The 142,730-nt window shown below is 44.0% G+C and overlaps 7 protein-coding genes and 2 long non-coding RNA genes across 11 annotated transcripts; 4 read left to right on the top strand and 5 right to left on the bottom strand.

Moving 5' to 3' along the window:
* Positions 1-26,202: 26,202 nt before the first annotated feature.
* On the bottom strand, positions 26,203-30,141 carry tdgf1 (teratocarcinoma-derived growth factor 1). Its single transcript, XM_068574513.1, has 6 exons — positions 29,977-30,141; positions 29,820-29,872; positions 28,991-29,212; positions 27,883-27,997; positions 27,688-27,797; positions 26,203-26,607 (listed from the first exon to the last, which is right to left on the bottom strand). Exons 1-6 carry the CDS (start codon positions 29,997-29,999, stop codon positions 26,501-26,503), a joined length of 630 nt encoding a protein of 209 aa, XP_068430614.1. The 5' UTR covers positions 30,000-30,141; the 3' UTR covers positions 26,203-26,500.
* A 20,249-nt stretch (positions 30,142-50,390) lies between these two features.
* LOC137784040 (uncharacterized) lies at positions 50,391-55,644 on the bottom strand. The gene is made up of 3 exons (XR_011077374.1): positions 55,622-55,644; positions 55,337-55,495; positions 50,391-53,219 (listed from the first exon to the last, which is right to left on the bottom strand). It is a non-coding gene; the product is annotated as an uncharacterized lncRNA (long non-coding RNA).
* Positions 55,645-64,135: 8,491 nt separating this feature from the next.
* On the bottom strand, positions 64,136-65,167 carry LOC137783874 (GTPase IMAP family member 7-like). The gene is made up of 2 exons (XM_068574217.1): positions 65,107-65,167; positions 64,136-65,013 (listed from the first exon to the last, which is right to left on the bottom strand). Exons 1-2 carry the CDS (start codon positions 65,132-65,134, stop codon positions 64,136-64,138), a joined length of 906 nt encoding a protein of 301 aa, XP_068430318.1. The 5' UTR covers positions 65,135-65,167.
* Positions 65,168-67,865: 2,698 nt separating this feature from the next.
* LOC137784208 (uncharacterized) lies at positions 67,866-69,550 on the top strand. The gene is made up of 3 exons (XR_011077380.1): positions 67,866-67,948; positions 68,423-68,491; positions 68,697-69,550. It is a non-coding gene; the product is annotated as an uncharacterized lncRNA (long non-coding RNA).
* A 3,690-nt stretch (positions 69,551-73,240) lies between these two features.
* Positions 73,241-78,186, top strand: dnajc25 (DnaJ (Hsp40) homolog, subfamily C, member 25). The gene is made up of 5 exons (XM_068574863.1): positions 73,241-73,623; positions 74,931-75,083; positions 75,728-76,098; positions 76,191-76,290; positions 77,201-78,186. The coding sequence occupies exons 1-5, from the start codon at positions 73,285-73,287 to the stop codon at positions 77,321-77,323; spliced, it is 1,086 nt and encodes a 361-aa protein (XP_068430964.1). The 5' UTR covers positions 73,241-73,284; the 3' UTR covers positions 77,324-78,186.
* Positions 78,187-78,436: 250 nt separating this feature from the next.
* LOC137784084 (spindlin-1-like) lies at positions 78,437-87,889 on the bottom strand. Its single transcript, XM_068574516.1, has 9 exons — positions 87,793-87,889; positions 87,218-87,437; positions 84,307-84,360; positions 83,395-83,520; positions 82,838-82,886; positions 82,527-82,665; positions 82,197-82,314; positions 81,075-81,308; positions 78,437-80,776 (listed from the first exon to the last, which is right to left on the bottom strand). The coding sequence occupies exons 4-9, from the start codon at positions 83,432-83,434 to the stop codon at positions 80,577-80,579; spliced, it is 780 nt and encodes a 259-aa protein (XP_068430617.1). The 5' UTR covers positions 83,435-83,520; positions 84,307-84,360; positions 87,218-87,437; positions 87,793-87,889; the 3' UTR covers positions 78,437-80,576.
* Positions 87,890-88,415: 526 nt separating this feature from the next.
* zmp:0000001301 (rab9 effector protein with kelch motifs) lies at positions 88,416-100,553 on the bottom strand. 2 transcript variants are annotated; one of them, XM_068573823.1, is made up of 19 exons: positions 100,442-100,553; positions 99,090-99,388; positions 98,869-98,941; positions 98,694-98,736; positions 98,062-98,140; positions 97,354-97,442; positions 97,100-97,246; positions 96,905-96,956; positions 96,636-96,736; positions 96,112-96,197; positions 95,483-95,564; positions 95,300-95,385; positions 95,122-95,209; positions 94,519-94,567; positions 94,280-94,370; positions 92,884-92,984; positions 89,125-89,209; positions 88,768-88,872; positions 88,416-88,577 (listed from the first exon to the last, which is right to left on the bottom strand). In XM_068573823.1, the coding sequence occupies exons 2-19, from the start codon at positions 99,149-99,151 to the stop codon at positions 88,473-88,475; spliced, it is 1,524 nt and encodes a 507-aa protein (XP_068429924.1). In that variant the 5' UTR covers positions 99,152-99,388; positions 100,442-100,553; the 3' UTR covers positions 88,416-88,472. The 2 variants fall into 2 exon arrangements, with proteins under 2 accessions (XP_068429924.1, XP_068429925.1); XM_068573824.1 differs by lacking the exon at positions 100,442-100,553 and adding an exon at positions 99,995-100,009.
* A 964-nt stretch (positions 100,554-101,517) lies between these two features.
* mfsd14ba (major facilitator superfamily domain containing 14Ba) lies at positions 101,518-114,830 on the top strand. The gene is made up of 12 exons (XM_068573822.1): positions 101,518-101,810; positions 104,093-104,191; positions 105,616-105,678; positions 105,798-105,925; positions 106,289-106,403; positions 107,866-108,084; positions 108,247-108,360; positions 108,707-108,778; positions 109,230-109,342; positions 109,984-110,081; positions 110,167-110,330; positions 111,640-114,830. Exons 1-12 carry the CDS (start codon positions 101,736-101,738, stop codon positions 111,910-111,912), a joined length of 1,533 nt encoding a protein of 510 aa, XP_068429923.1. The 5' UTR covers positions 101,518-101,735; the 3' UTR covers positions 111,913-114,830.
* Positions 114,831-115,480: 650 nt separating this feature from the next.
* Positions 115,481-121,136, top strand: LOC137783436 (uncharacterized). Of its 2 annotated transcripts, none has more exons than XM_068573366.1 (7): positions 115,481-115,587; positions 116,808-116,927; positions 117,028-117,375; positions 117,485-117,598; positions 117,996-118,523; positions 118,708-118,824; positions 118,947-121,136. In XM_068573366.1, exons 1-7 carry the CDS (start codon positions 115,506-115,508, stop codon positions 119,552-119,554), a joined length of 1,917 nt encoding a protein of 638 aa, XP_068429467.1. In that variant the 5' UTR covers positions 115,481-115,505; the 3' UTR covers positions 119,555-121,136. The 2 variants fall into 2 exon arrangements, with proteins under 2 accessions (XP_068429467.1, XP_068429468.1); XM_068573367.1 differs by lacking the exon at positions 115,481-115,587 and adding an exon at positions 115,844-115,950.
* Positions 121,137-142,730: the final 21,594 nt, after the last annotated feature.

Raw genomic sequence — 142,730 nt, forward strand, 5'->3', positions numbered from 1 at the left:
TCTCTATGTGATTGACCCCAAAATTGGATGGTTTTTTCACTGGGGAATGCAGTCACTGTGCAGCTACCTACATCCCTAAGTTGGACTTGTTGAAAGCATACTGGCAGGTTCCTCTGCTCTGATATCTCTGCTTTTGTCACGCCTCGCATAACCATTTTAATAACTGTGTCTGCCCGTTGAGCTCAAGATTATTCCACTGTTGAGAAGGAAACCTTCGCTATGTTTCAGCACAGCTGCTGCTGTTCTAAACATAACTGACCACAACCCCTTGGTGTTCCTCAACCAGATGTACAACCACAACCAGAGAGTGCTGTGCTGGGCATCTCAATATTAGACGGAAGGGTGATTAAAAGATGATTCAAATTGTAGCGTAAAACGTCTATGGTTACAGCATTTTAAAGGTTATGTATGTTATGAGAGGGAATGTTTCGCCTCCTGACGTTCATGTTTTGAAGAACCGTTCATATTCTGAACTGTTATTAATGAAGGTTGGATCAGTTGTACTTTTTTTGTCGAATACTTGATGCGGCCCGACCTCACCCAGACTCTACCTTCAGCGGCCCTCAGGTACGTTTGAGACCCCTGATTTATACCCATTGTTACACCGCGGTCGTACACTTAACAGGATTAAGTGTCAAGACACATCGACATGGAGCTATCAGAGACCTGCCAATCTTCTGATTAAAGGACAACTCCACTTCACTACTGCGTCCTTTTTGTCACTTTTGAACGATTGAAGTAATAAATCATGTTTCACAAGACACAGATATCACATGACAACACTACCCGCCATGCTTCTTTCTTTAAAAAGTATATTTTGTCTTGTTCATGTTTGGAAATGGCACAGCAGAAACTCTTCTTGTCCCCACACAGACTCTAATTAGATTTTTTTTTTTTGTTGCAGTGCAATTAAAATAAAACGGAGCTTTCCAAGATGTGCGACAGTGAAACATGTCATGTCGATCCACAATCCAAGAATAGAGTCTGTTTAATTTCCGTATGGAAACTGGGCTAATTGGCTGCCAGTTAGCAAACAGAGAGCTGTCAGATCCACTCCGTGCTCATTTTTAGAGAGATTAGCAAACCGCATGCACAAACTGCAGCAGGGAGGGAACAACACGCACAGCTGATGCTCTAATCCAGAGTGACCTGCAGTGATTCAGCGAAATGCTGCGAAAAATTACTTTTTAAAATGATTATAGGAAATTAGAATTGTAGGAGGGACTGAAGTGTGTTCCTACCTGATACAGTTCTCAGCGCAGACAGATTTAGATTGCCATGGCTGAGCTTTTAAAGTACGGCGTTTGTCTTTTAGTCACCAGTTATGGAAGAGCTAATCGACCTGAAAAGGTATTGATTAACTCGGATGATTCTAACTCTCAATTAAACAACATTTTATTGATCCTCCACTCTGATGTTTGAGCTTCGCTGTGCACAATGACGAATGTGCTTTCCCTTTGCTCACCTTGAAACTCAGTTTTATCTAAAAATCTTCATATGTACATATAAGACATGTCACATTTTCATAATGTACATATAAGACATGTCACGTGTTCATAATGTACATATAAGACACGTCACATGTTCATGATGTACATATAAGACACGTCACGTGTTCATATTGTACATATAAGACATGTCACGTGTTCATATTGTACATATAAGACATGTCACATGTTCATAATGTAGATATAAGACACATCACATGTTCATAATGTAGATATAAGACACGACACGTGTTCATAATGTAGATATAAGACACATCACATGTTCATAATGTAGATATAAGACACGACACGTGTTCATAATGTAGATATAAGACACGTCACATGTTCATAATGTAGATATAAGACACGACACAGGCTTAACTCCGGGCTAAACAACAGGACTATGAGACATTGCAACTAATTTGGAAGCTAATTGTGGCTCAGTATTCGACTTACAAGTGTGAAGTGGAAACTTCACACATCTGTGACTTGCTGTGGTTTCAGCAGAAAATTATGATATTTCAGGGTGTAATATCAGAAACAGAAGTTTCATCAACCCTGAAAAGATGGTGCTTTCATTGATGCTACAGAACCTTTGTGAAGACAGATTTGTTATATTGGCTTCATCACGGTGACAAACATAAAACCATTCCAGAATATATAGACTAGACATCAGCATGACAAATTATACCAGACCGCAGTCCTGTCAGCAGTTAGCAAGGAATATTAATTTGTAGGTTTATTCATGACTTTATTGGATGTGTGAACGGAAAGTGAGCAGCTGCTCTGTTCTGTTTCAGCGTTCTGCATTCATTATAAGAAAGACTGATTGAATCCACCAATGAAAGTGTGTCAGTGATGATTTGATATCTGGACACAACGTCAGATTAATTTCCTGCTTGATAAAAGAAAAAATGCTAATTAGCTTCCAGACAGACTGCAGAGTCCTTTCTGTTTATCTGGAACACAGCTGCAGATTATTAAAAGTGTCTTCAGCACGAGTCCTGTCTTTTTGTGAGTTGTCGTTTTCATTCTTCATAACTCTGAATGCTGCATATAGATTTATAGATATACATATATATACAGGTCTTTCAGATGCTGGTCAATAACTCCACTACCACTAGTTGAACATATGAGCTTCCATTTGTGTTGAAAGCTGTACTTCCATCAGGTTCTACTGTCGCTATCTGTAGTGTTTGACCAACAGCTTGTTGCAATTTGTTTGCTTTGTCACTGCCGTCCTTCCTGTTAATGTGACTTATACCATTGGATTTGTTTTTGTGTCATTTACTACTATTATGTTTCAGATGAGCTGGATTGCATCAGCTGGGAACCATCACAATGTAAACACATGATTAACGTTGGGAATGGAAACAACACAACTTGTTTTAAGCTTAGAAAAAGCTTACGGTTTGCATTAAAATACGTACGTTTGTTATGTAACTTAAGTGAAAATAACTCATCAATATGTTCAATTATGACACAGGACATGAACAACTGCCTCCTGGGTGAAAGTATGTTGTGTTTGTTGGACTCATCCATCCACCCCAACATGGATGGGTGTGGTCCAATAGTCCTTTTTGTTTAGCAAGGTTCCTAACTGAGTGAAAGGACCCGGAAGTAAGCTTCCTTACTTAGCTCCTTCAGCGCAGGAAACACTGGACTAAAGGAAGCAGATCATTCTGACCCTAACCCCGTAACCCTAACCTGACTTCCCCCCTTACTCAAGAGGTCGGCTTCGTCTTCATGTGTTTGTATCTGGTCTCTCCAGCATCCGTAGCAATACCGATGTGAAATGATGCAGAATTTGGAGACATCCCATCGTACTTTTGTCACATAAACCTGAGTTTCGTGTAAAGACGGGATTTTATTTTGAAAAGATAGACGGTATTTATGAGACGAGCGGCTATTGACACGTGTCGCTGGACTTTTGTACGAAAACCCCGGGAAAAAGAGGAGTAACTTTTCCGATGATATTGTCCAAACTGTTGCGTGAAGATACGTTGCTGCTGTTGTCGTTCGATGGACGTTATACAGAGTGAAGATCCCGGCCGATGCTTTGCTGCTCTTTTGCGGACCGTGCCGAGGTTCTAAGTTCCATCAGTGTGCTGGAGGGGGAACTATGTGAAATGCAGGGTCACTGCTGAGCACTTTAACCAAATGAGCTTTGCTGAGTAAGAGCTTTAGCGTGTGGACAGGCTCCATAATGAGCCGCTAGGAGCTTCAGTCCTGAGAATCACAGAGCAAACAGAATCATGGAGGAGGGGAGTCTTCCGGCTTTTAATCTTAGCACTGGTGCAGATTTGTGGATTCGTGCAGATAATGTGGAGGGACCAGCCGCTCACGCTGCAACAGAAGGCTCACCGCTGCCCCCTGCTGACCTACAGTCACGCTTCTGCTGCTGCTGCTGCTGGTGCTGCTGGTGCTGCTGCTAATGCTGCTGGTGCTGCTGCTAATGCTGCTGGTGCTGCTGCTGCTGGTGCTGCTGCTAATGCTGCTGCTGGTTTGAGCCAGTCGGACTCTGGGAGGATATTCACTGTCTTTGTTTCCTTCTAGACTGTAACTTGGAGGAGATCCTTACTCGTGTTACCAGTGATGTCAGCTTCCTTTTCCTTTCATGCACTGAGTGACAGAATATTTTAATGTAACAATGTTAATGCCACTGCGGGGTCGGGTCCGGAGGCGGGAGGAGGGGGAGGAGGGTTACAGGCTAGTGCGTTATTTCACAGCTCATGGAATTTCTTAATCATTTTCAAGGCTGTTCATTTGGTTCTATAATTACAGGTGTACAGGTGCTGCACACAACTACACGCAGTTCACACAGTAAGAGCCAATGGATTTACTTGAGTTAGTCAGAAACAGGAAACATTAAACAGGAACAGATCGAGTTCATTGTAGATCACATGATCTGACTCGACCGTAACTTTACCAACATATCACTTTTGGACACTTAGTGCAAATGCCCTCGGAGGAATTCAACTCTGTAGGGCTCAGTCTTAGAGATAGAGTAAGGAGGTGAGTTTCTTCTGTAGGGTTCAGCCTTAGAGATAGAGTAAGGAGATGAGTTTCTTCTGTAGGGTTCAGCCTTATAAATAGAGTAAGGAGGTGAGTTTCTTCTGTAGGGTTCAGCCTTAGAGATAGAGTAAGGAGCTCGGACATCCGGAGGGAACTTGGAGTTGAGCCACTACTCCTTCGTAGCGAAAGGAGTCAGCTCAGGTGGTTCAGCATCTCATCAGGATGCCTCCTGGACGCCTCCCATGAGAGGTTTTCCAAGCACGTCCAACTGGGCGTTAGGAGACTCGGGACACGCTGGAGGGATTATATCTCCCGCTGGCCTTCAAATTAGTGAATGAAATGGCATCCATCCATTCGCTTTGCCACCTTCTCCTTCAGAGGGTCACACAGAGGCTGCAGCTCTGAGCTCAGGATTTGATTCAGAGTTTATTAAATGCGGACAGGCAGCATCATCGCCACCAACACCGCTGTCATCATCATTACTTTTAACCACAGAGGAACACGCTTCTCTCCCTGTATACGCTCCCTGAGATTTACAGCAGCAGCTGTGACTCAGGTTGTTCTCTGCAGTCGAGGTCAGTGTTATATTTAGCGAAGTCACGTCCAGTCTCATCTATTCACCGAATCCCTTTTAAAACCTGCGGGTTTCTCCTAGAGAACGACCTCATCTCATGCCGGTGATGCCACACCCAATATCGGTAGCATGAAGGTCAAAGACCATCAGCTGATCTGCTCACTGAGGGTTCTTGATTAATAATTATACACGGGAATGCAATAGCTTTAAATAATAACTTCAATAAATTATCACCTCACCGCACTGATGAATTGAGTTAAATATCTATCCATTCATCTCAGCCGCTTATCCAGGGTCGGGTTGCGGTGGCAGCAGGCCGACCCGCAACACTTTCCAGCTCAGGCCTAGGTCTGAAACCCACAGCCGCCACTGCTGACACCCCATGTGTTTTGCAAACTCTTCTGAACTTGGCTACATTGGTTTGCTCCCATTTAATTCAGTTTATTTTATATCGCCCCAAATGGAGCTGGTCCCGCCTCCTGCCACGGCCCTGCTGATGCCCGTCCTCTCTACTTCCTTCTGCTGACGTGGACTGTGGCTATCTGGATCGTGGTCCATGCGTACTACTCATCATAAGAATAATTTCTGTCATATTCATGTAATGTGCTGTAACTGTTACGTTGTTCGTTCTGGTCACATGACATCTGTTGATCCTGTTCATCCTGGACAGGATCCTCTGTTGCTCTATGAAGGTTCTTCCCCTTTTTCCTGTGAAAGGGGTTTTACTATCTTTACTTGGGGAGTTTTTCCTGATCAGATGTGAGGTCCTGGACAGGGATGTTATGTGTTCAGATTGTAAAGCAGATCTTGTTTTTGTGATTTTGGGCTGTACAAAATAAACTGATTTTAATTTAATTAAAATCACAAATACAAAAAAAAGAATGGTGCTCAAAAATGTCATACATAAATACTTATGCCGTAGCATTATGGTGAGGAGAAGAAGAAGAAGAAGAAGAACAACAAGAACAAGAAGAACAAGAAGAACAAGAACAAGAAGAACAAGAAGAAGAAAAAGAACAAGAAGAACAAGAAGAAGAACAAGAAGAACAAGAAGAACAAGAACAAGAACAAGAAGAAGAACAAGAAGAAGAAGAAGGCTGGATGTTTTACTGTGTGTTGCTGCAGTCTGGTGGTCAGAAGAAGAACTGTAGCATCTCACAGATTACATTATTTATTCAATGTTGCATTGTGGGATCACAGCGTGTTGTCTCTTTGCCATGTTTTTTTAAAATAATATCAACCACTTCCTATGTCTGTAGAGAGACAGCAGGTTCATTCAACAAATGCTAGTCTATCGTTCCCTTTGTTCTCAAAGTAAGATGGCGGCTCCAGCGCAATGGCTTCATGTGTTACCTTTGTAAAGAGTCAGACTCCTGTGTGGACTGGGATTGACGGTCAGCGACAGTTTGGACTGAACCAACCTGAAGGGCGGTCCAACAATGCACGATTGTTATATTGCTTTTTTTTTTTTTTTTACCGTTCTCTATACGTAAATGGGAAGATGGTCATTGATATAAGCTGTTTGAATATTAACCCCTGATTGTACTGGACTGTATGATCATGACTTCCATTTTTTTACAGACTAAAAGTAGGGAAGCAAAATAGTGGCGATACACCTGATGGGGGCATCAAGCGGAAAGATGTGATGGAACCCAAACCCCGGTTTGCTCCGGCCAATGGGCGGGGCTTGGCTTTAACACGGTGGGGGGGGGGGGGGGGGGGGGCAGGTGACACACATGCTCATTTTTACACTTCAATAGGTTTCTGAAATCATTTCAGGGGAAAAATAGGCATTACAAAATAATCTTGATGCACATTTGATCAGCATTAGTTTGACTGACTTATCTGAGTTTGGAGAGCCTGCTGCCTCGTGATGGAATACTTTAGTTGCATGAAGTTGAGTCATGATCGTCCAGATTGTTCAGATACGGCCAATGGTCATCATCGCTCTATCATCATGCAACACATGGCCATCCCCTGCTCTCCGTATGGCAACAGATTTGACGTATGTCCACCATAACTTTGCTCCAGTGCAGGTTTAGATTATCACCTCATAACCACATATGTTTACTTCCAAGTGACGAAACCCTCGTGGTTTTTATAGCGCGATAAAGCCCGTGCATGGATGACGTCAGAGTGAAGGGTGGGATGTGGCAGTCTGAGGATTTGTTGGGTGATGTAAAGAGATACTTTTCCATGTTGAGATTTATTCTGCGATCAGCTGATTTTCTCATCTCAAGCCCACATCTGATGGTTCTCTCTGGATGAGCGTGGCAGCTCAGAGACCTGACAGCTCGGCTGGTTGACATTTTTCTGCCAACCAAGAAAACGTCTCAGCACCATATTCATGCACAGATTATTGGTTATGTGGAACTATCTGAATATTAACATGACATCCTGACCTGCGTTGAGAAAGAGACTACATCTCTGTTATTAGGATTTACACAGTAGAAGCTTTAAAAACAAACATGTCATTAAATTCAGAGTAAATACAAACCCACAAATGTGTAATAAAATGTGCACAATTAACCCGATTTAAGCATTTCCTTTGTATATTCAAATCCTTAATAATTCTTGCAGTGGTCAAGATGGTGGCGGTAGAGCAGGAGCACTCACAACCTTTAAATGTTTTAATACCTGCTCACATCACTTTAGTTTTAATAAACTGTTGAGTTTTGTAGAATTGGAAGAGTTTGGGTTGTAAAAATTGGACTTGCACATGTATAATAAAGAAATGTTTAATGCATACATTGAAATATATGAGGGTTATGGTCATTATTAAAGGAGATTATTATGAACGATATGAAACTGTATGCATAAGAGGGTCACTGCATGTTTTGTATTACTGTATAATAATGTAGCAGTGAATGGTTTTGAATAGTCTGCATGTGTCAGAATTGTGTTCCTGTAGCTTTAAGAGTGATTTCTTGCAGGTTGGTCAGGGAGCGGAGCAGGACATTGGAAGTGAGACGCCGGTGCCAAATAATCTGTGATTCTTGGAACTTTGTTTTTGGCGAAGGCGGAAGATAAACCCGGCCCTGAAACAGTGTCGAGCCAACTGCAAGTGAGGACAATGTCTCAGGTGTGAAATTAGGAAAACTAACCAATGGTGGCCTTAAGCCAGTGGTTCTCAAACTGTGCGGCGCGACTCTCTAGTGGGGCGACCCTCTAGTGGGACCCTCCAGTGAATCCTTTATTAATCCCATAGTAGGGGAATTATTCACTGCATTTTACCCATCATCCTTAGTAATGAAGGAGCTTCGAGCTGCTGTGAAGCTTTGGGGCTTCAGCGTCTTGCTCAAGGAAACTTCCACATGAAAATATGGGGAGAAAATAGGGACCCAACCGGCTTCCTTGGTCATCTTTTTTGCCAAATATGAGTTATTTTTTGCACATGTATAAGCTTATTTGCATTGTTTTAACAAAGTGATTGCACATGTTATTAGTTCTTGTCCGATGGAGCAATCTGGTTTACTTGAAAGGGATTTCTTTTTCCTCGACCGCTGAGACAACAGCTAACGACATGCAGTCTATGGCTCCGGCCGAGACTCAGAGGGCTTTGATCCAGTGTTGTATCTGTTGTATCTGCTTATCACCTCTTTTTATCAAATATTTTTTATTCTAACTCATTTGATTCCAGAGCTCCTTTCCTCACGATCGCCTGGGATTCTCGGACAGATTCTTTAAAACCCGCCACTAAACTTTTATAGTTGTGTAAAATATATGCAAACAATGCCGATCCGTCGAACCATCAAACAAATGGGACCCACGCTTCAGCCGAGTCGTTCCCGATCCCATGTGAGGTCCCGGGACGGCGACGTCTGATGTGTACACATTGTAAAGCCCTCTGAGGCCAATTTGTATTTGTGATTTTGGGCTATACAACGACACTGAATTGAATTAATTCCTCCATCTCTTTTTTTACTTCACTAATAATTTCAATGTATATTATATAGTGTCTATTAATAATTATTATAAACATGAATACAAAAATTAGGTTTGTCAGACATTAATAAAGTACAGAAAGAAAAAGCAGAAAACAACACAGCAGACAGACAAACGTAAGAAAATAGTTTGTTTTTTATTCAATGCAATCACCCCGACACCCGTTCATTACCCTTGACCTGTCCATGAGCCGACAGCTCTACATGGATACCTGCATCCTCCTGAACACATACATCTGAGTACCGTTCCTATTTGTTAAAAAAAAAGCCATTCGATTTTCCCGAGCTTGTTCAGTTTGGCTTGAAATATTTTTTACCTTGGGAATCAGATTTTCAAAGGCAGCCATCTCTGTTATGAGTTCAAGCCACGTGAGCGTGGGCGCATGTGTGTGAAAGGGTCCTTCAGTTCAAAAGCCCAGGTGGAGGAAGAAGTCAGCCAACAAACTTCTCTCGTTTTCCTCTCGTTACTTTTATTCATCAGGTCACGAGCAAAAACACAAGCGCTTGATATTCCAATAACAGGCGGTGGTTGTTTCAATCTCTAGTTTCAAGTATTCAATACAGCATGATGCTCAAACAGACCATAATAAGACAATGAAGCGGAGTGTGCTGCAGGGCGGGCTTACTGTGATTGACAGGTCGCTGCCACAGGGATGAGAGACTGTCACACATCCATCTTCATGCATTTGCTGCTCTTTTTTTTTTAGCATAAAAGCCCAAAAGTAGAAAGTATTGTTACTTGCTCATCAGAAACATTGAACATACATTAGACATAAAACGCTTGAGACCAATTCCTGAATAGCTTAGAATCCCTACAATGTTTCAACTGATCAGAAGTTGCTCGAAATGGAGCCAAAAACAACTTTTTTTTAGAAAGGGTACTTTAAAGATTCTCTGAGTTTAAAATGTAGTTGCATTGATTTATCTGCAATTCGAACGAGAGTCCAATGGTTGTTTCTGACAGGCAGTTCCAATAAGTACCGCTCCTCCAAGCTGCAAGTGACATGTTATAGTTCCTTCGTAAGTATTGCAGAACGAAACTGTCTTGAAAGGCAACTATGGACCGTTTTTGCCATCTATACAAAGTACACACAAATGAACTGCGTATCAAAGAGGAACAATGCTAAGTCGTAGTGACGGCGCCAGAGAGGAGCTCGGATGGTATCGTCTGCTCTGGTTCTGTGAAACCAGATATTTTGTGATTGATGTTGCTGTTTTGGAAATATTGTTCGCCAAATTAACAACTTTCCCCTTGATGGCAGTGATTATGAATGGAGTTTGTCTCTCTTAATAGACCTTGACAGTGTAGTGTACGTCCACGTCTACTCATTTTAATATTCTCTCTGCTTTATTGTTCCTGCATGCTTGTAAAGAGTAAATGATTCAAAACTCATATTCTGTTTTTAGTGTGACTTTGTAACAACTGTCCAGGGACTACAGATTAAAAATGGCCTCTTGACTAACTCTGGTGCATTTACAGGAATGTTTTATCAATATTATAAACTGTACACATCGAGCACTTTGGGACTGATTTGAGGTTTGTTGAACAGTTTGAGATGGTTCAAGTGTGTTTAAATAAAAAAAACTAAGAAAAAACATGTTAGGTATTGAATTAAACACACAAATCAGGGTTAGAATAATATATAATCCCCATGTTTAACCTCTAAACACAACTCAAACAATACATATTAGATTAGGGGTCAGGACTTATTAGTCTCCTCAGGAAAACATTGACCTCGAGGCATAAAGAAAGACATAGTTTGATGAAATATGTATCTCTTTAGCTTATTGTTGTAGAGTGTTTTACAAAGAGTCTTCGTCTGGTGTCTTTATTTCTTTTTCCTGTGATTCCTGTGTGAGCAGTAATACAGTCTGTGGAGTGACACCATGCCTCACTTCAGATGTTTAACCACAAAGAAAAACGATACAAGGGAGTAAATAAAGCAAAACAAGACAAAAAAAAACAGCAAACAGAATAAAACAAAGAGATCATTCAAACACAATGGAGCACTCACATCCGGTTGCTCAACTCTTTTGCAAAGATATACTCCCCACCCTTCCATCCCTGAGCAGTGCCACCTAGGGGTGATTTCTGCAGTGCATCTAAACTAGCGGCGGGTTGGCTGTGACTGATGTTCACGCTGTTAGCATGTTGGCTTCTATCTGCCCGCTCCGACGTCACATTTTACTTTGATTGATCAGTAGTAGTTCAACAGTTGGAACAGTGGAAAGCTTAATCAAGACGCTTTTGCTTAAGTTACTTATTTATTTTGTGACTGTCGAGTTTTAGGGAAATGTCTTTAATGATGCTCCGCCCCCTGACCAGCTCTTTCAGCCAATCTGCTTTCCAAACAAGCCAAAATATGTGTTACTGCAGCACCTGAACACGGCCTGCAAATCACACACGTTGTGATCATACAGGACGGAGACAGAAGGACAACTGTGTGTGGAGACGGAGCGAGGATGCTGCTCTTTTTTTAATCAACCTTAATTGCACGTTTGATATTCTGGTATTAGGCTTGGAAACAAACGCTGACCAACATATTTTGTCGTAGTTTTACAAGAAAATGTAAACCGATCTGGAATTCAAAAATCCTTTTTCTTTACTTTTGTACAGTGGTTTTACTCAAAGTAACTGAAGTTATTGTTGTTGTTTCTCTCATTCAGTTTTAAAACATCTAGTTTATGTAGATATTGAAATAAATAATACAAATTCCAGCAGACAGCTGCTCCGCCCAGCGAGCTGATTGGTGGAGGAGTTGCAGTAATCTTCTCTCCGCTTTCAGGGAGAATCCAGCCTCCCGAGACTCTGCCGAGCTTTCTGAGCTCGTCTGATTCTCTCCTCAAAGAAACTCTGCTGGTGCTGATTCCTCTGATCCAACCTGGCTAACCACTGCTCCCTCAGCCTGGAGAGAGAGAGAGAGAGAGAGAGAGAGAGAGAGAGAGAGAGAGAGAGAGAGAGAGAGAGAGAGAGAGAGAGAGAGAGAGAGAGCGCAAGGGATGAGCGGATGTTTCAGACTGGAAACAAGTGTGCATGTGTGTTCCTCCAGGTACCAGCGAGATGATGAAATAAGAGCCAGGAACTCACTGCTTGATCCATGAGCTTGAAGGTTTGCCACACAACACAATTCACCGTGGCTTATAACACTATGACGCACAAGCAGAAAAACATTACAAAGTAACGTGGACATGGACGTGAGACAAAGGAAAGAAAGCTTCCCGAGCATGTGGCTGATGACACAGAAGGAGGGTTCACGTGAGCGATTGCAGAAATCAAATAATTTATCAGCACAAATGCAGACGATCGATGGCACGAATACCGTGCTCTGACTGTAAAATGAACAACTTAGAGACTCAGTCAACATTTTGCATCAACATAACTTGATGTCAATCCTATTAAACAATCTTTCAAAATGACTTTCTGTTTGTAGCATTTACGTTGGACATTGGAAGTCTTCTTGGGTTTTGACCGTCTCCATCTTAGTATTTACAACCAGTGAATGGAAGTGACCTTATTGTGACGGTGAGACTTCATTTGACTCTAAATGAACATCATGAACATCATGCTGTACTGAAGAGGACTTGAAACTGACAATTGAGACATACATTCTGATATATACTGATATACGATCAGAGCCGTCGCCCCCTGATGGCCATTAGAGAGAGTGCAAGCACGTCTCTGCTCCACTTGGCAGAACCAGAGGTTGCCTCCTGGGAGAAAGAGTCCGCATTGGCTTTACTTTTCAAAACCGGAGATCTTTTATCTAACAAATCACCAAATCAGATTTATTGATTTGGTGATTTGACTAGAGTCATATGTTGCGTTGCGTCAGCTGACTCCAGTGATTTGGAGAGGAGTGTGTGTGTGTGTGTGTGTGTGAAAGGGACGGGGGGGGGGGGGATTGTCAGCACCGTGTTTACCGTGACACCATAACTCCTGGGCTTAAATTAATCCTGCAGACATCCAGTAAAATTAGATCTGTAGTCATTGCTGTCAGGGCTAGTTACAATGGGACCTGTGTGTGTGTGTGTGTGTGTGTGTGTGTGTGTGTGTGTGTGTGTGTGTGTGTGTGTGTGTGTGTGTGACAGGATTCATATTGTCTGTCATCACGCTGCATCCCGTGTGGTTAATCTGCAGTCCGTCCTCAGATATTCGCTCTGATCTCTGGACTCACACGTGAAGCCTTCGGCCTCCTCATCAACATTCTCAGGCTGCCATGTGATGACAGACAGACGAGCTGCCAACACACCGAGTCCTTCCTCCAAAACTAATCAAGTCATGACGGCGACACCGGGACGAAGGCTGAGGACGGGAACAACGCTCTCTTCGCTTCCTCTCTTCGCTTCCTCTCTTCGCTTCCTCTCTCGTTTCCTCTCTAAGCCAGCGAGTCGCTCTGCTTCATGAAGTTACTGTTCGTCCAGACTTCGCTCAAACCCTCAGAACTTTGCTTTGGATTCCAAAAGCTCTGAAAGACGAGCACGTCTTCTGAAACGACGCACAACGCACGTGTAGAATTTTGCTGGTTGATCAAACGTTGGGTCCCAGAGGTTTGGGGGGGTTTGAATATTTCACTCCGTGTTAACATCACATGGCTTCGATGAAGAGCTGGAACAACATGACACAGAATACATATATATACACACACATGTATGTGTGATGCCGCCAGAGCGAACGGAGGAACCTGTGATCCCTGAACATGAAGAAAGTTCATCATTACCAAACTGTCACATCTCTCTGTCTCTCATGGTGTCACATGTGGGGGCGAAGTTGCCGGATGATATTGTTTAATTTCACAGTAAACACCCAGTAGGGGGAAAGGGGTGGGGGGGGATTAGCTGTGCCAGATTCTGCCCAACCCCCAGTCAGTGTTAGTTCTTCTCGTCATCTTTTTCCAGTTGGAGCCAGTTTCCTGGTGCAGCCAGAGGGGCTGGGAGCTACCGCCGAAGACGCCACAAGAATAACTTACGCGCTTTACGGGTTTCATCTTCACAAGAGCCGACAGAGCGTTGGGTTGAAGCGGTGAGGGACTTTGCTTTAATGACACGGGGGAGGATCACGAGGGCCCAGTGGTAATCAGGGGTCCATCCTACCTACAGACTCAATGCGCAGTGCCGTGTGCCTCGCTGGCCTGCGAAGCCTCCATGTGGTTTTAATTCCTGACTCCATCCATAAGACAGTCCTCACACACAAATCCCAAACATCACAATAATATCTAACTTGCACCAGGATTTAGTCCATACACTGAACATATTGAAGTTCAAACCGTGTTACAACTGATCATCAAATCAAATGAAGTTAAATTAAATAACATCTCAACAGCCAGCTGTTGAATTGAACTGCATTAATTATAAACAATGAATAGTTTATCATAAATACATGTTATTTTCTGACTTCAATTACAAAATGGGTTGGATTTAAAAATGAAATAAAAACTTTACAGTCATTTTTAATTTTAAAGTAAAGTACTTCATTGTAACTGCATTGTCTTCTTGAACAATGAGTTCAGTTCATTCAGGTGTGAAGTGAAGTCACCCAAAGAAGTCACGAGCTTATATTCATCTTCTAATAAAATAATTGTGTGAGCAGGAACTTCTTCTAGTTATTAAACCTCTTGTTTCATTTCTCGTCTGTTAACATCGTCGATGGCCAGTGAATCACTGCATTAGGATTCTGATCTCTTATTATCGGTGCCTTCCTTTCGGGTGTGAGTGGGAACATTTGCTCAAAAGATTCACATTGGCTCTGTTAATAATCTCCATATTGTCTGAGGACATGAGACATACTGGTGTAAACTGCCCATTGGAAGACTGAACTACAAGAGTCTGTTTGTTTCGTTAAAGACTCGCTGTCCACGTTTCTCTCATGGAGAACGCCGTCTGTAATAATTTGGTGATTCTGATACTGAAAAGCTGTGGAGGTAAAATACAAGCGCTCCATTGCAATGTAATCATTCTCAATTATCTATTGGCTCTATGTCCAAGTTCGGATTGCGTCTCCCGTGTGAAGGGTGACATACAGTCTTTCAACTGCAACTGCGGCGGCCACGCAGTTGGATTGACGGACTCGTTTTGGTTTATAGTTCCCGCCTTTTCCATACGCCAGAACAGCAGGTGGCGCAACGACCGTTTAGAGTCGACCTGCACACCGACATTCACCGATATCTCCCTCCTGGAGTTCACCTCCATCTGCGTGTCCTTATACTCCGTCAGACGGGTTTTATAATTGCTCATATTTGTGGACCAAACGTTCTTCAACGGGATCCATTGTTCGTGTTTCTGCTGCGGCTTTTAAAAACAGCGGTATTATGCTATGAAACCGGAAATGCGAGACTCAGAAAGGATGTGGTTAGCGGACCAATCACAGCCTTGCGGGCTGCGTACGGCTCACGTAGCTTTGACGGATAGTCAGAAATTTTGGGCGACACACGCAAGCACACAAGATGGCTGACGGGGCTACGCAACGGGGCCCTAGTGGGTCTTGCGTGTTTGCGTCTCTGCATAAAACCCGACTATAAATGACCCTTAAGTTTACTCGCTTAACAATAAAAGGGTTTTCGCACCGCGTTAAAGGGGGTGTGGCTTATCGCCGTCGCTTCTCTCAATGAAAGAGCCATCTTTTCCGCTATCGACTACGGAAGAAATAACCACTAGTTTTGCTTTATACTCGTTGTGGAAGTCACAAAAACTTGGGAACGTCAAACGCCCCCCTGTTTGGGTTCATAACACCATCCGTAGCCGCACACAGCTCGGCGAATTTCACCAACTCCAGGAATTGCGTCTGGTGTTACGTTACCGTTTCCACCGTGCACCATGGACATAACCACTAGATCTGCTTTGTCATTGTAATCGAAGTCACAAAAACCTCGGAACATCAAACTCCATGGTGTCTGGGTTCATAACACTATCCGTAGTCTGAATGACGGCCGCTATCAGCGCTACTTCAGCGGGACCGACAGCAGTTTGAATCAGCAACGGCGACGGGCAGAGCTTCTCAACGCCGGTTGGCTGACGCAACTATGACTCACGCGATTTTTTCTCCGGAGTTGGGATATGTGAACCCATGCAAATTCGCGCCGCGTCAAAGGGGCTGTTCGCCAATGCAATCTGGTCGCGCGTCAAATTCGCGCCGCGCTGGGTGTGAACACAGCATTAGTGACCCCTGGACCAGGCCGGACACACGGGCATACACATCACTGCTGTGGCGCAGAGATACGCATCACGGATGGACGGTTTGACCTCCTGCTCCTCCAGGCGAAGTGTTCTTGGGCAAGACACCAAACCCCAAATCTGCGTCCTGAAGGTCGTCCCATCAGCATGAGACTGGGTGTGAATGTGAATTAGTTCAGAGATATGTTTAGTTGTTGATATGGTGGCACCTTGCATGGTCGCCATCAGTGTATGAAGGAGTGTGTGACGTGGTGAGAAGAACAGAAAGGCGCTATGCAAAGGTAATCCATTTATCATTGACCATCACCAACGCTTCACTCACACAACTACACAACCACGCAACAACGACACGCTGCGACAGAATCCACTCTCTCCTGAAGGGCCTGAGTCCACATGGCGTCTTTCTTTCACTGAATTTTTTTTTTAACGCATCATCCCAGAGTTTCGCCGTTAGTTTACAACAATATCTTGACAACATATCAGCACTCTAACCACCGACTTGCGCTTTATTATCTGTTTGATTGACATTGTATGTTTCGGGACGCTTCCTAGAGGACGATTCGTCAGGAAGCTTCACGAGCAACGTTCTGTCTGTGTTCCCACCAATGGGCTTTTCCGGTCTTTTTTATGATGCCGTGTGTCTGACCTACAAAGCTCAGGACAGAAAGACCAACACAAGCTTCCTCGCCAGCTTTTTAACCAGATATTGAGCGGCCCAAGAAGAAAAAGGCTGCTCAGAATACAGATGCTGGTTCCACTCAAGGGGCTACATGGGCTCCCGACTCAGAGGGTGAAAAAGAAAAAGACACTGGATCTAGAGAACAAATGCATGTAGACTCTAACCAAACTCACACTGGTGCTTCACCCGGACACACACCGACTTTCCAATGTTGCATTGTGGACCAACAGCACGGCGTACAGACGCTCTCACCAGAGACACGCGGGTATTCAATGGCAATACACAAAGCAACGCCACAACTCTTCTGTATTCATATTTGTGAATAAATATTGTGGAGTTTGAATAATTATTACTGATGGACGTAGGGAGCTTCGAAGATACTTTTTTCGTGGCAATTGCGAGCGGCAAATCACGAGTTCAAGATCTTTCCAGACACACAGCTCCTGTCAGTGTGACCTCGCTGTCGTCTGTCGTGGCGACTTGAGGAGCAAAGTGTCCTGATACCCAACAGCTCGCCACACCACTGTCAAAACATGGCGTGACAAAGTGAAAATTGAGGTCTAAAGAAATTCATTTTCAACCTAACTTCATCTGGGATTGCAATGAGACTTCCAGCTGCCGTCCCAGGACTGCAGATTCAAAAGCCTTTCACCGTGAGGAGAGCAGCGTGACCTCGAGTTAATGAGCGAGCGGCTGACCGTGCCAGAGCGCTGCCGCTCCTGCGGCCCTCCTCCCCGTCCAGCCGCTCGCCGTGCTGAACGATCTTCCCCTCCCAGAACGACATCAGCTTCTGCTTGTCGTGAATCCGAGCCGCGTTCATCACCCGGCGACGAAGGGAATCTCCTCTGCTGGGAAAAAGGTTTGCTCTTGAAAAATAAGCAATACACAAAGAGATGAGTTGTGTTGTTGTTGCTCGTAAACGCTGATCTGCGTTGGATACTCACTGCTGTTCTGCAGCCGGCGTGGACTCTTCAGCTCCTTTCTCCTTTACTCTTGTTCTGTCACTTTTTCATCTTCTCTTCTTTCTTTTTTAATTCACTTGTCTTTGTGTCTGCAGCCTCCTCCTGTCCTCTTCTCTCTCTTTTACTTTCTCCTTTATCTCCTCTCCTAGCTCCTCCCCTCTGCACCTTTCTGTCTCGTTATCTTCTATTTATGCTCATGTCCTTCCCTCCTTCCACATTCTCTCCTTCTCGTTTCCCTCTTATATCTTTTTAAACCTTTCACATATATATATATATATATATATATATATATATATATATATATATATATATATATATATATATATATATACATATATATATATATATATAATATATATATATATATATATATAAATATAAATATATATATATATATATATATATATATATATATATATATATATATATATATATATATATATATATATATATATATGTATATACTTTATATATAAAGGTTCTCTTTGTGTTGTGTTTCCCTCTGGTTTGGTTTTCTCATGTGTCGGCTTTGTGATGGTGGCGTGTTGGTTTGTTGGTCACATGACCCTTCTCATATATTCAGGCCTGACTTTTCCCTGAAGAGATGTCTTGGATTTGTCCTGGAATAGTTAATGTTGGTGAGGATTAGTTAAGTCGCCAAGGAAAGCAGCACTAATCTCTAAAGGGACAGAAGAACCCTGATGTTGTCATAGGCATAGCCTTAATAATGTTAAAAAGGCGTGGCGCTTGACGGATGTAGAGACACTGTGTGTCTGCTGAGAGACATGGAGGAGATAGTTCTAGCTGCTTTTTTTTTAATTCTCTTTTTTTAAGAAAATGTCGTGTTTTGTTTTTTTAAAGATTTAGTTTTTAATCCTTCAAATAAATCAGCGGCAGACGGATGTTTATGTCTGACGCGTCTCTTCAGGTTACAGAGTGAAAGGACGTTTTGATTTTTCTGTCGCTACTTGTCTGTCTTCACAGTCGTATTATTGCACACAGACACACACACTGTACTGTACATGAAGACACAGATGTCACATGGCTTAACTAAATGGCACCAGGATCTTAACTACAGCTTAAGTCATCTTTACACTCGCTGTCACAGCAAGGCTGCTTGACTCGCCACGAGTCTGCCTGCTCCTCCCCTTCCAGTGTCGCAGTCCACAGCAAGTACTCTCTCTCTCTCTCTCTCTCTCTCTCTCTCTCTCTCTCTCTTTCTCTCTTTCTCTCTCTCTCTCTCTCTATAGATATATATATATATATATATATATATATATATATATATATATATATATATATATATATATATATATATTGACATATATATATATATATATATATATATATAGATATATATATATAGATATCTATAGAGAGAGAGAGAGAGAGAGAGAGAGAGAGAGAGAGAGAGAGAGAGAGAGAGAGAGAGAGACTGGCAGTAGACTGGACTAAAGGTTTAAGTTAAGGAACAGACTGGACTAAAGGTTTAAGTTAAGGAGTAGACTGATGGATGGACAGGATGCACTTTAATGTTATTATCTTGAAGAGACATTCAGTGCCAAACAGGTTGAATGCAGTCTTAATACGCTATTTGTTTTTGCCAAATATGAGTTCTTTTTTGCACGGATAGATCTTTGGTCACCCTTCAGTCACATACAACATCTTCCTCACCTCCCCGTCAATCAGTTGCTTATCGGCCTCCGGCTTTAGTTTTTTTTCTGGCCTGGTGCGTAGTTCATGTTCCACCAGGCGGTGCAGCCTGGGACAAAAAGACATCCTGATTCCCCTCCACGGGCTCCTTTGCCGGTGAGGGCCGAGGTCTTCACCCGGCAGCTTCGTCCGACTCTCTGGGGAGAGGACAATTGAACAGGAAGAGCCCCAGCGTTTGTGAGAACACAACAGGTCAAAGGGTGAGAAACCAGTGGAAGTCTGAGGAACTGCAGGAAGTGCCTTGATGAACTGAGTCTGAGTCTGCCATCGTGACGGACAACACCACACAAACAGCTGAGCAACTCCAGGCAGGAATACAGCAGATTTGATGCGAGACGTTAGTCTGTCAAGCTGACGATGAGGACGTGAGGCCGTGAACAGCTCATAGTGCGGAGTCGTATTTAGGGAGAGGACTGCGAGTTTAAGCGGGCCAAGATGGTCTTCTGACTGAATTTATGCGAAAGCTTCATTCAGAAATGATTTCTTATTGTTGTCAATATCATTTTTAGGAGAGACGTTTGATTTTTGTTTCTGTTATTCTCTCTCTCTCTCTCGCTGTCTCTCTCTCTTCCACTCCCTCGCTCTTTCTCTCGCTCTTTCTCTCTCTGTCACTGTCTCATTAACAGCACAGCTGCTGGACATAAGCTGACTGTTAATGTCACAGTGGTGATGCCAACCGAGTGTGTTCCCAGAGCGACTAATATACTCTAATAACATTATCATCTAATGTCATAGCGTGACGTGATGCGCACGGCCCGTGTGCGTGTTCTTTCACACCCCGCGGTGAAAGCCTATCCCCAGAAATATTCATATTATTAATATATCTGTTTCCATTACAATCTGGTGCGTTTGCAACCAAACGATTAAATGAAGTTAACAGGGGAAAATATTCAAGCTGTTGCTGCCGCTGTGCTGTTGGATGAGGAGCAGGAACCCACCACAGGAACCAGCACCAGAACAGGAAGGAAGTGGCCGCCTCTCCAGTCCTCTTTCTCGATTGGATTGGCTACCAGAGCCAATCCAATTAAAAAATGTTTCAGGAAACCACACCGGGTACTACCTCAAGGGGAGTGTCCGGACAATGAGCTCAAATGTAAAATGAATAAACTCAAAGTTTGTGAACACATTGCTCGAAAAAGTAGCAGTTTCCAAATTCCTAAATTATTCGAGTCAATTTATTTTGTAGAGCCCAAAATTTAAAAATTGCAAATTTGCCTCAGAAGGGCTTTACGATGTGTTTGCATATGACATCATCTGACCTTTGACCCTCACATCGGTACAGGATGAAGTCCTTCAACGAGGAGGGAAAAGGAAGAAGTCTTCTGGAGAGCAACAGAGGAGGATCCTCTGTCAGGATGGACAGAAGCACAACAGAGGTCACGTGTGCACAACGCACCAAAAGCACTCAGTCAAGACCCAAAAATAGCATTTCACATTTCAACTGATGAACTGATGAACTGACGAAGATCCACTACAACAACCAAAATAATGCAGATTTGGTAAATTGCAATTTGGCGACACAGCATGAATAAATACATGTTTGATTAAAACACGTGTGTGTGCGTGTGTGTGTGTGTGCGTGCGTGTGTGTGTGTGTGTGTGTGTGTGCGTGCGTGTGTGTGTGTGCGTGTGTATCGTCAACGTGGAGTCCGATGGAGGGTCCAGACTTTGACGTCACGTCACACGCAGCAACACGCCGTGACTTATCCCAATCCATCCAAACCTCTGACCAGCACGACCGAGATTAAAACAGCCAACAGTAGCATGTCGGTATGGGCGGGGCTAACAACACAGGATGACATTAAAGGGTGTTGTGTATGTGTTTGAAATACTCCCAGGCTGCAGACGTGTTTACAAGGTGACATAACAGGAGACTAAACAATACAGAGCTGAACACAGCGGAGGACCTGACAAACATGCATTGGCATCCACAAAGCACCCGGCTGAGAGGAGCTGAGGTCTGGTCTCATGGGGCAGACTGCCACACGCCCCCATGGGGCCACGGGGTTTATGATGGGGTTTGAAAGGACAGACTAAATGTAGGCGTCTTCCTGGCAGAGCTAGCTCATGATATTCCATATTCTTTGTGTCTGCCCTCATCCAGAGTTCATAGCTGAGGAAAAAAGAACGTGCCGGAAGTCAGGAGAAATCTTTTCCTCAACTCAACCAAGTATTTCACCATCTTTATCAAACATAACTAACTATTTCATCCTCTTTATCAAACATAACTATTTCATCCTCTTTATCAAACATAACTATTTCATCCTCTTTATAAAACATAACTAACTATTTCATCCTCTCTATCAATCGTAACTAACTATTTTGTCATCTTTTAAAACATAATTAACTATTTCACCATCTTTATTAAACATAACGAACTATTCCATCATCTTTATTAAAGCTATTAAAAGGCTGATGAGCGGTTGTGTTTGAGGATATTAAATGTAAAAAATAGATTCATGTTTTGTGTACATTTGCCATTTCTTTCATACTGGTTTTGCGGCCGATGCGTTTGCATGTCACGAGTACTTTATATCCCAACCGGGTATAAAATAACGCGAAATAAGCAAAATCTCAACGAACTTATAGCTCCACAAAACTATTTTTCTCTTCCCGCAGAATGAGTTTAAAGTGTACCGCATGTTGGGCTAATGTTCCCCCATTTTTCCTAAATCTGGGAGCACCTTGAGGTGTACGTCTTCAATCCAAATCAAAGTTCAGTTATTTTGCTGAACCTTTCTCCACAAGCTTTTTTCAAAGATTACATAATTGCACATGAGTTGTAACACGTGCAGGTCTCAAGTCGTATCAGAGACTTTTTAAACATTCTTTCAACAAAAAAGAAATTAGGACTACATGAAAGAAAATAATGAGGTTAAAAAATCTTTAAAAAATAAAAACAAAAGTGACTTTTGTAAGGCTTTATGAACCATTTGAGGCAGAAAGCATCTGAGGCGACAGCAGGCGGCTCAGTGGCGTGAGCGTTGGAACTGAGCTCGTATCTTTTTCATTTTTCATCAAACCTTTGCCAGAATCTTTCTTCTTTGTTGGAAAGCGTATACCCTCTGCCTCCGCTCGGGTCTCATGTATGAAGATGAGAGATCTCTTAAATTATTTGTGGGCCGAGAACAAAAATAGTCCCTCAGTGACATAAGAAGAAATGCTCGGAATTACAATTATGAAAAAGTGCCACGAAGCCAACGGAGATGTTTCAACAAGCAGCCTGAAGATGTCAGTACAGAGCTGCTCCGCTGAGTGTGTGTGTGTGTGTGTGTGTGTGTGTGTGTGTGTGTGTGTGTGTGTGTGTGTGTGTGTGTGTGTGTGTGTGTGTGTCGTACCGGCAGATATGCACAATGTGTTCTCTCTGATTGCTGCTATCAGCTTGTGAAGTTGTTTGAGGAACCAGGAGAGATAAGACCCCCCCCCCTTCTCCACACACACACACACACACACACACACACACACACACACACACACACACACACACACACACACACACACACACACACACACACAGTTTCCTCCTCACTATATTTATCTCTCTGCTTTCTCTCTCCCAGTTTATTTGCTTTGCTCAACACTGGAACGACGACGTCATCCACCTCTCCGATGGAGCTGGAGTTGTACTCTCTGGAATGTTGAGCTTTCTGGGTTCATTAGTGTGACCGGAGATGAAGCGCGAGGAGATGAGGCTGTCACAGCGGGATGACATGGAGGACGGGGGATAAAATAATTCAACTGTTCTCCTCTTCACATTCTCTTTTAATCCCTTTTAAATCTGCTCCCCCTGCTGCTGCTCGTCTGCTCAGACTCCGGATGCTCCTCTGTCCCACCTGCAGCTCCGTAAAGCTCCTCCGATCCTGTTAACCTCGGAGGAGGAGATCAGCAAACGGGACATTCAGGAACCAGCAGGCACCGTGCGGGTCCTTGAGATGTTATCTGTCCAATCAGAACGCTGCCTTTAAACAAGTTTTAACGTGGCAACAAAATGATCCACAGAACTAAAATGCATTTTTAATATCGTCGCACTTTCTCCTTGATAAAATCTGTGTTTGACGTATTACAAATAAGTTTATATTCGTCTGTTTATGTTATTGTTTTCTTGCTTTTCACTGAATTTAAGCATATTTGAATTTGTAAACTCTGCGGAGGGAAATAGGGGCGGTGTGAGGCCGGTAACGGGGCCGAAGGCGGCGGTAAGGGCCCGGGGCCGTTTTGAAGACTGCTTGCCGGTAACGGCCCCCGCCCCGCTGGGGTCCGTTCCTCTGTGAGTCAGGTTGTTTGGGAATGCAGCCCAAAGCGGGTGATCATGTTTAGGAGTCAGGGTTGCACATGAATAACAAAAAGTCTGATTACTGAGGGATTTAACTGAGAAAAACAAATGTTTTCTTTGATAAAAGCCCTGACATGCATCTACATTTCCTTCTCTTCTCATCCTCTTCCTCGTTCCTTGGAATCTTCTTCAGCTTTGTTTCGCCTGTTGCAAGTGAATATGCAAAAGCATAAAATAGGCTAGAGACTTCTTTCCCAAACAAGTTTGTCTTTCTGGGTCACCAATGCATTGGAAAAGTTCATTCATTCATTCATTTTGTTATAGTTACTCATTCAGTCACTCTTTCAAACTGGAGTTGGTGATTTTCGGAACAGTGCAAAGACGGTTTTGATGAGTTGTGTTTTGTTTGTGGAGTTGGAGTCGAGTGTTCCTCTGATCAGGTAAAATGACTGCTGGCTTTGAATCTTCATAAATTACAATAATGGTCTGAATCCTTAATTGATTTTATTTATTATACATATTACATTAACTCTCGTAATATATTGCGTCAGAATACAGACAAAAAGCAGCGAGTTCCCGCAGATTTCTGCTGAGTCATGAACCTTCATCCCTGAAGAACAGATGTGAGCTTTTTGTCGTTGGAAATGGTCTTAAATGTACAACTTGGGTAAATGTACTTGTACTTTAATTAGGTATTTGCATACTTTATACTTCTCAGCTACTACATTTCACAAGGAAATACTATACTTGTTCCTCTATAAAGATTCAGCCTTTTAAAAATAGCAAAACGCATTCTTCATGAACACATTAAACCATTTCGGTTGTGACCCCTGAAGGCGCCGGGCCTGGTTGGGCCGTGTTTCAGGGTTCTGTGAGTTGTTCGCAGATGGACTGAGATGTTGTCCTGCTGAACTTCATGCTTGGTTTAACTTGAACAAATACTATAGATAAATCCGATAATAGGAACAATATCAGCAGCAGAACACGTTCTACTTTCTGGCCTCATTGATCATCTCGTGACCCTTCAGATGTACCAGGCGAGCGTTTGGATGAGCTTTCTTTTAGTGGCATCGCCATGTTTACTGATTTAACAGTACAGTGAACAATTGGCAACTGGCATTAACACAAGATAATAAAATGCAATAAAAAAGAATCAACAACAATCTTTTAAGCAAATGTATTTTAACGCATTACTTTTATCTTTTATTCTGCCAGTTTATTTTAGAGCTGCGAGCTGAAGCAGCTGGCCGGCCGACAGGCTGCGAAACAGCTGATGTGTTTGTTTAAGATAAGAAAACAGCTGATAATCAATAGAAACCTCATCAATAATCTCTGGAGATAAGAGACAGAGCTCCCACTGAAAATACCTGCAGAGAGTTGAGAGAAAAAAAACTACATTCCACTTTGGTAAGATTGTTGAAAAGAAGAAAAATGAACAATTAGCACTTAGTTGAGAACAAGATTTGATCATGAAACCAAACGGTTACTCCCACTGTCACATTTCTTTTAATGACATTGAGTTTAACAATTTCATAAACACATGTTCATGTTTCACACATGTTTACATGTTTCACAGGGACACGTCACATGGGCTCACAGTTTGTGCAAACAGACAGAAGAAAAAAAGTTAAAAATAAGAAAATGTCTTCTTTTACAAAGAAAAATAGAAAAATCATATTTAAGCTACAGAGCCGAAAATTATAAAAAAAAAAACTGTACTTTTTTATAAAAATCTTATGTACAGCTTCCTTCATATACACTTTGTTCTTCAAGACACCAAACACTCACAGATGACGACATCGGACAGAAAGGTTTAAAGACATTCACAGTCAAACTGTTAAGACGTGGCCATGACTGTGTGTGATGCTGATGAGTTATGAAGCTGAAAATGTTCTAAATCGGCAAGCGGAGTGATGCATTTTAAAGACACATTGCAAAGCATCTCACGCAACAAGAAAACCTGCAATGTGAAAACTGGAAGAAGTTCAGATCCAACTGCAACATTCCCTGAATGAATAAACATTTTACTGGATTCTTGAAAACGTTAAAGTTGGTCCAGGACGAGTATCAAGTCAATTCAACCTTCAGTCCTCTAAAAGATCCTAAAACATTTCATGGGCTCATCTTTCCGATGTCTTTGAGTCTGAACGGAACGCAGCAATGAACAGCTCAGCTTTGTGTAGAAGACCTCCTGAGGTACGTTCCCATAAACCACTACTACGGTTCCCCTAGACCACAACATCACAGAGGGTCCCCCTAGACCACAACATCACAGAGGGTCCCCCTAGACCACAACATCACAGAGGGTTCCCCCCAAAACCACAACATCACAGAGGGTTCGCCCCAAAACCACAACATCACAGAGGGTTCGCCCCAAAACCACAACATCACAGAGGGTTCCCCCCAAAACCACAACATCGCAGAGGGTTCCCCCCAAAACCACAACATCGCAGAGGGTTCCCCCCAAAACCACAACATCACAGAGGGTTCCCCCAAAACCACAACATCATAGAGGGTCCCCTAAACCACAATATTGCAGAGGGTTCCCCCTGAACCACAACAGTCAAACTTCAGAATTTAAAATCCAGGAAACAGCTGGGGAAACCCTGTTTCGTCCACAGCTCTCAGTGTTTCACGTGAATCCTCGTGGAGGTTTCCAGAATCCTTTTTTTTAATTTTCTAAACATCAGAGGAGGAGAGGCAGGGGAAGCAGCAGCAGCAGATACAGGAAGCAGCCAGGCCGAACTGTCACCACCGCTGACGAGCGATACCAAAGTACCTCCTCTGAATCATCTGGGAAATAGAGAGACAGAAACGTCTTTAATATTGTTGGAACAATCATTTCAGCACACTGTGAGGTTACTGTTGTGTGTCATTTAAGTATTCAGGCTGCTATTGTATAATGGCATTTGGACATAGAAGCTACACAATGTGTTTAGTATTAAAGGTTTTCTTAAAAGGTCCCTTAGCTGTATACATGCTAATCACTGTGAAGCACACCATGAAACACACAGTTTGATATGGAGGCATGGACATACATGGACATAGCAAATCATGCATTCTGATGGATATGGTGGAGTAGCTTAAATGAGTCAAATGCTGTGTATCACTGATCCTTCAAATCAACACATTCATTGACAGAATACTGATATGTACGGACACATAATCTATTTGCTGTATTTTCCCGTTGTAAATAACTTTGAAACACTGCGTTTTATTAAATAAAGTTTCAGCGTACAAGATGTATTTAGTTACACATCAAAATGTGGCAAAGAGATTTCAGCCCCAATACTGTTTGCAGGTCTTGCTGTCCAGCAGCATCCAGCCATATTGGAACAGCTTCAGAGGCAAACCCCAGGGAAGAGAAGCCGTTAGCGTGCGCTGCTGCTCGGCCAGCTCCATGAGAGCGTTGGGACGTTTGCAGCCGAAGGCCGTGAGGCTGTTTTGCATTTTGGAATAACAGCCTTGAAACTGTAAATGAGTGGGCGGGGCCGTGCTCCTTCAGAGGTGCGTTACACTCAGTGGGAGTTTACCCTGAAACACCCATTGTTTGTTTCGTTTGGAGTGAAAAGTGTGAACGACATGTTTTTTCAACAAGCTGCCGGGCGTCGTCCACACCTCTGCTGTTCGTTCAACTGAAAAACATCACCACCTCAGAACGGACAGCATGGAAAACTACCAACGACAAGAATACAGATGGATGACTCGGTCTGCACACGTCCGTGAACACACCACATTGATACCTTTCTTCTCAAGCAGAATCGGCCCACCAGCATCAAATGCTGACAGAAAAAACTGCAGATTAACAGATGTACGAATTGGAAAATGATCACGTGATCCAGGCAACAGCAGAGCGGCGGGGAAGCATCTTACCACAGTCTTTATGGAAGACGTTGGGGAAGCAGTGCAGGACGCCGTAACCGCAGCGACAGTAGGAGCATCCTTTCTGAACCCATTCGCCGTGAGGGATGGCGCCGCAGCTCCTGCAGGCAGACAGCGGCACGTTAGCGGGGGCACTGAGGCAGCAGTAGCGCTGCTGCTAGCTCGGTTAGCGAGAGGGTTAGTTACCTGATGCGCTGGTCGTACTCGCAGCTCCGCCCCGTGAAGAACGGAGGGCAGGCGCAGAAGCTGCCCAGGATGCAGGTTCCTCCGTTCTTGCAGCAGCTGCGACTCTGCTCGGCACCTGCGAGGGAAAAGAAGACGTGAGTTCCAGCCCACAGCCGCTCAAACGCTCAACAGCAGCCTGCAGCCTCACACTGTGATGGAAGCTCTTATTTCAGACCGGAAGACAAAAAGAGTAGAATAGTCAACCAACAGTGTGGAGGTCAAAGGTCACACTGAACGATATGTTTGTAGAAAACTGTTTTCTTATTTTTATTTTATGACTAACTTACTTTTTGTTGGCTTTCAACCCTCATTTACAGTAACATCTCCCACTTTCTGAGTTTTGATCAGTTTGTATTCATACTTTTTCATTTAACAATAAACTATGTTTTTTGTATTTGTTGCTCTCAGTTTGTTGTGCATCGTGTCCGCTCCAGCGAGCGGTGGGACGAGCTGAAGGCCCAGCAGGGCCCTCAGACCTCAGGTTGAGCCCCTCCCCGCCTGTATCTGCCTGTGAGATAAAGCAGAGTCTCATCTGGCAGCACATTCCTTCCTCTGCTTCACATCAGCAGTCTGAACAAACATCAGAAAATAACAGAGAAACACTAAAACTGACGGGCAGTTGCTCCTCAGTCACAACTCCTCATTTTAGAGACTTTACTTCTAAGAGGCAGACGTTTGAATTGAACAAAGACATTTTAAAAAAGACGACCTCTCACTGTGTGCTGTTTGAAAATCAATCTGATGTTTGTTTATAATAATAAATGTTATCATTACATCAGCAACCAGTAACTTAACCTGCGCTCTTGCAATAAAGAATAAAAAGATTTGATGTCTTGCCTTTATATTTATATTTGCCTTCTGCAAATATAAATATATGTTTCGATCATTTAAACCCTCAAATCTCATGTTCTCAAAGCACGGTGTAAACGATGGGAAGGTTGCATTACAAGCTGATTGCTTTTGGAAATATTTTCTATTACATTCTTTTTGCGTTGGTCTGTTTTTGAGGGGCTCTCTTCTTCGTTGGTTTTGGGCTGATGGCATCTGTGCATACAAAGTGTGAACTTACTGCCCGTGAGGCCGATGAAGGGCAGGACGGCGCTGGCGTCGCGGTGTTTACGGTCCCCGCTGTTTGGCGAGCTCACCTGGGTAAACTGGCCCAGGAAGTCCTGGGAGCGCGGCGGGGTTTTCACCACCACAGAGGAAGATAAAGAGGGGGATACAGAGGGGGCGGAGGAGGGTGGGGACGAAGAGGGGGTCTGGACTCTGCTGCAGTCGTCTCCTTCACAGCCTGAGAAAGAAAACGGGAACAAATTGAGTTTTTGACCAGAAAATCCTCATCCTGTGACAACACACTGTGAAGAAGAAAGGGGGCGGGGCCCATTCTATTACAATGGATTAGAGTTTCCTAGGTTACACAGAACACATACTTTAGTTCACAGCCAACTGATGTATCCTAAAAATGTTATTGATCATTGTACATTTCCAGAGAGTAAATCCACGAGCAGAGCGGTGAACTTCACCAGAGAAGATCTGTTGGATGAACCTGCAGCGTTGAGATGCTCTGTGTAAAAGATCTGTTGCTTTGGTCCTTTGAACTCAGTTTAACTCAGACTGATGATGGACAAGTTCACTTCGAACCGCACAGTCTAAAAGAATGAGGCCTACATGTTGTAGGATGTGAGGTTTTCAGATGGCATTCATTATGGCGTTTGACCTCACTGCACTGTCCATCACATTACTTTCATTATTATTATTGATTATATTTGTGTAGCAAATACATGAAAATACTTAGAGCAGCACGGAGGACATAATAGTGTGTGTGTGTGTGTGTGTGTGTGTGTGTGTGTGTGTGTGTGTGTGTGTGTGTGTGTGTGTGTGTGTGTGTGTGTACAGACCTGCAGCGCGCAGAGCAGCAGACTGGAGACAGGTCGCTGCACAGAGAAACATCCTGAAAAAATATATAATACAATATATATTTATATAATAAATAAATGAATGAATAAAAGTCTCCGGATCAAACACCGTCCTGAACCGTGTGGTCACGTGACTCACCGCAGCAGCTGCGTCCTCATCATGAGATTCTTCCTTCAACTCGCCACTGGAAAAGTTCGCACTCAAACCGGACTGTAAAGACAGCTCCTGACCCGGTTCTGGTCCGCAGATGAAGACCCGGTCCCGGTGTGTCCGCTCCTTCCAGACTCGACGGGACTCTGAGCCGCTCCTCGACGCTGCTCTGGGTTTCCTCTGAAGTCTCGCGACCCTCCAGGTGACTCTCACTCCGGGGTGGCGGGGGGAAGAAGGGGGGGGGGTCTGGAGGCCCCGCCCCCTTCCAATCACTCTGTCTGACGTCCAGGTGGAATCAACAGGAAGGGAAACGCCTACTAAAGATATGTGCTAATATTAATAATGATAATAAGAAGGAGACCTGGTTCCTCCATGGCAGATTGTTTTCTTATTTGTTGAGTTGAATTTGATGAACTTAACACATGACTCATATATTTCCTTTCACTGTTTGAAACAAAATGTTCAATTAGGTGACAAAAAAAGAAAGCCATACATTTGTTTTGATGCAATTACAAAACCTAAAATCATAACAAATAAAAATAAAACCACGTGGGCATAAACACTGAGCAACACAGCAACAGTCCAGGTGTTTCCAGATGTTTTATTGTGAAGGATTTTAAATGAGCCATGATAACAACAATGAAGAGAGAGGGATTTTATTCTCTCTCTCTCTCTCTCTCTCTCTCTCTCTCTCTCTCTCTCTCTCTCTCTCTCTCTCTCTCTCTCTCTCTCTCTCTCTCTCTCTCTGTCTTTCTCTCTCTTTCTCTCTGTCTCTCTCTCATCTGGTGGATTCTTCATCTCTCAGAGCCAGAGATCTGGAGCTGAGCCGCTCTGCCTCCTTCCTCTTGTTTCACTATACTTATTACATTTTAGGAGGAAGCGCAAACTCTCTCTCTCTCTCTCTCTCTCTCTCTCTCTCTCTCTCTCTCTCTCTCTCTCTCTCTCTCTCCCTCACTCTCCCTCAGTCTCCCCTCTCTCTCTCTCTCCATCAGTCTCCCCTCTCTCTCTGTCTCCCCTGTCTCTCACCCCTCCCCCTCTCTCCTCATGTATAGTAGCCTCTTTCGCCCCTCCTTCACATGTTAATGGCTCCGCTGTTCAACAGAGTTTCATTCACTCCTTCCTTCAGTCTCAGTGAGATGAAGTTTAACAGAATAAATACTTCCATGAGTCAATAAAGGACCAGCATCCTGTGGAGCATGAATTTAAAACAAAGCTAAACTGTTCTTCTGTCTTATTGAGATATCTCTGCATTAATGTGCTGCTCATTGTAATGAACGAGAGAGCAGTTTTATTTAAGAACGGATCCAATCAAATATAACCCATAGTACATTTCAACGCCTAACTATTCAAATACAAGTTATATTTCTATAAAAAGCAGAATGAGTGCACCTCTATGTGGCGGTTTGATTAAACCCTCAATGTGTCCTTAATGTTCACACCATCAGGGTTCCTTTAACTCTACTGCCAGCACGTCTTTCAACATTTAGAAAAGCACCATGAGAGGAATTTTAATAAACCATATTTAAACCAATAATCTATCTCTTCTTCCTTCATTAAAGGATCAATATCAGGATGCACTTCCTGCCACATGGTCGACCCTGCAAAGAAATACATCGATTAATCAGGAGAGGTCAGGACATTTTTTACTTGTTCAACATGTCCTGCTTATGAATTATGGAACATGAGCTCTGTGTGCTTTTCAGGTCTGGACAAGTATTCTACTTCTTCTTCTTCCTTCTATTAGAAATGCTTTATTTATTTGCGTTAAAACCTTCTAAACGAGTCATAGAAGGAAGTCAGGAGTTTTTATTCTGTTTTTTTTTTCAAGTAAACCCAGAAGACCCCTCCCCCTCCTTTCAGCCTGCTAATCTGCCCCTGCTTTAACCACAGAGGCACAATCAGAGGTGGAAATGGGTATTTTGTAATGTGCGCAGCATCACAATGCAGTCTGATCTCATGCTAATACACAGCAGGAGAGGCAGCAGCAGGAGGGAAACCCGACTGGTCGCAACAGGACATCTGCATGTGAAAGCTGCCAGACCTCTGCAGGACAGAGGGGACAGGAAGACACAGATATCTGAGAGGAAGACGAGGATACCTGAGAGGAAGACACAGATATCTAATAGGAAGATGCAGATCTGGAGAAGTCTGGTCTCCTTCCTGCTGGTGGCATAAAGCATCCACATCCCCGACACCAGTCCAGTTTCACGTCACGGCCCCCAAACTGTCCATAAAGCAATCTGCTATCATTTTACTATATAGCTGTTTTAATTTGATTCTCCCTTTATAGCAAATACATATTCACATGTGAACTAAAAAGGGAACAAAGTTTTGGTCAGGTCTAAAAGCTGGAATCAACACAATGGGACTCACCTGAAACTTGTCAAGTTGAGCAAGTCTTAGCCTGGAAAAATGAAATTAATTGAACATATTGCATATAAAATAACCATGGAGGCTGAAAATGTCAACATTTCTGAATGAAATGAATCTTGTTTACTGACAATGTAAACAAGATTTCTCATAAATAGATTCAGAACGACAGCTGTCGGCGCCTCGGCAGTGAAGCGACTGGAGCAAAGTTATGCTCTTTAAAAATATATGTGTTTCACCAATCCTGTGATTATATTCATAATCAGTTTAATCACACATTTCTTTGGAACCACCCTTTGAGTTGGTTCAGTCAAACCCACGGCTGGTTGATTTTCCCAGAATGCTTTGGCTGTCAATCACAGATAGACGTGTATAGAATGCTATTCTCTTGCTAACAAGCTAAACAAATATTTTATTTGTGGACAACAATGACTCAATGAGACTTTGCAATAAAGTGACAGTGAGTGACTGCAGCTCCACTCTGAAACCCAAAAAGGGTGATATACAGTCTTGCAACTGCAACTGCGGCTGGCCACGCAGTCGGATTGACGGACCCGTTTTGGTTTATAGTTCCCGCCTTTTCCATACGCCAGAACAGTAGGTGGCGCAACGACCGTTTAGATTCGACCTGCACACCGACGTTCGCCGATATCTCCCTCCAGGAATTCACTGCCATGAGCGTGTCCTTATACTCCGTCAAAGACCTGTTATATAAATGCTCATATTTGTGGACCTCTTCAGCCAAACGTACTTCAACGGGATCCATTGTTCGTGTTTCTGCTGTGGCTTTTAAAAACGGCGGTATTATGCTATGAAACCGGAAATGCGAGACTCAGAAAGGATGTGGTTAGCGGACCGATCACAGCATTGCGGTGCTGCGTACGGCTCGCGTAGCTTTGACGGATAGTCCGAAATTTTGAGCGACGCGCGCAAGCACGGCTGATAGGACTAGGCAAGACACGCAACCGGGCCCTTGCGTGTCTTGCGTGTCTTGCGTGTCTTGCGTGCTTGCATCTCTGCGTAAAACCTGAGTATAAATGACCCTTAAGTAAAGACCTCCAACAAAGCACGTGAGGAGCTCCACAGGCTGAGCTGGACCACGTCTGTGTCTCCCCCTGGTGGCTGTTTTTTTTTAAAAACACATTCATGTGTCTCCCCCTGGTGGCTGGTTTATAAAATATATTCATATGTCTCCCTCTGGTGGCTGGTTTATTGTTAAGTTTAAATTACGTTACCTTGTTCTAAGGAAAAAAGAGAGAAAAGAAAGAAAAGACTACAAGTCCCATAATGCACCGCCAGTAGGCCAGTGCAGGCTGCTGATTGTTTTAAGTTGAAGCACCTGTGAAAGGAAGGTCACAGCAAAACATTTCAGTCAACTTGGGGTACAACCAAAGAAGCCACTGGTAATGTAGCTATTTATTTTGTTTTGTCGGGTGAAAATTGTTCAAAGTTATTTACATGTTTGCATAACTTTTTGCTTTTTTGTGTTTTCAACCTAAATGGACCAACCAGCGATTGAAAAGTACAAATGAAAAGTACTTTAAGATAAACACTAAAGTTCAAGCTTTGCTGAAAAGAGTTGTCCCGTGCGTCCTTTGAGCTAAGTGTACCAGCCATTCAAGTTGGGCAAGAGTTGGCGAAAATTACGTAGAACTTGACATTTATGAAACACTGTGTCTCCCCCTGGTGGCTGGTTTATGAAACACATTCCCTGTGTCTCCCCCTGGTGGCTGGCTTATGAAACACATTCCACACATAACTGCTGATGGAAACATGAAGAGGGCAGTTCCTTGGACGGCTCTGGAGGGGGTGAGGAGAGGCACACAACCTTACCCAGAAAAACAACACCGTTCTTGTGGAAAACACACTCACAAACATTCTCACACAACACCCAGGCACATTGCATTCTTCCAAGACGCCTCTCACTCGCTTAATCTCGGCCTGCATATCACGCAACAGCCGGGTGCAGCTTGCAATTCTCGTCTTGGCCACCGGAGGGAACCAAAGTCCACCACAGCGTTAAGTTAAAGTCCAGCTTTGCGCCCCTGGAATATCTGACTCGTACGATCGCACGCTGTCCAAAGTTAAGCTACGCTCGTGTTAGCAGTGGCTAACGTTAGCTAACTAGCTTACTTTGGCGAACTGCCTTCTACATTTATCTCAATTTGGTTTTCTTAGGCACAAATTAATCCCACCGCTGCCACCAATGCAGCTGAGGGTTTATCTTGTGCCTATACTGTACAAAAATAAAAAACAACAACACCATGCTCTCTAGTTTGCACAAGACGGCAACCACTTTATTTCTTGTCACACATGAGAACATGTCCTTTCATCTTTCTCCTTCCGTTTTTTCCTTCACAATAAAAGCCCCAGAAATATACACCAGGACACGGCTTCCTAAAGAGCTGTGTAAGTAGTCAATATAATATCTTACAGTCACATACAGGTACATTCATGCAGTTTGACTTCTGCATTTAACTCATTCTCAGCATTTAGCAGCAGTGAGCTGCGGATTGGAGGACGACCCGCTCTCACCCCTGAGCCACAACTACCACACTCTTAACAAGCATTACAACATGCTGCACTTTGTTGGTTTAATCCACTCAGAGACAGAAAATAATCACAGTTTGGTGTGTTAAGGGGAGCTTAGCTGAAACGATTTCTTGACGAATAACAGTATCCATCCTCCCTCTGCACTCATTGTTGTCTGTTTCCCCACCGCTTAAGGTCTTCATGCTAAGCTAGGCTAACCATAGCCTGACTAATCATCTCACTGTCAGAAAGAAAGTGAAAAAGTGCATCATGCAAAATGTTGAGCTGGTTCTTTAAACCCGTGTGAAATGTGGTTAAACATTTAGCTACCTGACTTTAGTCCGATAAGTATACAATCCATAACTGTATTAAATGCATTATATTTACACATTATCTTCTCAAAGCGGTTGAGATAGCCAGCGTTTTACTCACCGGTAACACTGATCTCTGCATCCCCTTTAACCACGACATGGTCTAACATTACACTGTAAACACATTTTGACATATTGTTTTTTAACGTCCGTCGTCTCCCTTAAAGTGCTTCATATTGCTGCTCTGTCACTACCTCATGTTTGCGTTTGCTGTATTTAGAATGCAACGTTTTTGAATAGTACAGTAAAGTCTGGCATTTCACCATGGAGGTCTATGGGGATTGCCTCACACATGGAGCCAGCCTCAAGTGGCCATTCGAAGGACTGCGGTTCTTGGCCCGAGTACGCAGGCTTTGTTTCTCAGCACCGATGGCTGGCCGTGTGGTTATTCCCCACCTTTAATCCTGTGAATTGACCCGGTGAATATCTTCATACAAGCTGAACTTTGGCGCAAACATTCAGCTTTGTGTAAACCGTTATAGCAGAACCGATGCTAAGTCTTTGGGGCTGCCCTTCATATTGAGGTGGTGATATGCAGAAGTCGCGCGCTTATAAACACGTTGAAGTCGAAAACACATTACTCAAGACTCTCTCAGCCGGAGCCCTGTCCTCCGTGACGTCGACCGATAACGGCACATTATCCTCACGTGAAACACCCGGAATGAGGACTGTAATAAAGGAAGCTTTGTTCTCCTGCTGTTCTGCTCGTCTGACGGCCTCTTTTAGGATTGAACGGCATCAACAAACATATAATCCAGCAATCACTATTGCATATCTGGATATGACAAAAACACTAAAGTCAACCCACAAGCCCGCAGATGACCCGCTGTGATTGACCGTCCTGCTGACATGGAAGGGGCCTCCGCTGTGTTTGTCAGCAAGAGCTGAATATGGGAAGTCATTTTCTATAAATTTCTTTACAACCGGACCTCCACCTGGTGGCCAGTAGAGAGAATGCAAGTTGAAGGCGCGTCCACATTGGCTTCACTTTTCAGAACTGTTTGGCAGCATCGTTTAATTAACCACCTCGCCTTTAGAAAGCCCCGGACATCTCTGATTGTCTGGTATCACAAGACTACATCAATGTCAGCGTACGATTCAACGGACACAATTGAAGACATTTATAAACAAAAATATTAAAGTTGTGTACCCATAACTCTATGGGCTCCAACCTTTTAAAAAGATCTCAATGTACTTTCTATATAGAACATTTTGATCAGAAATTTCAGCTTTCTTCTTCTTCTTCTTCTTCTTCTTCTTCTTCTTCAGGGTCTGCATGCTTTGCTGCATCCTCGTTCATCTTCCAGCTGAGAGTCCATTCCCCTCCCAGCATGCCGTCCTCTTGGCGGGTCAGTCCCGTGCGTCTCTGGCTCCGGTGCTCGGTGGAGAAACACACCACCTCGTCCTCGTCCGGCTTCTTCCAGCGACAAATCCTCCAGGACTCTCTCCAAGCCTTCCACTCTTCCTCCTCCTCGTCCTCTTCTTCCTCCTCGTCATACTCCTCTCCTCCTTTGTGGGCTACCGCCACCATCCACGACTGCTTCCAGGAGGAGAAGGAGGCGTTGAGGCGATGGAACTGCAGATGGAGCGGGACCCCGCGTGTCTTCATCACGTCTCGGTGGTCTTCCTCCTCTGTCTTGTCCTCACGGACGTCTTCCTCTCTTTTAAACGACATGTCTTCTGCTCCAGTGTCCTTTTTGTCCGTCACCTGCTCATGGTTTACTTCTTCTTCATCATCATCTTCCTCCATGTCTACTTCTTTATCCTCCTCTTCATCATCTAATTCTCCATCATCTTCCTCCTCGTCTACTTCTTCACCCTCATCCACTTCTTTAATATGCACTTCTTTCTCCTGGTCTTTGTCTGCATTATCCTCTTTCTCCTCCTCCTCCTCCTCCTCCTCCTCTTCCTCATCCTCCTCCTCTTCCTCCTCCCCTGTATCTGCCCTATCCTCTTCCTCTCTGGAAATGTTCACCTCCATGGCTATTTTTTCCTCCCTATTGTCTAGTTCTTCGTCCTCCTCATCCACTTCTTTATTGTCCAAGTCTTTCTCTTGTTCTTTGTCTGCTTCCTCCTTCTTGTCACACTCCTCCTCTCCCTCCTCATCCTCCTCCTCTTCCTCTTCCTCCTCCTCCTCCGTATCTACACTATCCACTTTGTTTTTCATCACCTTGACAACTTTGTCCTCCTTCTCGTCAACCTCCTCGCTCTCTTCTTCCTCTTTTGTGTCTCCCTGTTTCACTTCACATTGGTCTAACTCTTCCTCTTCATTCATCTTGCCCTCCTCCTCGTCTTCCTCCTCCTCCTCTTCTATTTCTTTGTCCTTGCTACCCATCTCTTCATCATTTTCTTCCCCCTCCTTATCTACTTCATCCATTTTGCCCTTTTCTATTATGTCTGTGTCTTCTTCTTCTTCTTCTTCTTCTTCTTCTTCTTCTTCTTCTTCTTTTTCTTCTTCTTCTTCTTCTTCTTCCTTGTCCTCTTTGTCTCGTTCCTCGTCTTTGTCCTCCTCATCTGATTGTTCCTCCTCTTCATCTTCATCCTCCCCATCATCTTTGTTTATGTTTTTGTCCTCCCCCATGTGTGCTTGTTTGTCCTTTGCCGCCTTATGTTCTCCATCCTCGTCGTTGTTTGCAATCTTATGCATTTTATTGATGTTATCCCTCTCCTTTACTTCTTTTTCATTCTCCTCCTTCATATGCTTGTCTTCTTCTTTCTCCTCCTCTTCTTCATCTTCCTCCTCACTTTTCTCATCCACATCTTTGTCCTTCTCCTTACGTACTTTATCCTCTTTGTTCTTCTTGTTAACTGCTTCGTTCTCCTTGTTGTCAACTTCCTCCTCCTCCTCCTCTTCCTCCTCTTCTTCCTCCTCGTCCTCCTCCTCTTTCTCCTCCTTCATATGCTTGTCTTCTTCTTTCTCCTCTTCCTCTTCCTCCTCACTTTCCTCGTCCTTATCCGCATGTTTGTCCTCCTCCTTACGTACCTTATTTTCTTTATTCTTCTTGTTCACTGCTTTGTTCTCCTTGTTGTCAACTTCCTCCTCCTCCTCTTCCTCCTCTTCCTCCTCTTCTTCCTCCTGCTCCTCTTCCTCCTCCTCCTCCTCCTCCTCCTCGTCTACCCCTTCATCCTCATCCTTTTCTTCTTCAGCCTCCTTCTTGTTAATGTCTTCATCCTTCTTCACCTGTACGTCTTCATCCCCCTCTTCCTTGTCTTCTTCCTCGTCAGTTTTGCCAACATCTTCCACTTCCTCCTCATTTACTCCTTTGTCCTTGTCCTCCTCCTCATCTACTTCAACATCCTCCTCATTGTCCACTCCTTTCTCCTCCTCTTCTTCCTCCTCTTCCTCCTCCTCTTCCTCCTCCTCTTCCTCCTCCTCCTCCTCCTCTTCCTCTGTGTCCCTCCTCATCTGGTCCTCTGGTTGGACCCATCCTTTAGGAGTCCTCCAGGCCTCTGTCCACTCGCTGCAGTCTGTGACCTCCTCGTCCAGCTGTGATGTGAGGAGGAGGTTTGTGTCTTTACGTGTCCTCGTCAGCATGGCGCTGTGTCGATGGTGGGCCTGCAGCGAGGCGCGGCACCACCTGTGGACACAGTCAGAGTTTGGGTTTGAATTTGAGCAATTTAAAATGCATATGCTATAAGAACTGCAGGAGCGAGAAGGAGCTTTTGGGTTCTATATATATATATATATATATATATATATATATATATATATATATATATATATATATATATATATATATATATATATATATATAACGGCGTTCAATATTTGATCATGCGTTAACTGCGTGTTTTTAATTATTTTGCAGTGGGAGGGGCTTATTACTGCCACAACGGGCAATAACACAATGCATCTGGACTAAAGTCATATTAGGAATGCAGGACTTATAATGGTATATGTATAATTTTTACACAAGTGAAAGAATACTTCCTTTCTGCCGCTGGCGCTCTAAGTACCCTCTGGCGTCAGTTTAGACTCAGGGAATGTTTGTCAGTGTCTTTTCAAAATAAAAGTCTGTGCACGCAGGTACATAAATTACTTGGTTTGGTTTAGGAAAATATTTTGTAATGGTTTGCATTGGAATAAGTTTGTTTAACTATCCTTGTTAAGTAACTGGCTTTAGTAAAGTGAAGTTATGTAACACAACTCCACTAAAACAAGTGAACGTTGTCTTGGTTTCACACAGGACACCAATAGTAGTTATCGTCTTATCGGACCTATTGGAGGTTCTTTCCACTGTGACAACCTGGAGACAACCAAACTCGCTTTTTTAGATTCCCTCATGAAATAGAAGCAAAGCTGAGCTGTTACTGCCAAATAAATACTAAAGTACTTCAAATAAATGTTGGAAAGGTCTATGGTTCCAGTTAACGGCTTTGCTATTCAGTATGATTGAACTTCAACGAGCTACCGGGACTGGAAAACAATGTGTGGAAGTGACTAACTGTGACGTGCAGCCGTGTGGTGGCCTGCTAGTCAGAGGGAGTGGAGAACTCGTAACCTTCCACGGTGCACTTCTGGAATTCACCGGAACAACAGGCTTCATCAGTGAAAGTGGAGGATTATCGTTGGGTACATTGGGACAATCACCTGCTCTGCTGCCTGAAGCCCCAGCAGGAGCTCCAGTTCTTCTGACGATCTTCTTCTTCCTGCAGAGGAGCAGCAGAGAGCGGCCAGGAGTCCGTCCACCCGGGCACCAGCACAGCGTTTATCCTCGTCCTCTCTGTGGTTTCGGAGCTTCCGCTTGGTGTTTCGTCGTCTGTGGCGTCTTCTTGTTCCAGCTCAGCACCGGATGTTTTCCATGAATCCTCCCAGTCTGAGGGCTCCTCCTATTTGAAGATCACAACACACATATTCAACATATGGTTGCTCAGACACGTAGCATCTAACCTGACAGGTATATCAGTGTTTATGTCTCAACATGGCCAACACAGTTAAAAGAGCAAAAGGTAGGAATGATGTTGATCCCCACCTGCTCCTCTAGTTCTTCTACTTTGTCAAACTTGTTGCTGAGGTTTGGTTGGTATTCAGGCCAGATATAATCCCATTCCTTCTTCTCCTGTCTGAAGGCAAAGTTCATGAACTTCCAAGTACCGGCCCACACGGGAAGAGTAAACACCTCGATACAAGCTTTGCAAGGTAGTTGTCTTTCAAACAAAACCTCCTGCTGGAATTGTTTCTCCTCAGAGCGCTCCAGCTGTGCAGGACTCTTCACCTGACAATGGAACAAGAAGACAACAGATGTTTGGTGTTGATTGGTCATCCTGCGCCTATTGCTGCTCTCTATTCTTATGATTTGGGGGAGTCATGGACGAATCAGCAGGAGACAGATGTGGAATGCTTGATTGACAGCTGGACGGGACAAATGAACCACCTGCTCATCTGCCACAGGTTTTCCACTATTCTAAATTGGAAAAATGTGTGGCACATTTAAAAATCTGGGTGAAGTGGACGCTATTTAAAAATATTGGGTTTGTGCAGGATGTCCCATGTCGCGCAAGTGACGACTCTAGCCATGATTTGCAGCAACGGTGGTCTGTAGTGTTTTAACTCCACTTTACAGTACACCAAGCTTGGAAACAATAGTACCAACACTTAATCAATATCTAGAACAATAACACTCAAATCTGCCTTGACTTTGTCCATAGTAGGACCATGATGGTCTGGATTCTAGTGTTTGTCAATAGGAAGTCACTCATTTGAGTCGGCCCTGGTACCTGTTTCCAGGAGTCACTCCATCCATCAGCAGGAGACGCCCCTACGACTTCCAATCCGTACTCCTTTGGTTTGTACTTCCTGTTTTTATTCAGCTCTATCCTTGTGAACCCCTGGATTTTGGTTTTTGCCTCTTTGGCCTTCAGGTAAAGATACTTTGGAGGCTTCAGGCTCATCCAGGAGTCTTTCCAGCACAGCCCAAACACATCCACTTCAACTTTTCGTTTCGGCAGGCGAAGTTTGGGCGAAGCTGCTCTCTTGGGAGGAGGCGGAGGAGGAGCGGGCTCGTGTTTGGGTTTGGGAGGAGGGGGGACGACTTTGAATTTGATTTTCGGCTTGTTTTCTGCTTCATCTTCGCCGCTAGTGAGCTTCTTGAAGTCTCCACCGGAAACAAGTGACCAGTGATAATTCCACTTTGAGAAAGATCTGCGCATTCAAAAAACAAACACAAAAACATATGAAATTCACTCATTAACCGTCATAATGAGGTAACACGTAGCCTTGGCATGTACAGACATGCGTTGCACTCTCAAGTGCTGCCGCGAGTGTGAAAAATACGTTCATGTGTGAACCGTTCAGAAAAGCCAGCCACGAGGCTCGTCGGTGCATTCCAGTGCTTCAGCATGCCAAATATCTGGACCTGGAGGAGCTACAGCCAATGAGAGCGTGAGACACCTGAGGGAGGGGCTCGCCTGTACCAATAGGAACACGACTAAATGTGTTGCACTTGAAGTTGTTGTTTCACCTTTACTGTCTGGTGAGATTCATTGTATACGATGCTAAACGTTCCTTTGCTGTCAAAACTATCCAATAAAAAAAACAAGTAAAAACGTCACATAGCCTCACATTTTGTAGGAACTTTTCTTCTTCCAGTCGGCCTCCTGTTTGCACTGGTCTGCCACGCTCGCAGCTTTCTGCTCCCACTGGTCCCTCAGCGGCCCGTTGCTGAAGGACCTCTTCGCCTCCTTTTTTGACAGCATCCTGTTCCCTATGAGACACACAAGCAACGAACATCAGAAACAGCAATGGACGTGTCACCCGTGGTGTTATGTTGCATTTCTCCAGAGTCACTTCTCTCTGTGGCTGTCTCTGTCTCTCCAGACATCTGATACCTGGCGGCTCATTTTACTACCAGCTTCAACTCATTGAGACTTCAGTCATCTTTGAGTAATCCATCATAGTGGGACTGCCACTGACAATTGCTTTCATTAATGATTCATCTGTCAATCATTTTCAATAGTAATCAATAAAAAATTAAGAATATTAAAATTGTGCCACCATGTGATACGGCTCCCGATGCAAATCCATTTTGTGTGTATATATATATATATATATATATATATATATATATATATATATATATATATATATATATATATATATATATATATATATATATTTGCAGAATTCATAAGCTTTGAAATTCATGCAGGTTGACAAAACCAGACAGATGAATGTATTAATCCAGTTTGGGTCCAGTTCTCAGTGCAGTCGGCATCTGGTTGAAGACCGGCTGGTCAAACTGTGACACAACACAACAGGCATCCCTCTATAATTAAACACAGGTCAGCAATACTTCAAGGAGCAATAACAGCTCAGCACCGAGTTTGTAAAGACGGGACGCTGTTTCTCTGTTGGGTTCAACATTTTTAAGGGTGCAATGTGTGAGATCTGGGAAAATGCCCCAAACCAACAGGGGGCAGCCTAATCCCCTCCTAATCCCCTCACACCAGTGTCTCCCTCTACTCCTGGGTCTTTACTGTCTAAATGTACAGTGATCCGCTATATTTATATATTTGTTTAAAAGAAGAACCCCTAAATAAAAGCAGGATTCGCTAAATTTAACTAAACAGCCGAAACGTGCATTCAGCCAGTCCAAAAGCCAGCGGTGGGAGTCACATCGGGTCTAAAGTGTATAAGAGCAGAGAGTCGGTTTGGCTCCCGGGACCAGAAACGGACCGTGGGACTAAAACGTGATTGACAGGTCTACATCTCCGTCCTCTCAGGTTGGTCTGAGGTCTGACTGATGTTAGTGACTCACTATCACCTCGAAGGTACAAGCGGTATTACAAGAAAGGACCATTTCACCACTACATTATTACTTTCAAATGTACGTTTCATAAAATGTTCTATATGAATTCAATTTGTTGTGAAAATGATGTGTGTTTGGTCGTTTAACTTAAATCTCTCGCTGTAATAATGTTTTGAACACACCAATAAATCACTTCCTGCTCTGTATAACGAAGATATAAAGTTAAGGAAACACAGAGTGCGTGGTTTATCCAGCTAAAGTCTCAAATGTCAAAGTGAAACCAATGGAAATCAATGTCCAAAATGATGGTGTTATAGAGAAGAAGATAAAGGTCAGTCCTAAATCCCTGCCTGTCTGGAAGATGGACTCTGGGACTTAGCGGTGTCTGTGTTGGTAATGAGGCAGACTTCTCCAAATAACTATGACTCAAAGTGAGGAAATGAGCTCAGGCGGCTGGACGTGATAATGTTTTAGATGAAAACTGCTCAGACTTCAATAACGGTGATGAAATGTTTCTTACACTATGGATACAAGCGTAGTTTCTCCTCCTGGGATACACCAACATGGTTGGATGGTGGATTTTGTTTAGCAGCTTTACCTAAACTGCGCTGAGCTAGGCCAAACGTGGGCTTAGCTTAGCAAAAAGACTCGTAGCATAGTCGCTCGGAGGGTTGACTGTCGTTTCAAAAAAATGTTTGACAGGGTTAGAATTTTAGCATTAAATACTTTTAAATGACAGAACTAAAGATGTCTTTGTAGTCCCAAACTTTCTCCTTCCATGGCCACAATGCAACCTGACGACCCACGGTTGGGTCGGAGATTCAGATGTGTCATGTTAGCAGCAGCTAATGTTAGCAGCAGCTAATGTAGCATCGAGCCGCTGGCCGGTAGGAGGCAGCGCTGTGGAGCAGACTACAGAGGTCACTTTTTATTTTCAAGCGTGCAGTCTTCGTGTTGGTCACATGACCCTCAGCTTGCACATTACAGAGCAGTTCCTCCACAAAGTTTAGCCGAGCCCTAGCTTAGCTCAAAGATTGCAAACAAACATCCAAAAATGTAAAAATGAGTCCTCCCAACACTCCTCGGTTGTGAAGTACATTTAGATTTATATATAAATACAAAATAAATAAATATATATATTAATTAATTTATTGATTGATATATATACATAAATTCAGCACATTCGAAGGAATCTGAATATATACATATATATATATATACATATATTTATGTTAACTTATTTAAATATATATATATATAAGAATTCAGAAAAAGGATCCAGACTTACCCAATGTCTCTCTGCCTGTCTCTCTGCCTGTCTCTTCAATGTCTATCTGTTTGTTTACATCCGCTGCCGTGAGCAGTAACTGCCTGTCTATCTCTCTGTCTCTATGTCTGTCTGTCTTTCTGTCCTCAGTCTGAGTGTAAGCTGATTAAAGTGAACTGCAGTCTGCCCTGTGTATCTGCTGTGTGGTGACTTCCCTCCTTGCTATTTTTACATCATACGTTAAAAGATCCAGAGCTGCAGCGCTAATTTTAGTGTCAGGGTGAGGCAGAGGCAAACATGAGCGCCTGGAAATACAGAGAAGTTACTTGAATTGGATGAAAACACAGAAGTGGACTCAGTCTTTATTCAACAGCTGGCACAACATCAACAGACATGTCAGGCTGTCTGAGCCATTCTGCAGAATGAAACACAGCAGTAACATATGTAAATACTGACAAGGGTTCAAGTCGGAGCTCCGCCTCCAGACAACCTCCTCCTGGCAATCAGCCAATCAGTGTGAAGATGGTATAGCAGTTCTTGGTATAGAGCTCTGGTCAACCAGGGCTCCGACAGTAAAAGTTGTTCTGATGGATTTTTTTTTTGGTGACTGACAGTTGGAGGACTTTAAGGATTGGCTTGAAACTCACCAAAGGCCCAGAGACCAATCTTTAGACATGACAACTGAAGGAGAAACTACAACTTCCAAAGTAAAAAGCATACTATGGATGTGCTCCTCACTTCTTCAAAGGTCCAATGAGACTTCACCCATAAAGTCGTTAGTTGTCCTCAAACAAACCTGCATCTCTAATTTACTGAAATACATCGGAGCGTTACATCACACCCTGTAGCAACATTGAATGAGTCATACAGACAGAAATAGCTGGGAGGTATCAATCTGTGAAGCTTAAGTGACGGAAATTAATGTTTCTGGAACGTGGATGGATGCATGATGCGAAAAAGGGCAGTGGTGTATCCTGAAGAGCTGACGTGCATCGACCTGGGACATGGTGTGTTTAGATGTCAGTGTGCAGCTCTGCATAGAAAACAATGGGGTTGGATGTTTGACGCACATCACACAAGGTGTCTACTTAGCCGGACATTAAATAAAGAAGAAACGATAGCGACTGCGTCTATTCTATAGCATATTCCAGGAAAACCAAATTGCCCAAGATGTTTAATGCTCTCATAATATATCTCTATTTTCAGCCGTCATAATTATGCCAACTGAGAACCAATATGACGCCGTTACCCAACAAATATACTTCTGTCAGTAGCAGAAGACCTCAGCTGAGGATGTGGTCTCGCGATGTGGCATGGGACACATGTGCATAACCAGCAACCACTCTTGGTTGCATTCCCACCTGTCCAGAGCTGTCATTTGTGATCGGATCACTCACGACGCATTGTTGTGAATACCCTCATGTGGTTGAAATGTCAGCCTCTGGTTGGCCAATTGAATTCTACCTCCGAACCCACTGAACTCTCACCCATCGCCTGTTGATGGGACAATTGCAGACAGGTGTGCTACAAGCAGCTGTACTTTCACGTGATCAAGCGCTGTCCGATTGTGATCCCGTCAACCCTTACATACTTGTCCTCTCCGTATCGTATCCTTAGTTGTATTGCCTAAACGTTACCAAGTACATCTAAAACGACGTAAACCTATGTTTGATATTAATTTTTGAAAAGACAGCGTGCTTGTAGTGAGCAGAACCTGAACGTTTTCTGTGAACATATAACATCCAAAACGGATGGCAGGGATACGAAGAGCGTCAAACTGTGAAGCGTAGCACAGCTGACCAAGTGTCCGGAGTATTTGACGAAGTGCAGTCAGAATATGTTGCATGAGATAGCTTGTGTCCAGCTGCTCATCATTATTTTTAACACATGAGGTCCAGCTGAAGTTGAGCAATATTCGTAAACAACTATGTCTCCACAGAAATGATAAATAAAGCCACTGTGTGAAGTGCAGCATGACTCAGCCTAATACATGTGTGTCATGTAGGTCTTTGTTCTGGACAAAGTAGGCCAAATAAAAGCTAATGATACTGACTGAACGTTGATATATAGAAAGGACCTCCTGGCGGTTCTAGTGCTAAAGCAGGTCACTCAGCAGCAGTAGACCCTTCACCTGTAACAGGATCCTCAGGTCACCTGCTGCTGATGACAGGAAACTGCAGGCCAGAGGGCCCTCAACCAGGCTTCACTACTATTTTTACAACAACGGCTCTGAGTTAATCAGTGAGGACACACTGTGAGACCGTTTTCATATAATCAGGTATTTATATCTAAAAATATGTAATACAATATTTAGACCTCATACATTTCCGTTTGGGTCCGTTGCTGCAGTAGCCATCGTTGTCAGCCATAAAATCCTAATATAGTTTCAAATCAGGAGGAGCTGCTGATTCTATAAGTATTTAGTATCAATGATATTTTATTGTTTTATGACCAAATATCTGTAAAGATAATGGCTTTCCCATCAGTCTGTACTTTGTGTCGTATTAATTAGCCAATGTCAGCATGCTCACATATTAAAATACAATTTACATAGTGATCATCACAATCACCCTCTTCAAATGTTATCGGCTGAAAAAAACTTACATGCCAATATTTTGCATCAAAACTATTCATTCTGGCAGCGATGTAAATTTGCAACACCTTTTCAATAAAAGATTTAACGGATTTGTGCAGGCAGAGGACCAACGAGCATCCCACTGTCTGCCTGAGGTATGAGTCTCAGCTATGTGATTGAGTTTCCTTTCAGTGAAATGCTCTGAGTGAACTCGCCTGTGGTAAACAGTTACACACTTAACACTTATGAACCTGCCGACGAGGATCCGCGTTTTGGCAATTTTTACGCTTTGTAAATATTCATGTCTTTACAATAATACAACCCAGCATTGGCGTGTCATATGAAGCGGTGCAAAAAAATGTATCTTATATGCAAGTGCCTTTAATAGGTGAATTAAAGACAAACAAATTGTATTGAAATCAAAGCACCGCTGTGCTACAGTCCATCCATCCATCTAAGCGTTGACGTGCTCAAACTGTCCGTCACATAACACCCTCTATGAGAAAAATAATCGGACTAGTGGTTCAGAAAATCTGCAGTCAGATTTACTTTAAAGAAGGTAAACGATGTCCTGAGAGCTGAACTTGTCTAAAAACTGTCATGACTTAGTATTAGAGAGAAGTTTCCTCTTCAATAATTCAGTGTTGAGGTAGAGCAGCATCTCGTGGACATGAGAGGAACTGCCAGCACACCCTCAGCTGGGGAGGAACCGGGTTTTTTGGACTTGGCCTGTAGGAAAGAAAGAATCTCATTCTGTTTACTTCTGAAGTCCTTCCTTCTTGTATCATTGATGTACTGTATAACTCTCTCATTGGTATTTTTTACCAACTCTCTCGCCCCTTCTCTATCTCCATCGTCTTCATAATCCTCCTCTCTAACCACTTCATATCCTGACCATCCTTCTTCTCTCTCCTAATCCCCTCACACCAGTGTCTCTCTCTGACTATTTTGTCTTTCTCTGTCTCATTCATTCACACTCACACGCAGGCTTGGCTTTCAGTCCGGATATGGATCAGACTGAGTCTCCATTCTCAGAGTGAAACCTGAACCCCTGCTGTCATCTGTAAGTCTGTCAACGCTGAACCAGCTGGTTCACCAAACATAATCCTTCATCTGTAACTTAATATTTTGTTTCACAAATTGCCTTAATGTTCTCACCTGCTCTGTGACGGCATGGTGAAATGTAACGTCAGAGTACATAAACTACAGCCTGTCATAGACTGAATATAGCTGAGAAAAACATATGAAGATGCCTGGAAATGATCAGAATCAGAAAAGAACAGAGTGGATGTTTGTTTTTGTATGCAATGAAGATTAATCACGCAATGAGAATTCATTGTCGGAGAAGACGACCACAGAAAAACAAAGCGTTCTTCTGTTCATCTGCAGCTGGAAAAAAAAATTAGATAGTGTTCTATGTGCAAAGTCTGTATGTATTATATTTACACATTCACAAAGTGCTGAAGTGAACAGATAATCGACTCAGTAACTGGCAAATATGTGAAGAAAATCATTGTCGCCCTCATCACAAACTGGAAAACCACCTAAAACGTCCTGCAAGCCCTCAAAGTCCACCTTTTCAAAAAGGTGTAAAGAACTGAGTATGAACCGATGGTTTCTTAACGTGGATTACCAGGATAAAGAAAGCACGGTTGAGTAACACCGTTACCGTGTTATATGTGAAATAACAATGAGAAGAATGAGTCAATTCTCAAAGTTTGTAGAAAGAACTACGCCTCAAAAACTGCAACAAAAAACAAAGCTGCTGAATGAGGAGCTTCAGGTTAAATTGGGTGTTTTTTCTGAGAACAAAAAGGTTCTATCTACAAAGTTATTCTCAGACTTAGTGTTATAATGTTCTATGTGTGGCCCAATCATCTTTTGGAATATTCATAGAAGGACCAATCAAATGCTGTTTTTCTATTGTGCCAGGAGGCTGTCTATTTCCCTCCATAGGCTAGGCTGTATAGAACTAAACTGGAAAACTGAAAAAATGTCTCGCATAACTAAAGCCAAATTTAATCATAATTTAAGGGTTCATGATTTCCTGGATGATCTAACAAATAACAGTTGAGTTATCCTCTTAAAAACACTTTTCTTTCAATTCTAGTTGAAGAAATTGTTATTCTTGTGCATTATTAGCTAAGGACATAATCACTAGCTACTAAAAAGGATAGCGTTGGCTAGCAGTAACTAGTCTTAGAACATGATACTTATTAATCAAATTAGAAATGGTGTTGGTAAGGAATTCACTGGAAATGACTGAATTAACAGTTGTTTTATAGGCTTTTGCTTTTGCTGAGGTGAATTTTTAGAATTAGGTCATGTTAGGAATGCTAGCGTTAGCTAGCGCTAGTTAATGCTAGCTATCCATCCATCCATTTTCCGCCGCTTATCCGGGGTCGGGTCGCGGTGGCAGCACACCCAGCAGACCGACCCAGGCTTCCCTCTCACCCGCAACATTTTCCAGCTCGTTCTGGGGGACCCCGAGACGTTCCCAGGCCAGCCGGGAGATATAATCCCTCCAGCGTGTCCTGGGTCTTCCCCGGGGCCTCTTCCCAGAGGCCCCGGGGAAACCGGGGCCTCTGGTTAGTTAAAGCTAGCTAGCAGTAATAGAAATCTGATGTTTGACAGGGCATTGTTTGACATGTGACTGTATTTTTTGCCCCAATGGTGTTGTAATGTGTTTGTAGAGAGGAAAATGCCAGGTTGGGGGAAAAGAAAAGAAAGAGACCAACTGCTGGAGGGACTGGAGCTTGTAATGTACGTGATGTATGTGAACAGTAATTAATACTATATCTATTTTTATTGCATGAAATGATTTACAAATGAGCTAATTAGTGTTAATGGATAAGTGAATAAAATGTGATATAAGTATGTGATGCATATTAATTGTAAGTGATACTATGTATACTTGTATTGCATGAAATCAATCTCAAATGAGTTCCTTTTGAGGTGCTGATGAATAGGTGAATAGTATGTGATGTTTGTATGTGATACATATGAATTGCAAGTGATATTTTTATTGCATGAAAATGGTTTTCAAATGAGTTCCTTTTTACAGTAAGTAACTCACTGTTGTATTATTCTTTGTTTTTGCTGCACTGTCTTATCATAGCAGTCCTGCCTGTCCTTCCAGCCTTGATTGCCCTTTAACCACCAGTGGTTAATTCAACATGAATAGCAGATTACTGGCGCTGCAGACCTAAAAGCAAGGCAGATTTTGGTGCGTCCTTTCTGTGCCTGATCCGATTTGAATACTTCTTTTATCTGCTGTGTGTGCTAAAATGCACATTACCACTAAAGATATAAAAGTGAAAACATTTTGTTTAGCCTTTACACAAGTCAATATCTTGTCCTGAGGAACTCAGAAATATAATATTGCACATTGTGTTTGTGAATAGAAAGTGATTATTGTGTAATATGATAAATACAAGACAACATTTTGATTGTGTTGTTACTCATTTGTCAAAAGTGATACCTGACCATTACAAATACAATTTGAAACAACAAAAACAAAAACAAATGGTAAAGCATTCAATATTTTATTATTATCATGATTTATATGTAGCCAGTTTTGACTGTGTGAAAGATGACTGGGATGTGACTTCTATTTGGCCTTGTGGCCATTCATCTGCGGGTATGGAGGAAGGAGGAACTTCCATGACTCATTCCAACCAGAGAGCGACTTAACGGGCATTTGATTTTTCAGATCACCAGGCCGGGCCGAGATCATCCAAGATTCTGCCCACTCCTCAAAGAACTTGTCTGGGGTTTGGTTCTCCATCTTACGGTTCTTTGCGGAAGCACCATCTCTCTTGGGACGTGGTTGGGTTTTACCCAATAGGTGGCATCCTGCCCATTTTCTCTCTGATTGTTTCTCCTTCTCAATGTTATAGTATAAATGCATCCTTGTTTTGGTCTTGTTTGTTAGAATCACTAGAGGGTCAACAGGTTCCTTAGACTTAGTTTTGTTTTTGGTCTGTGCACTGGCGTCCTGGAGGAACCGATGGGAGTTTACCCAAAGCCTGAAGGTTGCAGGGTTGTTACTTAAGTCAGTATTGATGTTGATCTGTTTGTTCTTTGTGCTTGACCACATTACCGCATAGTGACACGGGTTAGGAGAAGACTCCACCCAAGATTGCTCCATTTGGGGCATGGGGTTGGCGAGTCGGAACGACCTTCCCCACTTAGTGCTATGTCCATTTTCAGTGGTGTCCTGCTGCTGAGTAGTGTTGGTTATGCTTTTCCCAGGTATCCCTGATGATTCATCCATTTTATTGTTCAGAAGTGATCCAGCTCTCCATGAAGCGTTCCACTGTTTCTCAGGATATCTTTCCCTGAATACCTGGTTGTTAAAAGACTGGCTGATTTTAGTGTTGGCTCTCTGCAAGGATATCTTCTCCCTCTGGGGTTGGATCTCCATTAACACATCCACTTCGTTCTCTTGAGGTACTTGCTCAGTGCAGTGTGCTGTGTGGTAGATGGACCACCTCCAGGCCTCCCTCCACTGGGTTAAGGAGGGTCTGTCATGATGGAATGGCGTTTCTGAGACCATCCAAGCTTCTTGCCAATCAGAAACTGACCGAGAATACCTCCCCTGTGTATGTGAATCACCAGGATTGTGCGAAGCCACACTTGACCTTACTTGGCTGGTTTGTGCCCTACCATGCCCAGATTCTGTTCTTGCTTGGCGCCTTAAGAACATCCATGAATCTGCCCAACTATGCTCCCCTGTCGGCCCATTCTTGGGGAGTTCCACAGGTACAAAATGATCCCGGTCCCTTGCACGATCTACCCGGACTTGCGGTGTGGTGGACCAACCCTGCTGCCAAGCTTCAGTCTCCTGACGTAGGGACTGACAGGTGAATTTCCATGAGCCATTCCACTCTGAGGTAGTGGGGTTCATATCTTCTCCCCTCTCAGATGTCCTGAAAGGCCTTGAAGGGTCAGGCCTCATTCTTCTTCTCTCGATTCTCATTCTGTGTTTCAGTGTCTTCCAGGAGTCCTTCCATTCTGAGACAGACAAGCCATTTTCAAGGTGTCTCAGATGATTCAGTTGAGATTGGGTTAATTTTCTATTTGGACTAAAAATCACATAGTTTTTCAGTTGCTCATAGCAAGAGTCTACTTTCTCGGATGTTGAATACTGAGCCTTTTGGTTGTTCTCCACCTTCTGAGCATCTGAAGCAGTTTTCCTCTTTGGTGGCAAACACTTTAGGACTTTCTCTAATTCCTCACATGGTTTCGAGTTATTTTTGGTCACCTGCCAAGACTTGCTCCACTCAGTTAGAGCATTAAATTCATTACAAAGCTGCAAGTATAGATCTTTGTGTTTCTTCTCTTGATACACAAGCATGACTTTCTGGAGATGTGACTCTCTCTGCTGGCTGCAATCATCTGAAGTATCGCTGTGATCTTGAGAGGGATCCGAACTCTTGTGGTTGTTGAACGCCAACATGGTGGTTCTCCATGAGTTGGCCCACTCTGAATTGTGAGATTTTTTAACTTGAGGCAACTTGCAGCCATGATGGTTAACTAGCTTCCAACTTTCTTCCGAGTTGGAACTCTTCTCTCGATCCATATCATGCTTTTCAGCAGTAGACTCGTTCTTTAGACCATCATTTGGAACAGTACAATCCTGCTGACTTTCTGGCTTGCTGGATCTCCATGACTCGCTCCACTCTGATGAGCACAAGGCTTCATTGTGGTGCTGAGTCTCCACCAGCAAAGTGAAGAATCCATATTTTGCAACACTTTCTTCATTTACGGAAGATGTATCATCCTTCTTATTGTTGTGGTTTGATTTTCTCCAGGACATTTGCCACTCCTCAGTGGCAAGGCTCAAGTCTAGGTCTTTTGATTCCACCACTCTGTAGTCAGGTTTATTACATAGATGAAGGTTGTGCGGATCAATTAAGTTAGGTTCATTTAGCCAAGGCTTGCCTGGTTCAGAGTAAGGCTGCTGGGTAGCAAGCATCCAGCACTGGCCCCAGTTAGATTCAGCATTAGTGCCTTCTACTGGTAATGGCAAGGATTTGTTGTACTTCCAAGACTTCCCCCACACCATTGCAGAAGGTTGAGTCTGTGTGATAAACATGAGTAATTGTAGCCTTTTTAAATTCTTGTCCTGCCCCGTTTTCTCCTTGTTTTTGGGGGCTGGAGTGGAAAAGCCACTGATTTGTTTTTCTGGTCTGCCATGTGGACCTAAACCTGCACCACGAGGAAGAGCAGGAGGAACCTGGGGCGCCTTGCTCTTCCAGACATTGCTGTCGTCCGTCTGATTCTGATCAGGTTGAATTTTTCTCTCCACCCTTTTGAAGCCTCCCTGTCTGGCAGCCAAACGATTTGCCCAGTCTTTGTTAATACTATGGGAAAAAAATATAGAAGAAAAACATGTAATAATGCCTCCATGTACTCATATTATAGTAACACCATTCATTTAAGTATTACATCACTACATCACTCAGGTTTTTCAGATGCTAATATTGATCACACCCTCATATGTTGTGATGCTGTTTTCTGTAACAGCTGTGGCGCAATAAAGGTGTAGTTTGTTGGCTACAGTATGTATGACGCATTTATATTCACAGAGGAAGTCTAAAGGTGTGAGGACAGCAGTATGTATGACTAGACTGTTTATATTTAGGCATAAGGTGGCACTCTGAGTAGGGTGAGACAATGTTAAATACTGACTTCAATAAAACCACACGTTTATTTGTACAAGAAATGGGGAGTGTTTTTCTGCCACAATGTTGGGGAGTTGTACCGATGTAATGTCACTTTATTGTTTTATTCAAACAGAAGAACATACGCTCACACATGCACACACATGCCTACACATGCCTACACAGACTCAATATAATTACAGTCATTTTCTTTATTTTCTTTGTTTTTTCTTTTGTTGTCTATACATTTTTCCTTTACTGTTTGTAATTTTGTATAATTTTAAATATTGTATAGGTGAAGGCTTCAAATAAGCCCAGTTGGCTTTTTGTCTCTTGCTGCACTGTGATATTCATTCATCTCTGCTGTGACTTGTATTGTATTGTTTGAATTGTTAAATTAAGTTAAAATACAAGTTTAAAACCATATGAGTTAAAATATAAACTGCTCATTTATAATTAAATATGAAATGGATAGAACTGGCTTTAACTTTAACTTCCTGTGGGGAAATTTTGTTGGAAATTCTATTTGCGGTCAGATGTACAGTAGCTGCACCCGACATTCATTTCTTCAAGGTTTAGTGTCAACTTTAAAAACCCTATTTGTGTCATCACTCCCAGTAAATCTGTTCAGCTATGAAAGCTGTCCGAAGGGTCATGACACATAATCCGTTGTAGTTGATGTAGCTCATGTCTGAGCTCTGGTGTCAAAGTTAACCGCTAACCCTTAGTATGGTGATGGATCCAATTTCCCTCTCACTCATCTGTTTAAATCTTTTTTTGGTTGCACAACAAAGTTATCTTTGAGATACTTCAATTCATATATGACGATTACATAACATTTTGGGCAGAGGAAACTAACCCGATAGCATCTGTTGTACGAAAGCCTGGACCCACCTGGCTTTCGTACAACTCCAACGTAAAGCCATTATTAGACGGTCGGAGCAACTGATTGGGTATGACGAGCAAGAAATCCATGGAGGGAGAGTGGGGGTCGGACAGGGAGAACAAACCCGGGAGGTGTCAGTGTGGTCTTACTTTACCAGGGCTTATTATGTAACTTTTGTATTTTATAAATGCCGGTTATGTAACAAAATGTCTAATTTTAACCCAAACCACCATAGTTTTTTATACAACAATCAAATTAAACCACAATTGGTTTTGTAAACCTAACAAAATTACATTGTTTAAGATGTCGTTTAATCTTTTTAATATTAATGAAGGACATTTAAGATTTAACCAAAACCTTCCAGAACGGAGTGAAGACGGGGAACTGAAGTAGGGATTCTGTGATTTAAGTATGAATATTATTTTTTATGAGGGGTTAAAGAGAGAATAGAACTTGAAAAGGACCAACATATGATATGTTGTGTTCTCGGTCACTGCGCTTTGTAAGTGTAGTTTCCTGTTTATGTTTATCAGTGTAACCGAGGCCGTGTTCATCCAGAGCAGTGGTTCTCAGATGGGCGTGTGTACCTGAGGGTACGTGAGATTTCTTTCCCAAATCTATTTGAAATTAGCATCCACTCAAAAATGTTATGTTCATAAACTTCATTCCTATATTAAAATAGACACTGATGGCAGATCGCTGTGTATTACTTTCTTTTTTTTTTCCAACAAAAATGATTTTGCGCCGGAAAAAGTATTTTGTAGAAACATCACAGAAAAAAGGTCAGCTAAGATGTGTTACAGACCAAAGAACAGCAATCTCTTGACACCTTTCCTGTCCCTCTAATACAACTAGGAAGGCAAAATGCCAAAACAATCTTGCAAAAATATTACATTTAAAAAATGAAGATTTCATGTGTTTGTGGCCTTACGCGGTCAGAGCGCTGCTCTCCACGCGGTCCTGCTCCTGCTGCAGCTTCTCTCCGTAGTCCCTCTCTCGGATCTGCCAGACGTTCTTCATGATGGAGGCGTCGCAGCCGGCCACCTCGGGGTGCTTGTCATTGGACATCTTTAAACCTGCTTCAAACTACCTGCACGCACACACACACACACACACACACACACACACACACACAAGGATGATGAACCTCTGAGAAATTATTAATTTGAACACGTCTTTTTCAGGTGCAGTAATATCTATCAGCTTGGTGATGTACCTCAGCGTTGGTGATGCTCTGCGTGCTCCGTGTGGCGGTCTGCTGCTGCTCTCTTAAATACTGCCACTTGAAGAGTCATTAACCCCGCTGATGTCTGAGGGGCTGTGCTAACTAAAAATATAACACACACACACCATAGAGGGAGACGAGGATCACTGCCTTCTGCAAACTCATAAATGTGAGTGACCGCTCCAATAAGTGATGCAGTGATCCCAACAATCTCAAAATAACCTGAATATAATGTCATATATTGCCTAATATGTAACCTTAATTTTAGATTTTAAAATTTATTGTAAAGTACAGAACAAGAGAACAATATTATTTGTTCGTATTCACATGATTGTTCGTACCCCAGTTACACCAATTATATATTGTAACTGGAAAACATAAATCACACACATCACATCCACGTTGTTAATAAATAATGAAATAAATACATGCAATTTGTTGTTCGAACGCACATACATCTTCCTTAATAAAATCCTTCGGATTTTTTATTTTACTATTATTAAAGAAGTATGTGAACATTCAAATAATCACACACACACACACACACACACACACACACACACACACACACACACACACACACACACACACACACACACACACACACATCTCCTTCACTTTTATATAATCAAAAGAAAAAGTTTGAACGTTTCAATGAGACTCACACTTCCCGCTGTAAATGTATAGCAGGCAATAAAGAATGGCATGCTGGGAATGTCCTCCCGCCCTCCTGAAACTCGGACATGCTGACATCAGCCAGCAACGCCCTCGTTTCCTTCTGTCAGCGTGCTGCAATCAGCCTTTTGATTCAACCAGGAGTCTTGTTTTATTGCCATTAAAACAAGTGTGTATGTGTTTTAATCGCATGTGCACGGGTGTTGTTTGGACGTGTGCACGTGACAGTGTCTCCTGGTGTGATGGAGAGTTGAATAGGCATCTCTGGTGGCCTCTGACCCTCGAGCTCCCCTTACTGCTCGCATAGTTTGAGGTGTGACCCTCTGTTCCTCACGAGCAGAATGCAGACACGAGGAACGTGGAACACCGTCGCCGCTGTGGAACCGGCATGCTGTTCCACGGTCTGGAAATAATAAGACATGGGCATTGATTTTGGTCCTGAAGATATAGATTGAAAGTGAGCGCTCAGCTTCAATCCCTGATGTTAAAAACCTCAAACCAAGCAAGAAATCTAGACGTAGTTATGGATTCAGACCTCAACCTGAACAGCCACATCAAGACAATTACAAAGTCAGCCTACTATCACCTGAAGAATATATCAAGGGTTAGAGGACTTATGTCTCGACAGGATCTGGAGAAACTTGTCCATCTTCAGTAGACTGGACTACTGTAACGGTGCGTTCACAGGCCATTTATCTTCAGTAGACTGGACTACTGTAACGGTGCGTTCACAGGCCATTTATCTTCAGTAGACTGGACTACTGTAACGGTGCGTTCACAGGTCATTTATGTTCAGTAAACTGGACTACTGTAACGGTGCGTTCACAGGTCATTTATCTTCAGTAGACTGGACTACTGTAACGGTGCGTTCACAGGTCATTTATCTTCAGTAGACTGGACTACTGTAACGGTGTGTTCACAGGTCATTTATCTTCAGTAAACTGGACTACTGTAACGGTGCGTTCACAGGTCATTTATCTTCAGTAAACTGGACTACTGTAACGGTGCGTTCACAGGTCATTTATCTTCAGTAGACTGGACTATTGTAACGGTGCGTTCAGAGGTCATTTATCTTCAGTAGACTGGACTACTGTAATGGTGCGTTCACAGGCCTCTGTAAAAAGTCAATCAGAACGCTGCAGCTCGAGTTCTCACTGAGACCAGGAAAGTGGATCACATCACTCCAGTTCTGAGGTCTTTGCTGGTCGACCTTATGAACTGTCCAGTCTGGGACTGGTCTACCTTATGAAACTTCAGACCCCTCAGGTGGTCTGGTTCTGGTCTACTTTCTGTTCCAGGACTCAGAACTAAACATGGAGAAGCAGAAGATGAAACATTTAATTTACAAGTTAGTAAGTGAAACACAATTATGAGATACTATCAAAAAGTATCATAAAACTTTTTATAATTGCTGTTTTTTGTCCTTTACCATACAAACCAACCCTAATAAGTTAGGTTGCTTAGTTGGTTGTGGAGGAACAACAGCATGTTAAAATATGTTCATAAACTCAGTCAAATGTAATGATCGTCATGAGGAAAACCTCACAAACATCTCTCACGTGGTTTGAACGTGACTCAACAGCATGAACATGGTTTCCAGGCTGAAGGTCTTGTTTGTGTTCAGACTGCACGACGTTAACGCACAAAAGGATGAGACGATCAATCAAAATGACAAGATGGTAGCAAACTCAAAATGATGATCATCTAAAAACATGATCAGACTTCTGATTTACCATAATATTATATTGATGTGCATTCATTTCAGGCACTAATGTGTCTTTTTTTCTGAAATGGGCTTCCATCTAAACTGATGAAGCCTGAAGATCTTTTATGGTTTGAGGTCAAATATGACTTTTACACATTGAAGCTGAAGATTTACTTTGACCCCACAGCAAGGGGAAGGAAGTGAAGCAGAAACTTAAAGAGCCTGAACAGTATGTTCTAATGTGTGACATGTTCATACACACATGAGATATCCTTAGCCTGGACGACTTACAGCGCAGACGTTTGTACGACTGACAGATATACTGGGAGCATGTGCTGCTGGTGCTGCTGGTAAAAATAGAGACGGACACAGTGTTCCCATGTCTCATGTGTGCCACACACCATCACTGTGCAGCGTGTAACTCACTACAGGCTGTTTAGGCATACACTTTGTTGTTCTTACGATGCAGTGAAGACACCCGGCTGCGATACAGGATGTAGGTCTGGATGTAGGATGTAGGTCTCGTTGTCTTGTGTCTCTGCACTTCCTGCCCTGGTGATTGTCTAGCTTTTGGAGCTCGTTCGTTAGAGCTGCGCCTCGCCTAGAATCCAGACGAGAGCAGGAGGCCGCCGCGGGAGGCGTTGACAAAAAACTGTGATCAAGTCGAAGGCCCAATCCCAATCTCCACCCCAAACCCTCACGCCCTGAGCCCTCAGGGACTCACTGACGTCAGCTGCTAACTGGTTGAGTGTGAGAGTCTTCAGGGCTTGATGGTGTGAATATGAATGACAGCACTTTGCTGCGACATCACGTGACTCCATTAAAAACATTGTGTACAATTCTGTATTGATTTTATTCTTTTTAATCACTGGTTTGAACGTCTTCTTCACAAGATGAGAAGTCATTTTTAATTATTTATTCACTCATTTTTATAGCGTTTGCTTTCTTGATCGTCAATGAAATTGAGGCAGAAGAGATTCCATTACTTATCCATGAAGGTAGACATGGAGCGAGAAGGTGATATGTTTTATCTTATATAAATATTGAAAAAGAACCAGAATATACGTTCATGGTTCCAGTCAATTTAGCATTTATACTCATGGAGGGTTTTCAAATGTTAGGAAAATTATAAAACTATAAACAACGGAGAAATCAAAGAATTTCTTTTTACGTAATTTAAAAAAAAGTATTTTTCTTACTTAATAAAAAAGGATGGCACTGTGGGGTTTTCAGTGATCAGCAATTGCAATGATTGCTTCTTTTGAAATCTGTAAAGAATCGGCTTCGTTAATCTTCTGCTTGGTTGGTTCCAAAAATACTGCATTTTGTTGAGGAGGTTGTCTGTACAGTGTGACTGACTTCCAAAGTCATTTCAGACTCAAGAGGACGCGTGGAGGGAGGCTTATCTACGGCATTTTAATGGCCCAATTATAATCTGATATTTGCACGTCAGTGTGACTCTTTTCCTTTTTAACTAGGACGTTATGCCCACGCTGGGACCGCACGACATGGACAGACAGAAAACCAAACTACCCCTGTTACACAGTGCTCTCGCCTGTCTGTGGACTCGGTCTCACCAGGAGTCATATCAGGGTGTGGCAGACAGATTCAACATTTACAAATCTACACTTTCAACACATCTCCACCACTTCTGTTCCCTGGTTGCTATACATCCGTCCCATCGCGTCGTGAGGCCTAAAGGTCAAACACTTCACACATCCCAGTTACACTTTCAAACAGCCAGTCTGTGCTGTTGATGGATGCCACATTCCCATTGTTAAACGACATTGCAACAATCCCGTAGCCTGATATAACAAAACAATTGTATTCGGTCATGCTCACCGGATTCTGTGACAGTGAACGGCGCTTCTCTCACGTAGATGTTGGTAATGGACCTGTACTCGTATGGCGCTTTTCTAGTCTTCCGACCACCCAAAGCGCTTTAACACTACATGACATCATTCACTCATTCACACCCTGACGGGAGGAGCCACCATTCAAGGTGTCACATCAGTTTAGTCAACCATTCGTACACATTGATACTCCGTAGGCGCAGCTACGGGAGCAATTTAGAGTTAAGTGTCTTGCTCAAGGACACACCGACATGGGCTAGCGGTGCCGGGGATCAAACCACCGATCCTCTGATTAAAAGACGATCCTGCTCACCACCAGCCACAGTCGCCCGTAGTCGTGATGCCAGAGCATTTCGCCACACAGATGTTGCACGGCTACTGGAAGAGGATCCTCAGACCCTTGTCCCAGAGGGAATGCACGTGATTCAGTGTATCCTCTGTTGACACAACTGATGAAACCCTACAGGGATAATGGGCACCTGACCGCCAGGCAGAGGCGCTTTGACCTCAAGCTCACTGCAGCTCGTGTGGCCATTGAGCATGCTTTTGGGATCCTAAAAACCAAATTCAGGAGGATCAAATGTCTGCACATGAAAGAAGTGGCAGAGATCAGTGCAACTGTCACAGCATGCTGCATTCTTCACAACATTTGTTTGGATTCAGGTGACCAGCTTGATGAAGATGAGCAGGGTCTTCTTCAACTTAGACCAGACATTGATGATCCACTTCCACCGCAGCCCAACAACCAAGAGGCATCTCAGTACAGAGACACAACCTGTGCCTTATTTAAGGAAAGTATACACCTTCACACTACTTTTAGTTTAAACTTCTTTACACATTTTTGGAGCTGGTGTGTCACAGGGTGGTGGGAGGCGCTTCATGGTAACTGGGTCTGGAACCCAGGCAAAAATCAGCAAGGGATTGTTGAGTTGTGGTTCAGGTGAACCTTGTTTTGTCGAGTTTTAGTTTATTAAAGACATTTTTCAAATAGTTGCCAGTCGAGCCTCAGTTCCCCTGCTCACTGTCACCTGCATGGCACCTTTGTTGACTCTCATTATAATAGTTTTTTCCTCCATTGTTGCAGGTCAAACTGAGGCTCTGCAGGTGCTTTTATACCCAAACAATAATTCATTACACACACCTGCTTGAAATGGAGCAGATCTACTATGTGGGAACTGATTCTGATTGACTACAGATGGCGTAACAGTGGCTGCTGTTGTGTTGCTGATTTTCCAGATGATGACGTCCAAGAATATTTTTCTCATGTTGAGGTCACACAGATGGGATTTTCAAAAATAAAATACTTTTACTTTTCACAGTGGTCTAAACTTTGATATCTTTTTATTTAACTATGTTATTTTTGGAATTGCGGACACAATATTGGCCATAAAGTAGTTGTTGGATGTCATAATTTATTTAAACATTTATATACATATATGTGAAGATAGTTGTCATTTCTCTATAAAATATTTATTTACAGATGCTAATAAATAAATATCACCTTATACATTATTATTATTATTATTATTATTATTATTATTATTATTAACACCTACAAACTAATAGTCAACAATCCAGTGTTAAGTTTTACAACTACACATAAAATAAGTATTTTCTAGAACACGCGGTGTTTGCTGTCAGATCTAAGAGCCAATCAGCTCTCTGATGTGGCGACAGCCAGGCGTTTCCCATCATGCACTGGGCCAGTCAGGCGGTGGGGAGCTGCTGCAGCGCCTGTCTCTGAAATCGACGGCCGCCTCGCTCTCGTGAGAGTATCGTTGACCACATGTGCATGACGTTAGAGCAAGCCGGACACAAATCTAACCAGCATGCATTGCGAGTCGATCGCCGGTGATCGATTCTGCGCAGAACTGGCTCATCTGGAACGAGCCTATTGTCTATCTGCCTGGTTCCTGATTGTGTGTCCACGTGTGTCTCGTTACCTCCTCGTGGATTGAAACCCTGTTTGTCTCCTTGTCGGGTCGTACTGTCTATCCTGTGTGTCCGCGTCCCGGGGTTTTCTTCCGTTCCGTTAGAATCTGGCTTGTTTTTGGAAACCCTTTTCCCTTTTTTGTTGGAATGAAATATTCTTTGAACTGTTCTCCGGCGTTTTGGGTCCTACTTTCTCCATCCCTTGTCTGTTGGCTTTAAGACGAGGAGGTTACCTCTCAATGTAAACGCAGCAGAATCGGAGCTGCTCAGCAGGACGGTCCACATTCCACATCTCGCTCAGAAGGATCAACATCATATGAACACACACACATACACACACACACACACACACACAGAACTAAAAGACTGCCGGTTCAATGACTTTCCATTTCACAGTTCGAGAGGCGTTTGCAGACAGAAAAAGACTTCACATTTAGTATGAGAATATTTAGATGTATTTTATTGTTGTATGCATTATTATTCTACTAACAGGCTAAAATACAAATGAATATGCTACATGGAAATACATAACTATTTGGTCTGTCTGCTATCTTGCAGAACCTTTATAGTCAAACATTAACAATGACAAAAGTTAACACTATCAATTAAATGCTCCCAACAAACCCACAAAACAACAATATTATGCAAATGACTTCCTCTTAAAATGACACATCTGAACGTTATTGTTAGAAGTATATTAATAAATGATAAAGCAGGTTGTGGCAGTGTTTCCAGTGACACTGCCGCCTCCCTTTCAGCAATTCTTTGGCCCAAACTTTTGTTTTTCCAGTTGCAGAGGCAGATGGAGCAAGTCTGGGGATTTTACATCGCGTGTCTTGGCGTCATTGTCCACGTACCTGAAGGTGCTTCCAATCAGTGGATTGAGTCTTTTGCTCTGCCGGGTTTCACACGCGAGGATGTTTTAGATGTTTAGGATGTTTGTCTTTGTTGGCACTGTTGTCAACACAACTGGTGTCCATAGCACACAGTCAGACTCTGCGGGCCACACACAAGGACTCTGAGCTTGGGGTTTGGCAGGAGTTGCACCTGAAGTGCTTCAGATGAAGCGGGTTGCACAACCCCACACGGGCCCCGGCATCCTCACCTGACGGAGCACAGCTGATCGTCACACGGTCGTGTCGGGAGGCTTCCAAAGTGTCCACCTGCTGCGCGAACGCCGTGAGGCGATGAAGCCAGACACTCAATTTGTATAATTTAACAACTTAATGCTTCGTTCGCACAGTGTCGTCACAGAGGAAGAGAGCACAGTGCAGAGCCAGAGGAGAGGCGACTTGGTTTGGCTCCCTGTTTGTAGCCATCGTAGCATGAAAACTGAGCGGACTTAGCAAGCGAGCTATGTAGCCAGGTGCTAAATGATTCAGATTTTACAACTTATTTTCAACACCGTTGACCATATTTATATGCAGTCTACGCTCGTGTCACAGCACAGGAAGCCACAGCTGGATAATCTGCCAATCACAGCACAGAAGGCCGAGACTCGGCCACCCGGTAAAACTAAATAGAAATACTCTTCATATCGTTTAGTTCAAGTGTCACCATGACACAGGACTACAAAACTTTTATCTGCCATGTGTTTTAGTCCAGAGCGACACCAAAGAAAAGCTCCACAATGTATTGGTTCATGTACACGATGAGCAGTAGAGCGAGCTGTGAGCTGTCAACCTTCAGTCAGGCTCCTCTGTCCTCCCTTCAGACGAAAGACAACGAGAAACCTCATGTGACAAATACATAATCATTGCAATCAAATAATTCAATAATAATTAAATGATTACATGATTGGTTCTGTGGCTGAAACTATCTTTATTTGGAGATATTTTTTTCCAGATGAATTAATAACTGATCTCTAAATGCAGCATTGATAATAGTTCCAGTTATGCATTCATTAACACTGAAACAGAATTGCTATTGTAAACTTTAAATAAAAACGTTATGAATATGTATAAATCAAGGCAAGTTATTAATAGGAATATTGTATGTGGTCTAACAGTTGGTCATTTACATACAGAATATCTACATTTTGTAAAATTGTGAGAGAGAAAAATTACACTTGGTCCAAAGGAGAGATGACATGCTCTGACATTAGATAGATTTAAAATGCAAATCATTCATGAAAAGTCTAAACCAGACAGTCCAGATTATTAACAGGTGGTTTTAATTAACATTTCAACAAATGAATCAAGCATGTCTTTTATAAAAGTAAATATCAATAACAATGAGACCATATCTTTCAAAAAGAGATTAATTTTAAAAACACAAGAAGCCAAGAAGAAAAGCAGCAAATCAATAAGCTGTAAAACTCCTTGTTTGAGTTGTTTGCAACTATATAGTCACCGTTTCATTGGCACTGAAGCTGTCTGATGCAGACTGCAGCCTGCTGGTTTGTCGCGACCTGATGTTCAGGTCAGCTGGTTGGGTGGCGCTGGGGCCCGGGGGCGTGGCGCTGGGGCCCGGGGGCGTGGCGCTGGAGTCTGCGCTCTGTGCGGCAGCGGCCAGCATGGCCTGGAACAGCAGGACTTTCTGGAACAGCTCCGCCATGAAGGAGAAGTTGCACAGCTGCTGGCCCGTCGGGTCCAGGTCCTTCCTCTCCTTCAGAGTCCGCTCCGCTTCCTGATACATCTCCTCATTGAAGTGCTGTCCTCCGTTCGCCGCCACCATGTTGTCCACCTTCTTGATCAGCTTCACCACTTGAGCCTTTTTGAACCTCTTCTTGTTGTTGAAGACCAGGTACCGGTTTCCGCACCTGTTGATCACCTCTCGCAGTTTGGGGTGGCCGTTCCGCACGTACTCTTTGATGGTTTTGTCCTTCAGCTCGTCGCCCCGCGTGAACAGAACGATCATGTACTTGGACGACTCTGGTCCGAAGATCTTCTCCAGGGCTTGCACGCAGTTCTCTTCTTCTCTGGTGAACCTGCCGACCTGGATGACCAGCAGGAAGACGTGAGGGCCCGGGCTGGACACCTGGATGCATTTGGCGATCTCTTTCTTGATGCTCTCTGGACTTTTCGATGTATCCAAGATCCCGGGCGTGTCCACCACGTGGAGCTCTCTGCCGCGCGACGTCTGCTCAGCCCTGCAGGTCTCCGTCACCGACCGCGCACTGGCCGAAGAGTAGAAAGCCTGTCGACCCAGGATGGTGTTACCCACCGCACTCTTTCCCACTCCCGTTTTCCCAATCATCACGATCCTCAGCGGAGGCCCTGCGAACAGAAACACACCACACAGAGTACACACATCACACAACAGCTGCTGACTGCAATAGGAAAGGAGTTTGGAAGATGATGAAGCTTCACCTCGACGGAGCGAGGAGTTGGCACCCATCTCTCTCTCTCTCTCTCTCTCTCTCTCTCTCTCTCTCTCTCTCTCTCTCTCTCTCTCTCTCTCTCTCTCTCTCTCTCTCTCTCTCTCTCTCTCTCTCTCTCTCTCTCTCTCTCTCTCTCTCTCTCTCTCTCTCTCTCTCTCTCTCTGGACTGCTTATGAATGACTTTCAAACGATCTCTTTATTGTTTTAGTGGGCAGTTGCTTCCAGCACTCCGCCCACAGGGTGGGTCCTCTTATACCTGTGTGTTCCAGTCTGACACGCCAAAAGATCCGGAGCCTCCAGTGAAGCTGACTGATCGCCACTGAGCCGCTGACATGACTTCTAAAAAGGGATCGCCCCGTAAGTGATGCTCCAGTCTTCTGTTCAACTGTGTGTGTGTGTGTGTGTGTGTGTGTGTGTGTGTGTGTGTGTGTGTGTGTGTGTGTGTGTGTGTGTGTGTGAGGAGGGGGTGGGAGGGTTATGATTTATTCAAGCATTATCTGAAAATGTATTTTAGTTTTGCGTCTGGAACTGCTCATGTATATTCAAATTATGCGTATTTAAAGTATACATATTTAAATGAGGTGTATTTAAATTAGGTGTATTTGAATAGAGTTGCAGGGAACAGGTTTTGCAGTGGTGGAATGTAACAAAGTGCATTTACTCAAGTACTGTGGTAATACTACTGTACTAATACTACTGTACTAGTACTACTGTAATAATACTTCATTACATCTCAGAGGGAGAATCTCTACTTTTAACTTCATAAATAAATGTTACAATATAAGTTAAAGGCTACTTTGCAGATTCAGACTTGTATTACAAAATATAACTAATAAAGTATGATGTGGTAATAAGTATTTATGATCATTAAAGTAGTTTAGATGAGCTCCACCTTTACCAGCTGCAACATGGATGAAAGCAGTAATGCATCAATAATTATAATCCAATGATAAATGTATTATGTGAAGTGGATTATTCTTTATAATAAGTGAACTTTTACTTTTTGTAAGTACATTCTGATGTGCATACTTTTGTACTGTTAGGAGTAAAAGTAAAATACAATATGCAGATCTTTTTATGGTAACTATTTTTACACTGTGCTCCGGTAAATAATTCATATATAAATATGAATGCTGATGGTGAACGAGACGGCCCAGTTCAGAGTCATGGCGTCCTTCCCGCTCCGGCGGAGATACAGAACGTTCACGTTCAGCTCAGAACGAGCGCGTCCGTTCAGAGCTGCAGTTCTTCATCACACTGTGAAGGAGTTAGTCGAGAGGCGCGCCACAGGTGCTACTCTGTCGAGTAGTTTTTGTCATTTTTAATGTATTGTTGTGTTTGTCACTGTAGCAGCGTATCGTGAGAAGTCAGTCATCGCTCTGTTTGGGAAGAGAGCCCCGTTCAAGAGCGCCATTGGAAAGACCATCCTCAGAAGTGACCGTGCTTTTAACGAGGAGGCCAGCAGCGTGGTCGTGGAAACCAACCAAGCGTTCAAAATCATCAGCACCCCTGACTTCTTTGAAGAGAATTGTCTGCACCAGGACCAGATGATCATCGACTGCATGGCGCACTCTCAACCGGGCCCGAACCTCGTCATACTGGCCGTAGACTCAGACAACTCACGACAGGACACAGTCAAAGCTCAAATCATCAAACTCCAGGAAACCTTCGGAGAAAATATCACAGAACACTTGACCATCATGTTACAGGACCTCGAAAGCTTCCATTCGCTGAAGAAACACTTCGGCGAGCGGCTGGTCGTCGCCAGTGAAAACCTGGCCAGCGATTGTGAGACCTGGTGTTCAGCACCGTTGAAGTACGACTACAAGAACTACAGCAGGGAGGTCGTGATGAGGAGGAAGACTGCCCTGTACAACAGGAGGTAGCTGTGTGTGTGGGTGTGTGAGTGTGGGTGTCGGTGTGGGTGCGTGGGTGCGTGTATGTGAGGTCATGAGGACATCAGGTAAGGTCATGAGGACATCAGGTGAGGTCATGAGGACATCAGGTGAGGTCATGAGGACATCAGGTGAGGTCATGAGGACATCAGGTAAGGTCATGAGGACATCAGGTGAGGTCATGAGGACATCAGGTGAGGTCATGTGAGCATCAGGTGAGGTCATGAGGACATCAGGTGAGGTCATGTGAGCATCGGGTGAGGTCATGAGGACATCAGGTAAGGTCATGAGGACATCAGGTGAGGTCATGAGGGCATCAGGTGAGGTCATGAGGGCATCAGGTGAGGTCATGTGAGCATCAGGTGAGGTCATGAGGACATCAGGTGAGGTCATGAGGGCATCAGGTGAGGTCATGTGAGCATCAGGTGAGGTCATGAGGGCATCAGGTGAGGTCATGAGGACATCAGGTGAGGTCATGAGGGCATCAGGTGAGGTCATGAGGGCATCAGGTGAGGTCATGAGGGCATCAGGTGAGGTCATGAGGGCATCAGGTGAGGTCATGAGGACATCAGGTGAGGTCATAAATGCTGCTGGTTTGATTGGTGGAGCTGGATGAGGTCATACACAAGGAGCCTTCCTTACTTTAGGAACTCAACACTGTATCCTCAGAACCAGAACTATTTATTTGCCAGGTCTGTTTACACAGACAAGGATTTTTTCTTGGCGGAAGGTGCATAACATTAGACAGATGAGACAATCAACAACAACAACAACAACAACAACAACAACAACAACAACAACAACAACAGTGCAATAGATATCATTTCTAACATGGACAAACACAAAGCAGGTTGGGACATCTCTCTCTCTCTTTCATCTTGTCTCTTGTCTGTTTCAGATGTGATGACTATCCACAGCTTCACCCCTCGAGAGCTGGTAAATGTCTGCTTAAATGACTTTGTACTTAGTTAAAGTGGTTCTGACTCATTGTACCAAAGCCGATGGAAGCCTTGTGCAGCTAGTGTTGCATAGTTTCACACTCCTGCTGTTACTTGGCTTGTGGTTGGTTGGCGTACTCCAAAAGCACCTTGATTCCTACAGCCGTCTCTTCTTCCATGCCAGTGGAAATGAAAGTAGGATGAAACAGTAGTGAAAAACTGATAGAACTCATTTGTTGAATGAACCGAGAGGACACGCTGCATGTGCTCCTCTCCATATTCAGGTTGAACCTTGACCCTCGAACATTGTATTAAAGGTTCCCTGGTTCTGGAGCTGAGACCCCACATCCTGAACTGGAGCTATGTTTGTGAAAGTGAAGCAGGTTACAGAGCAACAGCTGGCTCGCCTTTCTCTCTAAAAAAAAAAAGCTCTTTCTTTATAAACAGCGGTATGTATTTTGCATCCTCACAGCTGCCAACTCCATGACTCCATCCAGCTCACGAGAGTCTTCTGCTGCACCGGCACCTGAGGATCACGTTGGTATGATGCAACACCACACATCAGAATATAACGAGATAGAAAGTGTGACAATTGTGACGTCCATCTGTGCTTTGTAGCATCCCTTATCAAAAGTAATTCAAGGAGTTATTTAAACATTATACAATGTGCCAGCATTGAGGTTTGGGATCTTTTGACGAAATGATTTTGTCACCGTGGACATTTTGCTCTTAACTGTATCTTCCAGGTAAAAGTGCATGTGATGTGTCAGACAACATATTTAACATTGTTCTGCTGGGACCGAGTGGGACTGGAAAGAGTGCGTCAGCAAACACCATCCTGACTCACGGGAACGCCAAGGTAGATCCAAAACACCTTTTCCGATCTGAGGCCAGCTCCGTGCCGATCACGACGCAGTGCGCGGTCGAAATAGTGGAGAAGCCATTCGGGACGGCGGTGAGAGTGGTCGACACTCCAGACTTCTTTCACGACCAGCTGAGAGCCACCCAGGCACAGGTGGATGAGTGCAAGAGGTACTGCCAGCCGGGGAGGTGCGTGGTGCTACTGGTGTTTCAGCTCGGCCGGTTCTCGGACAGCGAGGGAGAAATATTACAAAAGCTGGAGGAGGAGTTTGGCTGGAAGATCAGAGAGAGCACAATCCTCCTGCTGACGCACGGCGAGGACCTGACAGGAAGTCTGCAGGAGTACATACAAGCAAACAAAGGCCTCAGTAACCTGGCTGAACTTTGCGGCAATCATATTCACCTGTTCCAAAACAACTCAAAGAACTCTAAGCAAGTCAAACAGCTCATCAAGATAATATCAAAACATGAAGGAATTTCCAGAAAGTTTGACCAAAACCAAGTTAATTGCCCTGTGCTTTAACCTCGCTGTGTCTGCTGAGGAGCAGCACTGTCCCACGACAGGAAAGAATATAGATATATCGGCTTTTTTTATTCCATCATACTTCCTTCTGGTCTAAACCTGGTGCCCCCACAACCCACAATGCAACTCGGTCAGTTGTGCTATGCTAGTTGTAGCTATTGTTGCCCCAATAGAAATACCCTCAAGCAAAGACGAGAAGCTTTAAGTACATGTGTATTACATATGCAGTCTGACTTTACATTTGAGTATTTTGTATTACATGGATAATGATTGCGTAACTGGACCTGTACATGTTTAAATGTACATAGTGAATCTAGAAAAACCAATAAAGTTCATCTTGGCAATGCGTTTTGACCAAATCATTTGTATTATTTGTGTCACTCGCACTCGACGAGCTGCGGCTGTAATCAATGTAACGTGTCAAAAGCTAAATGAAACTTTTTTTTCTGGAATATATTTGCAGTCAAGGGATAAAAATCATGCCGAAATAACAAAGAAATCATGCAGATTTGTAAAAAGTTTGAATTCTTGTTTGGTCAAGTCCGTCTGCAGAACCACAAACAAACTACTTTTATGATGCTTGTTTACTAAAAAGTAATACAACAGGAGACGAGAACGAGCATTGAGCTGTTTGCTGTCTGACAAGTGCAAAAGAAAAGGAGGATTGTTGTTGGTTGTTAAAGTGCCAACACACGTCAGTGTGTTGTTCTGCCACTAATCTGGCAGCAGAAGTCAGTTAACGTTTTCATACTTTCTTCCTCCCTTTTAAGATAGACAGCTGGCATGGCCTCCACGCTCACTAGCTGTTGTGTTACTCATCACGGCGGCATCAACTTGCTGACTCACCAGAGCAACACTTGAGTAGCACCTATTGAATCATAAATCCATAGCTGAGTACGTCCTGCAGCGGGTGCACAGTGCCAACACAACTGGACCTGCTGGTACAAACAGCTCCAGGACGAGGAGGTTTCCCCTCGCTGCGCTGTGCCGTATAGATTCTTGTTTTGGTGTTATCTATGACACATATCGAGATTGTTCAAAGGGATCCATGCAGTAATAAAGTGAACAATAAAATACACTCGTCGCTCCACTCTTCTATGTTGTGTTTAGTTATTCAAAATGTGTGTTGAGAGCGCTCGAGGCCGTGACGCACAAGACAGTCACAAGTGAAGTCTGAGTGACAGAGAGACTACCTGATGCTTATGTGACGAGCAGGCTGGACTCGTGTTCTCCTCTGATCAATGCTTTAAGGTATGAATCAGCTTCAGCTTTAAAATAAATCACACATATTAAAGTGCACACATTGTTTGCCCGTCAGTTTATTCATGGTTTTCCTTGTTTTTAAAGCACATCATGGTCGTGTATGATGTGTCTCACATGCAGTGTATGAAGCGACGCAACCCCTCTGGTGCTCTGAGTGCTGCAAAGTGCAGGACTACAACCTTTTGTGGATCAACTTTTAACTATTGTACAGACAGTCCGGAAGGATCTGAGAGCTGCTGGACTCTTTAAACATACACTTTGAATCCAACTATATTTCATACTTAATTTTAAAGGGACAGATGGCATGGAGGGACTTTATATTATTTTCTTATTTGTGCTGACTCTCCAGCTCTCGCTCTCAGCAGCTGTTGGGCAAATGAAGCACGCCAAGTGTAAATGAATGGTCATGTGATGTCATCAAAGGTGACTGTGGACAGGATCTTGTTTGTTTTAAAGCGAAAGCATATTGGTGTGAACACAGCATTAGTCTGGCCCCAACTTGGAGACTGAAAGGTTCTAAACGATACTTTTTGATTGGTTGATTGTGCATCGACATGCTAGCCAAGAATGCGCTGGCACTAGTCCGCCAGAATAGCTTGCTAGACTAGTTAGATAGCATGTTAGCATTGGTTTGTGTGGGCCAACGCCAACATTACAACATTCAAGTTTTTGCACGTTTGCAGATCAAATACAGCAGAGACGATAAATGTATACCTATAATCTGGTTATCAAATAAATGATGATTGTGTGTGTACATCAAAGTTTAGTCTTTTACAAACAGACCATCTGACGGATTGTAATGTATTCTGGAAAATTGGAATAAAACAGCAGAAGGGCAAAAACACAAATGTAACATTCTTAGGTGTTCAGATGAATTCAAAGATTACAAACCAGAGAAGACTTTGTCTGTTTGTCAGATTGGTAGAAAACATTGTTGTTCCGAGCTGTCAACAGTGAATTTAATCTGGGTTTATCCGTCTCCAGCTGCATACTTGTTTCAGAGCTGCCTCTAAAATGTGTTCCACTATCAGGAGAGCACAAGAGCTGTGCAGCAGGATATTTCAAATGGTTCAGTTTGGCAACGCTTGTGACAGAATGTCACAGAGTGTCTTTGTAGTCCGACTATGTCCTGGTTCAGAGTCACGCTCAAAGTCCTTCATCTTGACCTTTGTGTTAAGTTGTGGTGCTGCTTCAGCATCTCAGTCACTTCAATGGAATTCCTTTTTTTACATTAGATTTTTGCTTTCCTGTCGTGCAGCACGAGCTAAAAGGCTCTGAAAACGTCTTTCTCTGACACTACCCTTTGCCAAAGTTTAAAGGGCTTTGGTTATTACTCACACACACACACACACGCACACACACACACACACACACACACACACACACACACACACACACACACACACACATATATATATATATATATATATATATATATATATATATATATATATATATATATATATATATATATATATATATATTATAGAAAAATAATAACACCATATTCAGCATTTGAGGGGCTAGAGCTGATTTGTTTGTTTTCAAACCCAGTGTGGTTGAGCCGATGTGTCCTCTTATTGTCCACCAGGTGGCAGCCTTGTCTCACTTTTCTGTTTCTTTCAGTGACTGGCCTGAAATCTTCCTTCCTTGATCAGGTAACATCCACTATCAAAGATTCTGCTTCCTTACCACACTTTCTATTTTTCCTCATCTGAGAACTTTGCATTATTCTTTTAATTTTGTGTTTGCATTATTATCAGATTCAGATCTGGACATCTTACACTTTAAAGCATCAGATTGGATTACAGGAATAAGATAAAAGAAACAAGCAATATAAATAAACAGTGGAACGTGTGTGAGGGCATGTGTGTGTCACAAAATTGTGATGATTTCCAGTGAGAGATAATTACCATCGGTGATTTCTCGACGTAAGGCAAGTTCTCTAAACATCATAAAGGGGAAATGATGGAAAAAGACGGACCGAAGCAGCGAGAGCACTCCTTTACGTCGGTGGCTGAGTGTCATCCTCCACCCTGCTTTCAACAGGCCTGGTCAAAAAAATAGTCACTTTTATAGTCCTGTATGTGTGTCCCCATATGTGTGTGGGCCCGTATGTGTGTGTCACATACAGGACTATTTTCTCTCGCTTACTGAAATGTGATACACAACGTTTAGTGGTTACAACTATTTTGTGTTGAAAGGCAGCTTATTATTCACTTTATATTCATAATGCCGCTGGTATCCATTTTATAAAAGCAATAAGGTGCTCGAGGCAGTACTGTATCTACAATAATGTACAGTTCAAGGGTTTGCACAACAACACCATTGAACAGTACATTATTGACGATACAGTACTGCCTTGAGTACCTTATTGCTTAAATAAGACACAATGGTTATTCTTCAGGGCATTAAACTATTTCAGATGGAAACATGTCACAGTCTGAACTTTGGAGGGTTCCCAAACCGGTCCAATAAATATCCGTACCTATGTGTTGTACTATAAATGGCCAGCCAGAGCTCTCCGGCCCTGTCGGCGGAGTCCTGTCGCTCTTCGGCAGAGACGATCTTTGATGCGTCGTCATCTTTTCGTCCCCGGCCCGGAGTGATGACGTCAGCAGCGTGCGACAGGACCAGGACAGCCTGGGCTCCGGAGCGGAGTTGGCAGCAGCGGCAGGCGGACAGAGATGGCTGCCCCCACGGAGCGCTGCCGCGGTGGGTCCGCTGGCCGTCCCCGGACGACGAGGCCTTGGTGGCGGCTCGCGGTGCTCCTGTTCTCCGTGTCCTCCCTCCCGGCGGTCACCGCGCTGGTGGAGGGCCTCTACTGCGGCACCGAGGTCTGCTACGACGTGCTCGGCGTCACCCGAGAGGCCGCCAAGTTGGACATCGCCCGCGCTTACCGGCAGCTGGCCCGCCGGTACCACCCGGACCGGTTCAGGCTGGAAGAGCCCGGCTTGGAGGGAGAGACCCGCGAGTCCGCTCATAAGAAGTTCCTGCTCATCGCGACCGCCTACGAGACGCTAAAGGTCGGTCCCGGTCGCTTGTCACAGACGCTGGAAGTTCAGAAACTTCCTGCGGACACTTTTTTTAAATCCACGAAATGAGCAGTAATACAAATATTATTTCATAACTTCTCTCATACCCATGAGCAGAATATAACTAATGTCCACCGTCTCCTTCCTGTCTGGATTAGTGTGTTCACGTGTGGAAGATGATGTGGCCTTATGCTGACGTATTCATCTTCTTGCCCCCCCCCCATATGCCTACTTACTATGACATATTCATACTTTTCCTATAGGTTCATGTAGGTGATCTGTAATATCACTGTTTTGGTGCGTGTGGCGTTACCGTCACTCTTTCACAGTTGTGTACATAAATAATTACTATTATGTTGTGTTTACACCATGTGGGGTGTATTTCTAGTAATCTATGAGGGAACTAGTGCTTCCTTAAACGCGCGCACACACACACACACACACACACACACACACACACACACACACACACACACATATATACATATACATATATATATATATATATATATATATATATATATATATATATATATATATATATATATACATACACACACACACACACACACACACACTGGTTTCCATGTCCCTCAATGTGCTCCTGACTACAACATGTAGTCTCACAGTTTGCGTCTCTGTAGTGTTCTCACAATGTTAATAATCTGTGACGTTCATAAATGATGATCTGGTTGTTCGATAATTACTAATAATTTTTAGTGAGTAATAATCCACACCCTGCTCATCAGGGTTCATCCCTCTCTGCAGTATGAACCCGTTTAGACGATTGTTCTCCGGGTGGTTTGGTTTAGGGGATGTGACTATTGACTGGATGTCTTTCTGGCGTCTTCACTTATCTTGTGACTTCTCAGATTTGTGGCCCACTTTAATAAATCTGAATAAAAAGATGGAAGAAGTTCCCCACACGTCTACAACGATTGAAGTGGTCAACAACAACATTATCTTTTAAAATGTTCAGCAAACGCCTGAGAGTCAGATGAGAGCCGCTCGGTGACGCCCTGACTAACTTGGCTCAGTGTGATTGCAGCGCTGCAGTCCATGTGGAGGCGTTTGCTCCGTCCACCCGGCAGAGCACTTTAACACTGGGAGGAAATAAGAGAAACATTCTGAGGCCTCGCGGTGCCTTTTAGTTTTCTACGTGTTTCTTTTGCAACGCTAAACCAGTATTCTCAAAGCCGGTTTGGCTGAGCTCCTTCTGTAAGTCTTAGTGTGTGTGTGTGTGTGTGTGTGTGTGTGTGTGTGTGTGTGTGTGTGTGTGTGTGTGTGTGTGTGTGTAGGATGAGGAAACTCGTAGGGACTACGACTACATGCTGGACCACCCTGAGGAGTACTACCAGCATTACTACACGTACTACCGCCGACAGCTCACTCCCAAGGTGGACGTGAGGATCGTCATCCTGGTCACCATCTGTGCCATCTCCATCTTCCAGGTACCACACCAAACTACCAGCAGGTTCAAACCACCGAGCTTCCGGTTTGCGTTTTGTTATATGAATAAATAAAAACACTTACACTGTTGTAGAACAAATATTTATCCCACATCGTTGCATTGGTTGACAGATTACTTCATTAACCATGAACACACACACACACACACACACACACACACACACACACACTGGCTGGAGAAAGTGGATTTATCTCCCAGACCTAAATGTAGCATTGCGTGTCGGTGGTTGTTGAGTACTCGCTCTGATTATTTACTTATTCTACAAAGTAAAGCATCATTTTTCTAACCGTACAACCAAGTTATTTAGGGAACAGTCTTTATTTAACTCCGTTCCGCTGACATACTGTGAAGTGTGTTTACTTATCTGAGATCCGGACTCTTTGTTGGTGAAACCTTTGACGAGAGTATCAATGTGAGGTCTCAGTGAACCCTGTGAGCGCATGACCTCTCCTCTCCATCTCTCCTCCCTCCTCTCACTTCCTTTCTCTCTTCTCCCCGTCTTTCCTCTCTTCCCCGTCTCTTCTCTCCTCCCCCTCTCCTGTCTCTCATCTTTCCTCCTTCTCTCACCTCTCTCCTCCTCCTCCTCTTCTCACCTCCTCCTCTCACCTCCCCATCTCTCCTCAGTTCTACAGCTGGCACAGCAGCTACAACGAGGCCATCAACTACCTGGTGACGGTTCCCAAGTACCGGATCCAGGCCACAGAGATTGCTAAGCAGCAGGGCCTCCTCAACCGGCCCAAGGAGAAGGGCAAGAACCGGCGCTCCAAGGAGGAGGTCCGGGAGCAAGAGGAGGAGGTGATCCGTGATATCATCAAAAACAAGATCGACATCCAGGGGGGCTACCAGAAGCCCAACCTGTCGGACATCCTGCTGTGCCAGATCGTGCTGTCGCCCTACTACCTGACCCAGTACGCCTCCTGGTACGCCTCCTGGTTCTACCGCTTCACCCTCTGCCGGGAGGAGTACGGCGAGGAGGAGAAGTTCTACATCATCAGGTCAGTGCTGGTATTCCATGTGGGGGAAAGGAAGGGACGAGTCGTGACACCTTGTGCCGTCTCACAGCCGACTCTTGTGTTTTCGCTCTCAGGAGGAACATGAAGATGTCGTCATCCCAGTTCGACGGCGTGGACGAGAGCACCCGGCGGTCCTTCCTGGACAAACGGCTCTGGATCAAAGAAAACTACGAGGTTTGTCTCTAAGTCTCTCTGTAGAATCCTTTGTGTTTCTTCTCCTTCATTCATTTTGGACCGCTTCCTCTTTTTTTTTAACTTTTCCAATCTTCCCCTTTTACACTGCGAGATCTTATCGTCCTCCCTTTTTCCCCTCCAATCGTTCCCTCGTCCGGTTTCCCCCTGTCGTCCTCTTGAGCCGATGACATACCTGTCGTTAGCGAGGCGCATCCTGTGTCCGTTTGGACCGTCGGTATGGAACGTCCGCTCTATGCAGTACGCACACAAACACGTCTCATAAACGGCTGCATTTCTTTAGGAAACTTAAGGAGGCGCCAAGCTCTTGTTACCTTGTAAACATGTAACCATTACAAACTAACATGGGGCGTGTACGTCCAGGACCAGACGCTCTACAGCAGTGACTAAAACCACCCTGAACATCATGGAGACATCTACTCATCATCACTGGCGTTGGGGACGAGAGGAGCTCAAAGATATTAATTAATTCCATGGCACTTTTTGTCATGCAAATTCTGTAGTTGTATAGTCTGACTGCTCCGGTGCGCCCCCTAGTGGAAACCGCCAGCAACCTGCATAGAACATGAGCGAGTGTTTCTGTTCACACACGTCTGGTCGTCTTCGTCGTTTAGTCTCCGGCTGTCGAGGATGAGATCGTTGCTCTCAACGACAATGCTAACATGCTAATGTTTAGCATTTTTAATGTTACCCATCTCATGTTAGCATGTTCGCATGGCGTCTAGAAGTACTTATTCGTGCAGCTTCAACTTGAAGTTATTAAAAGTTTAATGAAATGAAAAACAGCATTTCGTAAAAACATAAGTCAAACTAAGAGCAGCGGATTGACATGACCCTGAAGACCTCGAGTGTAACCGCTCAGTGTGTGTCTCTGTGTGTTTTTGTCTGTCAGTTGTACAGAAAGGAGCAGGAGGAAGAGATGAAGGTGAAGATGGCAACCGACCCGAGGATGAAGAGGTACCGCCGCTGGATGAAGAACGAGGGGCCAGGCCGGCTGACGTTCATCGACGACTGACGCAAGCCGCGTCCGGGACATACTCACCCGCCTCAGTGCCAACACACACACACACGTACCGTGCTGTGTGTAGACGTACCTGTACAGAAAGATGAACTATGCCTGTTTATATGGGAAGAGATATTTTCATAATGATCGGGTCATAAAGAGGATGACTAAGTGTAATAAACTTTGCGGGGGCTTCAGATTTTTCAGTCTTTTTTTTTAACATCATGCCATTTATTTATTTTTTTCCAACCAAAACTAGATGAATTCTATTTGTTCTGTATTGCTCTCACCTGATGGATAAGTCTTGGTGGTTTTCTGTTGAAGTGACATCAAAGGGCCACCAGTGAGCGCTGCGTCCTTGGGCAAGGCATTGCACCGCCAGCCGCTCGGCCGGTGTGCCGCTCCAGGAAGTAAAATTAGTTGTGTATTAGCATTTATTGCTTTCATGATGGATAAACCAGGGCCAGAAAGTATTTAATTAAAAAAAAAATTCTCTCCAGGGATGGAGACATTTATTAAGATTCTCACTTTGTTCCCAGGAATCCGGTGGGAAGAAGAATACCAGTTTAGCGTAGCTTAGCACAAAGACTGGAAGCAGGGGAACCAGTTAGCCTAGCGTGAACAAAACCCACCTTCCAACACACCAAAGCTGTCTGGATTACACGTTACTCTGTTTATGCAACACGTGTGGAAGGAGTGTCGTAAAAGGGAGACGTTCACGTACCTAAACAGATGTTCATCGCAGGAAGCTTTCCGCTGACCGTGTAACCGTTTACTTCATATTATTTATTGTTTGACATGTCACTGGTTGTTTCTTTTTGGGGGGGCATTTGTGTGTTATGAAGTTGTGATTTTAATAAATACATTTGAAAATATATTTTATGGTTCATAATCAATGGTTTTCTACTCGAGTACTATTTTTTTTTTATATATATATATATAAACCAAAACGCATTGTCTTGTGTATTCCCTTGATGGCACCTACATTACCCACAATACAACTGGGCAGCAGACGATCAAAGATTCAGGTGTGTCCTGTTATGCGGTGCTAACGTAGCGTGACTGCTGCATGTTGCTGACTTCAGAGGTCAAATAACCAAACCGCGCTGGAAAGAAAACGACTCGTCAGGTTTTCCATCAACAATAGAAATTATTAACACACATTTTCATACTTAAAAACAAGATACAAGGCAGAAGTCTGACAGAAGACCACAATAACTTGAAATGAAGCAACAAATAGGACAACGGGTTCCCTGGTAACGGAAAGAGTTCCTGTTGAGACGGCCGCCATCTTGAAGGAAAACAAGAGATTGAAACTACAGATCTCTTTTCTTTAGTGCAGTTACAATAAGAGCCGTCGTCCTGCTTTGACGACATCACAGGAAGTACACAGGCTGCAGGTTTTTCATCCTGTTCTGTTGTAATGAACCAGAACTATCCAAACAACCAGACATCAACCTGAACAGCGTCTGCTTCACTGAACCAGGATGCTTTTCCTCCGACTGTGAGAGATCGGTAAAAGATGGATTCGAACAGTCGCCTGCGTACAGAACACGCCTGGATGAAAAACCTTCAGTCTGCTGTAAATACAAATAAAAAAAACGTACATTTATTGAAAAAAAAAGGAAATGTAAGCCTTCATGGGTGTAATCCTCTCATACATAGTGAGCACTGCGCGTCCTCTCCTACTGCATCGTGTCCACAACCTTTCGGCTCGTGTGGAATACAAACGGTACTTTACTTCCAGTCATAATGTCCTGCGCCCAGACGGGAGGGAACTGGTGCTACCGAAGCCTCGGACATCTTCAAGTCTGGTTTTTCCGGTGACAGTTTATAAAGGGAGAGATTTAAGGTGCATTACATCAGGTTCCCCAGTCCTACATTTAGAATCCACCCGAAAGGTCCAAGTGTCCACAAGGTGTCACGCAAAGTGTTTCAGCTTTTGTTTCCTTCGATGTCTTAGAACGGACAACACGAGACCAAACCCAGAGGCGTGAGTGAAACCACGAGAAGCAGCTGTCTGATTGTCTTCAACACCAAAGTCACAACAGGAAGGAGTGATGTGGACAAGACAAAAGGTAAAAGGGGAAGAAAAAAGTCCCCATCTTTTGTTTTTAAAGTGACGTCTTTTGATGAGGGTTGTTGACCTTCATGTGGAAGTAGCACACTATGATAAAGAACAGGCTTCTGGTTTGGAGCTGTACAACAACTGGGCAGATGTGCCTCTGCATTGGATCAAAAGGGCCACATGTTACGGTTTGTTAAGCTTCAGTGTCACAGGGCTCAAGGGTTCAGAAAGCATCTCAAGTCCAAACTGAGACCAAGAGGGACAGCAAGGATCCTCTGTCAGGACGGCCCCCAATGAAACACAACTATGAGATTATTCTTAAGAAAAAGTTTACTAACTAATGCAAAAATGTTGAGATTTTTAGTTAAAGATGAAGTCAAAACTATGAGATAGTAAATCAAAATTAAGACAGAAAGTAAACATTCGACAACTGAATAATATTAGAAATTTTAAATATGGGCAGAAATCATTTGCTCTGGAAACTGAATAATTGCATTTAAAAACTGAATCTGCAGAGCATAGTTTTGGTTTGGAACTGAATTCCAACGAACTTAAAATTGAATCCAGCTGAGGAGAGAACGAGTGCAGCTTCACATCTATTGGAGGAGATGCAACGCTGCAGAAGACCAGGATGTCCTCTTCGTCCCTTCTCCTCCGCCAGGCGTCATGGAAGTGAGCCGGACCGTCTTCATGGCCTCGGCTGAAGTCGACAACGTCACAAGAAATCTTCCAGGACCTTCAGTGTGAAGTTTCCAGTGGAGAGCGCGCTGCAGACACAGCGGCTGCACTTCCTCCTCTCGTCTCCTCGTCTTTTAGCACGTTCAAACTGTTCACCACTCCTTTCCCACCGGATGAAACCAGACACTGAAAATGAATTGGACGCTTTCTTCAGGACGTCTTGAAAGGATTTTAAGAGGTCGGGTCGTTCTTGTAAAGACTTTTAGGTTCTACAAAGACAGCGTTGCATTTTTTTCAAATCTTTCTCTGGACTAAAATGTTGGACCTTGTAAGAGGAATAAAACTGTGGCCAATGATTTGATATTTGAAGACACGCCGCTTCTAGAAGTTTCTATCCTGTCTTTCTTCCCTTGTGTGGATTCCTTGCGTGGGTTTTCTTTGACGGTCTGAGGAGTGACTGCTGGATCGAAGGTTTCGATGTTTTAACGTGTGCTGCGTTCACCTCGGCGAGGTAATGTCCTATGAGGTCTTGACCAGGTCGTACACGTAAATGAGGAAGTCGTCGTCAAACTTGATGAAGTAGACGGAGGGCTTGGCCTCCACCTGGTGGATGACCATGCCCGTTCGCTTGCCGCCGTCCTCTTTGGCGTACTCCACCTGTTTGCCCACCAGGCTGTCCACCACCTCGCCGGGTTCCCGCTCCGCCGGGACGCTGTCGTCTACGTGGAGACAGAGAGCATCATCATGTTTTTACTCAGCTGGTCAAGAGAAGAACAAAGAGATAAAAGACCGTTTCCATTTGAAGAAACAATTACAGGAAACAAGTCAACTAAACAGTAAAGTGTTAATGTCCAACATATCAGCAGTCAAACACTAACATACGACAGAAAGCATGCACATGTTTTATAAATGAAGAAAATAACTAAACAATTAACAAACAAATCAAAACTAAAGAAATGAATAGTTCACATAACTGCTCTTTAACCTGTTCAAAGCAAACAAGAGGACTTCACTCACTGGAGTCGGGCATGATGCGCAGGTCTCCCTCTTTGTAGTCGTCCAGGAGCTGGTACATGTAGAGGACCGGGTCTTTCTCGTAGGTGATGTAGAACCAGGTGGTCACGACGGGAGCCCGGGCCAGCACCATCCCCCTCCACTCCTCCTTTGGACCCTCCTCCGTCTCAAACATGTGCTCCACTGCTTTACCGATCATGGTGTCGGCCAGGCTGGCGTCGGTTACGCGGGACTTTGCTGCAGGGATCGGAACATTTAAACTCAGCTATCTCTGGCCCGTTGTCCCAGAGCCTCGTCATTGCTGACTGAATGAAGGCACACAAAACATCTTTTTAAAAAATCCACATTACAACAAAGAAACCAAATGGAGCGGATGAAGAACGTCGAGACTGTTTCTGTTTATCTTCACCACGGTGTCCAGAGGTCTTTTGAGACTCACTTTGTCAGACAATGTTTCACTGATGACTCAACTTCCATGAGTCTAAACTGGACTTTGAGCTAAATGTTAATCTTTGCAGGCTTAAGTGCTACCATTATTATGCTAACACACTTACAGTAACATAATGACAGGCATGTTAACATCTATTGATTGGGAGTGCTGACATGTAGCATGTAGAGCATGCAGATGTAATATAACGTATTAGCATAGGCCCCTACTTGCTGAGTGTGTTAGCATGTTATGATCTACCAGCCTTGGGATTTTACACTAAGAAGCTGAGTGTTAGCAGGTTCTGCCAAAGTTAGCATTCTACTATACTAAACTAAACATCAGCATATCACACTACCGTGCTCAATGTTAGCATGTGATGTTCTGCCAAAATTAGCACTGCACTATACTTAACGTTAGCATGTTATGCCAATACTGATATACAATGTATAGAACATGAGCTCGTGCCAATGACATGCTACATATTAGCATGTTCTGCGAACATTAGCAGGCCACTTCACTAAACACTATTGCGCTAACATGTTAGGGCTAGCGTGTTGTGTTTTTGTTCGAAGAAATTGTTCAAAAATCAAGTAATGAGCAAAAATAAAGACTTTCTTCCTAAAACGAGTGAACTAAAGCAGCAGCCTTCTGCCTCCGCTGTGTTCAGCGTGATCCTGGTCCCCGCTCAGTCTTACCCAGTCTGTCCGGGAGCACTTCCAGTCCCTGAACCCTCTCGTCTTTATAAAGCTCCAGACCATAAACGCAGTCGAAGCCGTCGTACTTTATCAGATAGAGAGCCGGGTTCACTGGCACCTGGTGGACACATACATTTGAAATATTGTTTTTTTTCTGTTGTTTTGGTATATTTTTTACACATGCGCTTGAACAACTCTATAAGTCGGTACATTTGCCTCAACAATGACAGTTTAACAGTTGAGTGTGTGGCGGTCTGGATGCTGACCTCAGCAGTGTGACAGAGTCATTTGATATTGAGTATCTGTTGATAGCGAGTCCCGTCTGCTCACCTGGTCCAGCACCGTTCCTTTCCAGATCACGTGTCCTCCTCCTCCTTCTTTCCACACGTGTTGGATCCTGCAGCCGACGATGTTGCTTCGAGGCGGCGACAGAACTTTGGTGGTCGGACTCAGACTGCTTTTGTGTTTCCTGCCAGGAGAATTAGAACCATAGTCAACGTCATCTGCTTCGATTTGTGTTTACTGTTTGTACTCTGAGTTGCATCGATAGTATTCCCTAATTATTCTTATCATGGTCCCTTTGAGTCCAATTATTTTGGCCATAACAAAAGACACACAGGCTGCAAAACACCTGAACTTACTTATGAGGATTCTTCTTCTTCATCATATTTGCAGAAACTCCTGCATGCCCTGGGGAGAAAATGTAATCACAGCACACGTCAATTCAAATTACAACTTCCTGCGAGGACTTAAAGGATGGTTTGTGGTCCAGCTTATTTACTACGGATCCTGCATAGTTTATATTACAGAAATATTTAAATCAGTTGTTGTGAGCAGATGATTTGTTCGGATCAGTGTTCGGACACTCAAAACATCCACGTTATTAAAAAAATATCTTGACAAACTCTGCTGCTTGAAAACCCAAACATAAAGTCTTCAAACACGGACATGGGGGAAAGGGTCGGGGGAAATGGTGGCATTGAAAATGCTGCTGTTCAACCGGGCGCTCCGTCCTCTCCGGCCACATCTCTGATGACAAAGTAACTGTTGACTAAACACAGACTGTGGTGAATTATCTCAAAAAACAAACTGAATGGAAAAAGAAATCTGTCAGAAAACAAAGAGTCCGACCATGTAGTGTCTGCATGCTGAAGGAGAACTGTGTGTGCCCTGCCGGTGGGCGGGGCTGAGCTCTGACCTGCATCAGCTGTGTCTCTGTGTCCAGGAGAGCTCTTCATTCATCTGCAGGCGGGGAGCGGCTGCCCGGCCCACAGCTACAACACAAACCTGTCCAGGGCTTGACAACAGGAGAGCACCTCGTCCCCTGTGAGGAACAACACAACAACTTCTCGTCACAAACAGATGTCTGCTGGTGGTTCCTTGCACTCGCCTGCTGTCGCCATTTTCCTGCCATCTACTGGTCAAAAGCAGGAACAACAACAACAGACCTCGTGCAGTGTCTGAACTTATTTTCATCCGAGGACTACCAACAGAAATCATTGAAAAAGGTTGATTTACATCTTCTCAAAAAATTATTAGTTATGTAATTAATGTCCTCTGTAAAGAAGAAGAATATGATTACTTTAGCAGACTTCATTTTATTATTCTAAAACAGACACATGAGGAAACATCTGTCTTCTTCACACTCATTAGCATGTTCAAATGCCAAATGTTGCGCGTTACCATGCGTATTTAAAAGTTTATCTTAAGGGACTTAAGGACATTTGTATTGTCTCTTAACATGGAGGCGGCTGAGCGGGGCTGTGTTAACCAGGGAACTGAAGTTAGGGTGCTACGCCCCCCTGAGTCGTGTGAGGGCAGTGCAGAGCGGCCAGTGGGGGGCGCTCCAGAGAAGTAACATGTGCTACGCCTCATGTCATGGAAGCAAGGGAAGGCTCAAATTACAACATGCGAGGGCACCTTCCTTCTCTGTTCATGTAGACGTTGGTCCTCTATACCTTTACATCGACGACATAGAACCAGCTATTGAACCTGTAACACTTGACGGTTACAGCAACATGCGAAAATAAACATTTTCACGTCACATTAACATATTAAACGTAGCTCAGACTAAAAAGTGAGGCATCAAAAATAAAAGATCAGTATTTACCCAGTTCTCCAGGACTCAGGATGTTCAGCAGTTCTGCGGCTTGTCAAACCAAACCTGCCAGAAAAAACACAAAGTCATGCATCAACCACACAGAGAGACGACTGATCTGAAAACAAGGCCGTGGCGTTCAGTCCAACAAGTTAAACCTCCAGGTGTGTGGTGATATGATGAAATACACGACCACCTGTCATGAAGCTCCACAGCCCACTAACGTGGCGACGACTGAGCGGAGGAGACGCTAGTGGTTTAGCATCGTTTGATTATTTTAAACGTTTGTGTGAGATTGGTATTATAAGCATATCAATTCTTTAGGAACGACCACAAATATGTTTTGTGAGTTCACAGAGACCTTCGACCGACAAAAAGTATCCCCGTCAACCTTGAGTTCAGGTGGACCTTTGTGTGACACGTTTAGGAAAAGGCGCTCCTGTGATGTCACGGCAACGAGGGATAGATGTGATGTCACAGTGACTTTGCCCTTTGACCTAATAAATATCCGGCCCAGGTGGACGTTTTTGTGAAACAAAATTCCCTCCAGGAGTTCCTGAGATATTTCATTCAAGACAAAACAGTTATTGAAAGTTATAAGCATGCCACAAAGATGTTATGCATATGTGCACAAACATCTATTAAAGCTGACACCAAGGTCTTGCCCTGAATTTACTATACTTTTTTTCTGATGTCTAAACTGGTGACTGTACTTTGCATCTCAAGGGTAAAAATGAAACAATAAAAAATATGAGGAGTGTTTGGAGGGACTGAGGGCCCCTGAGGTGCAGCTCACTGGCCCCGCCTCGCTCGGCTCTACTCAAGACCTTTCACCTAAAATTATGAATAATAATAATAATAATAATAATAATAATAATAATAATAATAATAATAATAATCTAAAAGCCACGATTATTAATGTCAAGCAAAACTGAGAAAATCACTAATTAAAAGAGTATGAAAACAGTGAAAATGAGACAAATTTGTGGGGAGAAAAAACTATCAACAGACGGACCCTGACCATAAACACATCTGTAAGATCTGTAAGCAACGGCTCAGCAGGCCCCTGGGTTTGGTTTGCTGGTCATTTAACAGTTTGGATTTTTACGCTTTCAATGACGAATCCCCCCTGAGTTAGTACCATTTACACAAACACACACACACACTTTTCTCTGGCCTGAAACATCTGGATTTGTTCAGGACCCTCCAGTTAAACTGGTCAGGCTGAAGACGACAGTACCATCATTCAGTAGAGTAAAGCCAGAGTTGTCTTGTGTGCTTTTAAGACTAGTTCTCGTACTTTAAACTTCCAAGTTTCTGTATTCGATACGCTACATTGTTCAGTGTTTGCACCCCGCGGTTTTCTTTGAGTTATGGGCCTGGTTGAAAAACTCATCCGAGTTTCAATAAATGAAGATACCCTAATCAAAACAATGTTGTCATGTGTTTAATAATTGAATACAGGACAATACAAATCGGTGTATTCAAACGCTCAAGTCACATCTGTGTTGACCTCAAACATCCAGCACCAGTCCACCTGTTAGTCGTCTTACTGTCGTGCATACTTTGGATTTATTTTAGCAGGCTAGTAGCTGACATTATTCACCTTCTTCCCTCATTCATCGCCAGCTCTCGGGGGACATGTATAGCTAGCATCCATGCTACAATATAGCGGAGCTGAGCTGTAGAAATGTTTTTCGCTAACATCCATGTGAAACTTTAACAGGTCTATAATCGTATAAGAAATGTCTTGATAGCACATCATTTATCGCTACTGGAGAATACCCTGTCATCGGCTGACTACAGCGCTCACACCACGAAGTAGTACTGGGTGAGGTTGTATTGGAGTAGTGCAAGTATATGAGGACAGCGTCTATCCCCATCCTTGACTTTGGTAACATTTTTAAAAGACTTGACAATGTTGATTCAAATGTTAAATAAAAACAACAACTGTTCGAGGGATAGCATGATTTTATTGTGATTTGGGTGAACTGAGCCTTAAAGAAAGTAAAAGTTTTGGATTGCAGATTATCATCCATACACTGTGGGAGGACAGATGTATGACAAATATATAGGAATCATACAGTTTTGGGGGTACCGCACCACTGTGACATGTTATTACTCTAATCTCCAACTCTGATGAGCATCAGCAGGTCGGTAGGAGAGCTGTGGTTGTCTCTGCACGACCAGACTGCAGTTGACCTTTCGACCTTTGCTTTGAGTTAGTAAAGGGGGCGTGGCCGTCATCAGACCGGAGCGTTCAAATCAGCTTTCAGCCACTTTAACATGAAAATCACAGCACTGGTCACGCTGTTATTACTTAATTAAATACCTTGTAATACATTTTTTTTAATTCAGCAAATTCCATCTGTTGTGCCACATCAAACCCAGTGTTAAAAATGAAGATTTGTACTGTTCTCATTCTCCGCTGACGACTGTTTTAGACACGTGCTTTTTTTCTACGTCAGTATGGATTAAGTAGCGAGCTCCATTTCCCACCTTGCTAACTGGCTACGTAAAAATAATAATCTAAACAGTCATCATCCACACTGACAAAACACCAGGCAGGTTCTGCAGGGCCAGTGTCAGCCATGTTGGTCGCCTTTTTATTACTATTATCTCCAGCCCCACACCAGGGCAAAGGGGGCGGGTGAGGGGCCTCGAGGACCGGACAGCGCAGGGACTGTCCGGCAGGATCTCTGCGGCTAAGGCAGAAATATTCCCAGAAGAGGGACAGCAGCAGACCGGGTTCCCTCTCTCGCCGTCTGCCGCTGCCTCCCCCGCCCCTCCCCCGCCAGACCAACCTTCGGCGGGAGAGCGCCAGCAACAAAACGAGCGCTCATTAAGTGTTGCTTTTGGCAGTTTACCTGAGGGCTGACTAGCTAGCAAAAGAGAGACTGGTGCATATTTGTTTCTGTCTTACCGTTGTTATTTCTAAAAAATGGAGTTCGAAGCGAACTGCGGAGGGTTTTCTCGCCTCTTGCTGTTTGTCCACAGAGCCCGTTTCGACTTCACAGGAACCAGCAGAGACTCCACAGCCATCTCACCACGGAAAGTTACGGCATACAAGAAGAAACTTAAGACTTCCGGTTCAGCCTTTCACAATAAGAGCGTCAGTGGCGGAGAGCAGGCGATGACGAAAGCTGAAAGTCAAAAATGTATTGAATTTTAAAAAGGTAGCTGGAACCATCCATACCCCAATAATAGCTACATTTTCGTGAGAGGAATGCTATAGAGATGTTACTGAGCCCTTATTATTCCCCCGGTATCAGATATATATCTGTGTATCCAGTAAAGAGGCCTTTTTGTGATTATTTTAGGTGGAAAATGTGTGGGGCAGCAACTACTTTGGACAGTTGCAAAACTAGAAAATCACACCACTTTTTAATTTGAGATAATGTGAATAATCAAATTACAGTGGCGCAACAGACAAACAGCCCCACTTGGCATTATCCGCTGTCCTTGCTCAAGGCTTTGGGCATGCGTATTGTTGCTTACCACATCGGGACTTTTGCCATTGAGAAATGAATTAATGTGGCGGTAAGAAATACTTGGATTAGCAATATTATAAGATGAAACAATCGGCTCTTATTTGTTTTCATAGCCGTACTTCCGGTAGTATTGCTGCTAGGCGACGCTCCTTACTCTCTCCCCGCCCCTGCTTCACTCTGCCAGATAGTGCAACCGAGAGGAAATACAAGGACACCGACTGGCGCATTACGCTGTTTTTCCTTGCTTAATAATGATCCGCCCTGCTGTTGAATGCGACAGTGGAAGCGAAAGACAGGGATGGAGGGAGAGAGAGAGAAAGAGAGAGAGAGACAGACAGACAGACAGACAGACAGACAGACAGACAGACAGACAAGCAGAAATGGTATTAGGCAGACAGATGTAACATTTAAGTTGATCACTAAAGCTAATACAAATAAGTTATGATCAATCTGTGTCTTGACATTGACGTCATTCCTCCTGTGATGCTAAATGACTCATTTACACCACCTGAGCTTTGTAGTTCAGTGTTTATTATGACACTGACATCTGAATCAATGTATTCGTCAAAAGTTTTCTGTTACAGGGTTATGACCAGCTGTTCTGTTCCACGCTCAACAATACAAGATACAAGCATTTAACATTCTTCTTTATTTTCACAACATATTAGTATAATTCATCTATCTATCTCACATTCCTTTGAACTGCTGCATGATGGACAGAAGGTGCTCGCTGCGTTTCTGGATGCCGTTCTGCTCCTCCTTCAGCCTCTCCTGCTCTTGCAGCATCTCCTCCTGAGGAGAGGGGGGGGGGGGGGGGCATTTAAACACAATACTCATACATATGGTGTATTTGAGGCCTTGCCCCCCATCCAAATGAAATAAGGGGGTGGTTTGGGGATGTAGTGGGCCGGTTAACCCCAATAAGGACACCAGAGGACTTATGTGTGACGTAGAGGCTGTGAAGTGGTGCCAGTTTACTGACTCTGAGTCTGCACAGCTCCCTCCTCTCTCGGTCGTTCTCCTCGGCCCTCGCTCGGAGCCACGCCTCATTCTGAGAGCGATGTCTGACCAGCATCTCCTGTAGCTCCTGACACACACACACACACACACACACACACACACACACACACACACACACACACACACACACACACACACACATTATGTCCAGACGTTCTGTGTTAATTTAACATGCCCAAAAGTATGTTGCCATGACAACGTCTTTCAGATAGATATTGTTCTGCAGTAGATTAGATACGTTTGAATCAAAGTAGACTATAAGGCAATACATTTGATAAATGTGTTCAATTGGCTGAGATTCAATTGGACGAAACGACACCTGTTGCTGTTGTTGTCGTCCGGCTTCATGAGCGTCTTTCTCTCTTTGCAGAGCAGCAGCAGCTTGAGACAACTCTGACCTCTCTCTGAGGAAAAGAAATCCATTCATCAGTCAAGCAGATGATCTGATGAGCTGCATCAGTTTTCTACTGAAGGTGCATTTGCTTTTACTTGTATTGACATATATGTTCTGGTCAGTGGCGGGCCGTGGGTTTCAGACCTAGGCCTTCAGTGAGTGCCGTATAGTCCACATCACGGGTGGACTGGGGGGAAAAAGTGTCCTGGGAGCTACTGTCACAAATTGACTCACTCAATACACGGCACGTTCATACAGTCCACCATGTGTGGACAGTGGACCTCCACTCTGCCACACGGCACCACCACGAGCATGGAGGGAGGTCATACGGGACGTGTGGACCAACCCGCGGAGCCACTTCAACCACCAGCGGACTCACCGCCGAGCAATACACAATTACACAGCGTCTCGAGGTCCGACGCCTCGAGGTCCGACACCTCGAGGTCCGAAGCCTCGGGGTCGGAGGCGTCTCTACACGTTTTCACTACACATGAAAACACATGAACTCTGGCGTTCAGACCCGAGATCACCATCAGAAGAGTCATAGCGCCCAGCTGCTAAACAGAGAGCTCAGGAGAGTCCAGCGCGACCTGAAGGTGAAGCTCAGGGAGGGCAAGGACTCCTACAGCAGGAAGCTGGAGGCCAAACTCCAGAATAACAGCACGAGGGAGGTGTGGACTGGGATGAAGCAAATCACCGGCTTCAAAGTTGGAGGGAGACAGCCAGGAGGCTCCCTGGAGAGGGCCAACAAGCTGAACTGTTTCTTCAATAGGGTCAGTTCACAGCCCTCCTCCGTCTCCGTCTCCCCCATTCAACACCCCCCTAAACACCTCCCTCTCTGCCCCCCCTGCTGAGCTGCACAATCACTGAGCCCTCAACATCAAAGGGCTCTTCCACCCTTCCACCTCCCCTCCCCCCTTTCTCTGTGATGACCGACCAGGTGAGAAGACAGCTGAGGAAACTCCAACAGCGCAAGGCGGAAGGTCCTGATGGCATCAACCCCAGGGTCCTAAAGATCTGCGCCACCCAGCTGTCTGGTGTCCCGCAGCACCTCTTCAACCTGAGCTTGAGGCAGGAGGAAGTCCCGTGCTGTGGAAGACGTCGTGCCTGGTCCCTGTCCCAAAGAAGTCGATGCCATCTGGCCTCAAGGACTACCGACCAGTTGCCCTCACTTCCCACGTGATGAAGGTGCTGGAGAGGCTGGTCTTGGCCCACCTCAGGCCGCAGGTGAAATTGTCGCTGGACCCTCTGCAATTTGCTTACCAGCCTCATGTGGGAGTGGATGACGCCATCATCTACCTGCTGCAACGAGCTCAGTCGCACCTGGATGGAACCGGTGTCTCTGTGAGAGTCACTTTCTTTGACTTCTCCAGTGCATTTAACACCATCCAACCATTGCTACTGAGTGAGAAGCTGCCGGGGGGTGGGGGTAGACTCGTCCACCATCTCCTGGATCACTGACTACCTCACAGGCAGACCACAGTTTGTGAGAATGGGCCGTGTGCTGTCTGAAACGGTGGTCAGTGATGTTGGAGCCCCACAAGGTACTGTTCTGTCTCCCTTCCTGTTCACCCTGTACACAAATGACTTGCAGTACAACACGGGGTCATGCCATCTGCAGAAGTACTCTGATGACTCTGCAGTGGTCGGGTGTATTAAGGATGGACGGGAGGAGGAGTACAGAGCAGTGGTGAGTGACTTTGTGGAGTGGGCCGGCGAGAATCACTTGCTTCTGAACGTGAGCAAGACTAGAGAGATGGTGGTCAACTTCAGGAGGAAGACAACAGCTCCGAGACCTCTGAGCGTCCTGGGAGAGGACGTGGACATGGTGGAGGAGTACAAGTACCTGGGTGTCCCCATCGACAGCCGACTGAACTGGAAGGCCAACATCGACGCTGCCTACAAGAAGGGGATGAGTCGACTCTTTTTCCTGAGGAAGCTTCGATCCTTCAACGTGTGCAGCAAGATGCTGGAGTTGTTCTATCAGTCGGTTGTGGCCAGCGTCTTGCACTTCGCCATTGTCTGCTGGGGGAGCAGCATTGGAGCCGGTGACACCGACAAACTTAACAAGCTGGTTAAGAAGGCCGGCTCCATCATCGGCTGTAAGCAGGAGCATTTGGAACAGGTGGTGGAGAGGAGGACACTAAAGAAACTATTGTCCATATTGGACAACTCGGACCACCCTCTCCACCAGCTCCTGCAGGGTCAGCGGAGCACTTTCCCAAAAGACTCATCACGCTTCGCTGCCACAAGGACCGCTACAGGAAAGCATTCCTACCCACGGCAATAAGACTATACAATAAATCCCTCGAGTCCAGATCCGTGGACTAATTCTCACTGTACACGTATATAGATAACACCGATGTATATACGTTATGTATGTTGCATACATATATTTTGAATACACCGCAGTTTTTGCTTGTTGTGTATATGTTTCTGTACATGTACACATGTGTATGTGTGTATGTGTATATGTATGCATGTGTGTATATGTGTATGTATATATGTATGTGTACATGTATGCATGTGTGTATGTATGTATGTATGTATGTATGTATGTATGTATGTATGTGTACATGTATGTATGTATGTGTATGTATATATGTATATGTATGTATATATGTATATGTGTATACGTGTGTGTGTATGTGTATATGTATGTATGTGTGTACGTGTGTATATATATATATACATATATATATATATATATATATATATATATATATATATATATATATGTATATATATATATATATATATATATATATGTATATATATATATACATATATGTATGTGTATATGTGTATATATGTGAATATGTATGTGTGTGGGCCACGGGTATGTGTGTATGTGTATGTATGTGTGTATGTGTATGTATATATATATATATATATATATATATATATATATATATATATATATATATATATATATATATATGTGTGTGTGTATGTATATGTGTACGTATGTGTGTATGTATATGTATATATGTATGTATTCATTTCACTTGCTTGCACGTATATATATATATATATATATATATATATATATATATATATATATATATATATATATATATATTTATACTTATTTCTTACTTATGTATATATCTGTTACCCCTGTTCCTGTTATTATTTATTTTATTTTATCTGTGTGTTTAGCTTAGCTTATTGCATTGGGATGCTGCTAGTATGACAAAAAAAATTCTCCTTGGAGATTAATAAAGTACTTTTCATTTCATTTCAGATACTAATTTAACTGAATCACAATCACAGCGCATGTTAATGGTCACACGGGCCCTGAGATCAATCACACGTCCAGACACTCTGGTAGGCTGTTTCATGTATTTTAACCATGCTGCTCTTACATAGATAAAGATAAGTGACATGTTGTTGGATTAAAAAATGCTGTTAAACAGGAAGAAGCCATACAAGAGGCCTGAAGGAGCAGAGGAACAGATGAAGGCAGCTGTGACATGAGAAAACAAAGCTAATAGGGGAAAATGATTATAATACATGTAGTGTATTTGTGAAAAACAATTACAAAATAGTAAAATAGTTCTAACTTTGTGATTCTGTTTAGGCCAGCAGAGAAGGCCTACACTGGGTCTGGTCTAAATATGTAAAATATATTTAAAATGATGTGTAAAAACGAACAAAACAAAGGTAAACAAAGACATGTACCGATCCAGTTTATGGAACTCCTGGTCCAGCAGAGTGAAGGCTGTCTGGATCATCTTCATGGCCTGATCTCCAACTGCACTGAAGTCTCTGTGGACAAACGCCTGCAGAAGGAACTTGACATTACCTGTGATATTATTAGTGTGAGCGGAGTCCCGAAACTACTACTACTACTGCTCCAACCAGTATTGTTACTGCTCATAGCGCCAATGCTACTACTGCCACACTGCTGCTGCCACTACTGCTGCTGGTAGTACTGCTACTACTTCCACAACCACTACTGATCTTAGTAGATTGTTTTTGCTACCACTGCTGCTGCCCCTACTGTAAGCTACTATTGCTGCTGCTGCTGCTGCTACTACTACTGCTGCTGCAGCAGCTGCTACTACTGCTACTGCTACTACTACTGCTGCTGATGCTACTACTGCTGCTCCTGTTGCTACTGCTGCTGCTGCTACTACTACTACTACTACTGCTACTGCTGCTACTACTGCTGCTGCTACTACTGCTGCTCCTGTTGTTGCTGCTGCTGCTAGTACTGCTACTGATACTACTACTACTGCTGCTACTACTGCTGTTACTACTGCTACTACTACTGCTACTGCTGCTACTACTGCTGCTCCTGTTGCCACTGCTACTACTACTGCTACTGCTGCTGCTACTACTGCTACTGCTGCTACTACTGCTGCTACTACTGCTACTAGTACTGCTACTGCTGCTACTACTGCTACTGCTGCTACTACTGCTACTACTACTGCTGCTGCTACTACTGCTGCTCCTGTTGTTACTGCTACTACTACTGCTACTGCTGCTGCTACTACTGCTGCTACTACTGCTGCTGCTGCTGCTACTATTACTGCTGCCACTGCTACACACTACTAGTGGTACTGCCACAAGTACTTCTGCCAATTTCACTTCTGCAAGTACATATCAGTGTTACTACTAAAACAAGTACCACTAATACTTCAGGTAGTGATGCTGCTCCCTCTGGATGGAGCGGGCAGAAGCAGTCCAGAGCACTGGCAGAGCAACTATTTGATTCATGCTTCATGCAATATCAATGGTATAATGCTAACTGTTCTCTAACTTTAAACTGCTACAATCCTCTTTTTGTGGTTATGTGATGCGACTAGAATAGCAGAACAATTAAGTTGCCAGCCCACAAACGCAACCGTAGGAAGTTGCTGTGTTAAAGTACCTTCACTAGTACTACTGATACTGTTCCTACTATATACTATATATACTTGTACTGTTTTTGGACCCATACATCCACCCATCTCCACCTTTACAATGTCGCTGATATGAAAAGATGCACACGGGATGCTGTTGCAAAAGTGAACATCTTTGTTGTACCAATATTGTCTTTAATCTATAACCTGAATACATTCCATGTCCTCACCTGTGCAACGGCCGTAGTGTTCCTGGACTGGTTCAAGGGAGCGGACTCGCCCAGCTCGTAGCGGACGTTGGGGACCTTTGTGGGGGTGAAGCTGTTACCAGTCAACCCCAGAATGAAACCAATGTGTTAAAACTGAGAGATGCGACTCCAGCAGAGCGTGACACGAGGTCGGAAACTGCACACACACTCTACACTAAAGATGAAACACAAACACAGAAGTGTGTACAGCAGCTGCTGACCTGTGGCTGACTCCCTGCAAACCAAACTCTGAAAGAATCTCCTTCATCACTGTTGAGAAAGAGGTTTCACATTTATCAACTACTTCAACACCATTAAACCTGTTGGTCCAAAAAGTGTGCGTCGGTCTTCCTATCTCTACTGTTCTTTCCACAAAATCTCTTGTCCCCATTTCAATGGATGTCATTGTCTAGTCCTGCCCCATAGTGGATGAACCCTTTCATTTTAATGACCCCGCGTTCCTCCAGCAGCACCTAACATCACATATTTGTGTCTTTATCTTCAGTTTATTGATAAAAACCTGTTAGACATGGATGAAGAAGGAATATGGTTAGTGGGGATGGACAAATGTTGGAAATAGTGGCATCTTGTGGCCATATATATGAACTGCAAGCCCCTCTGTCACGTCAATATCCACGCTAACTTCAATTTACGTTAAAAGTTGAATTAAAGTTGAATTAAAAGTTGTTTAAAGTTATGAGACAAAAACACAAATACTTTTTAGACTCCAAAAGTTACCCGGGACTCCGCCCCTTCCCACTCCACAACATGAAGCATTATGTTCAGGTTAGAAGAGGGCAATAACATAAATGTGAGTGAAGTACCTGGTTGTCTCTCTGAGGGGTTAATGAGTTTCATCACTTTCAGGTCATTAAACTCCTGCTCCTCATTCTTCCCTCCAAACACATACAGCTGTCAGCCAGAGGAAGAAACAAAGAGTTGGATATTATAAGACCTGACGATAATAAAACACCAGTCATGCAAATTCAGCGGCACACTGACATGGCTGTGGAGGATGAAGGCGCTGTGTCCGTGGCGTCGGGCCGGAGGAATCCCAACGTACAGAGGAACCTTCCACTTCATCTTAGCTGGAGAGAAACCATGTGAAATGTGTGAAAAACATAACTTCGTCCTTTGACTTTCTTTAGAATAACTTCTGTTTTCATTCGCTGGCGTCTCACTCACAAATGCTGAGTTTATGAATTTCATTGGAAGGCGTCGCCGTGCCATCCTCTGTTGTCGTTTTGCCGCCAAACAGGTAGATATCCTCCACGGGTCAAACACAGTGGAGTTACACTCAGTATCATCTCAATAGAAAAAATATATTCTTAAATATATCAATATATGCTTATTTTAATGCATAGAGTATGTGCATTTTTTTTATTTCCTGCTATATTCTTTAGAATATATTGCACCTTATATGTTTCATAGCTTCTGTCATGATGTTTTATGTTTGCTGGGTTTCATAACCTGCTCTATAGCAAAACAACATTTTATTCAGCTTGAAATGAAATACAGTTCTAAAAAAGCTATGGAGGATAAATAAATTGTGCTAATGGAATAATTTAGCACTTAATTACATAATTGGTACATTCTTTTTAAATTATCAATTGTATTATCCACAAAAAAACTAATGATAAAGATAAAGAACATTCAATATAATAATAATAATAATAATAATCCATCCATGTGACAACCATTAAAATCAGTGCCTGGCTCCAGGCCTGTGTGTGTGTGTGTGTGTGTGTGTGTGTGTGTGTGTGTGTGTGTGTGTGTGTGTGTGTGTGTGTGTGTGTGTGTGTGTGTGTGTGTACTTTATCATGGTGTGCACTCAGTGTTTGTCCGCTGCAGGCTGCAGGTGTCTCTCCCTTCACCTCCCTCTTCTGCCACTGTAAGTTCTCTAAAAGAACAAAAGGTGTGAAACTCAGAAGTCAGTCTGTGTGATCTGTGAAGAGCACAAAACCTTTAAAGAACTACACTTTGGCAAAGGCTTTTGCCAGCCCTGTAGGCTTTGAACCCTCATCATTCATCGCATTATATATTACATTTGATTAAAATTCTCCTTTTGAAGTCCCTCCATCCATTACCCGAACCGCTGATCCTCTTCAGCGGCGCTGGAGCCGATCCCAGCGGTCACGGGCTGAAGGCAGAGTTCACCTGGACAAGTCCCTTTTAAAATGTTCTCTGCATCGTTTTATTAATATTGATTTCAAGTCAAACGTATTTGTACTTTGAAAAAGTAGAACAGACTTTGATTATAACTGGCAGATGAAGTGCCACCTGACCGAATATAAAAGACTTGTTTCTCCTCTACGTTTCTGCATCAGTGTGTTATTACCTGTGTTGAGAACATGAAAGTCTTTACAGAAGTCTCCACCTGCTTCATAACCTCCAGACATGAACACCTGATCTCCCACCAGAGCGAAACTCTGACCCCACCTGCACATACACACACACACACACACACACACACACACACACACACACACACACACACACACACACACACACACACACACACACACACATCAGTGTTGATAGGACATAACAAACCCTGAGCATGTTCATATAATAAGGTTCCTGTGAAACTGAGAATGCGCGTCTTACAGCGCGGGAGGCAGCGACCCGCTGGTTTTTACCGGCGTCCAGGTGAGCGACGCTGAAGCAGAGCAGAGAGGAAACACAGAACCAAACCGTCACTCACGGGAGCGCTGTATCCGGTTGTCTTCATGCACACACGGAAAAACACATTAACAACCAGAAGAATGCTCCTTTAATCAAGAGGATGATGACGATGAGGACCTGTGTTGAAGACCATGAGGTCGTCGGTTGGACTCCCTCCCAGAAGGCCTCCGTACGCGTAGATGTTGTCCCCCACCGCGACAGCGCTGTGTCCGAGGGTTCTGAGGGCCACGCCACCGACTGCTAAGCGATCCCAGGTCAGAGACACTGTGAGGAAAAAGAAGCGCCGTCACATCGCTGTGAGGCTTTATTTGAACGTCCCAATACAAAGGGAGGCCTGAGCCAGAGCCAGCTGTTCCTCCTGGGATCCTCACCTATGTCAAAGCTGTAGACTCCCGGGAGACACTCGGTGGCGTCTGAGCCGGACGCTCCTCCAAACAGATACAGCTTTCCTTTCACAACACTTGAAAGGAAGCAAGATGAAGCTGTGAAGTCGGCCGACGCCCATAGAGGATCAGCATCAGCGTACGGAGACTTCGTGCCAATAGAACAAGCATAATATCTCTATTTGTCCCGCCCACTTTACCCACATCTGATATGACACACACCGATACAATCTGTAGTTTCAAGTTGAAGCACTTACTGAATGTCAGCTTTGAACTGCTGAATTCATTCAGGACTACATGTATGCCATTTTTGCTTTTCATTACTGGAAACGTAACAAAGTGATCAGTTCGATACAGAACGTGTCTTTTAGGGTCCAAGTACAAAATGATTCTGTATTTCATGGGCTAGTCGGCGACCTTAAACACAATAATGATCATCTAGCATATGAGCTAACCCGAGATAACAGTACACTATCCATTTAGCATATGTATTACTCCAAGCTAGTTGTGTGCTATCCATCTAGCATATAAGCTAACCCAAGTACACTATACACTATTTATTTAGCATTTGAGCTAACACAAGTTGCAACTGGATGCAGTAAATCCAGATTGCTGCTGTCCACAGGTCTGGTGAGGTGAACCGCAGCTCGCTGCAGTTCCACCAACGCCCGCTAACCCAGCCAGCGCTGTAGTTACCAAAGAGTGGGTCCTTCTCTGGCTGAGGGAACTTCTCCGCTCTGAGGTATCTCCTCCCACGTCAAATCATCGGGAGAAACTACAAACAACCACAAAATGGTCACGAGTTATTTTATTTTCAGTCACAGCAGCTCAGCGTCATAACGATAGCAGTGTTTCTGGCTGAAGCCTCTCCTCACATTTCTTTCATCTGTAATTCTGCTAGAATGAAGAAGTAAAGCCAGGAATAATAACATCTACAGCCTGTTCTGGCTCTTACTAGTTGGCCATCGCCAGTCGTTTATCAGTTAACGTTAACCACAATCTTTGAAAACTATTGATATGTTCCAAACTGACACAAAAGTGCTCCTTTCAGCATCATAGGTTGAAGCGTATACCACTGACCACCATTTTGATCCATTAAGGGGAGAATTTGTTGACAAGGTACGTTAAACATTGTCTACGCACAGGATAAAGCAAAAATAATTTTAAGACCTTCTAAACCTCCGGAGACGACTTGATGAAAACTCTGTTGCAGGTGACAACACCTCCATCAGCCGCATTACAAACAGCAATGGGACTTCATAGGGAGGCGTCATGCAGGGTGGTGCTCGGCCCCAAGGAGCAGATCAGGTTTACGTGTTCATTTGTACCTGTTAGCATGTAGAAGTCACTGAAGTAAACAGTGATGTCCTCCTGAAGGAATGAGAAGAGATTTAGACTATTAGCAGACTATTAGCATCCTGATTCCACATTTCAGCCATGTTTTGTGTGTAAATGTAAAGTGGGCCGTTGTTTGTGAAATCTCTGTGAAAAGACAACAGTCACCTCTTGGCTGATGCTGGAAGCTCCTCCAAACAGGAAGGCGACGTTCCCCGCCACAGCTACAGCGTGGCCATGTCTGACACACACAACACAGTGTGTGAGCAAATAACACCCCAAAAAACACATCTTTTCATCTTGACACCGCTCTACTGAAATGAGGTTATGTCCAAACATGGCTCCAAACCTCAAGAAGAGGATGGATCATCTAAAATAATGAGACCCACCTGGGACTGGGGGCTTGTCCCCTCACTTCTCGGTCCAGCCAGTGGCCGCTGGCCAACGCCATCTTCTTGGTTTGACTCCTTGGTTTCTAGTTGTTATCTTTGTTTTATTGAAGCCTCAGGGAGCCACAGATGAGTCTCAGACCACCGTCCTGCAGCTCTTCTCTCGAGTGTCACTTTACAGGTAACGACATACACTTTCCTCTGCAGGTGCCCTGTTGCCCAGCAACATGTCCGAACACACTGCCCAGGTGAGCGTTTCTAGGACAGAGTGAGACACGGGGAGAAGAGGAAACTCTATCCTGCAGAAAACACAGTAACGTACACAAGTATTATCAGCTTTATGTAGTCAAAGAATCACACTAAAAGTAACTTAAGACAAGTATTATGATCTTCACGTCGTGAAAGTATCTGAGTATGATGAGCTTCATGTAGTACCAGATGAGGCCTTCTCCTGTATTATTATAATGTAGCTATGAAAACAGAACTGTGATGATGTCATCGGGTAAAAGCCGGATGAGATGAGGATGGGATGCTGTACAGCAGAAGTGTCACAGATCAACAGATTTAAAGTTTTCAGAGGGCCGCACCTCGGTGTATTGGATGTTACGGTTACAAAGCAAGTGAGGTTGGTGTTCGATTCCCGGGCTTGACGGCTCCATCTGTGTCCAAAGACATGCAGCCTAGAACGAACTCTGCCTCAATAGCTTTGAGCAGATGTAGCGGTGCTCTTGTCTCTGTTCAGCCTCTCACATCTGATCTGTTTCTCCAGCTGTGATCACAGCTCATTAGCTACTACTCTGAGGCTGTTATCACTGCTCATACGTCTGCCTCACTGTTCGCTTTGAACCTAATATTATTATTAAAAAATAATAATAATAATAATTATTATAATACATAATACATACAATAGCAGGGGCTTTATTTCCGAAGTTAAAACAAAATGTGACATCATTATAAGGCGGTTCTTCTTTCCAAAGAGCTGAAAAAGCTGGGCTGTGATCCGTGACGTCTCGCGCGGTGACGTAAGCCCACTGGTCACGTTCGCCTCCGTCACCGCTCTTTCTTTTTTTGAATCATGTTTTATTCAGACACACCCGCTTGCACATGCACCACAACCTCAGCCGCCGACACGTGATGCACACTGTTTGTGAAGCTCCGGCTGCCACCGCCAAACAAACGGACCTCTTCTTTTTCAGAATAAAATGATAAAACAAATATTAGTTTGATAAATTCTTAAACACACATTTTTAAGTAATGGTACTGTCCGTAATAGGGATGATTGACGTGTTCGGATAATTGTTAAAATAAATAAAATATATATAGTTAGTTGTACTTTGGGCCTGTTTTCTTACGTAGCACTTTTATTGTGACGGCAATATGTGATTTCCGGTCTCGCACTCGTTCGGTCTGCCCATGATGCGACATCGAGCCGATCCCCAGTCTCCTGGTCCGGATGCTCCCCGCGGACTCTGCGTGTTGTCATCCCGTTCTTTCACCTCATCGGTATTGTTCATGTTTTCGTGGTTTACAAACCAAACGCACCCTGACGGATATATCTTCTGTAACGTCCTGCAGGCCGGTCCGGCCAAGAACCAGTCCACTTTGAAGCGCAGTCAGTGAGACGGGAAGTAGAGCCATTCCCCTTTCAAAATAAAGATAATGTCACGAAAAGAGGGTGAAGGATAAGGTTCATACAAGTTGTTCATAAAGATTCATACAAATTGTTTATAAAGGTTTATACAAGTTGTTCATAAAGGTGTATACAAGTTGTTCTTAAAGGTTTATACATGTTCATATAGGTTCATACAAGTTGTCAGGTAGTAGTTGATTCATTCATTGAGTAACAATCATGATTGTAATCAGTGAATACAAATAAATCCATAATTTTGCACTGTAGAAAGATTAGTCTAACTACTAACCAATATGTGATTACGGTGTATTTAATGGAACATTTTAATTAAAGGATTAATATGTTATTGTGCTTTAATAATGTACATGATTTCGGTACTATAACAAAGTTAAAGTTAAAAATATTTAACCCTGAATTTAGATCAAGGACGTCTTATATTAAACATTTCATGGAAATGTTTCATGTTACATATTAAATGAATATTAAAAATAAACATTTGAAACATGAGGTATGACACCTGTGAACTACTATACAACTTGATTTATATTCTGATAATGTTTAAGGTATGTATTCTTCTTTCACAGTCAGTGAATTACCACAGATAAATATTGAGGAGAAACTACCAAACAGGTAGGTTTTATTCACTCGTGGAAATGTTTGCAAATTTGGATTTCATAAATATGAAATTCGGTCAAAACAAAGTAGATTAAGTGTCAAACAAATGGCGCTTTTGATTTGAAAAAGGAGCTCAACACAAACCGGAAACACTGCCCTGCTTCCGTGCAACTTGATGGTGTGAGCGCGTACCAGGCGAGCTGCGGACTGACCTGTCGGCGGATCTGAAGCGGGACACTGTGCACGGTAACGCGACCTCAACACGGTTAATATCCCGGTTATCTACCGTTAGCTCGGTTTAGCCTCTCGGGGCTACGCAACGAGGAACCCTGGAAGCACCCGGAGAACCGCGGATATCTACGCGGCAGGGATGCTTCGTGACCCGCGGCAGGTGTGAAGAAATGCCGGGGGAGCAGCCGGCGGGAACCGGGCGGGTGGTGCTCGTCAAGAAGATCATCCTGAAGGATGGAGCCGCGGTGGGTGGAGAGGAACCGCCATTTTACCCATGTTTTATTCATTATCATCAACCTGCACTACAGTTTATCCCACATTAATCCAGGAGATTAATATGGGATAAACTATATATATATATATATATATATATATATATATATATATATATATATATATATATATATATATATATATATATATACACACACACACACACGCAGCCTGTTATTATTTCAGTACAATAAGATTTCATTTCTGTTAAAGACAACAACAACACAAAAAAGCGGTCGGTGCGTATGACATAACAGGATATTAAAACATAAGAGGCATGTCTGCATCATCTATTCCTTCATTTAAAAAATAGCTTCACTTGAAAGAAAAAAACAACCAAATCTCTACTGACTGTAGCTCGGTGGATAAATCACAGGAATATATCTCTATATCCCTCTATATATATATGTGTGTGTATGATCGAGATGATGAAATGACTGGATGAACAGCGGAACCGAGCAGCTCTGGTCCAAAATGGCTGTGTTTTTGTCGGATGGAGATCAGTGCGCGTGTGTGTGCGCGTGGTGTAACGTGGCCCGCAGACGGCTCCTCAGTGTGAGGATGATGATGGTCGGTGTGAGGATGATGATGGTCGGTGTGAGGATGATGACGGTCGGGATGGATCCATTAGCTGTTACACAACAGCCCTCTGTCGGGACACAGAGGGCTCCATTTTAACGTCTCTCATACAAAAATAGCAAATATAACTTAAACAGAGAGGTGCTATTAAAATGACATGTTGTCTCTAATATGTGAAGCAGTGTTGTTCCAGCATATGGCTGCTTCTCTCCGTTTGGTGTCATGACACACTGCATCTTGAACATTTTATTCGCTTTTTATTTTTTGGTATATTTTTAATAATGGGTTAATGAATAATTAGGGTTATAAGTAAGATTATACATACATATTAGGGCTTAATATTAAACAACCCTGGACTTAAACCTAGACTATAATCTGAGTAAATACCAGCAGAAACATGAAGCCAATCACGTTTAATCATTGACATTCTTCTTCTGCTCACATCCCCAAAGTTGATCACTTTCCAACTTCTGAAAACAGATTAGTTTTTCTATTGTAATTTAAAAAGGAAAAATACGCCATGGATAGATCATCAGTAGATTATAGTCTTCAGGGTAACATCAGTAGATTATAGTCTACAGGGTAACATCAGTAGATTATAGTCTACAGGGTAACATCAGTAGATTACAGTCTACAGGGTAACATCAGTAGATTATAGTCTACAGGGTAACATCAGTAGATTACAGTCTACAGGGTAACATCAGTAGATTACAGTCTACAGGGTAACATCAGTAGATTATAGTCTACAGGGTAACATCAGTAGATTACAGTCTACAGGGTAACATCAGTAGATTATAGTCTACAGGGTAACATCAGTAGATTACAGTCTACAGGGTAACATCAGTAGATTATAGTCTACAGAGTAACATCAGTTGATCGTAGGATCACCAGTAAATCAGTTGGGTTCCTCCTCTTGAAACAATAAATATGTGCACAATATTTCATGTCAATTCATCCACTAGCTGCAGGAAGTGAATCCCACTTAAAGAGGCTGGAGAATGACTATTTGTGTTGCTTTTCAAATGACAAGCAATTTATTAATCTTTAAAATGGTTGGTGACGGATATTCTTACAATCAACGTTTCAATGACCCTCATCATTACAACAGTGGACAGGAACGCATGCATCGCTTGCTGTTCTTCACCCCAGTTTCTTTAAAATAAAGTTATGGTATCATACATTGCATCAGCTGTGTTTGAGGTAACCAACACATCCAGATATATTAGAGATCTTCATCCCCCAAATGATCTTCCTCTCAATGATACAGGAGAGAACAAGTCATTATCCAGGATGTGACAGTCTGAATCTGTGTTAGTGGAACCCGGCTGAAGATAGAAAACATCCACATGGCCAGCTGAAGGCAGCAGCATTTCATGTGTATTTCACGATGAGGATGTTTTGCTTCTGGCTTTTGAACTAAAGAAATTCTAGTTCTGAGACGAGTTTCAGCCCCTGACGGTGTGTTTAGGGACTTGTTTTCATGAAGTTTACATTTTGCAAAGATGTCACAAAGATTCATGAAACTATTCCTGCTCATGCTCCAATTCAAATAATTAAATCTGATAGCATCTTTCTTTGGGCTGCACGTCTTTGAAACTCCTCCCAGTTATAAGGAACTGTTGTGATGTCATCCAGACAAACGACTACAAACAATGACTCTGTGTGTGTGTTCCAGCTCCAGCAGGGCATCGGCAGGCCCAATGTGTATCACGCCGTGGTGGTGATCTTCCTGGAGTTCTTCGCCTGGGGCTTGCTCACTACGCCCATGCTCACTGTGAGTAACGCTGTTCTCACCGAGCAGCTGATCTGTTCTTGAGGACAACGCTGGCTGGATCAGCTCACATGTGGAGGATATTAGTTTTGACGGGGACATTGAAGTAAACATTCTTGACGTCGTCACGTCGGCGGCGTCTTTGTAGAGACTCACCAACGTCCCACTTTGACGCATTAATGTCTCGTTTGTTTCAAATTCTCTTCTGCCTTGAGCTGCAACGCAGGTCTGAATAGGACGATGACGTCTGGTGTCCCATATTTCTGGATTCAACCATTCCTTTGCTTTAGGACAGTGGCTTTCTTATCGTAACTGATTCCTCCAGTCGCTGCGTCTGATAGTCCTCCAGAGCTCATGTGCCACATGTAGCGAGATACTTTAGTCTGGAGTAGGGATGGGCATAATTAATCGAAGATCAATTAATTGATCGTTAAGAATTTCGTCAGTGACATTATTTTCTCATCGATAAAACTAATGCATGTTCTGTTGCGTAGTGTGATGGTGTGTTCGCGCGAGTATCATTACATGTAAAGTCAATGTACAGACGCGAATGGTTGCGAAAAAGCACATTTCTTGTCCGGCGGCACGAATGACACGAAGAAGCGTTGCCAATATTCGCTTTTTCGCCAGATTTGAAATGTTTTAACTTCGACAAAAAATTCGCCAGACGCTGAGTTGCCGAAGCCAATCAGCTTTGAGAAGCTCCACCCGACGTCTCCGCCGTCGTGCCGTTGCAGAATTCAACTGGCTGCCGGTCCGCCTGAAGGAGCGCTGCAAGCGGCTTCATCCAGACACTCGTCCTGGAGCTTTGTGCGACTACGGATGATATTATGAACCCAGATACGGGGGTCTGATGTTCCGATGTTTGTGGTGTTTCCACAACAAGTATAACGCAGAACTAGTTCTTACTTTTCCATGGTCGATAGCGGAAATGAAAACTGCTTTACAGGAACGTGACCGGGTCAGTTTAGGTTAGCTGGTGATGCTATGTGCTGGTAACGAAGGGTAACGGGGCTCAAGCCACGCCCCCTTTGTTAATGATAAATCGAAAATCCATCGTTAATTTTCCCGACGATCGATGACAATTTCATCGAATGCCCATCCCTGGTCTGGAGTTTGAATTTAAGTAACCAACAGGGTCTCTGCATGGTCACGGGAGAGGAGCAAGTTCAGGGTTTAAATGTGTGCTCAAGATAAAACAGCACGCTCAGGTGCTCTTCAAAGACTGATATACAGAAGTTTAGGCTGAGTAAATGTAGAAAAACACCAAGAAAGGTATTGATTTTGTATTGCTCCCTAAGCTCAGGCTCAGTATTGGCATCAGAAAAGAAACATCAGCTCTGATAAGTGAAGGAATGCTCTGCTGAAGGAAACATCTGTTGAATCTCCGTGAGTCTTGAAGATTGACGACCGCGATGTCTCTGCAGGTTCTACATGAGACGTTTCCCCAGCACACGTTCCTGATGAACGGCCTCATTCAGGGCGTGAAGGTAAGAACTTCCACGCTTCCTCTTGGTCCACTCGTGCTGTAGATATTGATGACATTGTGAAAGAGAACGTTAGAGACGGATTGTTTACTTTGCCACTGACTCCGCCTCTCCATGTCAAGGGTCTTCTGTCGTTCATGTCTGCTCCTCTGATCGGCGCCTTGTCGGACGTGTGGGGCCGGCGGACCTTCCTCCTGGTCACCGTCTTCTTCACCTGCGCTCCGATCCCCCTGATGAGGCTCAGCCCCTGGTAGGACTCCTGTTATCTCCGTCTGCACACTCATGACTAGTGAGAGAGAGAGGTACTATTCTATTAGTATTAGGGTGAGGGAGACAGTTCTCTCTCCTGACCACCAGGTGGCGACTCCTCTGGTTGTATAGACGTCTATGCTTCATGTGCTAAAGCTGCATTCTCTCACCTGACCAACAGAGACTTAGTCAAATAGTCAAAACACACTGAACGAATGTGTCGAGCTGATCTGGAAACGTTTGTGCATTGGTTAAAAAAAAACATTGGTTTATTTCCATCACGGTTTTTCCAGTCCCAGTAGTACGAGTTACTGTTTGTCTGAAAGTGGAGCCGCTCAGCGTTTCTCTCTGTCCCGCTCTGCAGGTGGTACTTCGCCATGATCTCCATGTCCGGAGCGTTCTCGGTCACCTTCTCCGTCGTCTTCGCCTACGTTGCCGACGTGACGGACGAACGAGAGAGGAGCACAGCCTACGGTCTGGTAAGGACTCTGTGTGGTGTCTTAAAACATCAATACAGTGTACAAGAGAGACAATTACATGACTGAAGGACAGTGGCGGCTGGTGGATTTTTTTTTTTGGTCGGGCCATTTAATACATTTCAGCAAGCATCCCTGTGTGATTTAATGCAAAAGAGGTATCACACATTACTACATTGCAGTTAAATATTTAACCTTTAGTCCAACACTTTGACATAATAAGGACATGTTATTAATGCAATTCAGTGTATGTGTGTGTGTGTGTATATGTATATGTATATATATATATATATTCTGTATAGTCCACATCACGGCCGTACTGGCGGAAAAACGCTTCACCGTATGACGCGAAAAAAAAGCTTTGTGCCTGACGCACAAAGCCACTTCATCCGCGTGCAGCGCGCACCGCGGGTGCACTGTGGCTCTCTATTGGCCGGCTGCCACTGCTGAAGGACATACATTTAATGTACATGCTCATCTTCTATACACACTGAAAGATCCATCCAACGTTGATGTCATTAGATGGAAGGACTTCTGCCACTATTTTGACACGTACAGGGCTTTACCTTTACAGTGTCCTGGGATAAACCTGGCAAACAATTGACCGGTTTGCCAGCCTTTAAAAACATGAAAATGAGAGACGTCGATGAAAACTATTTCAACAAAAAAAAGAAGATAAATCTCTCCCAAGAGAGCGGCCTCATAGACAACGGGGGTTTGTTTGTTGTCGGTGGGTTCCTTGTAAATATCGCAGCACAAATGTCCATTTACTATTTTACTGTTATCAAAGATTATATTGGAGTTGAAAAGCGGGAGACGAGGGAAAGAGCTGCCTCTGACCCTTCTTCAACTTCAAATAATACACAATGATATTCCATTGTTTTGCTCATGTGACATTGTTTGATGTTTTATTTTTGCAGCCTCCCCTTGTTGACGTCTTACTTCAACATGAGCTGTAGAATACATTAAACCGTGTAGTATCTTAATAAACAACACACATTAATAAACAACACACATAAACAAAAAGAAAAGAAATTCACAATAATATTTCAGTAGTGGAACGAGTTTGCGTTAAAGCCTGTTCAAAGGCTAACATGTTTGTTTCTAATTCGCAAATGTTAGCGTGCGACTGTAGCATACTAAAGCTAACATGCTAAACATTGCACCCGCTAAACATCAGCATAAAGTTTCCTCGAGATGTGGACCCTTTGACATACAAGCGTTTTAGCTTTCTGACTTTAGCACTTAGCTTAAAGCACTGCCTCACATAGCTGCTAGCTTGGCTATCTAAAGGTTTTTGTGATCGAACTGGATCCCATGAGACAGTTTTCATGAGCTTCTGCCCTCACTGCGATGCCATTTTCACCACACGTCTCCCAACAGCTTCGCTTCTTGGCTTCAACAAATGAAGCGCAGCCTTTACTGTGTTTTCTGGCCTTCAACATCCTGCTCCCTTGACTCCTAGGTGTCAGCTACCTTCGCGGCCAGCCTGGTAACGAGTCCAGCCATCGGGGCGTACCTGTCGGCCTGGTACGGGGACAACCTGGTGGTCCTGGTGGCCACGCTGATCGCCCTGGCGGACATCTGCTTCATCCTGCTGGCCGTGCCCGAGTCTCTGCCGGACAAGATGAGGCTCAACACCTGGGGGGCGCCAATATCCTGGGAGCAGGCTGATCCCTTTACTGTCAGTAACCAAGAACTTACTATGCAGAATCTGATTGGTTGATTTGTTGTATATAAGACAGTGGATGTGAGTCAGATGCATTTCATAGACTGTAGCATTGACCCTTTGAGTCCTGGGCGTTAACTGGGTTGTATTTCCTGTCTCTCTTTCTCTCTCCTTCAGTCTCTGAGGAAGGTGGGTCAGGACCCGACGGTCTTACTGATCTGCATCACTGTGTTCCTGTCCTACCTGCCGGAAGCCGGACAGTACTCCAGCTTCTTCCTCTACCTGAGACAGGTGAGGTGCTCTGCTGCACGACGCATTACTGCAAGCACTAACAATATGAATGCTGTTGCTACTACAACTGCTTTTTAAAGTCAATGTGTGTGAATTTTAAAGATTTTTGTGACATTTTCAGTATTATTTCGCAACTTTAATGTTTATTAAATTTATTAGTCTAAAATATAAATCCAACTTGGACACTGCATGCCTTTGGTCCCCAACAATATGCCGGACAAGCGCTCCGGAACGCCATGTCGTCTTAACGTCCTTTAAACATATGCTGAAACTGTTGTGCGTTGTGTTTCTGTGTGCATGAATACTCTTTAGAAAGTATCAAACAAATGTCTCTCTGTCCCTCCAGGTCATAAATTTCTCCTCCACCACCATCGCTGTGTTTATTGGAGTGGTGGGCATTCTGTCCATCGTAGCACAGGTAACACGCACAGGAGGAATAGAATAAACCCCAATTACAGCTCCATTTACATTTCTAGTGTCACCATTCTGGATTCAATTTTGATGTAATTTGATACTTTCATGTAGTGATATAATGAATGCATCTTTGTTGGTCACATTATAATTCTAATAACATCTGTCTTCGGTTCCTTGCGATATATATGCAAATCAGGGCTGGTCCTTTGCCGCAAAAAAAGAATAGCTTTTGCACTTTAGCCATTTCGATACCAAAAAAAACAGTTTGGCTTGCTAGTTAACAACTTCCATGAATTCACACATAAAGCACTTGTGAGCTGAATGTTTTAGATTAATAAACAATAATTTAAACCACTCATGCTAGCACAGCTTTTGCTACTTTGTAATGAATTATACTTGTTTCTTAGTACAAGGCTTTTACAAAATATAAACAATCTGTTCCTCTCCCTCCTCAGACTCTCCTCCTCACACTGCTGATGAGGACTCTGGGTAATAAAAACACCGTTCTGTTGGGTTTGGGCTTCCAGATCCTTCAGCTGGCCTGGTACGGCTTGGGATCAGAGCCATGGTGAGATGCTAACCCCCGACTCCAATGTCCTCATGAAGCCAGGTGTATATTCAAATAGAGGAAATGGTTAGGAATTTGACATGATTAAGAATAGCTACCTAATGTCATAAACATTGTTTATTAGCCAGACCGGACAGACGAGGAAACTGATATTGATGTTGTTTGACATTAAACATGTCAAAGTTCACTGCTGGTGAAAACGAACTTCCTCTGTGTGTTTCTTTTAGACTTTTACTCGTTAAAAGCATAGGCTGTAAATAAAGAAGTGGACGTAGTCATTGTGTCGTCACCCGTTGGTTTGTCGACTGGCGTTAAAGCCTCGAGTTGGTTATCGACATGTTGTTGTTTTTTGCAACCGATAAACAGACGTTATTATAATTGGAATGCGGAGGAGGAATGTAGAAACGCCCTATTTGTTTCTTGTAGAGGCCTGTCAATCACAGTAGCCCCGCCCTAAAGCATCCCCTGCTTTATGGTCTGTTTACTAAATGAACATCATGCTGTATTGAAGAAGACCTGAAACTAGAGATTGAGACATAAACTCATGTTTACAATCTTTACCGAGCAGAATCATTTATATAGACTTCTATACAACCAGAGGAGTGGCTTCACTTCAAAGAAGTGTGTGTGTGTGTCAACAGGATGATATGGGCAGCTGGAGCTGTAGCAGCAATGTCCTCCATCACCTTCCCAGCGGTCTCTGCTCTGGTGTCACAGTCTGCTGATCCTGATAAACAAGGTGACATTAAAATGTCTGCTCCCCTCCCCCCACTGAGTGTGCAGTAGCGTGTCTCCACTAACACCACCCCGTCCTCCCTTTGCAGGTGTGGTCCAGGGGATGATCACAGGGATCAGAGGCCTGTGTAACGGTCTGGGTCCAGCTTTGTACGGGTTCATCTTCTTCCTCTTTAATGTGGAGCTCAACACCCTGGACCCCATCCAGGGAGACTTCAACGTCGACCCGCTTCCAGTGCAAAGTCCCACTGAGGTACAGTACCTGTTCATATCCACACAGACCCTCTACACCAGAGGTTCATATCCACACAGACCCTCTACACCAGAGGTTCATATCCACACAGACCCTCTACACCAGAGATTCATATCCACACAGACCCTCTACACCAGAGATTCATATCCACACAGACCCTCTACACCAGAGGTTCATATCCACACAGACCCTCTACACCAGAGGTTCATATCCACACAGACCCTCTACACCAGAGGTTCATATCCACACAGACCCTCTACACCAGAGGTTCATATACACACAGACCCTCTACACCAGAGGTTCATATCCACACAGACCCTCTACACCAGAGGTTCATATACACACAGACCCTCTACACCAGATGTTCATATACACACAGACCCTCTACACCAGAGGTTCTCTAGTCTTTTAGCTTCCTGCAGAAGACTGCAACACGTCTGGCCTGCTCTTGTTTGCCGTCGTTAGAGACAGAACGCTGCTCTCTTTGAAATGTTTAAGTCTCGATCATGTCTCCAGCACTGGCATCGTTTCATAGTAAAGACCTGCCGCTGCCTTTTGGGGGAGAGACGGACCGCTGATCTCTCACGGTTCAGTACGCACGTGAACGTGGAACAGATTCATTACACAATGTCAACCATCACAGTGAGAAATAAAGTTGTACTGATGGTAAATACCTGCCAATATCCAGTCAAATATGCGATCAGGACATCTGCATTGAAGATGTTCTACTGGCCGACCTCTGATAATGTTACATTGTAAACAACCACATCATGTTGAAAGACCATCTGCAGCTTTATTTCACATGTTTGTGTTGTTAATTGTTAATCTGTTGGCTTTGCTGAAGTCAATCAGCTGACCGATCATTACCAGCTGACGTTGGCTCTGAACAGTTTGGCGTCTCCATGAGGGACGATCACATGGCGCCTCGATTCGGAATTTAAACGTTTGCAGTTAGCGGTCATCTGTCGGATTTCTTGTCTGCTCTTTAATCTCTTTCAAATGAACTTAAAGGCCTGGTGGTAAATGGTGTCATGGCATTATCATGGTGATCTAATAGTCATATATGATCACGGTACTACAGCTGTATCAGCTGTTTTACACATTAACAACAGTAAACAAGTGGTTTTGCTGTTGATCGACTCGGAGATCTCTACATTGTGTCTTTCTGCACTGTCTCTTTCATATTTTTGGGTTTAACAACATCGCCCCCTGTGTTTACATCAATAGGAAATTAAAGTTTCTCTCTCTCTCTCTCTCTCTCTCTCTCTCTCTCTCTCTCTCTCTCTCTCTCTCTCTCTCTCTCTCTCAGAGAGGCCTCATCCCCGGCCCTCCCTTCCTGTTGGGGGCGTGCAGCGTGGTCTTCGCCTTCATCGTCGCCCTCTTCATCCCAGAGAAACCCTCCCGCTCCTCCTCTGCCTCCCAGCTGTCCCTGGGCGACAAGCCCCAGCTGGACAGCAAGGAGTCCATGTCCTCGCTGGCCGGCGTCCACATCAACACGCCCCTCCCGGGCAGCGACGAGGAGGCTCCGCCTCCCACCAGCGACGAGGACTTCGAGCCGCTGCTGCAGGACAGCATTGTTTGATGGAGGGCGGGGCTTTCACCGCCGCTCGACGGATCGACATCCCGTGCTGAAATCAGTGACACAATTTCTTTGCTGCAGGGCAGAACTAAGTGTACTTTTTGTTTTTGTCAGAAAATGGCCGATTGGCAGCGAGAACGCTCCCAGCGGCTGTTGTTCCCGTAGCTGGGAGGCGGGGCTACCTCAGCTACAGGAGGATATAACACCATGCGAGCAACCAATGAGTATGTTTTCTTTCACAAGGAGGCGGGAGCAAAGAGCTGCTGATAAGATGTCATCCTACAGTTTCCACAGAAGATTTGCCAGAAAGCCCATGAGGGGGGAGGGGGTCACAGTTTTACCATCGTTTGATTGACAAGAGGGGCCAACCATGGATGTGGCCAGGTTTGGGATACGCCCACATGAGATGGGGAAGATGAGTATTTTTGAGATTTTTAACAGAAGGGTTGTTGTTCATCTTTAAGCTTGAAGTCATTGATTGTTTGTTTTTTATTGTTTTTTTATGATAAAAAAGAAAAGATGTTTTTTACCTTCAGCTGTATCATTTTCAAGCCGTATTTTAATGCTGTGGTTTATTTCTTATCGGTTATTGTACTAAATGAAACAGGCCTGCAGCTTCTTCACTGCAGCCCAAAACATCCTGAGTGGATTTATTTTTATTTCTTTTTTAAGCAGTTTTTGTTCCAGTTCTTTTCTTTTTGGCGGGATCGAGGAATTTGTATTCTTTGTAAGTGTACAGTATCTTTACGCGCTAAGAGCTATCAGCCGCTAACGAGGTGTGAGCGTGACGAGCTGAGAGAGGAGTCACGTGTCAGAGTATCAAGTTTCTTCTCTCAGTCTTTCACTCTCAGCACACCTCCCGCTAGACTCTACTCGTACCTCCACCGTCCTCATCCCCGATTTTGTCACTCTACCTCAGATCAGTGTGTTTATTTTAAACCTGCATTTCCTCATCTTGTATCACGTTTGCTTCACTTCTGATATCACAGTCACTTTCTGCACGCTGCTGTCCGTGGGGAACCTCAGCAGTCTGAAGCTGGAGCCATGTGATGCGTCACGCTCTGCTTTTATTTCTGATTTCTGAATTTAACATACAAACAAATCTGAAATTTGCCAGTTAGATAGGGGAAAGCTACTTAAAGGTCACCAGATTCAGTCTAACAATAGCTGCTTCAGTAATGTCTCTGGGGAGCAGGTGGCGTACATGTTTTTATCTTCAATGATAATATTTAAGATCCAGGTCACGTTTAGTCCCGGCCCTCAGCGCCACCTGGAGGCTCATTTAGCTTCTGCATGTGAAGCCATGCCGGGTATCAGAGGACCAGGGCAGTAAGGTGGCGTACAGCAGAGCAGCAGGTCGGTGGTCCGAGTACACCAAACGGAGGTTTGTCAGCAGGAGGCCGCCGCTCGTGTGGAACTCAAACCGTTGACTTATTTCAAGTTGCCTCAGTACGTAAAGTGTAGAACTGCAGAGGTTCATCAATCAGTTGTCCCATTTTCTGATTCCAGCTTCCTAAACGTGAATATCTTCCAGTTTCTTCACTGTGACAGTTAACTGGATCTTTTTGAGTTTAGGACCAAACGAGACACTTGAGGACGTAATCCTGAAGTTTCGGAAACAACAATCAACATTTATTGTTTTCTCTTGAAATAAATGAGAGAATGGGTGAATCAAGACATGAACTGAACATTGAAAATTATGATCGGCCGGTAAAGAACTTAACTTTGAGCTACTAGCTAGCAACCCGATGAAGCCGCTTCGTAAACCTCACCCAGAAGTGTCGGGCCGAAGGTCAGGATGTAGGAGAGGCGGATGACAGCGGCTCGTATTCAAACGCAACATTTGGAGGCGCAATGACACAAAGTGGCTCCTATAGCGCCGCTGTACTTTGTATACATAATAAGGTGAATTGATTAGTTTGAAGGTCAGCGCATGTAGTTTGACCAACCTGTGCATCCTCCTGTTGGGACCCGTAACCTCCTGCTTGTAGTCCCTCAGTGATCCGTCCATGGCGTCCGGCCTCCTCCGGCCTCTCCGGGGCGAAGGGGAGAGATGCCGCAGCACGCCGGTTAGTTTACTTCCAGACGTCTCGAGGTCTCTGTTGCACGCCAGGTTTCTACCCCCGACAGCAGTGATATTCCTGCGAATGAACCTATACTTGAAGCATCAGAGGAGATTTATTTAGAGGATTCAGGGAGAAATGCCGAAGAGTTTAGCAGAATATAACCACACAGAGCGCACACATAGTATTTACTTTATTAGCTTGAAATGTAAATGCACACGCGAATGGTATTGTATGTGGCAGGCTGGTTGTTGTTGACAGGAGGCTTGTCCTTCGCTGGTCAGTCCTGCGGGGCTCGGCGGTTTGATTCCTTCATTCTGTTTACATGCACACTAGAATTTGTGTTTAAAATATGATGATGAAGAAGCAAAGAGAAACTAGTTAGAGTTGTTTTATTATTATTTTAAAATGTAAACATCTGCCTTTTAATTACAGTATTTCTCCAATCTAATCTGATTACCTCTTTAATGAATTGAGGATTTCCTTAATGACCACAAAAGTTACACAAATGCTCTTTCACAGTTTCTTTTACCAGTTTGGGGTGTTTTTTGTAACCAGAGGAGTTTTTTGCAGGTTTCTCAGCAATGAGCCGATGTTTTGTACCAGCAAATAGTCCAAACCCCCGATGTGAAGTAGGATGTTAGTGTGCATGTGAACACTGACGACTGCACCGCTGAGTTGTTCCAGCGGCAGTGAGACTGACTCAACAGTGTAAATAATGTACATGATTAAATGTTTGTACAATGTGAAGACATGAACTGTACATGGGATTCACTGTAAATACACTTTGTTCGTTGTCTTGTCTGGAAGTGTACCAGCCAGGTGTTGGTTGTTGGAAATTAAAAGAGAACAACACTTGACATCCTGAGTGCTTTTAAACAAAGAAAAGAAAACTTTTTTTTCTAACTACTGTGACGTCTCATTTCTAGAAACAGCGATGATGCTTTTCCTTTTGCTGTATGTTATTTGTGTGGGACGGGATGGCGTCCTGCGAAAATAACAATTATTTGTGCATTTATGTGACCGCACACATTTAGCGAGAAAAATAATTTATAATTTAATTGATGCTGCTTTGTAACTAAAGGAGATATGAACACATTCACATTGTGGACATTTAAGTTACAATTTTATTGAACTATTATTGTCAACAAAAAATTATATTACACTTTTTTACAAATTATATTATAAATTATATTTTTCATTTAATAATAAAACTTTTACGATTGAAAGTCTTTACAATCTACAAAGTCTTTATTATTGAAATCATCAAAAGCTCAAGAGCAGCTGCTAAATATTTACATTTCAATATAAAATAAAATTGTCAAACTTCATAAAATAAAATGTAGAATAGAATAGAAGAAGTAGAAAGTATGTTGACGTTTGGGCAACAGCTGAGGAGACAGTGACCTCTACTGGGCAATGCAGGTCCCTGCCTGTGAGTGCTGCTCAGTAACGTCTGTCCAATCAGTGCCCAGAGTGTGGGTCATGTGACGTGGCAGCGGCAAGAAGACGGACTGAAAGTCAACAACAAACATGGAGGCGGCTCCGTTCAGCTTCACACCGGAGCGGTACTGGACGGAGGAGAAAGAGAGGAAGCTCATAGCGTTTTTCTCCAGTAAGTCAAATACTCTTCCACAGCAACCTGTCGTGCCATAAAAGTTGCCGTTTTCAGCAACGAGTTGTCGTGAACTGCAACAATTGTGGGCAACCGTTGCTCGACAAGATCGACGGAAACGAGCGATGCAGACGGATAACAGCAATGGCGACGAGCAACGTTAGTGTAGTGAACTGCTTCTCCAAGACGGTGGAGACGTTCCGGACCAAAGTGTGTGTGTGTGTGTGTGTGTGTGTGTGTGTGTGTGTGTGTGTGTGCGTGTGCGTGTGTGCGAGTGTGAGTGTGTTTGTGTGTTGTAGACGTGAACGTCGAGAAGTGTGTTGTAATGAAACGTGACTTTAAATGGAGAAGACATCAGTGCAGGTTTTTTTTTTAAATCTTATTGTTTCGCTATAAACTGTTCCATATCAGTGTGACAACTCGCATGCTGAATGAGTGTTTGAGATAGTGACACGAGATGTTTGAAGCTCAATGCAGAGTTCTTCAGAAACTAAACTATGGCACATCTGGTGAGAGCAGTTGCCCTGTTGAGGCAACGACGGAAGCAACTCTGCAGAGAGCTGCAACACAATGCAGGCCTGAATACTGTGTGTGTGTGTGTGTGTGTGTGTGTGTGTGTGTGTGTGTGTGTGTGTGTGTGTGTGTTTGCCTGCGTGCGCGTGTGTTTTTACTTCGAAAAGTAAACAACGTACTTCAAAACATACATAGTATGAGTCTCACTGTGATGTAAGTGTTTTTAATTGCATTTTATGTTTATATATATATATATATATATATATATATATATATATATATATATATATATATATATATATATATATATATATATAATGACTGAACTTCTGTTCCAAAAGTGGAGACCTTTAGTCAGAACTTTGAATTGTTAGAAATGGCTTTGTAAAAAATAAATACATCGATGTAAATTCACTGAATTGTTATTTATTGTTCAAATAACAAATAGCGTTTTGGTAAAAAAAAAATAATCACAAAACCCTTTTAATGTGGCAACAAATTGATTTTTTTTAAAAAGCAAAGTCTATGCATCGTTTATAAACCAGTCACTGATGCTTGATCCATCGATATCGCATCCAGAGTGGATTCCTAGTTTCTACAATGAGCCAAGATTTGTCAGTGACACAAACATTATGTGTGTGTGTGTGTGTGTGTGTGTGTGTGTATATATCTGAGGGGACACATCATGGTTGCTTTCGTTTCTCCAGTGCACGGCTGCCTGTGGAACCACAGGTCCGAGAGCTACAAGAACCGACAGCTGCGGTGGAACACCCTGGACCACCTGAGGGTCCTCCTGTCGGCTCACCCTCCTCCCATCCCTCTTTCAGGTGAGCCTGCGGTCGGGTCCGTTGTGTTTTTGTTTCCACGCCGAGCTGCACCTTTTGTGCAGGAACCAGAAACATCCGCTCCTCCGTTCTTCCTCCCCAGTGGAAGACATCAAGAACAAGTTCAAGAACCTGCGCACCACGTTCCAGCGCCAATACAAAATGGTCAAGGCCAGCGAGGCGTGCAGGTCGGACGACGTGTTCGTGCCGCAGTGGAAGTACTACGAGCAGCTGATGTTCCTGCGGGGCTGCTGGGACCGGGACGGCAGCCCCGACGACCAGCCGCCTTCGCCGGCGTCCGCTCTGCGGGACGACGCCCGGCTCGTCGTCTCCGCCCTGCGGCCGCTCGCCCCCCTCCGCCCCGCCCCGTCTTCTTGCCTCCCTTCCAACGCGCCGGTGAAATGCTCCTGGACCGAAGAGAGGGAGCGCATGCTGATCGCGTTCTACTCCGGTAAACGCAAACCGGATCCAGATCCACAACAAGCAGTTGTTACTGCAACCAGTGAGGTGTTGGCCTCCTGATTGCTTGTTGACGGTTTGTCGTTGTCATTGTGTCACAGAACACGACTGCCTCTGGAGGAAGAAGTCCGAGAACTTCAACAACCGGCAGCTCAGGCTGAGGCTGCTGGAGGCTCTAAGGAGCCAGCTGTCCGACCCCTCCGCCTCTTTCTCAGGTACCAGCACTCGGTCCTGCTCGATGGGATGGGACCGCCCGACATATAGCCCCTCCCCCTCGGGAGGTCCAAAGTACAACACCAGCACACCGAGGGGTTCTAGCCAGAGGGGTTGTATCTTACGTTAGACCACTAGGAGGAAAAGATAGCTTGTGATTGTTTAAAGGGAAGGTTGTATGCATACTTATCCATAGTCTGTGTGCTACTCTGTCTGTGAGCAAAGAGATGCTAGCTGCTAAGTGATGTCTGTAACGGCAAAGCTATGTGCTACAAGAGGCTAAAAAGCGAGTTGGTTCAATGTTGGTATAGCAAATTAAAGTTAGCGAGCTTAGCTTAGCTCCTTTGGATCTCAAGCCAGTAGCCGTGTAGATGTGACTCCTTTGTTGCTGTTTTGCAGTCGAAGACCTGAAGTGCAAGTTCAAGAACCTGCGGACGGTTTTTAACCGCGAGTACAAAGCGGTGCAGGCCGGCCGCGTGGCTGACAAACTGCACGTGTCCAAGTGGAAACACTTCCAGCAGCTGCTCTTCCTCTGCGAGTCCTGTGACGAAGACGAAGGCCCGGACGACGTGCAGATACTGACGCCGCGGGAAGACCGGGACCCAGACCGTGGAAACCAAATGTCCTCCTCTGCCCTGAGTGGCTCCTCCCACGGCTCCGCCCAGATCAAGTTCGGCGACCCCTCCGCCGACTCCGGCGACGCGTACCAGGTCTTCCTCCCTGCGTCTCCGGTTGACCTCAAACCTGCGAGCCAAACAGCCGCTGCCGCATTTGCCGCCTCCCCGCCCCCGGCGGACGCCCGCCCCTGCGCGGCCCCGCCCCCTCTGGACTTCTCTGCTTCAGTGAAGACTGACGGCCGACTGAGCGCCGACTCCCGCTGCCACTGGAACGAGGCCAAAGTTCAGCAGCTCATCTCGTTTTACTCCGGTTGGTGCCGTCCTTTAGTGTTGAATGTGGTGAACAAAATAATGGCATTTTGACAGGCGTCATTTGTTTGTTGTTGTAGTACTCATGGTGGCCACAAGAGGCCGTGTGCTCTATAAGACTAAAGCATTCAGGTTTCCTTCCAGGTGTTTTTTCCTTTAATTCCACATGATGTGCTTCTTCCTAGAGCACAGCTGTCTGTGGAACCACAAGTCCGAGAGCTACAGGAACCGTCTGCTGAGGCAGAGCCTGCTGGAGACGCTGAGCGGCCTCCTGTCGGACCACGAGGCGGCTCCATTCGCAGGTAACGCTGATGCTTCTGTGTGCGACGACTTGAACACCCACAGAAACACTTTACAAGTGATTCCTCGCAGCATTATCGTGACGCGTGGCCGCTGACCGTTTCTGTGATTCTCCGTCCTACAGTGGAAGACATAAAGACAAAGTTCCGGAACCTGCGGACCATCTTCCAGCGCGAGCACAAGGTGGTGAGCGCCAACAGAACCTGCGGCTCGGAGGACTTCTACCTCCCCAAGTGGAAACACTACCGCGAGCTAATGTTTCTCTGCGACTCCTGCGACGAGGACGAGCGGCCCGGCGACCTCCACTTCCACGCGGCGCAGGAGCCCCGCCTCCTCGGCCTGGACGGCCAAGCCCTCGGCGGCCGTTACCACGGCACTAACCAAACCGCCGGCCAGCAGCTGAGCGCGGCGTCGCTGCGCAGCCTGAAAACTCCTCCTTCGCCCACTCCGCCGGACTCCCAGCACTCCTCCCCTTCCTCCTCCCCCTCCACGCGTTCCTCCCGCGCCGACAGCAGAGCGTCGGCGGGACGCAAGCGGGCCGGCCGCTGCCTCGCGCCGCCCTCCGCCGAGGTGCTGGACTTCATTCGGGCGTTTTGTCACAGCCACGCGGCGCCGCACGCCGGCTTCCTGAAGTATGTCGAGGAGTGTCTGAACGACACGCCGCCGGACAAAGTGAGGAAGCTGAAGAAGAAGATCATCGAGACGATCCACAGCGTGTCGGAGGAGGGTTAGTCTCACGTGTCTCACTGCCGTCTTACTCCCGACGCTTCCCGAAGAGAACGTGAGGAGACTGCAGAGCGCCGGCCTCGGCTTTTACACCTCACAGCTAGCTCGTTGAACATGCCGTCACGGTACTCGGCTCCAGTGCTCAACTTATCCCACAATGCACCAGGGCCGCACCAGGTCAGGTTCTTGCAGTGCTGCGGCTCCAAGCATGTTTTTAGAGAGACAATTATCAATACAAGTTTAGCTGAGTCGTGGCGGAACATCCGAAGACGCGTAACGATCTGTCCTTTGAGACGAGACTGATGAGAACTATATTGCATGTCTGACACTCAAGATAAATATTAAATACTTTATCCCTTGATCGTAGATATAGAAAGATATTCTCCGTCTTTACAACCTTTGTCAGACATCAGACACATGGCATCAACATGACCTCTCCTGTACGCCTCAGTGCACCGCCGTGCCTTTAGATCACTCTTCATTAATGGATTCTAAACCCGTAAAGGTTCCAGCACATCGTCTGAGCAGGAGAGCGAGCGTTTGGCCTTCTTCATCCAGTGTGTCCCAGCGAGCTCTGAGACGCGTCCCCTCGCTGGTCTTAAAGGCCACGTGGAGGTTTCTTGTCCCCTTGGGACCTTAAGGGCACTGTGCCAACATGTAGCATGCTAGCGTGTCACAGTGGAGCCGTGCAGGAACACGGTAGCAGCATCTACTAATGCAACTGCTGACACGCTAACATGTTTTTCACCTCTTTTATGTCCAGACTACATCAAACTATCTGAATGGCGCCCTTGAGCTGTTGGGTAGGCGGACATCCTCCAGCTCCTAAAGTGCCACCTTGTTTCCTTCACTCGCGTCGTGTCCTTGCATCTCTCTCTGTATCCTTGGTGGTGTGAGCTGCAGCGCGTTGGCATCCATTGAACCACACCGGATCTCTCCCTGAAGACAGGAGAGGACGTATATTTTTTAAGGCGCTACAGTATTTAAACGTGTTGTGAATAAACTTCCTCAATAAATTGCACGAGAGATTTCAGATCATTCCCTGTTTGTTTTGAATGTCACGCTTCAAACATTAGAGTTTATATTTGTTTACATAACGAACGTCTTAATATTTAGGGATGCATTTACATTCAAATGTTTTTTGAAGTGGTGAAATACAGGATACTAATGTCTGTGATGTGCCTCTTTTATTTATTTATAATTTATGGGTTTAGATGTCAGTGTGTAAATGTTTTTATACCTTTTTTTATTTTAACTTGTTGGTTTATTACTGTTATCTCATGATCAGCTGCTTGTATTTAAAGGGTAAAGGCCTTCATGTAGAAAAACAATCTATGCATGTAAAGACTAAAAACATATCTCTTATTCATTGATTTGGTTTAAGCAAAATCTTTAAAGCAATACTAGTTTGTTTACACTTCTGATCAGTTTTTTATGAATGATTTCCTTTGTTTGGTTGCACACATGTGTTTTAAATGTGACTCGGTGCCTTATTGTAACAACATTACACATATGTATGCATGTGCAGAAATGTGTCCCTTCAACATTGGACTTCATACGTGTCTCAATATGAAATATATGTACTGATCAGCTGATGGTGTGGGCTGTTTTTCATTAAAAAACTTGCATTAATAATCAAATGGGTTCAAATAAAACATCTTCATGTTGTAAGTGTCATAATACCATTGGAAAAAAGGAAATATTAAAAGTAACCCTTCGGATGGTTTGGCTGCAGTTGGAAAGTGGAAACAAAAAAAAAGGAAAATATTCTGGAATTGAATTGAAGTTAAGAACCTCCGTCCTCCGTTCCCTTATTGAGTAAGAATACCGTTAAGAAAACCCTTACTCTATAAGACATCCCTCCTTTCTTCCTTTCGGAAAGGAGGGAAGTCATCCTCATGCTCGCCTCTAGGCGGCGATCTCGGATCACTGCCTGCTCTCTGATCCTCAGCGCTGGCATTCAATTGAAAAACTTGATGATGACAAAATCTGAAGTGCCGGTCCACTTCCTGTCCTTTGGGCACTTCACAATGACAGACCGGACCCACAACGTCACCGCTGTGACGCAATCACAACATTCCACTTGGATGCCTTTGACCTTGAAGTTGTTCTTCAAGTCGTTCCTGAAGCCTCCTGACGTTTCATGAAATGCTTCGTGTCATCTGAACCACTCTCCATGAAACCCTCTGACCTTTGACCCCTGCTAGCTGAGACACATTTGTTCAGAAGGATTCCACGATGTTCCTCTGGCTGGAAAACACTGATTCCACACGGTCAGAGAGCTTCTACCTGAAGCCCCTCCACCAGCAGCCCGTCTGAGCCTCTGTGGTTCACAGGTTAGAGGAGAGCACTCTAGAACAATAAGTATATATCTATCCCACTATCTATTATTTCGAATAAGTATATATCTATCTATCTCACTATGATATCTAATAAGTGTATATCCATCACAAAGAAGCAGAGAAGACTACAGAGAGTAATACAACGACAAATAGACACAGAGACACACACACAAACACACACACACACACACACACACACACACACACACACACACACACACACACACACTTGCATTCTATTCTGCTCTTTTTAAATGTGTTTTCATTTTCCTCTCTATACTATATACTATATTCTTTCATATTTTCTATCTTTTTTATTTTCTTTCTTTCTTCCTACAACTTATTCTTTCCTATATCCTTCCATTCTCCCTCTCTGTCTGACTCTCCCTCTCTGTCTGACTCTCTCTCTCTCTCTCTCTCTCTCTCTCTCTCTCTCTGTCTCTCTCTCTCTCTCTCTCTCTCTCTCTCTCTCTCTCTGTGTTTCTCTCTTTTCTTTTCGCTCAGTGAGTCGCAGTAAATCCTATTGTGATGCTAAACTGATTTTCGGAAGAGAGAGAGAGAGAGAGAGAGAGAGAGAGAGAGAGAGAGAGAGAGAGAGAGAGAGAGAGAGAGTTGTGTAGACTAGACCTCATCTGATCTGACCTCCGTTCACCGTGCAGTTTGTAACTTTCTCCGGGCTCCGGCGCTGGTTTCGGGCTGCTTGGACTCTTATTAGAGTCTTGTTAGAGTCTTAATTCAGGCCGGTTGGAGTCTTTCTCCGGACAATCCAGCGCTCTCTGCGCGTCAGGAATGCACTTTGCAGGAAGCGCAGCTCGCTGCTCCGGACACGTCCGTCCACTTTTCCCTTCTCGAGGAGTTACACGCGCATGAAGGACATGAGCTCGTGAAGGGGGGGATCGTTTTCCCGCAGTCCGGTCCCCGACCCCTCAGTCCGCCGGGCCGCAGCCGGGCTGAGGACAGAGCAGCCGGGCATGGAGAGCGGCGTCCGGGCGGGGCTCCGGCAGCCGGCGGGCGGAGGAGGAGGCGGGGGCGGCTGGGTGCTGCTGGAGGCCCGGCTGCAGGGGGGAGCGCCGTGGGGCTTCACCCTGCAGGGCGGCCTGGAGCACGGGGAGCCGCTCATCATCTCCAAGGTACGGGCTGCTGGCCCACATGACACGGTGTCTGGAGACCAGCACCACAAAACACACACACCATGTCACCATGTGTAATATTATTGGTAGCAGTTACTATATATATATATATATATATATATATATATATATATATATATATATATATATATATATATATGTGTGTGTGTGTGTGTGTGTATATGTGTATGTGTATATTTATATATATATGTATATATATATATATAAGATTTTTTTAAATACAATTTTTCTTTAAACATTATTATATCGTTTCTCTCAGTAAAACTTTTTTTTCGAGGGGTTTCTGATCCGATGGCAGGATGTCTATATGTACATACTGTAAAGCCCTCTGAGGCACTTTGTAATGTTGTGCTATACAAATACATGGATGTAATAGTATCTCCATCTATCTAAGTTTAAGGTCCAGTGGGCAGTTTCTGCCATGTTCTCTGTTTCTATGGCACGGTGACCTTAAATTCCCACCATGAAAGAGGCCTCTGATTGGTTAGCCTGATCTTCCTAATCATGCCGTTGCCATATCAGGATTTGTGACGTCGCAGTCTAGTGGTCTTCCTGCTTCCACTGATGTCAAAAGTGATGTCATTGGTGGAAAGGAAGCTGTAGTGCTACTTTAGCATTGGTAGCTGGGCAATATGCTTCCAGAACACCCTCGTTCTCCAACCTAGTTACTTTAGTCAACGCCCCAAAATATGAGTGCAGAGGAAGCTGTGCAGGATTTTGTCAGCGTACATGTTGTAAGTGTTTTGGATGACTCGGGTGTTCGGGGTCCGTCCAGAACTGGAGCTGCTGGGAGCCAACTGGAGGGGCCTTTGTTCAAAATGCCCACATAGAATCATTCTGCTGTAATCGATGACGGCGTGGCTGGTGATGGTCGGATGTTGTGGCCGACTACGACCCAGAGAGAGTGAGCAGCGGGTTTCTGGGTAGCTCGCTCTGTGAATCAGAGACAATGATTTATTTTCACCACACCGGAGTTACCGATTGTTGGAACAGTAGAAACTCTAACCAGGACGTTTGGTGAGCTTTTATTTAGTTTCTGTCCAGCCTGAAGAGCAGTGGGAGCCATGGAGTGAGTTTAACGATGAGCCACTCTAAGTGAAGAGAAATGTGAATTCAGAGGGTGTGAAGTGTATATATATTATTTTTATTTTATTTATATTATAGTTAATATTTAAAAAATCGCATCCAAGGAAACTTTTCCAAGCCTCGATAGAAGTCAGAGATTCTTCAGAGACTCATCACACTGCATCTCTTTCAGTTCAGACTCTCTTCACTTCTGCATCATCAGGAAGGGAGTCGAGAACAACTTGATTTATTTCTCAATGGCAGAAACATCTTGGAAGTGCTGACTGAGTTCTGTCATTAGATGTGACGACAGACACATATTCCCCCTTTTTAGCAGAGGAGCTGCTCTGATGCCAGACAGCGTGGAGAGGAGCGCAACATTGAAGTAACGTAGTTGTGTCTCAAAGAGATGGAGCTTCACACAGCATGTTCAGTGTGTTGAGATGATGCGAAGTCTGCCAACCACTCAGCTCATGAAGAGGTCGGACCTCTTTCAAAAAGTGATCTCAGGAAATAAAACCACTGCAGCTGGAGCTCAGAGAGAGAGGAGGTCCGTTTTCAGCTTCAACCTCAAACTGACTGCTTCGACTTCTCTGCTGTGGATCTGACACAGCTTCAAACATCTCCTTCCCTTATGTGCCCTTGAGACGACTCAGACCAGCACCTCCTCCGTAATGCAAACGTTATGGTCAAGCTGAGCGCAGGCTGAGGCATCTGTGCTCTCATCACACGTACTGGAGTAAAAACCAAAAGCACAAGCTTCATGTGTCACCTGATGCAGGTCTGTTGTGAGGTCTGTGTTATGAAGTCTGTAGTGAGGTCTGTGTTATGAAGTCTCGTCTGTGAGTTAAGCGACCTCGTAGCTGCTCGTGAGGTATTTCTTGTGTTTTGTTCCGTCGGCAAAAATATGACTGTTGAGCTAGCAGGCTAGTTGCCATCTGCTTGACTTTCTCTCTATTATATTTTTAGAACTCGCTGCGGGTCAATACAAAATGGCCGTAGTTTGGACACCCCTGCTTTAAAGTCATGTTAATAGCCTCCTTCCGCCTAATATTGAGAAAGCAATTGAAAGGGTATTCCAGCAATTTCCGTCTTTCACGTCCTTAAATTACAAACAAATCCTTACAGGAGACAGTTTTAATAACGAATGATCACATTCAGGAGAGGCAGGGTCAAGTGAAAAAAAACCTTAAACCTACATGCAACTAACATCCTTTTATTTAACCCTCCCTACCGGGTTGATACACACCTTTTTTTCAAACTGTCCACGTTTGTTATGCAGAATTTTGAAAAGCAAAGTTTTCAAATTCCAGCAGAAAAAAACCTGATGATGCCATCTCACTGAAGCTACTAAGCTAGCATTAGCTTCACAGTCATCCCTGAGTCTCGGATTCAGCGCTTTTGGCTTCCAACTATGATCGAATGCTTGAACGTTAGACTGAAAGATTCAGACCACGGTTAACTATTAAGCCATTTGTCATTCACCCTCAACCACAACTGCAAAGAACACCGTGTTACCAGCTAACGCGAGATTGTTCATCCGGGAAGTCGTTCATTTCTTACACCACAGAGACAGAGCCCACTTCCTTTCTTTTCAAACTTCAAAATGATACAAAGAGAGATGCTCTTCCTCAACAAACCACCCGTACACAAGGCTCCGCCATGCACACTGCTATGGGCAGCGCATTTCAACACCATTTGACCGGAAAATATGATTTTGAAGCTGACAAATCTGTTGCTATTAGCAGGAAAAATTCATGCCTGCTGAATAATAATAATAATTTAGGGTGTTACGGTATAATGTGAGTTTCAAATATGGCACTTTTCAAAGGATTAATGGCTCAGCTCTGGCTACTGCCATAAGAAAAGTGATCATTAACGATACCCTTTCTGTCCTCACAGCGATGTGGCCTCATTTTATAAAATGCAAATGAGCAAGCTAGTGTGTGTGTGTGTGTGTGTGTGTGTGTGTGTGTGTGTGTGTGTTTGGAAGTCCTTCTGGGACGGAGGCCAAACTGCGTGCTGTAAAATAGGACAAGAATGCGAATTATGTGTTGTCCTGAGTGCTTTTGAACACACTCATGCTTTTATTTTGTGTAATTAGATCAGTGTAAGCACCGTTCTCCATGTTTGACCCGACATCTGCCTGATGTCTCAGTCTCTGTCAGTTGGACAGTGCCTCTCAGCCTCGGTCTGTCTTTCTCTTTCCTCTCCCTTTCAGTCTTTTGTCATTACATGTCCAACTAAATGTCTTTCTGAGTTGGTCTGACCACACAGTGAAGGATGTACGTCCACATCAGGTCCTTTTTGTAGCTCTCCATCCACACTGGATCGCTTCTTTTTCCTCTTCTTCCTCTGCAAGAGAAGTACAAAAGGGATTTCTGTAGTTGTTTATGGACAGTGCAGTACATTTCACGCAGTTCTGAACCAAGGTCAGAGGTCACATGGGAGGTTTCTGGTAATCCAGGTGGTTCGGCTCAGGTTAAACAGTCTTAATGGGGTCTTAATCTGAAGGTCCCATGACCGACATCAAACTGGATGTGTGCAATTACACAGCCAGGGTTACAACTTCAAAATAAAAGGACAACTATTGCTATAACCCAAACTCTCTCGTATCCGCTGCCTCTGTTGGTTTTAGCGTTGATCTACTGTGCTTGCAGCACTTGTATCTCTATCACAGTGGTCAAACGTGTACCCAACCTGTAAAGGATCTATGATTACCTTAACAGGGGACATGTCTATTAAAATCATAGAGCTAGCAAGCTCCTGGCCCATTACCTCCCCCAGTACTGAAACTGCTTCAAAAAGACTGGTCCACTTATAAACCTCCATTGGATGATTCACCTCAGTATTGATTGATGTTTTTCTGTTGCAGATTGATCATAAATATGTCAGCTCAGTTTTCTATAGCAATGCTATTAAAGAGCAACATCTGTACTCATAGAATCTGGGGTTACGATTTGTAACCATGTTCTCAATAGAAAAGCGCAACTAGTACAACTGACAGCTTGGACTGCTTGGTGAACAGCTGCGGCACCAACATGGTCGCCTCCATGACAAACACAGACTGTATATAAGAAGTGGACGTAATCGTTGTAGCAATAGCGACCTGTCAATCACAGTAAGCCCGCCCTAAAGCATAGTCCACATTGTGGTCTGTTTGATTCTAAATGGAGCACTATTTACAAAATGAACATGATGCTGCATTGAAGAAGATTTGGATTTACCAAAATAAGAGCCTGCTTAAATGTCCCGCTACTCTTGATATACGTTAGGAAATCCTTTCACCGTGAGTAGACAGGGACAGACATAGTGATGACAACTAGATATTGTTATACCAAGCCAACAAAGCCACAACCGCGCTATTTAAAATTAATTGAGTACTCTTTTTTTCGGCAAAGCCCCCACTCGCCCCCCACACTGCTGCTCGATGATATTTTTCCAAATCACACAGTCTTTATTGATTAGAGGAGGTATGTTGTTTCAGTTACGGTATGACCAGGCTGAGCCGCTCTGTTTGGATAACTCCGTCTGCAGGATAATGAATTTCAGCTGGAATACCAAAGTCCCTGACACACACACAGACTCTCACACGGCGTTACTGAGTGATTCTGCGGGCCTTATTTGGGTATTTTTATTTCTGAAAAAGGCAAACAGTGCCGGCATGTGCACCGCTTTACAGAGCCGAGCAGTGGTTTGCATTTTAACACACTGTTTTTCTTTTGCAGCTCTGAGAGGAGGATTCTTTTCCTTTATATCAGCACAGCTCATTAGACACATCCCTCATCTGTCGACCCGTCTCGTCTGTCGGGGCCTGCGCCTCACACCCAACCTCCATTTGTTGACGGGTTTTGCAAAATGTCATCGTATTTTCTATAATGTTGTTGTGTTTTGGCCCGTTGGGGCCACCGTACATGGGTGCTTGAAGTCCCTTTGGATATACGTACGTAGGCGGGAGCGCTGCGTTTGAGGGCCCTTTCGAATGTCGGGGCTGTGTGGATCCAAACACAGTATGCTTTGCTTGAAAAGCAACACATGTTGTAATTCAGAAGAGGGTCAGACACGCCCTGAGTCAAATTCTTGGCAGTTGTTTTAACATTCAAGGAGTCCCAGTTGGGCGGGTTTGGTTGTTTCAGAACAGTTCTAGATACCTTTTGTCAATCACAGGAAAGTATGTTAAATCCACACAGTCACAACACAACAATACAATCAAATACAGTCACTTTCTGGGGTTAGTTAATGTATTTACAGCCCCAATGGTAAACCCAACGTTTGATCTGTGGAGTTATCCTCAGCTTCCAGAAGGCTTGGTCGAGTTTTCTGCAGAGATTCAGAGTCGTCTTCATCAGTTAGTTGTCAGGAAATCTTAATTTGGGCAAAGACAGAGTGGACATTAGTGCAGGACATTTGAGAAGATGTGAGTTGTCCCCATTCATTAGGTCATACAAATTGTGAAATGCACAAAAAATGTCAACTGCTCAGAAGTCTTTAAACCATCAACAATTCAAAAAGATATCCTTTTACTTTGTTATTATAACGTATAGTGTTTCTTTCCTCTTAAAAATAGAATTAAATGATGATTTATTAATTAAAACAAAATCTTGTCATTCGTAGTTTTCAGGATGTATTATGAGAGGGATTGTCAACAGCTCATAATTCATCTCTAATATCTATGTATGTTGTCGTGATCTGGATTTATTCAACACTGCAGTTCACTAGATTACACGTGAACACATCATGCGGACATTACCATTTATCTCTGTCCAAAACTCATTTTCACTGAACAGAGCCTGAAGGCACCATAATGTACCTGAACGTGACCTTCGTTCGTTAGCGGTGCCGCCATGGTTACCAGCTCTCCTTGTGTCAATTTCAACACGGATTGGTTGTTTACGACGTCACATAACCAGAGACGGGCGACTAGAAGAGCATGAATGCCGATGTCGCCTGAACAGGTGTCCAGGTGTCTGCACGGTGCCGATGGCACGCTGATGACTGAGTGTTCTTTGCTCATTTACACATCACATGGTATAACGCCAGGAGGAAGTAGGAGTGTGAATGTTACATTCAAGTCATACGTTTAGAGCTGAAGGCCTCAGTATTCATGATGATTACGTCTACTCAGGCCGACAACAGCACTTTGTCAAACAAATGCTAATTTCTGTGAGACCACTGAACTAAATAAAATGATCAAGTGTTGCACATTACAGTGTGAGGGACGATTCAGATCGCACAAGAACTCAAACCAGGAAGAATATCTTGTCTACCTGTGCTGGGTATCGACTCGGTATCGACTATTTTTTTTTATTCTCACCCGACAAACACGGCGAGTCTGAGCTGGTGACGTTTGTGCACAGATATTTCTATCTCAGGATTTCAGTGAGCTTATCTCACAGGAAACGAGAGCACGAGACAAATGTGACCTCACAGAGGACGGACACGGTGAAGGGACTGACACTATCACACACACACTGCTGAGAAGCATCACTGGCATAGCTGATAATACAGTGGGGTCATGGTGACAGGACGTGTGTGTGTGTGTGTGTGTGTGTGCGTGTTCGTGTACTCGGTGCATGCACATGCGTGTGTGTGGAGTCTCAATGTTACACACAAGTCTCTATAGACCTCCCTAAGTTAACAAGACCATCAACGAGAAGATTTATTATTTCTATACTGTTCTTCTTGATGCTTGCCATCGGAGCCATCGTGTCAGATTTCGGATGAAATCTGATGAAATCATGCAGGTTCACCAGAAACTAATTCAGCCCAGAGTCCAGCGGGGCCTCCGGCAGAGACCAGCCCATCAGGTCCCGGCTGGGAGCCATCACCAACCCAGGCTGGGGGCCGTACTGCTGGGCTCGCTAGAGGAGAGGGAGGGAAAGGAGAACCAGAACCAGGATGAATCTGAGAGGTTTTCTGAAGGGAAACACTCCCACCTTTGTCTACGTGGACTGCAAAATGAAAGTTCCTTCTAGTAACTTGAAAGGAAACAGTTAGATTTATACTGAAGTTAAATGTAAAGCATTCCTAATAATTCATTTAACTACAGCAACGTAAGAGGAACACATGCTAGTGTTCAAACACAGGAAAAAATAATACAACTTTTAAGTTTTATGTGGAAGGTGAACAGCTAACTCCTAAAGTCACACATCATCGATCTAGTGTCTGGTTGTATGTTGAGATATAATACTGAGACTAAAGGAGGTTATGTGCCTGTGTGCAGCAGGCAAACGGAGGTAAATTCATAAAGTATGCTAACGTTACTTTAAAAAACAAGTGCTAATAATTACTACTAAATTCTAACTGGTATAAGGAGCTCATGGGCCTTTAACTTGTGCTTTAGTTAGAAAAGACAGACTGAAGACTTACAGAAAAAAACAAATGAGAATGACAAGCCATCGGGCAAACAGCCAAGACTTCGCTCACCGTCATCGTCCTACTAACGCACACCTGAACACACCACAAGCGGGTCCTACCCGCCAGAAATCCTAGATAATAGAAATCCTGATAACGGCTGCCACAGCGAATGTGACTCAACTGCAAAGATCTGCAGCATGAACACAGTAGACCTCTGAGGTCACTCCATTATTTCTGAGCTTGGTGGTCTTCTCCATAGGCTATATATAGGTATATAAGAAGTGGATGTAGTCATTGAGATCTTGCCGTTGCCATTTTGGATGATAGCCATCGCCATGTTGTTTTTTTTCATAAGCAGTGAACGGAAGTTGCCATATTTGAAATGCGGATTGATAACAATGTTTACTGAGGGAATTAATCAAGAGAGAAGTCATTTTCTTATAGACTTCTATACAACCAGACCTCTTTTTGCAACTGGAGGTGCCGCCTCCTGCTGGTCAGTAGTGAGAATACACCTCTGCGTCGGCTTAACTCGGCAGAGCTCTTCCTCAGTTAATGAGATCACCAACAAGAACATTTACTATTTCTTCCTCCTTGACGTCTTGCTGTGCACATTTGCACTACGCCACTTTCCCGGTACATGTGGACTTACCGGTGTGTGTGTATTTGTGTGTTTTTGTCGGTGCAGGTAGAGGAGGGCGGTAAGGCGGACAGTTTGGAGCAGCCTCTACTGGCGAGGGACGAGATCGTCGTCATCAATGACGTGGAGCTGACCGGATACAGACAGGAAGCCATCGCTCTGGTCAAAGGATCGTACAAGACTCTGCAGCTCACTGTCCGCAGGTACAGAGCCTTACACTGACCGCCTGGTTAGTTGTTTTTTAATTGATAGATAATAATGCCTTGGCTGGCAGTCTGCACGTACCATGCATTTTCTACCTGGGCCTTCTTAGCAGCTTGTTTATGATTAAATAGACTGCAGATGTAAAAACACAAACAGCTGTTCACTTTATAAAGACAAAGTGCATCCTCCTCTCCTAGTTAACAAGCAGTTCAATGACGCGGTTGTACAGTGTATCGGTACATTTCCGTTACAGTTCCAGGTCCTTCTCGATGGCAATACAGCAGAGCCTCACAGTTGGTTTTCTGGAATACGTTTCCATCATTTTAGGGCTGAAAATGTCCAGTCAACAGTGGAAGTCGATATTGGGGTCATCAACACCAAGGCGTTGTCAGTAAATCTGCCACCAGGTCCGTTTCTCCTCCTCCATCAGCCGTTGAGTGTTAAAAAAACTACACCAAACAAAACACTAAACATGTCATAACTTCTCTTATGTTTCAGCCTGAACTCTTCTTACTCCTACCGAGTTCTGCTAGCAGCTAGCTAGCTTTGTGTTGACAAAAGTCCTGCTGGCACACTGACCAATCACAGCGCATGTTAATGCTGATGCCAGCTTGCAGGCTTGTTAAACTAAAGAACTGATTGGTTGAAGAATGACAATCACGATCTGCATGCCAGCTCGAAGCCGCTCTGCTTCCATAGAGACATAGGAGGTGAAATCTGATTGGATGAAAGCTCTTCTTGAAACAAGCTACACTAGAGGCAGCGCTGCAAGCTGAAGCAGAGCAACAGAGGAAGACATGAGCTATGCAATAAGATGAATAATTATAATACATGTAGTGTATTTGTGAAAAACAATTAAATTATAAAGTAACTATAACTTTGTTCAGGTCAGCAGAGAAGGCTCACCTGGCCCTGAAGGCCCACCACTGTTTGGAACGTACACTAGCCGCTAGCATTTATTTATTTTTCCGCTGGCAAGCATTCAATTGGTTTCCTTATTTGGGATGGTAGCATGTTTCCATTTATTGTGCAACCACTGAGAACGTTTCCAGTGTCAGTAAGATGACTTTGATTACCATTGTAATAGTAATAGTAGTTAGTTTATTTCTGCTGTGCTTCATCTTGCTTGCATATTTTGGGCAACAATGCCGAACCCAACCAGGTAAAACTGTTCTAAAGATGAGACTGCTCAGCTTTAACACATGAAACATAGACTTCTAAACAACCAGAGGAGTCGCCCCCTGGTGGTCAGGAGAGAGAATGCAGCTTACATAGTCTTACAGCAGCATTTTTTAAACCAAGCGTTTTACCATTTTAACTGTAAGCACATTCATACTGAAGTTGAATTAGAACAGTAACAAAGTAGATGTTCTGGTGACCACTGTTTTCAAACAGATTGGTGCTTATCTTTGCTCAAAAAGAAAATATGAATCACTGTTTCAGTGACAGTTTCAGATGTTCCCTCCTTCCTTTGTTTTTTCCTTCCTTGCTTCCTACCTTCCTTCCAGTGAGCCAGTCTAATCATCTGTAACTGGTCACAATTTTGCTGCACATCCTGGTTCATAGTCCAAATCAGAGTTGGTTGTCTGGAATCAACACACACACACACACACACACACACACACACACACACACACACACACACACACACACACACACACACACACACACACACTCACACTCACACACTGTTCATTACATGTTATCCGTCATCGTTCATGAGTGATGATTATTACCTGCAGTATATAATTAAAGAGTTAATTAGAGTTAAAGGGAAAAGACATCTGTCTTTATATAAACGGAGAGCAGCATCATGTACGAAATGAACATCATGCTCTTTGAAGAAGACTAGAGACCTAAACTCATGTTTACAATGTTTACTGAGGGAATACATCAAGAGAGAAGTAGAGTCATTTATATAGACTTATGACACATGAAGCATAGACTTCTATACAACCAGAGGAGTTGACTCCCCGGTGGTCAGAAGAGAGAATGCAGCTTTAACACATAAAGCATAGACTTCTATACAACCAGAGGAGTTGACCCCCTGGTTGTCTAGCAAAACTTTGAACTTTCCTCTGCCTAATTGAATCTCGGGGATGCTCCACCTCTCAGTCGCTGAACGTAGCATCTCTGTTCACACACCTGCCAGGTACAAAGCCAGGTATGTATTTGGGTTTGGGGTGTGACTGCTGTTGCTACTGCGTGAGAGGTACGACACAATGCAGGACTTTAGACCACACAAACACACACACACACACACAAAAACTCTGCATGACAGGTGTGGATGCACATATAGCTTTGTGGAGAAGGTGTGGCAAGGAGGTGAAGGCGTGAGAACTTCTCCTGAGACGGGCGGACTGCATTGCTGCGTGTTTTGGTCTGACCGGCTTCCTGCAGCAGTCTGACGGGCGGCTGCTTTCATGTCTGTTTATGATAATTCTGCTCTGTTCTACCGGGATTGGAACAGTGAGCCCTGACTTGCGAGGCCGTGTGCAGCGGCCTGTGCGGCAGGTCAGATCTGCAGTCGCATACCTGAGTATTCACCTTTGGACTTAAGTGTCCTGCTGAGTTTACAAATGCATGTGGACACAAACAAGCTCTTTTACAGCAGAAAAAGCAGATTCTACGGACAATAGGTGCGTCGCCTGACGGCTGGAGCTCACAAGAGGGTTGACACGTTTTCGGTCTGTTGAGAATCTTCGACACGTTTAAAAACTACAAATACCCAGGAGCCTCGGCTGCCGTTGCTAAGCAGAAGAAGAGGGGATTCGGGCCGGCAGTTTGTTGTTGCTGTCTGGAACAAGACGTGTCCTAGAAGTTGTTCAAGTCACTGCAAACTGATCCAGAATCTGAAAGTGGACTGTTTTAAAGTAACAGATTGCAGTGGACAGTGCACACATCCTTCTAAAGCTCTGGATTGAATGTTTTCCCCCTACAGTCTTCATGTCCACAGGCTTCTTGTACCTTTTTACTTTTTCTTCATTTTTTTGATCAAAGACAAAATATTTTCTCACACAGTTGCTCATCTTTAGTTTGGACGGTTTATGCAAGCAGAGCGTTTAATGCCCATCTGATCAGTCGCCTCCAACACGCGACTCTAGAAACGTCTTCGGAAGGTAAGATCTGACCTTTTGACACAAAGCTGTTTTATCCTCGAAAGAAGGTTCATCATCTAGTGAGCAACTCTTTCTCCGGTGTGTGGTGAGTTGGAACAATTCATTTTGAATCAGTCTTCAGGTAAAGATGAATAGTTGAAACTTCACTTCATCACCATACGAGTTATCATATCATATAAGAGGACATCACAATTTCATTTCATTTCATTTTACTTTTTTCTGTGTGGTCGTCTGACCTGTCGGACTGCTTTTTAGTGAAGTTGTCATATCTCAACACTTGAATGGTACAGTTTACGAAATACCTTGATAGAGTACAGATATGTTTGCACTTCAATTGGCACATTTCATAAACATTTCCCATGATTACAAATGTCTTCATTACCTGTCAAACATCTCCAGCTGACGGTAGAGTATATGAAACACTAGGACTTCACATCTCCAGCACCAAGCTAAAGGAGGAAAATGTTCTAGTGATGACGAATAAGGTTCTCATTCAGCCACTTGTTAGAAACATTCTTTCTGAAGCCCAAAACCTGGTTAAAAATAAATGCCTACATGACTCCATTTATCAACGATTTACCATTTATGGAAAAAAAACATTACTGTTGGGTCTGAAGTTCCTTGAACACATCATGTGCGCCAAACACTTCCGTCAGGAAAAGTAAGCAAACCCAAGCTCAAAATTGTAATATTTCATCCAGATTACTGCATTTCACCAGATCCTGTAAAACATGAAATGTAACTCTGCACATGATTGACTCGGGAGAGACTGACAGTCATGTGGGAAACATTCAAACTCAACAGCAGGCGGCAGAACGCAGAGCAGAGAGAGGAGAGGTTGGAAGTAGAGGTTGTTCAAACGTAAATAGAAAATGTCCATAGTAGTTGGGTTTTCATTGAGATGAAGGACAGAAGCAATAAACGCACTGAAGCTGCTTCAATCAGGAGAGACTTATTTTGAATTTAACCATACATTTATTAAATATGCATAACATTTTAAGAGTGCAAAGTCTCTGGCGATTGACTAATCAGGGGGCAGTGATGCTGAGTTCTGATGATTTGGCCCGAGAGTCCAGACACTGATGATTGTTGAAGGAAGTTGCTGCAATTCGATGATGAATTAGGAGCATGACTGATGGAGGAGCCAGGGGGAGGAGCCCGGGGGAGGAGCATCGCATCTCATTTTGCGCTGAAATGAGGAGCAAAGAGGAGAATTTATTTAAATGTTGGACAGCCACCATATGTTTGTCCAACTGCATCTGATTGGTTGATTTAAAGTGGACGCCCCCCAATCAGTTAATCACAGGGAGAATTAGAGACTAAACTACTGCTTATGACACAAAAAAGCCTCACAAATCCCTTGTAGGATGTTTTTTATGTTGTGGAACAAAACTTGAAAATCCCTAAACCACAGACCTTATTTCAGGCTCCCAACCCCCAAAAAAACATTCAAAAACCGACTGACCTCGAGACAAAAGAAGCTGCTGACTCATCTGCAGCACTCTTTAAGTCCCAATAGTGAACATGTTTTTGTTGTCACCGTTAGGTTGCCACCCTGAATGGATGTCTGGAGATCTGGAGGCGTTTGTAGAGCCAGGCTAGCTGTTTCCCTCTGCTTCCAGTCTTCGCGCTAAGCTAGGCTAAACACTTAGTGACCCTAGGCCTGTAAACACTTTCGATAGCCGTGCTCTCAGATGGAAGTTGGATGTGACAAAAACTACCTGATCGCACGAGAGCAGCTTTGAAGCCGTCTTTCCATTGATACGTGACACCGGCTGTCCTCATGGGCGAGGTAAGAGTATCCCCGCTCACCTGCGCTCTGGCTGTGTCTGTTGCCTACTTTACTCCTCGCCATGCACCTTGCAGCTGTTTTTTTTCTACTGTTTTGTTCTTTAATCCCCAGTAAGCAGCAGTCTGCGCTTCACTGGTGTTACGTTGCACATGAAGAGGTTTTGTTTTCCCGGAGGCACAAGAAGAAAACTCCAGGCAGGAGGCACCTGCTGCTCAAAGTGCAAGCATTTCTTTTATTGCCAGCCATAGTGGTGGTATTGTGTGTCAGAGCAGAAAGTCTTGAAGGGAAAACTTGCCACCTTTTATGTGGACTCCCAATCAATGTTGAGGGTAAATGTAAGCGATTCGCAGTTTGCGGCTGCGAATCGACTTCTGCGTCCACTTCTTATGGATTTCTGCGGAGCATGAACATAGCACACACTGAGGAATATATTGCTTCAATTGTCTACATTGACCTGATGATGGTCCGTCCGATACTTGTTGAGATATTTCGGTCTGGACCTAAGTGCAGCTGGGGTTGATGGGTACTGGGGGCGCTCGTGGGTCTGTTTTCATAGTGACGAGCAGCATCTGGTGAGAGTTGTCTCCTTCATATTAATGAATCCACCATGATGTAGACGTGTGTGTCTTCCAGGCTGGATGTGGTGTCCTCTCAGTGTCCTCAGTGAGACCAGACTCTGCAGTCAGTCTTTAGTTCATGGAGCAGGTTTGGTGGCTGTCTTAGTATTTGCATGTGCTTTGTTTTGTTTTGTTTGTGTGACTCGCAGAATGCAAAGCTGACCACCCTGGTCCACTTCTTGCATGAGTAAAATATTTATTTCCAACATGCTACAGCGTGATCCTTTAGTTTAGTATACTAGCGCAGTGTCTGTTTCGTGGCGGGTGTTTTTGGAGGGCGCTCTGGTTCAGATTGGTCCGACTGCTTGGCTTCCAGCTTGTCTGGGGGGCGTGTCCATTTGGAGCGCATGACCGTTTGAAGTGGGCCACTTACTCACCCCCTGGAAGTGCTGCTTGTATCGTGGTTGAGATCTGCTCATTGCTTATGGACTCCAGGAAAGTTTGGTTGCAACAGTGGTCTTCTGTGCCGTCTGATATCGTTTACATGAATATTGCATGACGGGATGCTACGACATTAACGGACAATGCATTGTAGTCCACATCAACAAGAGCCAGTCACAAGAACCAGTCACATTTGGTTATAACAAAACAATCCAACAAAACTGCGGCACTTAAACACTGCACACTCAAGAGCATGAGCCATGATTCGAAGGAACGATATTAACTATATAATAAAAACAACACCGCAGACACATTAACACAACGCTACTGCAGATGTAAAAACACAAAGAGCAGTTCACTCACCAAATGCTGTTCACTTAAAGACAAAGTCCATCTTCCTCTCTTTGTTAAACAGTTCAATGACGCCGTTGTTCAGTTTATTGTTGTGCTTCAGTTTCAGTAACATGCCCGTAACCCTCCATGAGGAAGCTGTTGTCAGTAAATACGCCACCAGGTCCGTTTCTCCTCCTCCATCAGCCATTGAGTGTTAAAAAAACTGCACCAAGCAAAACAATAAACATGCCAGAACTTCTCTTATGTTTCAGCATGAACCAGAGCTGCCACCTTTTTAAAAAACCTTGCTGTCAGATTTTGTCGACGGGGGAGGGGGTGGGGCGGGACTTATGACCAAAATGAGTGACAGTCACGTTAAATGCGTGACACTTGAGTGCCCCGATACCTCAGTCTCTCTGCTCCTCTCTACCGGCAGTCCCCCAAACTGGGTCTGTTTGGGGTAAACAGGATGTCTATGCAGCGAATAGGTTTACAGGTGTGCTCTATCGTCGGGGAGTTTGAAAAGGAACCAACGCGCCTTAGACTTTTTTTTTGCCGTGAGTTATTGGTTATGTGGCGTGTGAGCGTGTGAAAACAAGAAAAGGCGCGTGTCACACGGCCAAACCGTGAGAGTTGGTGGCTCTGCCTGAACTCTTCTTACTCCTACTAAGTTCTGCTAGCAGCTAGCTAGCTTTATGTTGACAAAAGTCACGCTGGCACACTGACAAATCACAGCGCATTTTGCTCACGTACTTCCAGGCCACCTCGCAGGCCCTGGCACGTCAAAGAATACGCCCATCATGTCAATAAAGATCTGACTGGTTGAAGACTATGACAATCACGACAACGTCCATGTGTACTTTGAACTGTAAAGACCAGCTAGAAGGCCTCGGGCTGCGCTTCTTCCAATGAGACATAGACGCGAAATCTCATTGGATGAAAGCTCTCCTTAAAACAAGCTTCACTTGAGGCCTGGCTGCAGGCCAGAAGCAGAGCAACAGAGCAAGACATGAGCTGTGTAATGAGAAAAACATTTGTGACAAAAGAAGTTAGCTATAACTTTGTGAGGGCTGGGTTCTAACGTGTACGTCCTGCATCCTAAACTGAACTGTAGTTCTGCTTGGAAATGCCCGCTGCTGACAACATGTTTGTTCAAAGTTCATTGACATGAGCGTGTCCAAATCGCAGCAACGTCGACGACGAACCAAGTCCGGTCCCCAGCGATCCCCCGGTACATCCGATGGAAGGTCCTCCAGATATGCAGAGGACACGCAGACAGACCTTCGTTACTTCATCGTCCGATTTTGTTCATCTTGGAAATTTGTGGACACGAAATAGCCGTACAATCACAAGAGAACATGTACAGTAGCCCTAATATTCGCTGCACAGCCAAAAGTCCGTTGATCATTTCAGTCATCTGTGATAGTTGAACGTGTCCTTCAAAAACCATCACATTGGGTCATTGTCATGATGAAATGGGAAATGGTCACAAACTGTTAAAGTTTCAACGATGCTGAAGCGTTAAGATTCTCTCAATGAGAACAAGAGGCACAAACCAGGAAAGCATCTACAGCAGTGGAGCGAACCAACATAAGAGCATTTGTCAAATAAACTTGCCTTAAGGGTTATCCGGCTCTAGAAATACTCGTCTTCCTTTAAACTGCTTCTTCAAACTAGTTGTAATGCGTTAGTCGTCACTTTTTTCCGATTATATATTTTTGGTTATCGATCTGTGTTTTACAATCGGCTGTGTGTCTAATGACTGTCGTGTTGTTTATGCCTGTTCCATGTAAAGGAATTATTATTAAGTCGACTTTTCAAACATGAGTGGGAAACAGGGAGTTGGACCGAGTTACAGAGTTGACCAGAGACCAGAGGAGACGAGCACAGTCATCAGCAGCGTTTAGCCGTGTGTGTGTGAGGGGATGCTCGGCGTTACAGTGACGTGATGATGCAAAAAAGTCCAGCCCTCGTGTTTCTGCATTAAAGTTAAAGTTTGATCTTGGTTCCCCTGAACACTAAATATGCACACACAGGCGTTGGGTAAAGGGTTAGATTGAAGGACTGGGAACCAGAACATGTGTAAAGAGGGGGATATTACATAATACAACAAAGAAGCCCGAGCTGCGCGGGTTTGTAACTCTTGTTGCTTGTTATGTTTCCACGTCAGTTGTCTTCCGAGAACGTTGGACAACTTGCTGTATATTAAACACAAAGGAGGTCGAGGGGTCAAATACCAGAAGTAGTCAGATTCCTCTCTGCGCGCAACTGCTCACTACGTCCTCGAACCGGAAGTTCTCTCAGGGTGCCACAAAATACCAAAAAATGGGATTTTTGATAAATTACCATCAGTAATGTTAATTTCAGGATTGACTGGGTCAATACAATGACATCGCTTAAGTGTAATGCAGCCTTTAAAACCAGGAAAAGACAACATTTATTCAGGATTTTGTTTATTAACATATATAATAATCTGTAATTTTAACATTGTTTTGTATCACGTTTTAATTCACAGCTGTGTAGTCTGTAGGTGTTCCTCCTCTCTCTCTCTCTCTCTCTCTCTCTCTCTCTCTCTCTCTCTCTCTCTCTCTCTCTCTCTCACTCTCTCTTTCTCTCTCTCTCCCTCCCTCTGTCTCTCTCTCTCTCTCTGTCTGTCTCTCTGTCTGTCTCTCTCTCTCTCTCTCTCTCTCTCTCCCTATCTGTCTCTCTCCCTCCCTCCCTCCCTCCTTCCCTCCCTCCCTCTCTCTCTCTCTTTGTCTTCCTCCATTCATCTCCAGTGACTCTCTGTCTTTGTGCTCCTTTTGTTGCCGTTTGACGTAATCGAGCTTAATGAATGTTTGAGTTTCTCCGCTGGAAAAAAAGAAGAAGAAGAAGTCGTTAGGGGCTGAAAACCGTATCCCATGGCATCGCTCCGTGTGCGTGGCGCCGTGTGTGTGACGTCATTGTGGGGACGCATTGCATGTTCACACGGTGACGTTGTGGGGACTCATCTGTCCACCTGTCGCTGTTGGACCGTTCGACTGGTGGAGATGGAAGCAATCCCAAACTACGTCTTTTAAAACACTCGCTCTTGGTCTTGTCACTTTCCTCTGCATCGACACGAAGTTCACTGTTTCTACCTCAAGCTCTTGGTTTGTGTTCTGAGAGGAAGGTTTCGGGCCTGTTTATTCACCGTAGCCTGATGTACACTTCAGACATGTAACTACGCAGACCGCACCAACTGGGACTGGTCTGACTGGTAGCATCGCATTTCCCTGCTGGGAGAGCAGCTCTTTTCCAATTAAAGTTGAACTGCTGTTCAACATATATTAGCTTTTACTCCAGGATCCGCTCAGTTTCAGTAGTTTGAAGTACACAAAGAAACTTAACACAGTGCCGAAGAAACCCAACGCACACTAGTGCACAAGTAGAAAGCGTGCGGGCCTCGTGTGTTGGCTTTAGTGTCACCGGACGAGAACTAAAACCAGGCGGGAACCTCCAGTTCTCAAAAGTGAAGCCAAGTGGAAGTGTCTTAAAGTTGCATTCCCTCTACTGACCAGCAGGGGGGACTCCTCTGGTTGTATAGAAGTTTATGCTTCATTGTCTCTCCTGACCACCAGGGGGCGACTCCTCTGGTTGTATCAAAGTCTATATAAATGACTCTACTTCTCTCTTGATGTATTCCCTCAGTAAACTTTGTAAACATGAGTTCATGTTTCGATCTCTAGTTTAAAGTCTTCAATACAGCGTGATGCAAGTTGAACTTGTTATGACTAAAACTAAAACTGCATCATCTTGTTGACCAGCTAAACTGAAGATTAGGTGTGAAGCCCTTCTGTAGTCAGGACTGATAGATCCCACAAAGGAATATGGAAGAACTGTGATTTTAATGTTGTAATTAACAAAGCCCTCTGTTGTGGGATGCTGTAAAATAAAGATGCTGTTTGTCTCTTCCAGCCTGACTTCCTGTTGTTAAGATCCGGTGAGCAGCATGAGGACCTGTCAATGTGTTGAGAGCATGCTTCGTCTTTCCTTCGGGGGGGAAAAAGTCGAGCAAACGAATGCTTTTCCATCTTTGTAAGACCTGTGTTTGCGCTGTCGTCCACACTAGTAGAGGAAGAAGAAACGTCCGGCGAGTCCTTCTGCGAGTCACCCAGACGAGTCAGGCCTTGTCGCCATGAGGGTCTCAGGCTGAACCGGGAACTGCCGACGAAAGCATAACGCCCGGGAACAGCAGTTAGAGGTTCCCCACTTTCGTTTATTCAAACCCCCTGAGTGGCAGCATGAGCACTGCTCTGATGAGGAGGTTACAGCGCTTCTACACGGAGTTTAGAACCGGTGAGGGCGCAGAGAGCCGCGATGAGATGAAGGGAAGTGGAATGCGTCCCTCCCCTTCAGGTGACTTCAGTGTGCCGGGGCTGCCACATTCCTCTGGCCAGCTCGACAGGTTTTCACTGCAATGGCAAAAAACGTGTGTGTGTGTGTGTGTGTGTGTGTGTGTGTGTGTGTGTGTGTGTGTGTGCGTGTGTGTGTGTGTGTGTGTGTGTGTGCGTGTGTGGAACAGATTTGTGTTCTGAATACTAATCAGTGGAATGTTTTCAGTTAATACTATTAGTCTGGGTGTGTTTGTGTTTCCAGCTGTGTGTTGTCATCTCTCTGTTTCAAAGGATTCAAAAGGGAGGAGGTAGCTGAGATCCAGCAGCACTCACTTACAGCCAGTTGCCAATTTATTAGGTACCCCTAGGTACTAGACCTGCAGTAAAATCTCTCTTGTGTTAGGAAGTATTCCATTTCAGAGTTGTCTTGTTGAGAACCTTTTGGGAACCGTTCTCTGCACCACAGCTGCTGAATGAATCCCTGTTTGATTGAATTGATTCATATTGCGGAATCTATCCCACGAGTTCAGAAAAGATGAACCAATAACTTTGCCTCGAGGTCTCTGGTTTCTCGTTGCCAAACCACAATTTGTATATATATATATATATATTTTTTTTACAAATAACAAGACACAGCATGTGAAACAGTTTTTGGAAGGTGGATGTTTTTGCTTCTGATGGAGCCAAGCCAGCCGTCTCCTTCTGCTCCCTGTCTTTGTGCTAAGCTAGGCTAACACTCGACGCTTTACTGTGGCGCTCAGTTAACTGAGTGAACCTGTTTATCCAATATGTGTGTGGGTGTGGGGCCGGGGGTGTGTGTGTGTGT

Source organism: Clinocottus analis, unplaced genomic scaffold, assembly GCF_023055335.1.
Source record: "Clinocottus analis isolate CAN_PGR_092001 unplaced genomic scaffold, fCliAna1.0.p SCAF_13, whole genome shotgun sequence".
Taxonomy (NCBI): domain Eukaryota; kingdom Metazoa; phylum Chordata; class Actinopteri; order Perciformes; family Cottidae; genus Clinocottus; species Clinocottus analis.

Bases quoted from the DNA above. Each gene is read 5' to 3' on its own strand.
- dnajc25 (XM_068574863.1), top strand. From the start codon at position 73,285: ATGGCTGCCCCCACGGAGCGCTGCCGCGGTGGGTCCGCTGGCCGTCCC. The intron at 73,624-74,930 runs GTCGGTCCCGGT...GTGTGTGTGTAG, and splicing joins CCGCCTACGAGACGCTAAAG to GATGAGGAAACTCGTAGGGA. The intron at 75,084-75,727 runs GTACCACACCAA...ATCTCTCCTCAG, and splicing joins GTGCCATCTCCATCTTCCAG to TTCTACAGCTGGCACAGCAG.
- LOC137783874 (XM_068574217.1), bottom strand. From the start codon at position 65,134: ATGGGTGCCAACTCCTCGCTCCGTCGAG. The intron at 65,014-65,106 runs GTGAAGCTTCAT...TTCTGTTCGCAG, and splicing joins CAACTCCTCGCTCCGTCGAG to GGCCTCCGCTGAGGATCGTG.
- LOC137783436 (XM_068573366.1), top strand. From the start codon at position 115,506: ATGGAGGCGGCTCCGTTCAGCTTCACACCGGAGCGGTACTGGACGGAG. The intron at 118,524-118,707 runs GTTGGTGCCGTC...GCTTCTTCCTAG, and splicing joins GCTCATCTCGTTTTACTCCG to AGCACAGCTGTCTGTGGAAC. The intron at 118,825-118,946 runs GTAACGCTGATG...TCCGTCCTACAG, and splicing joins CGAGGCGGCTCCATTCGCAG to TGGAAGACATAAAGACAAAG.
- LOC137784084 (XM_068574516.1), bottom strand. From the start codon at position 83,434: ATGAAGAGCTCTCCTGGACACAGAGACACAGCTGATGCAG. The intron at 82,315-82,526 runs GTGAGCAGACGG...TGTGTCCACCAG, and splicing joins AAGGAACGGTGCTGGACCAG to GTGCCAGTGAACCCGGCTCT. The intron at 80,777-81,074 runs GTGAGTGAAGTC...GTCTCCACGTAG, and splicing joins GCGCATCATGCCCGACTCCA to ACGACAGCGTCCCGGCGGAG.
- mfsd14ba (XM_068573822.1), top strand. From the start codon at position 101,736: ATGCCGGGGGAGCAGCCGGCGGGAACCGGGCGGGTGGTGCTCGTCAAG. The intron at 105,679-105,797 runs GTAAGAACTTCC...CTCCATGTCAAG, and splicing joins GCCTCATTCAGGGCGTGAAG to GGTCTTCTGTCGTTCATGTC. The intron at 110,082-110,166 runs GTGACATTAAAA...CTCCCTTTGCAG, and splicing joins TGCTGATCCTGATAAACAAG to GTGTGGTCCAGGGGATGATC.
- zmp:0000001301 (XM_068573823.1), bottom strand. From the start codon at position 99,151: ATGGCGTTGGCCAGCGGCCACTGGCTGGACCGAGAAGTGAGGGGACAA. The intron at 98,141-98,693 runs GTACAAATGAAC...GGTTGTTTGTAG, and splicing joins TGACTTCTACATGCTAACAG to TTTCTCCCGATGATTTGACG. The intron at 96,737-96,904 runs GTAAGACGCGCA...GTGTATGTGCAG, and splicing joins GGGTCGCTGCCTCCCGCGCT to GTGGGGTCAGAGTTTCGCTC.
- tdgf1 (XM_068574513.1), bottom strand. From the start codon at position 29,999: ATGATGAGGACGCAGCTGCTGCG. The intron at 29,213-29,819 runs GTCTGTACACAC...TTTCTTTCTCAG, and splicing joins TGCTGCTCTGCGCGCTGCAG to GCTGTGAAGGAGACGACTGC. The intron at 27,798-27,882 runs GTAACTAACCCT...GTCTGCCTGCAG, and splicing joins GAGTACGACCAGCGCATCAG to GAGCTGCGGCGCCATCCCTC.